General features: G+C 44.1%; 7 protein-coding genes across 8 annotated transcripts in view; 5 read left to right on the top strand and 2 right to left on the bottom strand.

Moving 5' to 3' along the window:
- acad9 (acyl-CoA dehydrogenase family, member 9) overlaps window positions 1–1,686 on the top strand; it is a 20,441-nt gene extending 18,755 nt beyond the window's left edge. Inside the window, exons 17-18 of the mRNA XM_079242266.1 lie at window positions 1,101–1,173; window positions 1,388–1,686. Of these exons, the coding sequence (XP_079098392.1) occupies window positions 1,101–1,173; window positions 1,388–1,488 (174 nt within the window). The 3' untranslated portion in view covers window positions 1,489–1,686. The remainder of the gene's footprint in view (window positions 1–1,100; window positions 1,174–1,387) is intronic.
- A 23,613-nt stretch (window positions 1,687–25,299) lies between these two features.
- On the top strand, window positions 25,300–54,214 carry efcc1 (EF-hand and coiled-coil domain containing 1). Its single transcript, XM_079242632.1, has 8 exons — window positions 25,300–26,061; window positions 27,189–27,616; window positions 42,673–42,830; window positions 46,204–46,339; window positions 47,561–47,717; window positions 49,762–49,920; window positions 53,535–53,604; window positions 53,744–54,214. The coding sequence occupies exons 1-8, from the start codon at window positions 25,399–25,401 to the stop codon at window positions 53,866–53,868; spliced, it is 1,896 nt and encodes a 631-aa protein (XP_079098758.1). The 5' UTR covers window positions 25,300–25,398; the 3' UTR covers window positions 53,869–54,214.
- Window positions 54,215–56,180: 1,966 nt separating this feature from the next.
- Window positions 56,181–77,984, top strand: cfap57 (cilia and flagella associated protein 57; the record flags this gene model as incomplete). The annotated part of the gene is made up of 21 exons (XM_079242846.1): window positions 56,181–56,337; window positions 57,518–57,831; window positions 57,934–58,193; window positions 61,643–61,817; window positions 62,048–62,200; window positions 63,823–63,959; window positions 64,028–64,193; window positions 64,266–64,379; window positions 64,443–64,655; window positions 66,993–67,166; window positions 67,259–67,420; window positions 68,137–68,292; window positions 68,389–68,482; window positions 68,560–68,750; window positions 68,825–68,998; window positions 70,027–70,185; window positions 70,262–70,405; window positions 71,426–71,542; window positions 71,635–71,769; window positions 75,468–75,611; window positions 77,823–77,984. The coding sequence occupies 21 exons, from the start codon at window positions 56,181–56,183 to the stop codon at window positions 77,982–77,984; spliced, it is 3,501 nt and encodes a 1,166-aa protein (XP_079098972.1).
- A 1,840-nt stretch (window positions 77,985–79,824) lies between these two features.
- nuf2 (UF2 component of NDC80 kinetochore complex) lies at window positions 79,825–88,585 on the bottom strand (the record flags this gene model as incomplete). Its single annotated transcript, XM_079242847.1, has 13 exons — window positions 79,825–79,926; window positions 79,996–80,131; window positions 80,198–80,373; window positions 82,183–82,323; window positions 82,399–82,536; window positions 82,618–82,680; window positions 82,768–82,861; window positions 84,711–84,784; window positions 85,609–85,706; window positions 86,203–86,264; window positions 86,355–86,431; window positions 86,775–86,849; window positions 88,463–88,585. 13 exons carry the CDS (start codon window positions 88,583–88,585, stop codon window positions 79,825–79,827), a joined length of 1,359 nt encoding a protein of 452 aa, XP_079098973.1.
- Window positions 88,586–90,582: 1,997 nt separating this feature from the next.
- On the top strand, window positions 90,583–101,646 carry ap5b1 (adaptor related protein complex 5 subunit beta 1; the record flags this gene model as incomplete). The annotated part of the gene is made up of 3 exons (XM_079241456.1): window positions 90,583–90,837; window positions 95,298–96,089; window positions 99,745–101,646. The coding sequence occupies exons 1-3, from the start codon at window positions 90,700–90,702 to the stop codon at window positions 101,644–101,646; spliced, it is 2,832 nt and encodes a 943-aa protein (XP_079097582.1). The 5' UTR covers window positions 90,583–90,699.
- Window positions 101,647–112,499: 10,853 nt separating this feature from the next.
- On the bottom strand, window positions 112,500–116,450 carry cUnh1orf50 (chromosome Un C1orf50 homolog). Its single transcript, XM_079242767.1, has 5 exons — window positions 116,298–116,450; window positions 115,022–115,137; window positions 114,527–114,613; window positions 114,321–114,452; window positions 112,500–113,086 (listed from the first exon to the last, which is right to left on the bottom strand). Exons 1-5 carry the CDS (start codon window positions 116,344–116,346, stop codon window positions 112,901–112,903), a joined length of 570 nt encoding a protein of 189 aa, XP_079098893.1. The 5' UTR covers window positions 116,347–116,450; the 3' UTR covers window positions 112,500–112,900.
- Window positions 116,451–120,332: 3,882 nt separating this feature from the next.
- Window positions 120,333–141,346, top strand: p3h1 (prolyl 3-hydroxylase 1). Of its 2 annotated transcripts, XM_079241529.1 has the most exons (15): window positions 120,333–121,066; window positions 125,688–125,840; window positions 125,914–126,103; window positions 126,177–126,308; window positions 128,097–128,236; window positions 130,366–130,455; window positions 130,540–130,592; window positions 130,663–130,790; window positions 130,866–130,993; window positions 131,068–131,163; window positions 134,050–134,200; window positions 135,377–135,494; window positions 136,348–136,423; window positions 138,659–138,799; window positions 140,507–141,346. In XM_079241529.1, the coding sequence occupies exons 1-15, from the start codon at window positions 120,476–120,478 to the stop codon at window positions 140,999–141,001; spliced, it is 2,682 nt and encodes an 893-aa protein (XP_079097655.1). In that variant the 5' UTR covers window positions 120,333–120,475; the 3' UTR covers window positions 141,002–141,346. The 2 variants fall into 2 exon arrangements, with proteins under 2 accessions (XP_079097655.1, XP_079097654.1); XM_079241528.1 differs by having other exon boundaries at window positions 130,663–130,993.
- Window positions 141,347–144,179: the final 2,833 nt, after the last annotated feature.

The raw sequence follows: 144,179 nt of genomic DNA on the forward strand, positions 1-144,179 counted from the left end.
TCACCAGGGAGGTCCAGGAGGCATCCTGACCAGATGCCCGAGCCACCTCAACTGGTTCCTCTCGATGCGGAGGAGCAGCGGCTCTACTCTGATCTCCTCCCGGATGACCAAGCTCCTCACCCTATCTCTAAGGGAGAGCCCGGCCACCCTGCGGAGGAAACTCATTTCAGCCGCCTGTATACGAGATCTCCTTCTTTCGGTCACGACCCACAGCTCATGACCATAGGTGAGGGTAGGAACGTAGATCGACTGATAAATCGAGAGCTTCGCCTTCTGGCTCAGCTCCTTCTTCACCACGACAGACCGGCGCAGAGTCCGCATTACTGCAGACGCCGCATTGATCCGTCTGTTGATCTCACGCTCCATCCTTCCCTCACTCGTGAACAAGACCCCGAGATATTTAAACTCCTCCACTTGAGGCAGGACCTGACTCCCGACCCGGAGAGGACAATCCACCCTATTCCGGCTGAGGACCATGGTCTCAGATTCTGTGATTCAGACACATATGATTCTCTTTGTAAGGTGTCTTTGGGTTTAGAAAGGCGCCTAGAAATAAAATTATGATTATTATTTTTTATTATCTTAACAACATGACCATTTTATTCATGAAAATCCTGTATTTTGTTTTCATAAAATCGTTTGACCTGCTTACAACAAGTGTCTTGATAAACTGGAATAACATTATTTAATTCATCATCAAGCTGCAGAGCAGCTAAAACTAGCATGTGAACTTTTACATGTTTGGTCATTTTCACTGTGAGTTCTTTATTTTCTGTAAATCTCTGTAAAAGCAAAGCCTTCTGGGAAATCTTGATAATATGAAGTGTGAAGAAGAGACGACGTGAACTATTTTCACTTCAGTTCTGTGACTTATTGCGGATAAAAATGCAGAAAGACGTTGCATGACTGAGACCAGCCGCTGCGTGCGGCTTCCCAAACCTCTCGTTCTTTTGAAGCTTCGGCCGTACAGATGGCACCGCGCTGCGGTGCATTTGTGGAGCAAAACAAAGAGAAAACGATTTGCAGTTGTGTCCCGTGCTTTAATCTTTCCCAGCTGAAGGTTTTTGGTGAATCTCCCCGTGTTGTTGACTCTCCACCAGGTGCTGCTCGCCAACACCTTCTGCAACGACGTCTTCTTCAAGAACAACTACCTGATGGTTCAGCTGCAGAAGAGTAAGTGAAACACAAAGCAGTAATTGAGAACAGCTTTTACAACATGTTGGTGCCAAAGACGTGCGAGTGCTGTGGAATTCCCCCGTCCCGGCCCACAAACCACCCCTCACAGCGCAGCTTGCTCTGTAATGCTGCAGGTTCCATCTCAGGTGAACCAGCAGCACCGTGACAAATAAAAGTGCTTGTTGGTAACTTTCTTCTGCTTCCGTTCCAGATGCTCCTGAGAACAACGATGCCAACATCAAGAAGATCGCCAAGGCGGTGTTGGACAACAGAGCCTACATCTGCTCTCACCCTCTGGAGAGAACATATTGATCCGCCTGCAGTGTTGGTCGGTCCCAACCATCGTTTCTGTTCTTCTCGTGCCGTTTCTTTGGCTGTATTTATAACGAGTAGCTTTATTATATTAACACAGTGACGTCATCGGGTAACTGGTGAGGCTATAAGTGCTCTTTAACTTTGTGCTGTAATAAAGCCCTGTAGATGATCATGGTTTTAATATAAATATTCTGGAAAGGCTGATGTGTGTGTGTGTGTGGGATACTTGCTTTGAAAAGCGGAGGTGGTCCTCTCCTCGTCACTCAGTGGCAACGCGGTCCGCTTGTACAGGAAGGAGTTCTGCGGAACAAATGTCCTGAAAGTAACGGAACGCGTCAGAGCTGGAGCCTCCTCTTCAGTCTGAGCTGAGGCTGAAACTCACATGCGGGGGTGTTTGCTGGACGGGGGGGAGAGTCTGGGATTGGCCCGCAGCCGGAGCGGCCCTCAGCTTCTCCTCTGCATTTCCCAGGTTCCTCACCGACAGTGGAGGGGTCGGCTGCAGAGACAAAACAGCCTGACGGGAAGAGCTCAGGCATCATCTGGAGACGCTTGTTTTTCACCACACACACACACACACACACACACACACACACACACACACACACACACACACACACACACACACAGAGCTGCAGCTGTTTCTGGTATAAAACCAACACGACCAATATGAAATGTATGACTCATACGCATGCCGGGCTGCGAGGTCAAAGCAACGACGTGAGTTTACTTCACCTGCCGTGTTTCTGAGCGAACCAGTTAATATCACACACTACAGTCTGAGCCGCTCTGCTTAATGTCTCTGAGTGTGTACCTCCAGCATCAGGCCCGGTGTCCGCAGTGAATACTTCTGAGGCTCGTCTTTCAGGAAAGCCTGACTTCTGTCTGACTTTCCTCTCATGTGGCATCTGAACTGCAGGATTTCCACCGAGCTGCTGCTCCAGCTGCCAGCAGGCTGCTTCCCCTGCCAGCGGTGGGACGGAGCTCTGGCTGCTTGGACCTGATCCTGCTGCAGCGCGTCACCTGAGGATCGACATCACACCGTTTGTCCTGCAGCTGATGAGCTGCAGACGGGGTGGCGGGGGGTTAGGTTTCACGTGGGTGAAAAGCAGTAAAAGGTTAAAGTGATGGGAGCCTAAAGGGAAGTTCCTCCGTCTGGAGCTTTATTCCAGACCGGACCTTCAGCCGCTGGGTTTGGGTCGTGATGCGTCACAACAGCTGCTGTCCCGTCCTACACAGCAAAGTTTCAGCAGAAAACCACAACGTGGCCGAGTTTTCTTTAGAAAGCTTCGCCTGGTGTCACAGATGGGCCAATTTATTTTGTATTAGCTTCTGTTGATATCATTTAATAATACTGGATGAGATTTCTGCAGTGCTTTCGACTGGAAGCGTTGTACATTAGATCCTCCTGGGACAGACTGATGCAAGCCAGAGGAGGGGGAAGCGTCTCGCCTACAACGCAACGCAGAGCTGGACTTTAGAGCTGAATTGTTGTTTTATTCCATATTAAACTTTCATTTTTACTTTAGTCAAAGTTCTTGCCTGTATTTAGTCAGTAACTGTAAACAAATTCAGGAGTTAATTGTTGGTATGTTAAGTTGATCTAAAAACAAGCTGAGCTGACCGACGTGAAGTAAAACCCTCAACAAGACGACGCCGTCATGGAAACGGTCAAATAAAGAGAAATATACGTAGAAGAGACAGATGACGATGAACAGGTCTAATAAAAACCAGAGAACATTAAGAAAACCAGGATTAGATTCACATCAAACATTTTAATCAAAGTCTGAAGAATAATTGATTGGATGGATGGATTTACAGACAGATGGATGGATGGATATAAATAGATGATGGATAGATGGATGGATAGATAGATAGATTTATGGATGGATGGATGGACAGATATAGATAGATGAATAGATGGATTTATGGATAGATATAGATAGATGGATGGATAAATGAAAGAACCCTGCCAGGATGCTGCTGGTCTAATGATGTGGAGGAAATTTTCTTGCCCGACTTTGGTTTCCTTTGAATTTCTGATCCTGGATGTTCAGCAACTGTGTGATGCGTCATGTCAACATGGAGCAAAATGTTTGAGGAATGTTTCCAACTTATTCAGTCACACCAAGAATTAAAAAGAATTAAAAAAGAGACCAGACTGAAGAGGACCCAGTACCAGAAGGTGGTCCAGATGAAGAGGACCCAGTACCAGAAGGTGGTCCAGATGAAGAGGACCCAGTACCAGAAGGTGGTCCAGATGAAGAGGACCCAGTACCAGAAGGTGGTCCAGATGAAGAGGACTCAGTACCAGAAGGTGGTCCAGATGAAGAGGACCCAGTACCAGAAGGTGGTCCAGATGAAGAGGACCCAGTACCAGAAGGTGGTCCAGATGAAGAGGACCCAGTACCAGAAGGTGGTCCAGATGAATGGACCCAGTACCAGAAGGTGGTCCAGATGAAGAGGACCCAGTACCAGAAGGTGGTCCAGATGAAGAGGACCCAGTACCAGAAGGTGGTCCAGATGAAGAGGACCCAGTACCAGAAGGTGGTCCAGATGAAGAGGACCCAGTACCAGAAGGTGGTCCAGATGAATGGACTCAGTACCAGAAGGTGGTCCAGATGAAGAGGACTCAGTACCAGAAGGTGGTCCAGATGAAGAGGACCCAGTACCAGAAGGTGGTCCAGATGAATGGACCCAGTACCAGAAGGTGGTCCAGATGAAGAGGACCCAGTACCAGAAGGTGGTCCAGATGAAGAGGACCCAGTACCAGAAGGTGGTCCAGATGAATGGACCCAGTACCAGAAGGTGGTCCAGATGAAGAGGACCCAGTACCAGAAGGTGGTCCAGATGAAGAGGACTCAGTACCAGAAGGTGGTCCAGATGAAGAGGACCCAGTACCAGAAGGTGGTCCAGATGAAGAGGACCCAGTACCAGAAGGTGGTCCAGATGAAGAGGACCCAGTACCAGAAGGTGGTCCAGATGAAGAGGACTCAGTACCAGAAGGTGGTCCAGATGAATGGACCCAGTACCAGAAGGTGGTCCAGATGAAGAGGACTCAGTACCAGAAGGTGGTCCAGATGAATGGACTCAGTACCAGAAGGTGGTCCAGATGAAGAGGACCCAGTACCAGAAGGTGGTCCAGATGAAGAGGACCCAGTACCAGAAGGTGGTCCAGATGAAGAGGACTCAGTACCAGAAGGTGGTCCAGATGAATGGACCCAGTACCAGAAGGTGGTCCAGATGAAGAGGACTCAGTACCAGAAGGTGGTCCAGATGAATGGACTCAGTACCAGAAGGTGGTCCAGATGAAGAGGACCCAGTACCAGAAGGTGGTCCAGATGAAGAGGACTCAGTACCAGAAGGTGGTCCAGATGAAGAGGACCCAGTACCAGAAGGTGGTCCAGATAATTGGACCCAGTATCAGAAGGTGGTCCAGATGAAGAGGACCCAGTACCAGAAGGTGGTCCAGATGAAGAGGACCCAGTACCAGAAGGTGGTCCAGATGAATGGACTCAGTACAAGAAGGTGGTCCAGATGAAGAGGACCCAGTACCAGAAGGTGGTCCAGATGAAGAGGACTCAGTACCAGAAGGTGGTCCAGATGAAGAGGACTCAGTACCAGAAGGTGGTCCAGATGAAGAGGACTCAGTACCAGAAGGTGGTCCAGATAATTGGACCCAGTATCAGAAGGTGGTCCAGATGAAGAGGACCCAGTACCAGAAGGTGGTCCAGATGAAGAGGACTCAGTACCAGAAGGTGGTCCAGATGAAGAGGACCCAGTACCAGAAGGTGGTCCAGATGAAGAGGACTCAGTACCAGAAGGTGGTCCAGATGAAGAGGACCCAGTACCAGAAGGTGGTCCAGATGAATGGACCCAGTATCAGAAGGTGGTCCAGATGAAGAGGACCCAGTACCAGAAGGTGGTCCAGATGAAGAGGACTCAGTACTAGAAGGTGGTCCAGATGAAGAGGACCCAGTACCAGAAGGTGGTCCAGATGAATGGACCCAGTACCAGAAGGTGGTCCAGATGAAGAGGACTCAGTACCAGAAGGTGGTCCAGATGAAGAGGACTCAGTACCAGAAGGTGGTCCAGATGAAGAGGACCCAGTACCAGAAGGTGGTCCAGATGAATGGACCCAGTACCAGAAGGTGGTCCAGATGAATGGACCCAGTATCAGAAGGTGGTCCAGATGAAGAGGACCCAGTACCAGAAGGTGGTCCAGATGAAGAGGACTCAGTACCAGAAGGTGGTCCAGATGAAGAAGACCCAGTACCAGAAGGTGGTCCAGATGAAGAGGACTCAGTACCAGAAGGTGGTCCAGATGAATGGACCCAGTATCAGAAGGTGGTCCAGATGAATGGACCCAGTACCAGAAGGTGGTCCAGATGAAGAGGACTCAGTACCAGAAGGTGGTCCAGATGAAGAGGACCCAGTACCAGAAGGTGGTCCAGATGAAGAAGACCCAGTACCAGAAGGTGGTCCAGATGAAGAAGACCCAGTACCAGAAGGTGGTTCAGATGAAGAGGACTCAGTACCAGAAGGTGGTCCAGATGAAGAAGACCCAGTATGTTGATATATATTAATACATTGGTATTCTAGTACAGTGTTTAAAAGTGTTGCTCCCGGTTACTTCAGGGAACGACCTTCCTTCCTGCTTCGTGTGTGAAACTCGGTCAGAGTTTGTGGGAGCGTGAAAGTTGTGAGTGAGTCCATACCAGCTGGGTCGATGCCGATGGGAGCTGCGCTGAAGAACGCAGCGGGCTTTTTGTAGAGTTGAAAGTCCTCAGAACGTTGATTCCACGGCCACAGGTCCCGTGGAAGCGTCGGCTTCAGTATGTTGGCATGCAGCACGTTCTCTCGCCAGGGCTAGAAGCAAAGTGGATTATCAGTTCCAAGCAGACACAGATAATTAGGCTGAAAATGCCACCGGGACAATAAGTCAGTGTGTGCTCAGCTCAACTGATCTAATGGCATTAACGTCATTAGTCATGTCATCCAGTCCCCTCAACCCAAACAGACCGAGCACGAACACAAGAAAACGGCGAGAAAATGTTTTCAGGTAAGTCAGTAGAGAGTCTTCATCATTCATCACCTTCCTCAGCTCTTCCACACGAGCTTCATGTGGATGTTTGGGGTGCGTTCGGGATGAGCTGAGGTCCGTCACCCAGCCTATGGAGGCGGGGTGGGATGTCGGGGCCACGTCTCCTGGCTCCACTGTGGCGCTGAGGTACCGCTGGCTGTACGTCCACCTCCGCCCCGGCATCTGGGGGAAAACAGGATCCCTTCATCATCGTCATCCTCTGGACTAACTCAGAACATTAGAAATTGAAATGAAGTGCTCTGCCTCTGTGCAGATAAAAGCTTTATCATCGGTTTAACTCAGCAGAGAACATGTTACGGGGTTATTTACTTACTGTAGGTATTTATGACAGAGACATGGAGGTAATCTAATGACAGACCTGCAGACAGAGTCTTCATTGTACCCGACGAACTTCCGTCACGAGAGAATCTCATGAATTTTCTGGCATTTTCACTCGAATTCAGCAGCTTCACGCCAACGAGCAGAGAATAACACGTCTGTCTCATGCAGACAGATTTCTCTATGCAGACTCTGAACACAAACTGATGTTCCTGAACGCAGCAGGAAGTCGGTGTAGATGTGGAATAAACCGATGTTCCTGAACGCAGCAGGAAGTCGGTGTAGATGTGGAATGAACCGATGTTCCTGAACGCAGCAGGAAGTCGGTGTAGATGTGGAATGAACCGATGTTCCTGAACGCAGCAGGAAGTCGGTGTAGATGTGGAATGAACCGATGTTCCTGAACGCAGCAGGAAGTCGGTGTAGATGTGGAATGAACCGATGTTCCTGAACGCAGCAGGAAGTCGGTGTAGATGTGGAATGAACCGATGTTCCTGAACGCAGCAGGAAGTCGGTGTAGATGTGGAATAAACCGATGTTCCTGAACGCAGCAGGAAGTCGGTGTAGATGTGGAATGAACCGATGTTCCTGAACGCAGCAGGAAGTCGGTGTAGATGTGGAATGAACTGATGTTCCTGAACGCAGCAGGAAGTCGGTGTAGATGTGGAATGAACCGATGCTCCTGAACGCAGCAGGAAGTCGGTGTAGATGTGGAATGAACCGATGTTCCTGAACGCAGCAGGAAGTCGGTGTAGATGTGGAATAAACTGATGTTCCTGAACGCAGCAGGAAGTCGGTGTAGATGTGGAATGAACTGATGTTCCTGAACGCAGCAGGAAGTCGGTGTAGATGTGGAATGAACTGATGTTCCTGAACGCAGCAGGAAGTCGGTGTAGATGTGGAATGAACCGATGTTCCTGAACGCAGCAGGAAGTCGGTGTAGATGTGGAATGAACCGATGTTCCTGAACGCAGCAGGAAGTCGGTGTAGATGTGGAATGAACCGATGTTCCTGAACGCAGCAGGAAGTCGGTGTAGATGTGGAATGAACCGATGTTCCTGAACGCAGCAGGAAGTCGGTGTAGATGTGGAATAAACCGATGTTCCTGAACGCAGCAGGAAGTCGGTGTAGATGTGGAATGAACCGATGTTCCTGAACGCAGCAGGAAGTCGGTGTAGATGTGGAATGAACCGATGCTCCTGAACGCAGCAGGAAGTCGGTGTAGATGTGGAATAAACCGATGTTCCTGAACGCAGCAGGAAGTCGGTGTAGATGTGGAATGAACCGATGTTCCTGAACGCAGCAGGAAGTCGGTGTAGATGTGGAATGAACCGATGTTCCTGAACGCAGCAGGAAGTCGGTGTAGATGTGGAATAAACCGATGTTCCTGAACGCAGCAGGAAGTCGGTGTAGATGTGGAATAAACCGATGTTCCTGAACGCAGCAGGAAGTCGGTGTAGATGTGGAATGAACTGATGTTCCTGAACGCAGCAGGAAGTCGGTGTAGATGTGGAATGAACCGATGCTCCTGAACGCAGCAGGAAGTCGGTGTAGATGTGGAATGAACCGATGTTCCTGAACGCAGCAGGAAGTCGGTGTAGATGTGGAATAAACCGATGTTCCTGAACGCAGCAGGAAGTCGGTGTAGATGTGGAATGAACTGATGTTCCTGAACGCAGCAGGAAGTCGGTGTAGATGTGGAATGAACTGATGTTCCTGAACGCAGCAGGAAGTCGGTGTAGATGTGGAATGAACCGATGTTCCTGAACGCAGCAGGAAGTCGGTGTAGATGTGGAATAAACCGATGTTCCTGAACGCAGCAGGAAGTCGGTGTAGATGTGGAATGAACCGATGTTCCTGAACGCAGCAGGAAGTCGGTGTAGATGTGGAATGAACCGATGTTCCTGAACGCAGCAGGAAGTCGGTGTAGATGTGGAATAAACCGATGTTCCTGAACGCAGCAGGAAGTCGGTGTAGATGTGGAATGAACCGATGTTCCTGAACGCAGCAGGAAGTCGGTGTAGATGTGGAATGAACCGATGCTCCTGAACGCAGCAGGAAGTCGGTGTAGATGTGGAATGAACTGATGTTCCTGAACGCAGCAGGAAGTCGGTGTAGATGTGGAATAAACTGATGTTCCTGAACGCAGCAGGAAGTCGGTGTAGATGTGGAATGAACTGATGTTCCTGAACGCAGCAGGAAGTCGGTGTAGATGTGGAATAAACTGATGTTCCTGAACGCAGCAGGAAGTCGGTGTAGATGTGGAATGAACTGATGTTCCTGAACGCAGCAGGAAGTCGGTGTAGATGTGGAATGAACTGATGTTCCTGAACGCAGCAGGAAGTCGGTGTAGATGTGGAATGAACTGATGTTCCTGAACGCAGCAGGAAGTCGGTGTAGATGTGGAATGAACTGATGTTCCTGAACGCAGCAGGAAGTCGGTGTAGATGTGGAATGAACTGATGTTCCTGAACGCAGCAGAAAGTCGGTGTAGATGTGGAATGAACTGAAATGAACCGATGTTCCTGAACGCAGCAGGAAGTCGGTGTAGATGTGGAATGAACTGATGTTCCTGAACGCAGCAGGAAGTCGGTGTAGATGTGGAATGAACTGAATTGAACCGATGTTCCTGAATGCATGTGAGTTATTGAGCAACCCAGTCAATAAAGTAAAAGACTTTTGAAAATCACTGTGTTATTTTATCAATTAAAGATCTTTACATCTAAGTGTGGAAGAAGTTTGGACACTGACAGCCACCGTACATTCTCACCATGCTGTACCCATCTTAACCACTAGATGGCAGTAATTCTCACACACTGAACCTTTAAGATTAATATTATTAACAACCACATAAAAGTGAAGTTCTATTCACTAATTACACTTTGTTATAAACAATCCTGGCATTAGCTGGAAAACAAGACCGAAACTTAGTCCCATGTTTCACCAAGTTCTACATTTCTGATAAATATGGGACGAAAACAAGAATATTTTACAGCTTTTTCCAGAAGGACGCCCAATTACTGATCAAAGCGAGTTGCAGGAGAACAGAGAATCGCTTTTTTTTTTATCATATATTGTCAAATCTACAAGTCCACAGTACTGCCGTTTAGAAACTCACATTCTAGGGAATATTCTCACAAATCTGTTCCTAATGGGGTGCACCAGTCCTCCACAGATTGGGCGTGCATGCAGCAGAGCGCCAACATGGACTTTCATTCTAGACTTCTTTGCTACCGTAGACTGCAGACATGACAGCTACAGTAGGTCTTGCAGCAGGTGTCGATCATGATTAAAAAGGATGTTTACAACCTAAAAATCATCATGTAAGGAATGTTTATAAACCTGCCAAACTTAAGGAAACATGTATGATTTAAGGCAGAGCTGCCAGCATGTGTGGTGTGATGCCATGCACCATCTTTACTGAGAAATTAAGTTGCTTTAATGTTGTAATCTTTGCTTTGGTTTTTGTTGGTATTATTTCTCCCTGCTGTTGTAAACATTGTGTAACACACCAAACTAGTCAAACGCTCCAGTCATAAGAACCTCTGTTTCCAAAGGAATGCGGCATGTGCAACCACTTAAACACAACTAGTCTGGACAGAAAACAGCTGACAGACGGCAGGACGACTCATGTCTGTCTGATCCTGAACCATCTAAACAATCCTTCATTTCAGTTCTGCCTCATTTCTACACAGATCAGTCAGAGTCATTCCAGTTCACTGTAGTCCGATGAAACCAGTCCATCATATGATCCAGTTTATAATAACTGTCTTTATCAACCGGAACCACAATGGTAGACTTTCATCAGGACCAGAACCGCGATGGTAGACTTTCATCAGGACCAAAACCATGATGGAAGACCTCCATCAGGACAAGAACCACGATGGAAGACCTCCATCAGGACCAGAACCAAAATGGAAGACGTCCATCAGGACAAGAACCAAGATGGAAGACCTCCATCAGGACCAGAACCAAGATGGAAGACGTCCATCAGGACAAGAACCAAGATGGAAGACCTCCATCAGGACAAGAACCAAGATGGAAGACCTCCATCAGGACCAGAACCAAGATGGAAGACCTCCATCAGGACCAGAACCACGATGGAAGACCTCCATCAGGACCAGAACCAAGATGGAAGACCTCCATCAGGACCAGAACCACGATGGAAGACCTCCATCAGGACCAGAACCAAGATGGAAGACCTCCATCAGGACCAGAACCAAGATGGAAGACCTCCATCAGGACAAGAACCAAGATGGAAGACCTCCATCAGGACCAAAACTAAGATTGAAGACCTCCAACAGGACCAGAACCATGATGGAAAACCTCAATCAGAACCAGAACTACGATGGAACACTTTCATCAGAATCGGAACTAGGAAGTAGGTCCATCTCCTGTACCGGTCGGGAGGACAGGACAAGCAGCAGAACTGTCCAGCTGCAGGTTTGTCCAGATGTTACTTCTTCTAACTGCATCGTTTCTGATTCTGTCTGAGATGTTTCTGTTTTTTTCTCTTCCTGTCCTCAGTACGTCTGTGTGGAGTATCTGTTGGCAAACCTTGGCCGTCTCCTTCTGGAGCAGCTTCGTGAGGAGCACCTTGGAGTTGAACGTCTGGATGCTGTAGATGTGTACTGGTGCAGCTGCATCCTGATCCAACCTCAACACCGCAGCCTTGGTCTTCTGCAGCTGCTCACTCCGCTCTCGCACCTTCTCCTTATTCTTCTGGAATATCAGTACAACTTTAGTGTCTTGTTACCTGATGGGATCCCTGCAGAATGAGCAGCAACCCGGACCTGAAGGAAGTTCTGTTGGATGGACGTCTGCAGGCGCGTCCGCGTCCATCTGACGTACTCTGAGTTGTACGTGTTGAGCAGCATTCGTGTCTTCGTCCTGACTAACTGGGAGCCTGTGGCCTCTTCTGTGTTTGTCTCGGCTGTTTGCTTCCATGTCTCATCGTGTCGACCATAAAGGTTCCTCAGGCTGAGGATCATGTCCGCTGAGGGGAAGAGGTTGGACTGCAACGCGTCTCTAAAGTGCCGCGTTTTACTAAGCTGGCTTAGCCTACAAACAAAAACAATTCCACTATAAATGAGTTTAATCGAGATTTTCACTGCGTTTTCTTGGCTTAACTCCACATCGTGTTGCTTTACAGACAGAGACAGAGTTAACTGAGTAGTACTGATGGATACGATTATCATTTCCAGCTAAAAGAGAAGTTATTTTGTCTTCAGTTTATTAATGTACAGTAAGACCTTGTCAAGTATTTCCAATACTGAGCTTCTCCTGCATGTAAATGTGTGAGCAGCAGCCAAGCTTTGTAATTCAGCAACATGTTTGTGTCCTGGTTGAGAATAAACAGATTAAAACATAAAAACTGCAGGTTTTCTTCCTCTGCAAAGCTTTTTATAAATACCTTAACAGAGCTTGGAAGCAGAGCTCAGGGATGGCTCCCTGAATGTAGATGGCAGGCTTCCTCATGATGCTGTCCAGTGGTTCCTGCAGACGAACTGGACTCAGGCTCACAGGGAGAGGCTCGTAGATGCGTTTGAAGAAACCCAGGCCTGAGTTGTAGAGGACGATCACCTGTTCATCCTCGTTCTCACTTAGCCTGTAAAACATGAGAGAAACTCTCCAACAAGCAGCTGAGAAGTCTTTACAGTGGCTGGGGGGGGGGGGGGGGGGGGGGGGGGGGGGGACTTACTTCATAGAAACAGTTTCCCAAAGTTTCTTAACAGCTTTATCTTTCAGTCCTTCCAGAACAAAGATGTGTCTGGTCTTATCCAGCACGTGGAATCCTGAGATGAAGTCCAGATCCTGGCTGTTTGATGAGGCGGTTTCCGTGTTCTCCAGCGAGCGGGCGTCCAGGTGAAAAGCTGCTGCATTGATCTTAAGAACCTCACACCTCAGCTTCATCACCATAGCCGAGTTGTTGTGTCCGATGAAGTAGACGATGCGCCCAAACGGACGTTCGCAGCCGCTGAGCGGACATGCCATGTCAACCTTGACTTTGAGCTGAGAATTGGCTTCATAATAATGACCTGGAGGCACGAGCTGCCTGTACGCAGCTGTTTCTGCCATCTTTCTTTGCTCCCTGACCAGCAGCGGCGGTGGAGGGATGCATTTGATTGGCAGGCTGATCTTTATACTTGGAGCAAAAAGCAGTTCGGAGAGGTCTAAGAAAGCAACGCCGTAATGGTTGAGACCAGTTGCCTTGGGTTTGAACGATGCTGGACCATACTGGGTGTCATTAACTGGCCTTGCTCCAGTTTTTGGTGATTTCTTAAACTTTAAATCGCGGTCATGGACCTCTATCTCCATTGGTGGACCACAGATGAACTCTTGCAGCTCTTCAGGGCTCATCAAGCCTGTCAGGATGACATTCACATCTCTGAAGCGGATCTTGGCACTGTGCTTGTGATGGTTTGTACGATGGATATTCAAATGATGAAACTTATACTGGCAGTATACGGGCGTGCATCTTTCCTGAGAAAAGAACCACAGAGAGATCAGAACAGCAGGAAGCATCCAGAACAAGTCACATGAGGTGACGTGTAAATCCTACCTGCAGGACATGGAAAGGAACCGGGCATGACGGCATGGATGAGGCCGATGATATGGTGATGACCATTGGGTTCAGTTCAGCCTTCAGTTGCTCTGATAGCAACGGCTTGTCCAGAGAGATGTTGCACATGACCTCAAACACACCAGCAGAACATACTGGGAAGCTGTCTGTCAGCGACGTTTCTCCTGCCAGTCAGAGGAAGAACAAACCGTTCCCGTTCTCTGTTTACGTTTCAGTTTACATTGTTTTGGCCTCTTTTTGTAACAGGTGATCTTGATTACATGTAAACAGTTGACTCTGTACATCAGCAAGAGTTTTCTGGGCTCCGTCTAATTCCAGGAGTCTGGCAAGGCAACGTAGTCGGGCCGGGTATTATCTGGTATATAATTCTATTCCATTTTAATTAATTCCATTTTCATAGTGATTTATTTGCAGATATTTATGTAACACCGTTCATTTTCTTAACGGTTTAGTTTGATTAAGGGTCACTGGAGCGTTTCCCAGCAGTCACTGGGCAAGAGGCAGGTACTGGACAGATCACCAGTCCATCACAGGGCTATGTAACACCACATTCTTGATTATTAAAGACATTTCAAAGATAACTATAAAACACTGAGTTTATTTACATGACCATCAAATCAAGTATCTGATTGTGATGCTGTTGACTTACCGGCCAGAAAACAAACAGGACTGATCTCCACCAACGCAGAGCCAGCCTTTGTGACATCCTCAGCACCACTGGAGTCGGACTTCTTCACTACACAGTTGGGATGTGACCATGAGATTGAAATGGAGCGTTTTGTGGAAAAGTAATCAGTTCGCATGAGGTGGGAAAAAGCTGATCTCACACGCACCTGTTTCTGAGTTGGTCTCTCTGTGTTTTCCACATGTGGATGGTCTATTCTCACAAACGCTCCTCATTTTTTTTACCATGGTTTCAACATCACCTGAAGGCAAAACCACAATCGCTTCCCTTAATAACCATTTAATAACCATCAACGCTCAATGTGGGGCTGGATGAAAGCGATGCTCACCGTACACATCTGCTGTATCTTCAGACTCGTCCTGAGACAGCCAGGAGGTTTTCAGTCTCCTACGCCAGACTTGGCTGGAAAACTCGTTGCTATGGTTCCATATTTGCAGTCGGATCTTATGAGGAAGAAGACTGACTAACATGTCCTTATCGACGCTGGTGTTAAAGCTCTGGACCCAGCCAAGCCACCTCCTGCCACCTTCCTGCCACGTCTTCACTTTCTGGGATGAAAGCCAAACACTACCTTTTATCATTTTTATCCAGTCTGCAAACAACACATGTATGTACAACACTACCATCTATATACATGTATGTACAACACTTCCATCTATATACATGTATGTACAACACTACCATCCATATACATGTATGTACAACACTTCCATCTATATACATGTATGTACAACACTTCCATCTATATACATGGATGTACAACACTTCCATCTATATACATGTATGTACAACACTTCCATCTATATACATGTATGTACAACACTTCCATCTATATACATGTATGTACAACACTTCCATCTATATACATGTATGTACAACACTACCATCCATATACATGTATGTACAACACTTCCATCTATATACATGTATGTACAACACTTCCATCTATATACATGTATGTACAACACTTCCATCTATATACATGTATGTACAACACTTCCATCTATATACATGTATGTACAACACTTCCATCTGGATACATGTATGTACAACACTTCCATCTATATATATGTATGTACAACACTTCCATCTATATACATGTATGTACAACACTTCCATCTATATACATGTATGTACAACACTACCATCTATATACATGTATGTACAACACTTCCATCTATATACATGTATGTACAACACTTCCATCTATATACATGTATGTACAACACTTCCATCTATATACATGTATGTACAACACTTCCATCTATATACATGTATGTACAACACTACCATCTATATACATGTATGTACAACACTGCCATTTATATACATGTATGTACAACACTATCATCTATATACATGTATGTACAACACTGCCATCTATATACATGTATATTACAACACTACCATGTACACACACATGTATGTACAACACTACCATGTACACACACATGTATGTACAACACTACCATGTACACACACATGTATGTACAACACTACCATCTATATACATGTATGTACAACACTTCCATCTATATACATGTATGTACAACACTACCATCTATATACATGTATGTACAACACTTCCATCTATATACATGTATGTACAACACTACCATCTATATACATGTATGTACAACACTTCCATCTATATACATGTATGTACAACACTATCATCTATATACATGTATGTACAACACTTCCATCTATATACATGTATGTACAACACTACCATCTATATACATGGATGTACAAGACTGCCATTTATATACATGTATGTACAACACTATCATCTATATACATGTATGTACAACACTGCCATCTATTTACATGTATGTACAACACTACCATGTACACACACATGTATGTACAACACTACCATGTACACACACATGTATGTACAACACTACCATGTACACACACATGTATGTACAACACTACCATCTATATACATGTATGTACAACACTGCCATCTATATACATGTATGTACAACACTATCGTCTATATACATGTATGTACAACACTGCCATCTATATACATGTATGTACAACAATATCATCTATATACATGTATGTACAACACTTCCATCTATATACATGTATGTACAACACTTCCATCTATATACATGTATGTACAACACTACCATCTATATACATGTATGTACAACACTGCCATTTATATACATGTATGTACAACACTTCCATCTATATACATGTATGTACAACACTACCATCTATATACATGTATGTACAACACTGCCATCTATATACATGTATGTACAACACTATCATCTATATACATGTATGTACAACACTACCATCTATATACATGTATGTACAACACTACCATCTATATACATGTATGTACAACACTACCATCTATATACATTTATGTACAACACTACCATCTATTTACATGTATGTACAACACTACCATGTACACACACATGTATGTACAACACTACCATGTACACACACATGTATGTACAACACTACCATGTACACACACATGTATGTACAACACTACCATCTATATACATGTATGTACAACACTGCCATCTATATACATGTATGTACAACACTATCGTCTATATACATGTATGTACAACACTATCATCTATATACATGTATGTACAACACTTCCATCTATATACATGTATGTACAACACTACCATCTATATACATGTATGTACAACACTGCCATCTATATACATGTATGTACAACACTGCCATCTATATACATGTATGTACAACAATATCATCTATATACATGTATGTACAACACTACCATCTATATACATGTATGTACAACACTACCATCTATATACATGTATGTACAACACTGCCATTTATATACATGTATGTACAACACTTCCATCTATATACATGTATGTACAACACTACCATCTATATACATGTATGTACAACACTGCCATCTATATACATGTATGTACAACACTATCATCTATATACATGTATGTACAACACTACCATCTATATACATGTATGTACAACACTACCATCTATATACATGTATGTACAACACTACCATCTATATACATTTATGTACAACACTACCATGTACACACACATGTATGTACAACACTTCCATCTATATACATGTATGTACAACACTACCATCTATATACATGTATGTACAACACTTCCATCTATATACATGTATGTACAACACTACCATGTACACACACATGTATGTACAACACTACCATGTACACACACATGTATGTAGAACACTACCATGTACACACACATGTATGTAGAACACTACCATGTACACACACATGTATGTACAACACTACCATCTATATACATGTATGTACAACACTACCATCTATATACATGTATGTACAACACTTCCATCTATATACATGTATGTACAACACTACCATGTACACACACATGTATGTACAACACTACCATGTACACACATGTGTATGTACAACACTACTATGTACACACACATGTATGTACAACACTACCATGTACACACACATGTATGTACAACACTACCATGTACACACACATGTATGTACAACACTACCAACACTACAACAAAATAAATAAATAAATATGCAAATGTATAAATATGTAAAATACATATATTGTTTAACTAAAGTATATAATGAAAATAAAGTGAATAAATATCAATAAAAATATAAGATAAATCAAAACACATATAAATTTATAAAATTTATGAATAATTAGCTAAATAATCAAGTTTATTTAGTATAAAATCAAAACACGTATAAATATAAATTTATAACATTTGTTTTACTTTTTTACTTATGTATACATAAATGTAAACATAATATTTCCATATAAATATCAAGGTTTACCTTTTATAGGGCAAAAGTATATATTTAAAATAATAGTTCATTTAAAGTAATGAATGGAAATAAAATGAAAATAAAACATGCATCACATGAGGGGGGGTCATTTCAAGTCAATGCACGATGTATGGCTAGAGGAGGAGACGGAAATGATTTAACAAAAAATTAAAGAGGAAAACCTTCATCGCTGTGAGCACAAAACAGTGAAATGCAGTTTTACCAGGAATTAGAAAGAGAAACAGGAAGAAGAGCTTCAAAATGCTGCAGAAAATCCTCAAACGCAGGCTGCAAATCACCACATGGCTGGAAATGAGCGGCTCTGCTCATGATTTTCTGGTTTTAAATGTGCCAAAAAAGAAACAAGTCATGAAGGACACACAAAGACGTGGTTGCATCTGCACCGGATCACAATTACCTTAGATTCGATTCCTCTGTACATTTTTGCAACAGGGCCAAACAACACCAAGTCCACTTTGGTTGTTTCTGTATCTCCTGGCAGCAGGTTGCATTCGATGTGATAGCAGCTGTCAGCTTTAGGAGTTTTCACTGGAGAAGCATTTTTCCATGTTTTCAGTGTTGTTCTGGATGCTTGAGGGCCGGGAGTTTCTTCCCCTGAAAAGGACAAATGTTGACATACGAGATCAGAAGTAAAGGAAGGTTTATTTCTGCTGTCCAGCATCCACCTTATCAGGACCTCCTTCTTCTACCCGGTCAGACGCCCTTTTTAATTCTTGTTGTGAAGATTGAACAAGGTGGAAACATTCCTCAGAGATTTTCCTCCATGTTGACATGAAGCATCACACAGTTGCTGCACATCACCATGAGAATCTCCCGTTCCACCTCATCACCATGAGAATCTCCCGTTCCACCTCATCACCATGAGACTCTCCCGTCACACCTCATCACCATGAGAATCTCCCGTTCCATCTCATCACCATGAGAATCTCCCGTTCCACCTCATCACCATGAGAATCTCCCGTTCCACCTCATCACCATGAGAATCTCCCGTTCCACCTCATCACTATGAGAATCTCCCGTTCCATCTCATCACCATGAGAATCTCCCGTTCCATCTCATCACCATGAGAATCTCCCGTTCCACCTCATCACCATGAGAATCTCCCGTTCCACCTCATCACCATGAGAATCTCCCGTTCCACCTCATCACCATGAGAATCTCCCGTTCCACCTCATCACCATGAGAATCTCCCGTTCCACCTCATCACCATGAGACTCTCCCGTTCCACCTCATCACCATGAGAATCTCCCGTTCCATCTCATCATGATGAGAATCTCCCGTTCCACCTCATCATGATGAGAATCTCCCGTTCCATCTCATCATGATGAGAATCTCCCGTTCCACCTCATCACCATGAGTCTCTCCCGTCACACCTCATCACCATGAGAATCTCCCGTTCCATCTCATCACCATGAGAATCTCCCGTTCCACCTCATCACCATGAGAATCTCCCGTTCCACCTCATCACCATGAGACTCTCCCGTCACACCTCATCACCATGAGAATCTCCTGTTCCATCTCATCACCATGAGAATCTCCCGTTCCATCTCATCACCATGAGAATCTCCCGTTCCACCTCATCACCATGAGAATCTCCCGTTCCACCTCATCACCATGAGAATCTCCCGTTCCACCTCATCACAATGAGACTCTCCCGTCACACCTCATCACCATGAGAATCTCCCGTTCCACCTCATCACCATGAGACTCTCCCGTTCCATCTCATCATGATGAGAATCTCCCGTTCCACCTCATCATGATGAGAATCTCCCGTTCCATCTCATCACCATGAGAATCTCCCGTTCCACCTCATCACCATGAGTCTCTCCCGTTCCACCTCATCACCATGAGAATCTCCCGTTCCATCTCATCATGATGAGAATCTCCCGTTCCACCTCATCATGATGAGAATCTCCCGTTCCACCTCATCATGATGAGAATCTCCCGTTCCACCTCATCACCATGAGTCTCTCCCGTCACACCTCATCACCATGAGAATCTCCCGTTCCACCTCATCACCATGAGTCTCTCCCGTCACACCTCATCACCATGAGAATCTCCCGTTCCACCTCATCACCATGAGTCTCTCCCGTCACACCTCATCACCATGAGAATCTCCCGTTCCATCTCATCACCATGAGAATCTCCCGTTCCACCTCATCACCATGAGAATCTCCCGTTCCACCTCATCACCATGAGACTCTCCCGTCACACCTCATCACCATGAGAATCTCCCGTTCCATCTCATCACCATGAGAATCTCCCGTTCCATCTCATCACCATGAGAATCTCCCGTTCCACCTCATCACCATGAGAATCTCCCGTTCCACCTCATCACCATGAGAATCTCCCGTTCCACCTCATCACCATGAGACTCTCCCGTCACACCTCATCACCATGAGAATCTCCCGTTCCATCTCATCACCATGAGAATCTCCCGTTCCACCTCATCACCATGAGAATCTCCCGTTCCACCTCATCACCATGAGAATCTCCCGTTCCACCTCATCACCATGAGAATCTCCCGTTCCACCTCATCATGATGAGACTCTCCCGTTCCACCTCATCACCATGAGAATCTCCCGTTCCACCTCATCACCATGAGACTCTCCCGTTCCACCTCATCACCATGAGAATCTCCCGTTCCATCTCATCATGATGAGAATCTCCCGTTCCACCTCATCACCATGAGAATCTCCCGTTCCACCTCATCACCATGAGAATCTCCCGTTCCATCTCATCATGATGAGAATCTCCCGTTCCACCTCATCACGATGAGAATCTCCCGTTCCATCTCATCATGATGAGAATCTCCCGTTCCACCTCATCATGATGAGAATCTCCCGTTCCACCTCATCATGATGAGAATCTCCCGTTCCACCTCATCATCATGAGACTCTCCTGTTCCAGTTTCTCCATCTTCTATTGTCCAGTTCTGGTGAGTCTGTGTGAATTGTAGCCTCAGTTTCTTGTTCTTACTGACAGGAGGGAACCCGGTGTGGTCTTCTGCTGGTTCTGGTCCAGACAGCTGCTGCTCTTCTTCAGACCTTCTCTGGAAACCCTGGAGATGCTTGTGTGTGAAAATCTCAGTAAATCTTCCTCATTCTGATGCTAAGTTTGACCTCCAGCATATCATCTTCGCCATGTCTGCATGACTACATGCTGCCATGTGATTGGCTGGGTGAAACAGGCTTTAGCAGGAAGCTGAACAGGTGGAGCTGATGAAGTGGGCAATGAGTGTATCATGCAAAATTATTTCCACACTCTTCCACCCTGATTTAATTGAAATAAGCCCAAACTCACCTTGTGGAATAGCTAGAGCCACATAAACTGTCCACGTGACGTAATGGGAGTCGTCATCTGTTTGTGCTGTCACATCATCAGCTGAACTTGAGCTGTTTGTTAAGTCTCGGTCGTCGTCCCGTCTTATTTTGGCGACATCTTCAGCATCACAGTTTGGCTGTGAAGCACAAAGACTCGTCTCTGACATGCTGGCTGTGGAGTCTGACATCACACGATTTCACGGAAAAGACTGCTAAAAAAAAAACACATGAAAGATTAAGCATGGGACTTTTTTCCTGGTGCGTGCGTGAATGTTTTTACTTTTCACTCCACACAACAGATTTCATCTTCTGTTAACAACATGCTTCCTTGAGACACGACCAATACAGACCAGTAGCCACTATTTTCTGAAACAAGAGCAGTTCTGTGTTGGAAAGCTGGATTTATTCATTGACAGATATAAAATCTGAAGCAACAGTGCATGTATATTGTGTATAATGACTTGTTATGGCCCTGTGATGGACTGGCAACCTGTCCAGGTGTACCTGCCTCTCGCCCAGTGACAGCTGGGCTAGACCCCAGCTTTCCCTGAATGGAACTAAGTTGTTAAGAAAATGGATGAATGACTAAATGATTAATAATAGTTTGGTTTTATTGTGTATTATGGTTTGTGTTTAGGATGATATTGTAAAAAAAGGTGCAGCTAACATTACATTTTTCTTCTTCTTTCTTTGATTTAATTCATTTTTGAGAAAGAAAGCCTAACAAAAATAACAGAAAAGCGATTTCTGTTATTTTTGTTGGGCATTTTTCTAAAAAAAATGAATGAAATCAAAACTAAGTGAAACCAGTGGAGAGGCTGAAGCTTTCTCAGACAGCTGACTGGTCGTTGCAGGTGCTTCATGCTGTTGCATGGTTGAGGGTCGTGGACAGTAAGATGTCCTATTGGACCAAACCTCATGGTGGTCAGCCACAGGAGCAGAGTCAGCGTGAGTCATTCCACCATCATGTCCAGCCAAACAACGTAGGAATCATCCTGAATATGATGCAATAAGTCACCAGTATGACAGAAACAGCAGCGGTCACAAAGTAAAGAAAACTTCACAGTTTATTCTTTCAGTTTTAATTTTACTTTAAGTATTAAATTGAATTAATTCACTGTTAAGATTATAAATAGAATTAAATATTGATGTTGTTTTTTTTTATTTCCATTGTTATTACATTTTCTCTCTCTCTAGGAGGGCTGTATTTCACAGTTATCCTTCACATTTTTCACCAAAATTTACAACCAAGACTGCAGAAAATGATAATAAATTATTGAGAGTAAAATGTGGCTTAATAAGATTTACAGATCAATCAATTCTGTTTTACCATTAATATAATTTACATTTTTTGGGGGGAAATGGGGTATTGATTATAAGTGTGAATCTGAATTATGGGAGGTTTGTGATGCCTTTTGGTCTCCTATCCTCATGCCAACTGGTCCATGTAGATGGCTGCCATCTCTGAGCCGAGTCCTGATTCTTCCCGTATGCTCGGGATGGAGGACTGAAACAAAGTTTGGTTGGGATGCTGGGATGTTGCTTTAACTGAGTCAGTAATTGACTATTCATTATGAATGGATTCGTATGAACACACTGATATTTGTCTGTGGAGCTGGAGAACTTAGCCTAGCTTTTTATTCTTTGTATTTTATCATGGATAATATTATAGGGTGGGAAGGGAGAAAAAAAAAAACCTGTAGCACTTCATGGAAGGACCTGCATCCAACTGGACAGTCCACTAGCACCTTCCTACGATGTCCTCTACTGTTTGATTTGGTGCTTGTGTTGTTCTCACTCATATGTAAGTCGCTTTGGATAAAAGCGTCTGCTAAATGACTAGAATAGAATAGGATAGAATAGAATAGAATAGAATAGAATAGAATAGAATAGAATAGAATAGAAATGAAATGAAATGAAATAGAATAGAACAGAATAGAATAGAATGAAATGAATAGAATAGAATAGAATAGAATAGAATAGAATAGAATGGCTGGAACTGAGCATGTTGTTGTGATATGAAATTAATACACTCAAGTGTCATAATCAGAAGTTTTGATTATATAATTTACATTGTTTTTTGTTTGTTTTTTTAAGTCTGTTATAGCCATAAAAAAGCAACTAATAAAATGAAAGGGAATAGTAATAATAATAATAATAATAATAATAATAATAATAATAATAATAATAATAAACACTCATGAAGAAGTTGTTTGACAGGAACCAAATATTATTTTGTCTTTCAATCTGAGGAACTAACAACAAAATCCTTTCAAACTTTATTTTGACAGTTCATGTGAACAATCTAAGTTGATTTAATCATGTTTTACAATTTTTATTGTAAATTTAAAAGAATTTTAATCGTATCCAGTTAAACCTGCTGTTAAACCACAGACATGATGTTTAAACCAGTTTAACCAGAAATGAGGCTAGCTTAGCCTGAAACCTTCCGGTCATTTTAAATCTTCCCGGAAGTTGTTATAAATGCGGTTATTTTACGCCAAACATACCTTTCTTCTTTCACTTTAAGTGGAGATTAACTCCAGAGGCTGCAAAAGCTTTTTATTTCATAGTTACTTCGTCTGGTCACTGTTGTGTTATTGTAAAGGCTCGATGCTGACCGGAAGCCAAACAACAGCGCGTCGCCATGGCAACCGCGGGAGTGACGGAATGACGTATGCGTATGCGTAAGTAAATATGCGCGATGAGCAAACTTGATATTTTTTAGTTAAAATGGTAACGGAAATTTTATTTTATTTTATTTTATTTTATTTTATTTTATTTTATTTTATTTTATTTTATTTTTATTTTTATTTTTATTTTATTTTATATTTTAATTTTTGTTTAATTTAATTTAATTTTGTTTTGTTTTACCATAATTTATTTTAATTTATTTAATTTAATTTCATTATATTTCATTTTATTTTGTATCCTGATGTAAGTGAAATTAAGGCGCATTTCAAAATGAACACATTAACTGAAAACAACTGAACAACAAGGCTTACAATGAGTGAAGAACAAAAGAAGATAAACACTTTAACAAGTTCGTTGTTGTAGAGGATAAAACAAAATAAAAATAACAGAACAGAACAGAAAGAAGCAAGGTTCTTTGCGTGATGCCTTTAATGTGACCAAACGACTTCCTGTCACTTGACATAAGACCTTGTTCATTATGATTATCTCTTATCCATCATCAGGAGACTGCAAAGTTGCAAAGATGCAACAGAAGCTGTTCCGGTGGATGCAAAATATAAAAGCTGCTTTGATTAAATGCTTTAGGCATTCATTCATATTTTAATATCAAGAATATTCAGACTTAAAGGTTTGGCTTCAAAACATTATTCTCAACCTGTATTAATTTGTCACAAAAGCAAAAACGTTTTAAGGGGTGAGGCTGTGAGTTTTACTCTAATGATCAATAAACTGAGCCAGATACAGCTTGGCTGGGAACCAGCAGTTTGGAATGGGCTAAAGAGGGTGAAAGACGCTGTAAACAGGACTGGTTTCTGCAGACGGGACAAAATAACAGGTTTTAATGATCTTCTGGGTGAAACAGAAGAAGAAAAAAAACTTGATTTACCCTGAAAACAGTCCAAACTAAAACATTCTGCAGCTGAAAGTAGCAGCACAGCTTCTGCTGCAGAGCTTATTAGTCTCCTGGGCATCTTCCATCTTAACCAGGTCTGAACCAAGTGGATGGCAAAAGTTTACACACCTGGTGGTAATTACTCCATCCAGGCAGGAAAACGGTCAGTCTGGGAGCGTGTGTGTGTGTGTGTGTGTGTGTGTTCCACAGGTTGGGACCCCTGCTTGAGGATTTGGGGGCAGTGCTTATTTCAAATCTTTAACACGCCTCGTTTCTGGCTCCGCCAGTCAGCTTCAGCTCCATCTCCAGCCCTATTCCCAGTTCCAGCTCCCAGCAGCTCCCAGTCCGCAGACCCAGCTCGCTTTAGGGGAAGTAGAAAGTGTTGCAGGATGCTGCAGGAGGAGCACAGTGACTGCTGCCTTTGTGGACATGCTGCTGCGTGATGATGGATGATCCGTACAGCCGTCCGGCGCGCAGGACGCAGTGGATCGTCAGCACCCTGGCTTACCACTACGGACTGGACCGAGGGGTGGAGAACGAGATCATAGTTTTAGCCACCGGATTAGATCAATATCTGCAGGAGATTTTCCACCACCTGGATTACCAGGGGACTGGCAAAGTCCCCGCGGAGGACTTCAGCGTCCTGTGCGAAGTTTTGGGACTGAACCAGGACTCGGAGGACACGGAATGCGTGGGAGTTTTGGATAATGTGCCCAGCGAGCTCAGCTTCAGACACTTCCACGCCAAACTGTGTGGATACTTCAGCACCAAGGCGGGCTGTCCGTATGAGAAGGGCCGGCTGCTGGTGGGGAAGGACAGCGAGCACATCGAGACCCAGATCCGCCTGAGGAGCCCTCTGAAGCGGAGAGAGAAGCTGCTGTCGGTGGGAGCCAGCGGCTGCTCCTCTCCGTCCCCGGAGCAGCGACACGCCTCCGGCTGCAGGCTCGGCTCCTGCACCAGGGAGTGCTACGAGGAGATCGTGGCCCTGGAGGAAGCAGAGGACCGGATAGGCAAACTGGAGGATGAGAATGCAAGTTTGAGGGAGCTGATCGAGGACATGAGAGCCGCGCTTCAGAGCAGCGATGCCCGCTGTCTGGCTCTGCAGGTGAGCAAGACGTCTTGGAGGTGTGGGTTGCCAGGTTTTGTTTTCCCCAGACTGCTGCCAGGACATTTAAAAGCAAAAATCACAAACACACACACACTGGCGAGACATGAAAAGTAAAGCATCTTGATTAACCCTTAAAACTTCTTTTGTCCACCTGGTTTTCATCTCAACCTGAACCATCCTGCAGAATCTGACCCTTTACTCAGCATGCAGACATGATGTTTTCTTTATTACTAACAGGACTTTGTAGAAATAACACAGATATACAGGCTTTTTCTCATCTGCACATCATTCTCTCAAGTCTTAACTTTCAGAGGAAAAGATATTGGCACTGAAACAAACAGAAATATTTACAGTGCAAGAAAAATATTCTGACTGTTTTTGCTAAATGTGAGTCTGAGGTTTGCAGACAGGTTCATGTTTAAACACACTGCTGCATCTCAACATCAGGAATTCATTCATATGAAAGAAAAGGAAGTGGGCAGGTTACAGATCCCTGTGGGATGCCTCTGAAGTCTAGTTTGAAAACTATTTGCATTGAAACAAACACACAACAGAAACTATTTACATATTTTCACTTCTTTTTTTTTTTTACTTATTTCCATTTACTTCTGCTACTTTGTGGCTGGATTGTAAACCTATATAATACCTGGAAACTTCCCATAGATTGACTAAAGCAGGGATACTCCAATTGCTATAATATATACATTTTTTTAATGTTTAAAAATATAATTTTATAGACAACAAAGTTCAATTAAAAAAATTAATAAATTATGAAACATTAAATGAAGATACTAGTTATAAAGACTTGAAATACAGAAATAATTCTATTTAAAAATGTAAATTTTTATACATTAATGTCATATTTTATAACATTGTGACCCATTTTAATTACTATGTTTACTTTTAGGCAAATGTTTGCTCCTTTTATTGATAAAATTGTAGTTTGTGTCTCTTATATTGCTCTCATGTTTACTGAATTCGTCCAGACTGGACCATGTGGTGGGCTAGAGGCTATGATCCATGTTTCCTTCTCCTTCTGTAATTAAACCCTGGTTGGACCTGCTTTTATTGTGTCAGATGAGAAGATCTTCCCTCCTCAGGTCACCTGTTCCTCTTCCCTCCAGGTAGGACTGTGGAAAAGCCACTCCAGATACAAACCAGAGGAAGGACGCTTGGTGTCCCAGCCAAGACAAACTGTCCAGAACAGTCTGTCCAAGTCCAGCCTGCAAAGCAACCTGCAGAGCCTGCAGAACCTGATCCATGAGCTGGACCTGCTGCGTGGATCCAGAGACCGGCAGGTGGAGGAAGCCATGCTGTGTAATCTCAGACTGGAACAGGAACTGTGGAGCTCTAAAGAGACAGTGGCGGCTCTGGAGGACTGCACTCGGGCTCTGAAGAGGGAGCAGGTGGCCATGAGGAGGAAGGTGGAGGAGGCCAGGCAGGCGCTGCTCACTGGACTTGGCAAAGTGAAAGAGCTGGAAGCGAAGGCCAGTCATGTTCCGGTGCTGCAGAGGCACATTCTCCAGCTGGAGGCAGAGCTCGTCTACTACAGGTAAAACCCAGCACAAAACCCACGCTGCTTTATTTTATTGCCATGATACGGAACAAAGACGTCCAGCTGCTGGCAACCAAGCTGGTGAAGGTTTTAATAACACCTGGTTTGTCTTCTGTTGAAGTGCTGACCAAGCTGGACACGTCCATCAGCATTTACACATCCTGAACTTGCTGCTTCGGGTTATTTGCTTTGAACAAGCTGAATATTTCGTTGTACTGGCGAACGCAGGACGCTTCCTGTTCAGATGATGCAACATGGAGGAAATGCTGTTGTGGAACACAAATTCACTTTTACACATCCAAGTGTTTTTCCTTTTCCCTGCTTTAGGTTGTAAAGGTCCCATCATTTTAACCCTTTCAGTTCCCATTAATGCTCTGGACTCCAGACAGATGTTGGGAGTTTCATCTGTCTTCTGCGTCCTTCAGAGGTGTGGAATCCAGGTGCCATGAAGTAAAAAGTCCTGCCATGTTTTTGGATCTACCGGTGTTTGGAACCGGTGTTTTCACCAACAGGCTCGTCTACCTGCAGCTGATTAAATTCAGCTGGTTCAGTGACTGGTTGGAAAGAGCTGCCAGACTGGACTTTTATTTCATGGCACCTGGATTATTTCCCTCTGGCGTCCTTCCAATAACCCCCGGCTGCAGCCTGGAGAATGGAGCGGGCCTGGAAATTGGACAGAGTTGGATATCAAATGGGCATGGTTAGGGTTAGTGTCAGGGTTAGGGTTAATCCAATCAAAATGTTGAGGGGGCGGGGTTGGACATGCAGCCCCGCCTAATTCTCCAGTCTGCAGTCAAGACCCTCTCCATCCTTCTGGTCCTACCATGAACAAACACTGCAGTATCACCAGAAACCATGGTGGCAGTGTTGAGCAGTAGCTGACGGGGAACCCACAAAAGCAACCACGAAGAAGAAGTTGAGACATGTTAAAACTTTTTGCAGTGTCTGAATGTCCAGACAGAAAAAAAATAGAGCACTCAAAATTACCCACAACGCATCTTGAATAATAGTGAGCATCGATAGTCACTAGACGGGTCAATATCGACCACAATGCATTGCGGGCAGGAGCTCAAAGTGGCGCAAGTGACATAAATGTGAAAGCAGGTCAAGAAAAAAATATAAACAGTTCATTTTATGTCGTTAATTGTTGAATAAATATACAACAAATGAAGAATAAAACACAATTTTTTTTTCACATAATTTTGGATTGGATTTGGAACAAAGCGCAGTGGTTGCCATGGTGCCAGTCAGTAGCCACGTGATCTGCGACGAGGAGAAACTAGCCAGCTTCATGTCCGAATCGCCAACAGAATGAGTTGACTACGTAGCGCAGCCCTGTGTGGTAAACGAGGTTTTATGGAACAGAGTGGACATTCGGACACAGCCATTCTCTCCGAACACCTCCGTTTACTGCTCTGCTTCTTTTTATGTCCATTTCTGAGAATGAACAGGGAAGCGAACGTTTAACTCCTGCTGGATGTGTTGGCTAACAACCATGCTAACGTATGTAAGAGATGAGAAAGTAAATTTAGCAACTGCTAGAAGCGGATAATAAGCTTTAGTTATCTTAGTGACTGAATAACGGTTAAGGAACGGTTTCAGCTTTAGCTTGGTGGTAGTTTACAGGATACCATAGTTCGTATTTATGGGAGAACTGACCTGTAAAGTCATTTTTAATGGAGACCTTGGTGCTGTTGCAGGTAAAACATTGCTGGCTACAGATCAGCATAAAGGCATGCCTCCGAACATTACCCTGGTGGAAACGAGAGTTATTTTGCTGAAGTAAAGACAAAGTTAGTGATAATTATTCACCAGACTGCAGATGAAGGAATTAAAAGACGTCTTGTTGTAACTTTTTGTCATGTAGAATTCAGGCTGGAGGATTTAAACTGGGCATGCACCTCTCCATGAGGGCCAATCACCTGTTAGATTAGCCCAAAACAAGCCTGTCTGTCAGGCCCGTGACGGGAAATAAAGGCTTGCTTTGGCAGGTTATTACATGAGAGGAGCCTCTGTGGTTAAAGTCAGCCATAATGACTTGTAGCTCCTTCTCCAGCTCTATGAAACGACTCTGTTTACCTCTGGCTTTTAGCCTGGGGAGCTGGGCTGTGCCATTTTGAAAGCTTGATGTGGTTTACTATTCCAGTTTTCATCCCTGTTGTGTTTAGGTTTATTGGGCGGGCTTCGTGTGTGGCAGGACTGCCGCTACTGTTGGGAACTATTCATTTAGGTGGAAGTAAGGGTGTAATTGGACTTTCAAAGTACAAAGCTGTTGGTTTAGTGTTTATCTCTGTGTCAGTTGTCTCTGTTCTGAACATGTAATCTGTGTCTGCAGGTCTGTTTTTCTTCTATATCAGATGTCTGAGCGCTTGTAACCTCGACATGATACAGTTATGGAGTCTACAACAGAGTCATGCACCACACATATATGATTTAGGTGACTACTACCTGCATTTAGATCATCCTAAATGGTATTCAGGAACCACAAGTGTACCCTCCCTTTAACCCTAAACTCTACTAATCTATGCAGACTGAGTTCCAAAGTCTTTTCACTGTCATCTATTGATGCCGTAATGGTAAATAATTCAACACCACAAAAGCGGGTGAGAGCTCTATTGAGTGAGAACCTCAACAGACTGACTGTTCCCATCAGTCTCTGCTCACCTCTTTCTCTCTGAGCCCCCAAAAGAACAATACTGCCGTGTCCTACAGACCTTAGCAACCAAACCCGTGACGTTCCTGACTGAAAGCCTCATCCACATCTCATCCAGCAACTCGGTTAGAAGCCAAGTCCCACATGAGCTGCTGGGTTGTAAGATCTCCGCAACATAAGTGTTTCTTTTTTATCCACTTTTATTCGTTTATTTAGTACTTAGTGACTGGGATGTTTTAAACATTCCTCCGATAACTCTCCAGTGTCATGCGGATGGAGTGGCATGTCAGAGGTCGGCTGAAACAATTGGCTGTAACTTGAAACCTGGAGCTTGATGTGACATAACAACGAGATTAATCAAAGTGCTCCTGAATCTCGGTGATCCAGAAGCTGTGGATCCTGGAAAATTACAAGCGCTTTGGAAACAGATGAAGATATAAACATTCAACAAACACCGCAGTATAGCCAAAGCACTGTGGGTTCATCATCAGAATAAAAGCGTATCCTTATGAAATGAATGTATGACGAGAACATCGGCTGGAATCCCTGTATAAGTGGATATGAGCTGCTCCGTGAAGGTCTGACCTCTCACACTGCTTTTCAGGTTAATAAGTGGGACGCATGGAACAAGGACCAGGAAGGACTTTGGAAAAGTAAAATTACATTTTTTAACAGAAGTAATGGGAAAAAAGACGCTGTGTAACTTTTGACCACTAGGGGAGCTAAACCGTAGCCTGTAAACAAAGAGATGGGCGGAGCCTCCATGACGTCACCCGTAGGTTTCTGAAGAGCTGAACTGAAGCTCAGTGGGCGGTTCCTACCATCACCATCTTGACAGCGTCAAGCCGTTTCGTCTCGCCTGGAAAATACAAATATGGGCAAAGAGGTGGAGCTGAGAGGGGGGCTGTGAGTGTCATGGTGCATAATTGACATCAAGCAAGCTGCCTTTAGCTAAGAGCTAACCGAGCTAACCTGGAGCTAACAGTAGCTAACCAGCTAACGGAAGTAAGCGGACTAAAGCTAAGTCACGTTGTTAACCGGCTAAAATCCGCGGTTGTTCTACGTTTTTCTAACTTGAAGCGGGAGATTGGTTACCTGTCAATCAAAAGGACACGCCCCTAAATATGCCGAATTGAGAGAGTAAATTGCTTTTAAACGGAAGAGTTAGAAAAAAATTCAACTCCCCCAAAGTTGTCATGAAGGTAAACCTGACCTATTAAACCGAAAATGTATTTTGTACCAGGCTGTAGGCCTGTGGCAATAAGCAATAAGTTAATTAATCGCACAATAAGAAAAAATGTGCGCAATAAGTTTGCTAGATGCAATAATTTTCATTTGTCTTTTTTTTTCTCGTTCCACATTTGTTTTAAGACTCATTAACTAAACGAGGCAATGCAACAAGTTTCCATTTGCACTTAAAACACAACCATCAACTGCAGTTTTCCCAGCTGGGAAAAAAAAAAGACCTTGACAAACAGGCTAGCTCCATCTTCCCGACAGTCCACGATCACTGCAGTGTTTAATCGACAGATTAAATGCAACCAGGACATGGTGCAACATGGTGAGCATTCAGACAGCGTGGTTGGTAAAGCCATGCTGCCCTTTAATATTGCTAAAAAAGGCGACATTTTGGAAAATGTTGCTAACATTTCACAGCTAGTATGAATTGCTTTGATGAACATACATGTTACAAACGGCAATTCCACAACTTTACAGTGACATGAATTAAATATTGAAGGTAATCAAAGACATTAAATTTTACCATTCCACCTCTGGTCAAGTCCAAACATGTCCTCTTATATGAGCTGCATGGTCCACTGAGTGACTGTGGGTGTCCACATCACCATCTTGCACCACCGTATTGACATCTGCAAAGAGGCCAAACGTCCAGAGTTGCATGTTGATTCTCATCTCTGTTTTCATGATTCCTATGTCCACTTTCCACCAACTTCCCAGCAGAAGTCAGGTTGAAGTGATGGTCCTGTTGGCGGGGTGTTTAGTCCACGTTGCGTAGCAGCAGCCCGGTAAACTTTAGCCAGACAGGTTCAGCCTCGACATCTCTCTGTTTAACAGTATGAAACGCTGGATGTGTAGGAGTTGTTGCGTAACGTGATGTGGAACAGAATCCAGGCCCGGAGCCATGTCGGAGCAACGCCTGCTGTGAGCCACGAATCGCTTTACCTTTGGCTCTGCTTTTCTTTTTACCTATGAAACATAAAGGCGACTTTAGTCAGGCGATACAGAGCTGCGAGGGTCAGGAGTATCAGACAGTAGGAAGCAGGGCCACAAAAGGATGAGGAGGAGAACAGCCGGCCATCTGGAGGAAGAGACAAACACTAAACTGTTCATGAAATGACAGACGTGTTCTGCCAGAGAGGAATGGCTTTGTTCATCTTTCAGCTTACCTTTCTGGAGTCAAACACCCTCATTAAAAGTGAACTTGTCCACGTTTCGTCCAGCGCTTCTTCAGTTGAGCTATCCCAGATGTCTCGCTGTGTACCGCAGTGATTCCTTGAGAGCAAATGTATCACATGCACTGACATGTGTGCAAGTTTAAAACCCCTTTTTGGTTTCACATGCAGGCCAGCAGACGTCTTCTCGGCATGCCTCTAACCCATGGCCCTCTGAAGGCAGGCCCCAGGGGAGGCATAATCTCCCAGCCTTTTCATGCTCCCTGCATGGTGCCTGAGAGCAGAGGCGAGAGGAGGGTCTCAGAGTGCATTTATCTGCCTCAGCATTGTGTGGAGCAGGTGCCATTCATGGCCGGGACGCACTGCTGCTGCTTCTGCCTCGATGCTCAGGCTTCAAACCCAATGTTGCCCAGTAGACTAGTTTCCAGTGAACTCAGTAGCTCCGTTTCCATCACATTTTTTTGCAAAATAAAAGCAATATTTGTAAGTTTCGACAAACAGCAATTATAATTTGTGGGTGTTTCCATTGAAGAGTGTTAAGCGAATTAGCCTCAAGTGTTGTAACATTTAGTTTCTCTCACAAGATTTTACGAAAGTAATATTTTGTGCAAAGTATGCATGCAGCGTAATTTTGGGAATTTGATATGGATTTTTTACATTTTTCTCCCACAGTTTCTTTTCTAAAACTCTGAAATTTACTGTTATTTGTTCCGCGCCGCGCCATCTTTACCGGAAATGAACTGGTCAGGACCCTCCACGTCACATTCAGGGACATTCAGGGACAAAAGTGTCATTCCATTAGATTTTTACGATATATTTCTACATCAAAATGTCTGAAAATCCACCTCACGAGAGCTTAAAAACCTTTTAGCGATATTTGAGACTTTTTTCGGAATATATATGTTTCTATTAGCGTTTTTTTAATTGCGATATTTAGTTTTTGGGTAATTCTTTGTGTAATTGAAACACACCTCTTGTCACTGGTTTGGAGACACGCTCACATCAGCAGAAATACATCACACAAGGACTGAAGTTCATCTAAAGCACTTTTCTTATGAATCCCACTCAAAACCTCTGAAACCCTCCTTTCTGGGGTTTCTGCTGGAAACTAACAAACTCAAGGAGAACAGATTATTTCTCCGGAACAAACTGTGTGTGAAACCATGTTGGTGTGAGAATAAAGCTCCATCAGAGGTGGAAGCATCGCTACAGGTGCTGCCGTGTTCCAGTAACTCAGGAAGATATGAAGGATTTTACTGGATATGAAAGTAAATAACTGCTTGAAAATGAGAAAAACCTGCAATAAAGCATGAAGCAACATGTGGACGTTATCTGCTCAAACATTCATGGAGCCGAAGTGAAGAAAGTTCCAGAAGTTTTACTGAAGAGGAAGCTGCTTTTCAGGGACACAACTCCGTCCCACTGTCTTTAAACTCATTTCCAGCTCTTCTTCTGTGGTGGAACTCTTCTTCTGGGATGTTATTTCATCCAGATATGGATAAAAAGTGGAGGAAACTGCAGAAGCGTGGAAATACAGGAAATACTTGCTGTAAACCAGGAGGGTACGTCCTCCTAACTCCACCTCCCATCAGTTACATGTTGGAGCCAAAGTGTGTGTAGGAACGTACAGAGAGAAACCCATCACCACAAGAGGACGGTTTATACCCACACTGCGTCTATGTCAGGCCAGTTACGCTGTGACCACTATAGGCGCAGGTTTGCAGAGGCTCGACACACACCTCTTCAGGCCTGACATCATACTGGCTACACAAAGACCACTACGCAGAAGTACTTCCTTGTGATTGGTCAATTCGGCATATTTAGGGGCGTGTCCTTTTGATTGACAGCTACCCGATCTCCCGCTTCAAGTAAGAAGAACGCAGAACAACCACGGTTTTTAGCTGCTTACCAACATGACTTGGCTTTAGCCCGCTTACCTCCGTCAGCTGGTTAGCTCCTGGTATCTCTGAGTTAGCTCAGTTAGCTCTTAGCTACAGGCAGGTCAGAGTTCGCTTGATGTCAATCATCCACCATAACGCTCACAGCCCCTCTCTCAGCTCTACTTCTTTGCTCATATTTGTATTTTCCAGGCGAGACGACACGCATGCCCCTGTCAAGATGGTGATGGTAGGAACCGCCCACCGAGCTTCAATTCAGCTCTTCAGAAACCTATGGGGGACGTCACGGAGGCTCTGCCCATCTTTCTGTTTACAGTCTATGTATAAAACGCAGTACTGTGCAGTGACTAATGGTTAGCAGGGAGTCAGCTGTGTGAACAACAGTCCAGCTTTCCTTCGGTTCTTTCTTTGCCAGGACAAATAAAAAAGACGGAAGTTTTTTATACCCCTCAACCTTAGCCCCTCCCATTTGTCCATAATATAATTCAAATAGCCCCTCCCTAACTTGAATGTGTGTAACAGAGGGGGAGGGGCTGAGGATAGAAATGGGATTCGGTTTTTATCTGTTGTGAAGGTTTTATTTCAGTCCTTTTTGCTTCATTATTATTCTCATATTAAACAAATATAAAGCATCAACTATTTTTTATTTGTCCTTTATTATTAAGTAGTTGTTTGATTTTTTTAATGAAGGTTAATTAAAAAAAAAAAATAAAGAAAACAAGTATAATGTGAATATTAAGCAGCAGCGTTAGTAAAGTCTAATGGCGACTAAAAATTATGATTTTTATTCTCTCAGAATGAAGAGTTTATATTTCTTCGCTGTGGCTCCATATATATGCAGCTGTCACCATATTTCCCTACGGTGTCTCTGAATGGACAAACAAGCTTTAAAACTGCAGACGCAGTTTTGTTTGATGCGAGCTAGAGCACTGTTTGGGACAAGTAACACCTTTTAAAGCACCATAGAAGAAGACGTTACACATGTAGTTTCCTTCAGTGCAGTCATGGCTGCGTGACATGAAAACATATCTGGAAGAAGTTTGGCCGCTGGCGGCCACCGTACATTCCCAATTCTGCTACGCCCATCTTTACGACTAGATGGCAGTAATTCTTACACTCTGGACCGTCACGTCTCTCGAAGAGAAATAAGATATTTCATTTGGAGCCATTTTTATCTTTTATTTTGACTTTCCCTGAGATTGATTCAGACTTAATTTACTTTATTTAAAGAAACTAAATAAAGTCTGACTTTCTGGAAAAAGTTTGGCCACTGCTGGCCACCGTACATTCCCAATTCCGCTTCTCCCATCTTTACCACTAGATGGCAGTAATTCTTACCCTCTGGACCTTCACGTTTCTCTTACATAAATAAGATATTTTATTTGGAGCCATTTTAATCTTTTATTTTGACTTTTCCTGAGAGTGATTCAGACTTAATTTACTTTATTTAAAGAAACTAAATAAAGTCTGACTTAAAACTGTTGGGTGGAACAAACTTAGAAGCTGAATTCAACACTTGTTACCAGCTGAAAGAGTTCACAGATGTCTATTCAACTCTTCATTTTTACAGTGAATCTCTCATAAACTCAAGCCACCCACCATGTTTGGATTTTTAATACTCTGACTGCAGGGTTTCATGTTTTTTGTTTTTTTTTTGCCTCTGAGAGGCTAACCTCCCTTTATAAATGCATTTGTGGTTTCTGACTCAAGCCCTGAGCCAGCGCTGAACAATAATCACCTGACTGAGGATGTTACATTTGTGTCCCAGAAGCCAGGTCATTGTGCAGATGCAACCCCAGATAATTTCGTTATTAAGCTCTGAACACAGGACCTCTTCCCGTCTCCGTCATGCTGCAAACTGCAGGTTTAAGCTGAGGTTTTACAGAGACGGGAGCCCGTCCCTGACTGATGACACCTGAAAGAGGAAACTCTTGCTGTGGGGGGGCTGAAAGCTGACGGCTGCTTTGTTCGTGGAAAGAGCCGAGCTGTGGTAAACACAGAGAGGATTCTGGGTGTCTCAGATCTAACGGCAAACAGCTGAACTAACTCCCACAAGCATGAAAAAACTTTTAACTCCTGCTAATTGAATACAGGATTACATTCATTAGACCCCCCTCCCCTGTTCCCCCTGACAGCACAACAAACAATGTCATGTACAGTTTTATCCACGTCTGCTAAGGCTAAAGAAGTTAACTAAAATTAACTAAAGTTCAAGCTGGAATATTCTGATGTGGATGTCAGCATCAAACAGTCACAGAGCTTTTTTATTCACATCGTGTCTTTTTACTTTCAGCCACATTTACTTTTCATAATTTTCAGCTCATTCTGAATCTCTTTTGACCTTCTGATAACCTTCTTATGTCTGCGAACATGTACTTCCAAAGTACTGACATGAGTACCAATAAATCCCATTACAGTTTACTGGTAAAGAGACTGAACCAGAACGTCAGGCTGACCAGTTAATGTCTGATATATCAGATGTTTCATCCTCTAAATGTAAGGCTGGAAAGCTGTCTGAAATTACCCTTCGCTAAGCCCCGCCCCAGAACTGCCACTGACCAATCATATATTAGCAACAGTAACTAAGAAAGAAGGTTCTGGTAACATTTACCATTGAGGCCAAACCAGTGCTTCTGTTCCAGTCTTCAGGATCCACTGCCCTGCATGTTTTAGAGGCAACCCTTGATGAGGAAGTTCATGAATCGGAATCAAGTGTGTTGAAGTGTGTTGCCTGTAAATCATTGGGGGTCCTGAGGACCAGAACTGAGGAAAAACTGGGCTAAACTAAGATATGATTATATTACCAACACAAGCTCCTTCTCCTCTCTAGTCTGCTGGACACTCTGTCCATGTTTTCCACAAAGAATTTCACATTTCCATCCAGTTTTCCAGCTTTACCTCAGACCATTTTAAATGAGCTTTGGTCCAGAAAAGATAACAGTGTTTCTGGAGCCTTGTCCCAGCCATACAGAGATTCCTTCAGATTCTCTGAATCTTCTGAGGATTTTATAAACTGTAAATTGTGGGCTCTTCAAACTGTAAGGAACATTCTGCCTAAATTATTTCACAACTTTTAAACCCAGTTTGTCTCATATTGGTGAATCTGTCCATCTTTCCATCTGAGAGACTCTGCCTCTCTGAAATGCTCCTTTTATTCCCGTCATGTTACTGACCTCAAATTCTCCTCCAATTGTTTCTGATTTGTACTTTTCCAGCCTTTTATTTTTCCTGTTCCACCATTTTACAGACATGTTGCTGCATCAGATTCTCAATCAGCTGATATTTTTCATCTGATGGTAAAATGTCTGTTTTATCATCTGAAATGTTGTTTATCGTTATCAGATGAGATGACCTGACAAGATCCTGCTTTTAGTTACATTTTACACAGCATTAGTGTTTTTTTAGGTTTGTACTGAAATTCCAGATGAAGATAATTTAAGTTTATTTCAATTAGCTTTTTTATTGAAATGGAAGCATTTCAGCTTCCAAAGGAAATGCCCCAGCTTGTTTTCTAAGGCTGTTTTTTAAAGGGAAAATGAATGAAAGCAGAAAAAGTTTATTGGTATGCTGCTGAAGCTATTGCAGAGGAATTGTGTGATCCAAGTGCTGTATGACAGCAGCTGACAGGATGTGAACACAGAGAATAAACGGATTAAAGGAATAACAGCCAGACCCGGACAGGAAGGAGTGTTTTCTTGGTTTGGTCGAGTGTTGCCTGAATGAACAGCGATCTGGCAACCGGGTGGAGCTAAAGTGATGAGCTGATGGGAAGCAGCTGCATCGGGGAAAAGCTAGAAAACCTGCCAGACACACCCTCACACCCTCAGGGGAGACATGCAACACATGAAGGAAAAGGGGAAAGCAGCGACCATGAAGTTTTCACATCCTCCGTTGGGTCATCGTCAGTATGACGGATTCCACATCACACACACGTTTCCTACAGTTTCACATTAAAGTATGAAGCTTTGTTTGTTAGATTTATTGAATTAATTCTTGAATCAAACAAGCAAAAAGTCCTCTAAATACAAGAATGAAAAATGAGCAGAAAGTAGACTGGCTGCTCCTCCTCTGGTATGTTCAGTGTCATCGACCAACGCCACATTCGCCAGGATTCTCCGGCCCGTCCCGCATGGAGATGAGCTGTTTTCTGCTCGCTATCCTCATGTGTAGCACCTGCGTTTCCCTTCGTAGTCTTGTCATTTCCTCGCCAGGCCTTCACCCTATCACCGTGTATTTTGTGTTGTTTGCTACGCTGGTGATGCTCATTAAAACTGCTTACACATCTGTCCTGCGTGCGTCTCCACAGTCTGACGTTTATGAAAGACGACATTTTTATACAAGACGTTCAGATAAAATAAGGTCTAGATAATTTTACCTGCCCTGGAACTTTTTATCAATCAACACAGAAACTGATGTTAACAAACCAACTTCAACCTTCTTTTTGAAAATATTACTTGCTGTAGCCCAGGAGGGGTCCGACTCATCTTAGTCCAGGTTCCAGATCCAGGAGCTTCTGGTCTCCGGTGGGTCAAATACCAACATTGTCACCTGTAAATAATGTTTTACTATAAAGAAGTACAAGTACATCATGTTTAAGATGTCTAAAGCTTTAGTCTGTGAGAATTGCTGCTAATTAAATGAGTAGTCACATCAGGCGCCTCGCTGTTTAAGTGCATTATGACGCCACTGAAGCTGTGGAAGACTCACATGGGAAAATGTCAATGTCTTGTACAAGTTGAAGAGTCCTGTCAGGTGATGAGGTGCAGAACAATACCTGAATCTATTTCGTTAGTGATGCAGATAAGTATTGGTAGCTCCATGTACTTAGTACCACGCTACTGCTAACGGCTAATGTCAATGTGTGGAATACTGGGACCAGAGGGAGGACATAAACCCCCACTCACCTTGACAAATCATCTGAAATAAACGATGAAACATGAGGAAAAACTCTGGGAAAATCCATGTGAAAGCAGCACGGTATCCTGCTGGCATGACTTCTGTGAAGAGTAACAGCAAACGGCTGCAACAGAGCTTTTCCACTGTAGGCTAACTGATTAGCATCTCTGCTGTTTTATACAGCCGTAACAGTAAATGATGCAACTCAAACGGGAGGATAAAGCAGCTGCTGGACTACCTGTCCTGTTTCTAACATAACACCAAAATAAACTTCACTGTTAGACTGAATGAACTTAGCTGTCCAGCAGAAAGCTGCAACCTCCGCCTCAGTTCTAACGTCCCTCATCAACTGTCTCCATCTGGTAAACGCTACACCAGTGGTGCAGAAGAGGAAGTGGAAATACTCTCAATTTTTTTTCCTTTTTTTTAAAATAAAAAAGAAGGAGAAAGTAGCCCAGAAAAGCGCTGTCCCAGAAAAATTGACATGTAAGAATACTGTACTTAGTTTACCCCAAAATCCATCAGAATGTTTGCTCATTGTCACATAACTTCTGTTCTTATCAGGGTTTCAGGGAGGAAGACCTTTGAGATGATTAAACCAAAACTGGCACACAGACTAGTGAGAAACAGGCTCATAGACATATATACATACATCTTTATTATGTCTATGTTAAGCTAAAGTTAACGCAGCTGATGGCTAACTGCACCAGTAGGTAGCTGAGCTGCTGGGCGACACAGATACATGTGTAGGGATGTTTGTAATTGTAAGAGCAGCATCATAGGTGGTTTAGAAGTGGGTTTACTCAATGCTGAGTGAAAAAGAAGTCAGTATACTCTGTATACTCTGTATACCCACGTATACCCGCGTATACCCGCATATACCCTGGAGTACACCACTGTGAAACTACACACCCATGTAGACCTTCCTTTTTCTCATGCTTATTTTTTATTTTTTCTTGGCTATTTTCCTCCCTCTCATGGGTCAGAGTGTGGATGCTCCTCCATTTCAAAACAGCAAGCTGAATGATCCACCGCCTTCTATTTACAAGGCTGGAGTTACTATCGACAGCTATGAATCTGAACGAGTAGCCATGACTGATCCCTGAGGAGGTCCCTCAGGGATCAGTCCTTGGACCTCCTCTGTTCAGCTTCTATCTGCTCCCTTTGGGTTAAATACTTCAGAACTTTAACATCAATTATCACAGTTATGCAGACGAAACGCAACTTTATGTGTCTTTGTCACCAAGACAACTGCAGTCCAACAGACTCACTGTTTCAGAGTTTGAAGCAAATAAACATCTGGATGAGAAAAACCAGACCAGAATACAGTCCAGACCAGAGACTAAAACAGAATACAGTCCAGAGACCAGACCAGTGACCAGACCAGAAACCAGACCAGTGACCAGAGCAGAGACCAGACCAGCGACCAGAGCAGAGACCAGACCAGAGACCAGACCAGAGACCAGACCAGCGACCAGACCAGAAACCAGACCAGTGACCAGACCAGAAACCAGACCAGTGACCAGACCAGCGACCAGACCAGAAACCAGACCAGTGACCAGACCAGCGACCAGACCAGAAACCAGACCAGTCACCAGACCAGAGACCAGACCAGCGACCAGACCAGAAACCAGACCAGTGACCAGACCAGCGACCAGACCAGAAACCAGACCAGTGACCAGACCAGAGACCAGACCAGCGACCAGACCAGAAACCAGACCAGTGACCAGACCAGTGACCAGACCAGAAACCAGACCAGTGACCAGACCAGAAACCAGACCAGTGACCAGACCAGCGACCAGACCAGAAACCAGACCAGAAACCAGACCAGTGACCAGACCAGCGACCAGACCAGAAACCAGACTAGAATCCAGACCAGAATCCAGCCTATCCCAGCAGTCTTTGGGCGAAAGGCGGGATACACCCTGGACAGCTCGCCAGTCCATCACAGGGCCACACAGAGACAAACAACCAGATTACAGTTACTTTTATTAAATTTGTGAATATAATCAATATTATTTTCAGATTAACTAAATTCAGACCTCGGACCAGGCTGGACCCTCTTGTGGGCCGGTTTTGCTCCCCTGTTTTAATATTCCATAAACTAATTCTGCAGATTATCAACAAGTAAAAAATGTCTTTTGGGAAGTGAAAGTTGTGTCTGCTGTGTGTTTCCAAGTCGAAGCAGCATCCAGAATGTCTGTTTGGACTCTTTCCTTTCCTCAACTCTTTCAAGGATAAAAACAACTTTAATAGTGGAAAACAAATCACACGTCCAGAAAGTAATTCTCTTTCTTTTCAGAGTTTCATGAGACAGAGCTGCAGCTCGTCTCCGACCGTCACACTCAAGCCTGCATGAGAACAAGCCGTCTCATTCCTGAAAGCAGTGTTTCCACAGCAACCAGTGTTCACGTCCATGTTGGTCTAACAGCTGCTGACCCTCATGAAACAACCTCTTTTTTTCCTCTGTCGTAACTTAAACACAGGTCTGATTGATTGCCTGAAACCCAATGTAGTTACCGACTTTTGGTCACGTTTCACTCAGAAGGCGCAACGTATGGTTGCCCTGCTTTCTCCTGCCAGCAGGATACAAGCATGAGCTCTCTGGGATTTTTTTCCAAAGTCAGATTTTCTTTTTTTCTGGCAAGACATCATCATCTGGAAACACTTAGGCGGTGATTTATGAAGGCCCCCTATCGGATTTCCCCCAACACAAAAGAGCAGAAGAAACCTAGAAAATTCAAACCATTACAAACCCATTGATCCACCCAGGCTGCAGCCCCCAGCTTCTTATCCTGGGCAAATTCCCGAATCTCACTGAGACACACAGAAAAACAGAATTACACGTTTTCAGCTGCAGATAAAACTTAAAACGTTGCAAACTAAAATCCTGCAAACCGAAAGCTTGATTTTGCCATTGACCCACTTTACTGTAGTGCCTTAAAGACACGACGTCTGGCTTCAATTACGCCTCCCAGGTCTGGCACACAGCATCACACGCCTCCATAAAATCATCATGGCAGTCATACATGTGCAGTAACATGCTTGCTTGTGTTACATGATACTTTCTCCTTCATGTTTGGAGCTGGTTTGGAATCAGCTTCTCTCCTTTTTGCAGATATGAATTTTAGTTTGAGCCTGTCAGCTTATGTTTGCAGAGGAAGTGAAATCTGAGCTTTTGGTACTTTGTTGCAGGACAGAAGAGTCGAAGCTCCGGCTCCCCAGCAGCAGCAGCGGCGGTGGGGCGGAGCATCAGCCGAGCGTCAGCAGCAGGATGAGCCACAGGTGCTGGTCGGACGCCCAACATGACCGCCGATCCCCAACAGGGCGAGCTGTGACCACCCCGGACAAGAGTGAGACGTCTTTTCCCTGAAAAGTCACTATCTACAGATGACTTTAGCCCAAATTATACCAATTTAATTTAAATGCAATTTAAATACAGCATATTAAAACCACAAGCATCATCCATTGGGTCAGGACCTCTTGGCCACCATCTCATACACCTATTTAGCTTAACTCAGCACACTGTAATGTGGTAACAAATATAAATGTTATCAATTTTGGGGCAGATCCCATGTAATTCCATGCAGATAAGAGTAAACCTTGTTTCATAGCATGAATCCTTTTCCTGTGGGTTGCCATGGTAACATGTTTGACTTATTAAATAGATTTCAACACGGCTTGGTCCAAACGAGTCACAAAGCTTCCCGTTAAATTTGGAGTCAGTCGTATGAATGCCCTCACACTAGTTTTTTCAAATACAATGCGTGTAAACGGTATCAAAAATAGACATAAAGGGGAGAGATTGGGGGGCATGGTCTCCCCCCCTCTGAACCCACCACAAATATCATGTTTGAACATAAAAGTGTTCATATGTACACCTGGCATCAGGACTCTCTGGGCCGCAGTTCGATGATCGACTTTGTAATCATATCGTCGGACCTGCGGCCACATACCTGTGGACACATACCTTGGACACTCGGGTGAAGAGGGGGGCGGAGCTTCAATTGATCACCACCTGGTGGTGAATTGGCTCAGATGGTGGGGGAAGAAGCCGGTCAGATCTGGCAGGCCCAAACGTGTCATGAAGGACTGCTGGAAACGTCTGCCAAAGTCTCCCATCAGAGCGAGCTTCAACTCCCACCTCCAGCAGAACTTCAACCATGTTCAGAGTGAGGCGGGGGACATTGAGTCCGAATGGGCTGTGTTCCGTGTCTTTATTGTTGAGGTGGCCAGCTAGAGCTGTGTCCGTGTAACCTGTCGTGGCGGTTATCCCAGAAGTCGTTGGTGGACACCAGCAGTGAGGGATGTCGTCAGGCTGAAGGAGTCCTATCAGGCATTTTTGGCCTGAGGGACTCTGGAGGTAACTGATAGGTATCGACAGGCTAAGCCGGATGCGGCTTAGGAGTTTGGCGAGTCCATGGAGAACGATTTCTGGACAGCTTCAAGCTGATTCTGGTCCACCATCTGGCAATTCAAGAAGGGGAAGCAGTTGTTCGCTAATACTGTGTACAGTGGAGATGGGGAGCTGCTGACCTAAACTCTGGACATTGTCAGTCGGTGGAGGGACTACTACTTCGAAGACCTTGTCAATCCTACCAACACGTCTTCTGGTGAGGAAGCAGAGCTGGGGGACTCAGGGGTGGACTCTCCTATCTCTGGGGCTGAGGTTGCTGAGGTTGTTAAAAAGCTTCTTAAGGCCCCAGGGGTGGATGAGATCTGCCCAAAGTTTCTTAAAACTGAATGCGGTGGGGTTGTCTTGACTGCAGCATAGCGTGGACATCAGGGACAGTTCCTCTGGACTGGTGGACCGGAGGTTGTGCTCCAACTACGGGTTGACCACTCTCCTCAGCCTCCCTGGTAAGGTCTGTTCAGGGGTTTTGTAGAGGAGGGTCCATCGAGTAGTAGAAATCTCGGATTGTGGTGAAGCAGTGCGGTTTTTATCCTAGTCGTGGAAAAGTGGACCAGCTCTATACCCTCTTTGAAGTCCTGGAGGGGCGAGAGGAGTTTATCCAACTGGTGTGTGCTTTGCGGACTTGGAAAAGGCGTTCGACCGTGTCCCGCGGGGGCTCCGTTGGGTGATAATCCAGGACCCCTTTGTACGAGCTGTCTGGTCCCTGTATGGCAGGTGTCAGAACTTGATCCGCATTGCCAGCAGTAAGTCAGATTCGTTTTCAGTGAGCTTTGGATTCTTCTCTTTATCACTGATTCCATTAATAACTTTAATAGACAGAATTTCTAGCCGCAGCCAAGGAGTAAAGGAGATCCGGTTTATTGACCTCAGGATTTGGTCTCTGCTTTGGTTGTGATCTCCAGCGCTCGCTTGAGCAATTCACAGTCGATTGTGAAGTGGCTGGCATGAGAATCAGTACCTCCAAATAGGAGACCATGGTCCTCAGCCAGAATAGGGTGGATTGCCTCTCTGGGTCAGGAGTCAGGTCCTGCCTCAAGCGGAGGAGTTCAAATATCTTGGGGTCTTGTTTACAAGTGAGGGAAGGATGGAGCGTGAGATCAACAGACGGTTCGGTGAGGCGTCTGCAGTAATGCGGACTCTGCGCCGGTCTGTTGTGGTGAAGAAGGAGCTGAGCCAAAAGGCGAAGCTCTCGATTTACCAGTCGATCTACGTTCCTACCCTCACCTATGGTCATGAGCTGTGGGTCGTGACCGAAAGAATGAGATCTCGTATACAGGCGGCTGAAATGAGTTTCCTCCCCAGGGTGGCCGGGCTCACCCTTAGAGATAGGGTGAGGAGCTCAGTCATCCGGGAGGAGATCAGAGTAGAGCCGTTGCTCCTCCATATCGAGAGGAACCAGTTGAGGTGGCTCGGGCATCTGGTCAGGATGCGTCCTTGGTGAGGTGTTTTGGGCACGTCCCTGCGGGAGGAGACCCCGGGGAAGACCCAGGACACGCTGGAGGGATTATATCTCTCGGCTGACCTGAAAACATCTTGGGATCCCCCCGCAGAGTTGGCAAATGTGGCTGGGGAGAGGGAAGTCTGGGCTTCCCTGCTTAGGCTGCTGCCCCCGCAAACCGACCCGGATAAGCGGCAGAAGATGAATGGAATGATGGACAAAATGGGGATAAACTCCAATATGGTGGACATCCCGATCCTCAATCCCATGGCAATGTGTGTTTGATTGACTTTTTTGCTTGTCTTGCCTAATTTCGTAGTTCTACGTCAAAGTAGACATGAGACAGTCAGTCATTTTCTGGATCGCTTATTTTAATCGTTAAGGGTTGTGGGGAAGCTGGAGTTTTTTCCAGCAATCATTGCACAATAGGCAGGGAACACCCTGGATAGGGCACCAGTCCACCGCAGGGCCCAAAGTAGACGTTCGGGACCCAAATAATTATTTTGTTTTTTCTGTCTGGGTGGCACTATAAAGTGATTTTTGCATTCGAGTCAATGGAGACCATAGACTGTCAAATTTTTCACCGGGGGCTTATATGTGGCAAATTTAGAAGGTCAGCTCAATGTGTTTACGATAACATTTGGAACACAACAGGGTCCACTCCAACCTTTGTATGACTCCGATCCCAAAGAAAAAGATTTTTTCATTGAAATGAATTTTTTAAAATGGTCATAGAAATTTTTGTTGTAAATTTGCAAAAAGTGAGTTAAAACAAGGAGTTAAAATAACAGACCTGAGAGCTAAACCTCAAACTTCCAGGTAAAGGGAGGATGTGATGGTTATACTGGTGATGATGGTGTGTTCTGGTGTCTAGTGGAGGAGCAGCTGTTTCGATCAGTGGAGGGGCAGGCCGCCTCAGACGAAGAAGAGGACAGGTGGTCGGGAGACCAACGGAAGCAGGTGGACGAGGTGAAGAGGACGCTGGCCAGGCTTTCATGCTGCAGTGAAAGGTAGAGCACACGTATGTTATTAACATGTTTAAAATGTAAGTGAGCGATGTGGAGGCTGAGGCATCCTGCTGGAGGAAACTACAGCTGATCCGGATACAGGAGAGCAACATAACTGTTACGGTTTCAACAGAATAAATTAAATGTATAAAAAAAGTTAATGCAGTAAATACAAACATGAATCTCTTTCATTAACTCAGTCATTTTACAGCCGTTAATTATTTCACCAAGTGATAAAGAACTAGAAATAATTAGAAATATGTCTCAAAGTTCCTTCTCTGTGATGATGAATAATCTTATCTTATCGCATCTCATCTCATCTTATTTCGTCTTGTCTCGTTTTGTATAATTTTGTTTGTCTCGTATTGATTTGTCTTATCCTATCTCCTCTCAATTTGTCTCAATTTGACTCATCTTGTCTCGTGTCGTTTTGTCTCATCTTATCTTGTCTCGTCTCATCTTGTTTTGTCTCATGTCCTTTTGTCTTGTTTTGTTTAGTCTTGTCTCATTTTGTGTCATTTTGTATCTCGTATTGGTTTGTGTTATCCCGTCTCCTTTTGTCTCGTCTTGTTTTGTCTCATCTCATCTCGTTTTATCTCGTTTCATTTTGTCTCGTCTCCTTTTGTCTCGTCTTGTTTTGTCTCATCTCATCTCGTTTTATCTCGTTTCATTTTGTCTCGTCTCCTTTTGTCTTGTCTTGTTTTGTCTTGTCTCCTTTTGGGTCATTTTGTATCTCGTATTGGTTTGTGTTATCCCGTCTCATCTTGTCTCGTCTTGTTTTGTCTCATCTCATCTCGTTTTATCTCGTTTCATTTTGTCTCGTCTCCTTTTGTCTTGTCTTGTTTTGTCTCGTCTCCTTTTGGGTCATTTTGTTTCTCGTATTGGTTTGTCTTATCCTATCTCATCTTAATTTGTCTCATCTTGTCTCATCTCGTTTTGTCTCGTCTCATTTTATTTTAGGAATAAATTAATAGAAAACCATTTCCAGTGTTGTCCAATTTGCTCTCAGCCTGATAAAATATATATTTTCTGGTAGTTATTTCTATTTTATTTTGGATTTTGCACATTGTTTTTGCACTTCTTTGTTTTTGCACATAGGTTGTTAAACTTTATGGACACTTTTATATGTTATTCTATTATTTTGTTTTTATAGCTGAGGCAGTATTTGCATTAACACGGACTGCTACAACCAGTTTAATCTAAATAAACTATCTCCTCCTCCAGGTGTGATGACAGGCCATTCAGGAAGCTGATGTCTAACTTTGGGAGCTCCAGAAGCGAGGAGAGCTGCAGCGCTGTGGTGGAGCTCCTGGAGAGGGTGACCCGGTTACATAAGCAGCTGGAGCTGAAGGAGAGCCGGGCTGAGATGGACATGGACCAGGTACAAACCACCATCACACCTGGGGGGTCTCCTACACTGTCCGCACCTGCAAGCCGCTCTGCTCACAATGTTCCGGATGGCTTTCCATCCTCAGCCGTGTGCATCGTGCTAAACAAGATTAGAGAGGGCCGCCGAGGGGTGTTATGAAAGTGCTTCAAAGGCCAAACCACAGCTAATGGTTTGATGCTGCAGCCTCCATCTCACCAAACCACCAGCAGTAGGCGTACCCCCCCTCTCTCTATGTATTCGCAGCTGTTTCTGGCTGCAGCCAACCACAGAAACACTTGGAAATATGGTGAATTAAAGCCCTCTTGACACAGTCCAGCAGTATTTTCAGAGCACAGGAAGAGAGGCAGATGGGGGGGGGGGGGGGGTCCGTACCGAGTTCCCAGAACATCCCAGAGAGGAAAAGTTAAAGGTAAACAAAGTCCTGACTGTGAGGCTTTGTTTATGTGCAGGATGTGGGGTCAGACCTTTGTCCTTCAGACCTCCATGACGTAAAGGTGAACCACAGGGATTTCCAGCAGTTCAGAGGAGAAGACAGAAAAACGAGGATGTCCGTGTAGAACGTGTTTATTATCCGTCCGGGTGGTTAGCAGGTGAAATTTATAGTCTACTGAGAATGGCCTCCGGCTGCTGCTGGTAGAGCTTCATCGTTAGTTTGCTCTTCGGGTTGAAGGTTTTTTTGTTTTAATTAATGCTGATGAGGATAAAGCCAGAAAGATTTGACCCGACACCACACGCACACGCAGCTCGTGTCGTCCAGTGAGACGTTGGACTGTGTCCTTCCTGACTCACTGTCCTGCTGATGGAAACACCAAGCCTGCATTAACCACAGCTGAAATTAATCCCAGAGAAATGCAACGTTTGCTGTTGTTTGAGCAAATGCTTCTTTCCAAGAAACGACACCTTCCTCACCTGAGAGAAATGACTTGTTTACTGCAGAGATAGAACCAGCCTGTGCCTGATAGGGTAAATTATTACCTTAAATCCACAAAGCAGGGCAGTAACAGGCAAAAAAGTGCTGTTTTCCAAACCTCATCAGCTTGTATTTCCTTCCCAGTGGAAGATAGACAACGTATCAGATGATGAAACCGAGACTTTGTATCATCTGATGGAAAATATGAGCTGATTGTGAATCTGATGCAGCAACACGTCTGGAAACAGCAGGAGCAACAAAAAGCTGGAAAAGTAACCGATCAGAAACAACTGGAGGAGCATTTGACAACTAATCAGGTTGCCTGGCAACGCATTAGTGACATGACTGGTATAAAAGGAGCATTTCAGAGAAGCAGAGTCTCATTGGGAAAGAGATGGACAGAAATTCACCATTCTGAGAAAAAATCTTAAGATTTCAGAAAAATGTTCAGGAGGAATCTCTGTACGCCTGGGACAAGGCTGAATGATGATGATCTTCTGCATTAAAAACAGACTGGATTCTCTGCTGAAAATCTCTGCATGGACTCAGGAAGACTTCCAGAAATCACCGTCTGTGAACACAGTTCACACAGAAAACAACTCATAATGGCTAAATCAGACTAGAATAGAAGCTCTGAGTGGAACTAAATGAAGCGAACCGAAAGAGTCGACTCTTATCAGAGAAATGAAATGAAATGAAAATACTTTATTTATCCCCAAAGGGAAATTCAATATTATAGTAGATAATATAGAACTGAGTCAAAAGAGCTTGATCTTGGAAAAGAGGTAGAGGCCCAAAGAGCAGCTAGAATCCTGCATCAGACCAGACTTGGACTACATTCGTCTCCTAAAGCTCCAGCATCTGCTCTCCTCCCTTCCCAGATGTTTACAGGCAGATGTTAGAAGAAGAGGAGATGCTAACGATGCTAAACATCATCCTGAACCTGATTCTGATTTTATTTATATTCCACACAGAGGCCAGGCTTCTCTGGAAACGAGGTTGTAATGAAAACGTTTGCTTTGGAGACGTGTTCTGTAAAAGCATGTGAGGTGTAGACGAGTCCTGGTCCTGTGCTCGGCAGAGTTCTCGGTGCTTTTGCTCAGAGAGGTTTCTGTGCTCTTCCAGATGAAGGACTCCCTGATGCAGGAGCTGCAGCAGAAAGCCGAGGAGACCGAGCTGCTGCAGATGGAGCTCCAGATGCTGGAGACGGAGAGGGTTCGTCTGTCGCTGGTGGAGGAGAAGCTAGCGGACATCCTGCAGCTCCTGCAGCAGCTCCGAGACCTGGTTAGTCACAGTTTCAGACTCTTATGTTTAACACTTAAACCTTCATAAGAGTTCCCCAACGTCTGTCGCTTCTATCACCAACAGTTTTCCAGATATGTGACTCTATGGGGTAAATATTGATGGATGTGTGATCCTTCAGCTGATCTACGGAGGTTTTCCAGCATTTCTATCTGTCCAGGAAGTTTACATACCAGACACAACATGTAGTGTTTATTCAGAGATTTATTAATCACATTTACATCTTTAAAAAGATCAATATTACTGCTATGTTTATAAGCAACCTCTATTTCTACCTGGACATGATGATGAAGACACTTCCTGTCAGACTTTCCACCAATCAGAGAGATTAAACTGACGGTAACGTCCAATCAGGAGCAGCCAAAGATCAACAAGTGATGAGAAAAGCAGGAAAATAATGATCCTCTATGGCTGGAATAAAGGCAATACCATGTGATGTAGTGAGGAGAGCAGGTAGATAGTTGCAGGAATAAGCTGAAATGAGAAACAATTGGCGGATATATTTATTTTACATCATTTTAGCCTCAGAGACTGACAGCTGAGCCTGAAAACATCACGTATCCATGGAAACATCACGTCTGCATGGAAACATCACATATCCATGGAAACATCACGTCTGCATGGAAACATCACGTCTGCATGGAAACATCACGTCTGCATGGAAACATCACGTCTGCATGAAAACATCACGTCTGCATGGAAACATCACGTCTGCATGGAAACATTACGTCTCATGAAAACATCACGTCTACATGGAAACATTACGTCTCATGAAAACATCACGTCTACATGGAAACATCATGTATGCATGGAAACATCACATATCCATGGAAACATCATGTCTGCATGGAAACATCACGTCTGCATGGAAACATCACGTCTGCATGGAAACATTACGTCTGCATGGAAACATTACGTCTGCATGGAAACATCACGTCTGCATGGAAACATCACGTCTACATGGAAACATTACGTCTGCATGGAAACATCACGTCTGCATGGAAACATCACGTCTGCATGGAAACATCACGTCTGCATGGAAACATCACGTCTGCATGGAAACATCACGTCTGCATGGAAACATCACGTCTCATGAAAACATCACGTCTACATGGAAACATTACGTCTCATGAAAACATCACGTCTACATGGAAACATTACGTCTCATGAAAACATGTCTACATGTTTTCATGAGACGTAATGTTTCGTAATGGACCAAAGCTTCAGCTTCTACAGAATTAGAAAAAAGTGGCATGTGTAGTTTTAAAGGTTAACATGTGTTTGGGTGTTTAAATAAAGCTGCTTCACTTTGTGTTCTTCCAGCGTTTCTGTATTCTGCCTGTTTACCGTGTAAACAGCTAAAATAAGCTTGAGGTGAACATCTGGGCAGCTTTAACCTGCATCCCAGCCTCAATCCTCTTACACTGCTTTCCACCAGGATCCTTCAAGACCTTTCCAGGAATAGTTCTCCAGGATCCTTGAAGGAATTTCCAAAGCTCTTCTTTGGATGTTTCTGCCTTTCATTCTGTTCTCAGATTGTTTCAGTGGGTTTGAGGTCTGGGTTCTGGGGAGGATCCGTCCTCCATCAGACCTGTTCGGGTCTGGGTTCTGGGGAGGATCCGTCCTCCATCAGACCTGTTCGGGTCTGGGTTCTGGGGACGATCCGTCCTCCATCAGACCTGTTCGGGTCTAGGTTCTGGGGACGATCCGTCCTCCATCAGACCTTTTTCCACTGATCTTCAGTCCAGTTTTTGGGTCATGTGACCTCAGCTTTTTCTGGCTTCCTAAGAGCTATGTTTCCATGGAGACCATTTCTGGTGAGGCTTCAGCCGACAGCAGATGGATCAGCTGAAGGTCCAGATGCATCTGTCAAGTCCTGGTTCAGGTTTTGGATTTGCTGGACCTGTTCCTCTATCAACAATTAAGTGTAAAAGATGCAACATATGAAGATGAAGGTTTTATTGTGAAAACAGACAAGAAGGATGACGAGCCTCCTCAGAAGGGTGAAGAAGCTCCTCAGGATGACGAGCCTCCTCAGAAGGGTGAAGAAGCTCCTCAGGATGACGAGGCTCCTCAGAAGGATGAAGAAGCTCCTCAGAAGGATGACGAGGCTCCTCAGAAGGATGACGAGGCTCCTCAGAAGGGTGAAGAAGCTCCTCAGAAGGGTGAAGAAGCTCCTCAGAAGGATGACGAGGCTCCTCAGAAGGGTGAAGAAGCTCCTCAGAAGGGTGAAGAAGCTCCTCAGAAGGATGACGAGGCTCCTCAGAAGGGTGAAGAAGCTCCTCAGAAGGGTGAAGAAGCTCCTCAGAAGGATGAAGAAGCTCCTCAGAAGGATGAAGAAGCTCCTCAGAAAGATGACGAGGCTCCTCAGAAGGGTGAAGAAGCTCCTCAAAAGGGTGAAGAAGCTCCTCAGAAGGATGACGAGGCTCCTCAGAAGGATGAAGAAGCTCCTCAGAAGGATGACGAGGCTCCTCAGAAGGATGAAGAAGCTCCTCAGAAGGATGACGAGGCTCCTCAGAAGGATGAAGAAGCTCCTCAGAAGGGTGAAGAAGCTCCTCAGAAGGGTGAAGAAGCTCCTCAGAAGGATGAAGAAGCTCCTCAGAAAGATGACGAGGCTCCTCAGAAGGATGAAGAAGCTCCTCAGAAAGATGACGAGGCTCCTCAGAAGGGTGAAGAAGCTCCTCAGAAAGATGACGAGGCTCCTCAGAAGGATGAAGAAGCTCCTCAGAAAGATGACGAGGCTCCTCAGAAGGGTGAAGAAGCTCCTCAGAAAGATGACGAGGCTCCTCAGAAGGGTGAAGAAGCTCCTCAGAAGGATGACGAGGCTCCTCAGAAGGGTGAAGAAGCTCCTCAGAAGGATGAAGAAGCTCCTCAGAAAGATGACGAGGCTCCTCAGAAGGGTGAAGAAGCTCCTCAGAATGGTGAAGAAGCTCCTCAGAAGGATGAAGAAGCTCCTCAGAAAGATGACGAGGCTCCTCAGAAGGGTGAAGAAGCTCCTCAAAAGGGTGAAGAAGCTCCTCAGAAGGATGACGAGGCTCCTCAGAAGGATGACGAGGCTCCTCAGAAGGATGACGAGGCTCCTCAGAAGGGTGAAGAAGCTCCTCAGAAGGATGAAGAAGCTCCTCAGAAAGATGACGAGGCTCCTCAGAAGGATGACGAGGCTCCTCAGAAGGATGACGAGGCTCCTCAGAAGGATGACGAGGCTCCTCAGAAGGGTGAAGAAGCTCCTCAAAAGGGTGAAGAAGCTCCTCAGAAGGATGAAGAAGCTCCTCAGAAAGATGACGAGGCTCCTCAGAAGGGTGAAGAAGCTCCTCAGAAGGATGACGAGGCTCCTCAGAAGGATGACGAGGCTCCTCAGAAGGATGACGAGGCTCCTCTGAAGCAGGACGAGATGACATGAGCAGATTCTCCTGCAGTCGAAATGAAAAGTAAACCTTCAGAAAGGGTTTAACGACAGTTTGTGCATGTTGTTTTACTTCCTAACTGCAGCACAGCGCGCAGATTAAAATGACTTGTGCACGTGTGAAGGCTTATGTGGTTAGTTTGTTTCCAAAGCGCCGCTCATCACATGACTGAAGAGCTGCCTCTTGTTTCAGAACGTCTCCCGGAGGTCTCTGGGGAAAATCTTGCTCAGCACTTTGGAGTCTGGCAGCGACCCACAGCACGGTAAACAGCGCTCGCACCTCTTATAAAATCCATACCAGTGTTGTAAAAGGCGTCAGAGACGTTCTCTGAGCAGGAACTGAAGGAAGTTCTCGTCGGGTCGTCTGTAACTTCAGCTCACATCTGCTGTGTTTTTACTCAGGTAAAGCCCACATTCTGGAGGTGCTCAACGCTCTCTACCATGAACTGGCTGCATGTGGGATCCTGTCCAGCGGTGGACCTGCGGAGAGGACCCAGAGTCAGCAGTCCCTCATCATCTCCTGCTAAACAAGACTGCCTCCTGCTGGGCCCGCCATGCTGAATCATCCATTCCTGTTTATTCCAAAGCAGGATGCCAGAAAGCAGGCGAACCTTGAGCCAGATGTGTACAGTGTATCATAGCGTAGCTTATGTACTCCTCATACAGTATAAACATGTTAGCCTTAGAAATGTTCAGGATCAAATTCTGAGTTCTACATCTTTTCTGGAACTTTTTATTGTACAGAACTTGGACTTATGATATATTTTTTTTTACTAATGTGAAATGTTAAATAAGCTCAACTAGTTTAATTTCTGCTAAAAATCTCTCTCATCTCAGACGACAGACATCCATTTAAAGGTAAAATGGTTTGAAGAGACGATGTTTTAACAAGGCTGTTCAGACAAACAGAGATGCTTCTGTGGTGTTGCACTCTGCATCTAAATGTTAGTTCCTGCCTGAAAGCGTCACGTCAGCTGGATCAATAAAAAAGCTGCTTCTAATGTCTGGTTTCTGTTGTTTTACTTTTTATTAATGCCAAGTCGAGTACACACACATGGTACTGAGCCGAAACCAATACTGGTATCGGTATCGGTGCATCGCTATGCAAAAGTAACTCAAAGAAACCATGTCGACCAGGAGGAAATGAGAACATAACATTAAATCTGAAAGAAACTTTTCCATGCAGGCAAAGTATATACCAGTAGGCCTGATTTAAGACATAAGAGAACAGAGATAAAAGCTTAAAAGAAGATTTTGAAAAAGATAAAACTGAAAGAGCCTGTAACTAAGCGGTTTCCTTCTCGTTGCATCCTTGCATCCTAACTCTGCAACAGAAAGCAAGCCTGGCCCTTTTAACCCTGCAAGCTTTAAAGTCAACCAGAAGGTCTGAGATGTTTAGGAAGTAGTAACGGTATTTTTCTGGAGAGGAAAGAGTGTGAAGACTTCAGAACAGGACTGCCTGTGGTAAACCTGCTGAACGTTAATACCTGAACAGTTTTTCCAGGTCACTCTGACACATCAGTCCTGAACACATTCTAAAGGTGATAAAAAGTAGTCTTTGTACCATCATATCTGCTGAGCTTTCAATCATCCCACACGGGAAAAAAGGACAGTACAGTATATGTACACTACTTACAAAACCTCAAGGACATTAAGCTTTTTCTGTGATTTCAGAATAAATCTTAAAATATACTTAAAAATTTAGAACTGAACTTAACTTGACTTTCTCCAAACTTCTGAATGTACAGCTGTTAAATGTTTAAGTATTTATTCTAAACACAAAGTTCCCATCAGAGCAAGACCAGACACAGGACCATAGACTGTCAATAAAACGATATATATGTACGGTCATATATGGTCTATGCACACATTACTGATTAATTAATATCATATGTTGTGGTAAACCTCCACTATTGTCTTCACAATCAATAAAACTGACTTCTACCATGATTTTACCACATATCCTGCATTCATGATATGACATGTTAGGTTTTCGATGAAAGTTATATTCCTGCTCTAAGTTCTGCATAGAGTTTAATGTCGTAAGCACTACTTTATGTTGTACTAATGTGCAACTGATAAAGCTGTATGGTGTGTGATGTGTCAGCAGAGTGATTAAAAAAAACAAAAAAAACATGGTTGATCTGATTCGTTTAGTAAAGAAGCAGTTGAACTTTATCGTGAGTCTGTGCTTCTTAACAAGGCTTATGTAAGTGTAAACATAACATAACAACATAGCATGACATAAATATAAAAGTATATCAGCCTAGTTCTGGGTAAATGTGGACTTGTGTTGTTCTACACTTTCACACTTTCTCAAGTTAGTTTACAAGATCGTTAAAAGCTGCGTTGCCTGGCAACCACCAAAATCTCGAGAGAAGTCGTCATTTGAGGGAAAAAGTAAGTTTCCAGTGTGTTACTACTGAAATATTTAAATTGATATTTTTTTAAAAAAGAAGGAAAACTATGTTTATGAAATCTATGTATCAATATCGGGTTGTAAATGAGAAAACAGCGAGGAAATTATACAAAGTTCTTTCCAAGATCTCGTGGGATTTCCGGCGTTGCTTAGCAACATGACTCTACAGACTATGGGTCAGACTCACTTGTCTTGTTTTAGATGGCGCTTTGAGTTTTTTTTTTTTTTTAATTTAATTTTATTTTTTTTAAATTATTAATAATAAAGTAGTCAGTGTTACTTTAAATTGTTCTGGCTGAAAGCAGTTATTTTTAAGGGTATTAGTACGTTTTATTGATGTTAAATGTGTTTGCAGATTTAAAAACAGAATTACAAAAGTTATACGTTATAAATAAGTTTTAAGTTATATATAGTTATAAAATGACCTCTGTAGTGTCTCAGTCTCTCTTCATCTTCGGTCTGCGGTCCGGTGTAACTAATAATTTGTGTTTTATTGACGAACAAACGGTCGTGTTCCCGAGTGGAAACAGCTGCGTGGGTTACAACACTGAGCTCAGGAGTCAGCGCTTCATTTCAGGTACACAACTTTTCATAGTTTTACCACTTATCATTAAACAGTAAAGTCTGGCTGAAGCTGCGTGTCTTTTAATTAATTAAACTGGTTTTTAAAATGCATTTCTCCACGGTCATTTCCTGCTTCCGTGGTCCCATCACCCAGAAAGCAAGTTATGTTGAAACTGAACCTGGAAACCTTTCAGTAAAAACCAGCTGAGAGGAGGTGTGTGTGTTAAGACATCCCATGTTGGAGGTTTTAATGACCAGATGTAGAAACATCCATCCCAATATTAACAGAAATGTGAAACATAAACAATAGATGTCCAAGTAGAACAACATCCATCACCTTTCTGTATCATTTTAGTACAATTAAATGTTTTTAAATGGGGCATTAAAAGAAAAGCAACTGTATCACAAACAAATATACATTTGCATGTATTTTTACATGCAAATGTTCCAGTTTAAATGAGGTTAAATAGATCCCAGTAGATCCCAGCTTCTCCATTGAGTCAGACAGCAGTTTTCTCCCATGATGCATCTCTCTTCCCTGGGAATATATGGCAGCGTTTTGTCAGTGGTTTCCATGGTGACGCCAGGTAATGTAGATCCATTGATGGTGATAGAATTTTATTGTGATCTGGAATCAGAAACTCTGAGTTTGTTTATTCTGTATACTGGGATCTAAACTGGGCTCCTGTTTCTGGACTGGGCTCTAGACTGAACTCCTGGTTTCAGGCATCTGGATTACATCCCTGATTTCTTGACCGGAGTCCTGGTTTCTTGACCAGTGTCCTGGTTTCTGGATTTTGGAACAGGTTTCTGGCCCTGGTTCCCTGTTTGTAGTTTCTGGACCAGGCTCCTGGTTTCTGGACCGGGTTCCCTGTTTCTGGATTCTAGACCAGGCTTCTGGTTTTTGTACCAGGTTCCCTGTTTCTGGATTCTGGTCCAGTCTCCTGGTTTCTGGATTCTAGACCAGGCTCCTGGTTTTTGGACCAGGTTCCCTGTTTCTGGATTCTGGTCCAGTCTCCTGGTTTCTGGATTCTAGACCAGGTTCCTGGTTTCTGGACCAGGCTCCTGGTTTCTGGGCCGTGCTTCTGTATCTGGAACTGGTACCCGGTTACTGGTGTCTGGACCAGGTCCAGGACCTGGAAGGAGTCCCTGTTCCCTCTCATCGCTGTGACGACGTGTCGGTGTGTGTGCAGGTTCAGAGAAGATGCGGCGCATGCGAGCTCTGGCCATCAGTCCCAACCGCCGCTACCTGGCCGTGTCGGAGTGCGGTGAGGCGGCCGCCATCACCGTCTTCGACCTGCAGCATGAGCAGGGCAGGAAGCGGAAAGTTCTGACTGCAGGAGATTCGCTTTTCCAAGAGTTTGTATGTTTGGCTTTCTCCCCGGATTCCAAGTATCTGATTGGACAAGCAGGAGCTCCGGAGTGGATGCTGATCTTCTGGTTGTGGGAAAAGAACAAAGTCCTGGCAACTGCGAAGACAACTAGCTCCACTAACCCTGTTAACCAGGTCAGCTGATGGCATGCAGGAAGGCTTCACCGGTTCTGCCACAGCTTTGTGAACACGTGTGTGTGTGTGTGTGTGTGTGTGTGTGTGTGTGTGTTCCATCAGGTCAGCTTCAACCCTCTGAACAACCTCCAGCTGTGTGTGAGTGGAGCTGGCGTGTTCAAGCTGCTTCGCTACGCAGAGGGAACCCTAAAACAGAGCAGCTCTGCCAGAGCGGAGTCTATAAACATCCTGTGTCACGCCTGGACTTCAGAGGAGAAGGTCATCGCTGGGACAGACACTGGTAGGCTGCTGGTCTTCGAGTCTAGAGACCTGCGAAGAGAGATGAAGAAGAGCTCTAAAGGTGTGCAGGGACAGGACGATGGGTGAGTTAAAAACCCAGACTTCATGTCTTCTTATCTCCAAAACGTCATTTTTCTGACCTTCCAGTTGTTATGTTTGAATCAGAACATCAGTGGCACAGACACGAGACACGACACACGGCAAGGCAACTCAGACCAGTCATGTGACCTCATCAAGAGACAGTCTGGTTAAGGTCTGAAAGTCCAAAAGCGAAGTCCTGCTGTAATATTTTATTGGACTCCTTTGTGTTTGATTACGGCACCAATTGGACCTCCAGAATATTCCAAAGATCCTTCAGGTCTGGATGCTGTGGTGTGAACATGATGCCTCCTGTCCCCTGAACCACTCTTTCAGTCTGAGCCCCACGAATCCTGGAGGAAGACAGAATAACCTGCTCATTCAGGATATTCAGATAATCCGCTGATCTCACTCTAGACCTGAACCCCAGATCATAGACTGCCCACCAGCTTGTACAGCACATGAAGTCTGGATCTGCTCTGATGCTCCCGTCACTCTGAAACAGGGTCCATCTGGACTAATCAGACCACATGACCTTCTTCCAGCTCCAGATTCCAGTCTTTCTGCTGGTTCTCCTCACTGATCAGTGGTTTTCTTCTGGCTCCACAGCTGTTCAGCTAATTGTTCATGTGGAAATGTTAATAACTATTAAACGTACTCCTGAGTTCTATTGTTGTTTTTCTTCCATTGGTTTCACCATCACCATCATTCAGGATGTTTTTTCACCACATTTCTCTCTGGAAGACGATGTTTCCCACCATCCTTCCAGTTTTTAATGATGCCTTGGACAGTTCTGAACCCAGTTTTATAGTTTCTGCATCTCCTTCCATGTTTTCTCTGCTTGATGTCGATGATCTGACCCTTCTGAAACACACCAACGTCTGGGTGCAGGAATTATCCAATGGGAGGTTCTTACCTATTAGTCTGATTAAATGAAGCAGGTGACTTTTTGTTTTTATGGACTGCGCTTACGCCTCAAGTACTGCCAGGTGTGTCAGTGGGTCCGTTCCTTTCCTATCAGCCAGGCAATGAACCATGAAGGAGTGATGACAAGCAGCGGATGAGGAGTTTAAATGGAGAGGAGAGCATCTGCCAAAATAAAAATGAAATAAGATAAAATACAATGACATGGAGGTTTGAGGGTGAAAACCTAATTTAAAGCTATGATTTTGAACACGTCTCTGTCCGGTTGTTATCTGCAAAGTGCAACAGCGTTCCTTTGAGGACAAATAAGGACAATTATTTCCACTGGAACATAATGTCCAGCACAGAGCAGCTGGAAAGTGATAAAATCAGCAGATGTTACAGGAATCGTGTTATTGCTGGACTTACATAAAAGCCACGCATCATCTTTATTTCTCAAGTTGGAACGTTTGCCTCTAAACCCTCTCTGAATGGTTGGATCCATTGGATTTGTGGTGGTGTCCAGCAAGCTGTCGTGTCTGAGCGGCTCATCCAGCTGATCGCCCAGTTTAAATGAAGTGAAAACTCCTCCCACCTGGTTACCTGGGCAGTAAATGGTGTGGCCCCAGTCACATGTGTGTGACGGACACCTGGTTGGTAATTAACAGCACCTGTGAGCGCTGGTCCTGAAACTTTATGTCCAGAATCCCAAGCTCCGCCCCCCCAGGATGACCCCCAGGATCATCACAAAGTTCCTCCTGAATAGAATGACGTGTCGTGAGTCCAGACCACGGGACGCCATCCCACAGCTGCATGTGACCAACCAGTATGAGGAGGAGGAGGAGGAGGAGGAGGAGCCAACTGGTGTGGCTGTGGTCCCTGATGGTGGAAAAGGAATAAAATGTAAACATGTTGTTTACAGTGGAGAGTTCAGTCATGTGATCCACCAACAGGAGGATGTCACACAAACACCATCCTGACCAGTTGTGCCAGCTCATCAGGCTTTCCAATAACACCAGCTGGGTTTATTCAAGAGAAGAACCCTCCATCCATCCATCCATCCATCCATCCATCTTCTACTGCTTATCGGGTCGCGGGGGCAGCAGCCTAAGCAGGGAAGCCCAGACTTCCCTCTCCCCAGCCACATTTGCCAACTCTGCGGGGGGATCCCGAGGTGTTCCCAGGCCAGCCGAGAGATATAATCCCTCCAGCGTGTCCTGGGTCTTCCCCGGGGTCTCCTCCCAGAGGGACATGCCTGGAACACCTCACCAGGGAGGTCCAGGAGGCATCCTGACCAGATGCCCGAGCCACCTCAACTGGCTCCTCTTGATGCAGAGGAGCAGTGGCTCTACTCTGATCTCCTCCCGGATGACCGAGCTCCTCACCCTATCTCTAAGGGAGAGCCCGGCCACCCTGCGGAGGAAACTCATTTCAGCCGCCTGTATACGAGATCTCGTTCTTTCGGTCACGACCCACAGCTCATGACCATAGGTGAGGGTAGGAACGTAGATCGACTGATAAATCGAGAGCTTCGCCTTCTGGCTCAGCTCCTTCTTCACCACGACAGACCGCATTACTGCATCCTTCCTTCACTCGTGAACAAGACCCCGAGATATTTAAACTCCTCTACTTGAGGCAGGACCTGACTCCCGGAATTACCCGGAGAGGGCAATCCACCCTATTCCGGCTGAGGACCATGGTCTCAGATTTGGAGGTACTGATTCTCATCCCAGCCGCTTCACACTCACCCGCGAATCTCTTAAGTGAGAGCTGGAGATCACAATCAGATGAAGCCAACAGGACCACGTCATCTGCAAAAGGCAGGGACCCAATCCTGAGGCCACCAAGTCGGATCCCCTCAACACCTCGGCTGCACCTAGAAATTCTGTCCATATAAGTTATGAACAGAATCAGCGATAAAGAGAAGCCTTGGCAGAGTCCAACCCTCACTGGAAACAAATCCGACTTACTACCGGCAATGTGGACCAAGCTCTGACACCTGTTGTACAGGGACCGGACAGCCCGTACAAGGGGGTCCGGTACCCCATACTCCTGGAGTACCCCACACAGGAGCCCTCGTGGGGCCCGGTTGAACGCCTTCTCCAGGTCCACAAAGTACATGTAAACTGGTTGGGCAAACTTCCATGCCCCCTCCACGACCTCAAAGAGGGTATAGAGCTGGTCTACTGTTCCGCGACCAGGACGAAAACCTCACTGCTCCGGGATTTGACTATCCGGCAGACCCTCCTCTCCAGGACCCCTGAATAGACCTTACCAGGGAGGCTGAGGAGTGTGATTCCTGTAATTGGAACACACCCTCCGGTCCCCCCAGGAACTAGTTCACCGATATTTGTCCATGAATGCCTGATCAGATGGGTCACATTTAATCACCCAACAGTTCGGTAAACATCTGAATCATCTCCAAATCATCTGAAAACACACCATGTTGTTTACTGTGTGATTATTAGACAGACATGGGTGGGTTGTCCACCTGTGTGGAGGCTTGAATGGTTGTCATGGTGATGCTGACAGCTGGTGCTCTGCTGCCCAGGCAGGTGGAGATGAAGAGGATCAGAGACGGCGCAGCAGATGAAGGTCTGACCGGCTCTCGCATCACAGCTATCCTGTCGTTCTCCAGAGGCTTCGTGTGCACGACGGGTCCAGGCACCGTGTGTGTGTTTGACAAGACAGATGGCGACAGTTACAGGAAGAGCAAGGAGATACGAGTAAATAAACACACTTTAAAGGACACTTACAACAGTTTCACAAGTTAGCTGTGATGTTGCATTCAGTGACAACTGGAAAACTGGAATTTCTAACTTCTAGTTGTTAAATAAAAGTCAAAGAAAGCCAAATAGAAGTTAGAATCCCATGTTAGGAAATAAACAATAAGAAAACAGTGGCAGGCCTGTTTAAATGAAAACATGGGGGGGTTCTGTGTGTTTGTATGAATCAGATCCCTGCAGATCCGTACGGGAACGATTCCACTCCAGCAGAGTGCCAGGAGGTCGACACCGTGTGCATCAGTCCAGCTGAGGAGCGTCTGGCCATCAGCACAGAGCGAGGACAGCTGTACAGCATCAGACTTTCATCAGCCAACACGAGCAGGGTGCCGTAAAGTCGTGTAGCGTTGCATGATCATGTAAACACGTATGTTACCACGGTTCCTCTCCAGGCTGCTGTCGTGCATTGGTTACCCGTTTCACCGTTTAAACAGAATCATTTCTCTTTTCCGTGTTTTGCACACGGATTGGTGAGTCGTCCACATGAAAACTTATCTCTTCTGGTGACATATGGAGGTCACCAGTTTAATAAACACCGCTTTAACTTATCAACAGATAAGATAGAATTAAGACTCTGAAGCAAATATAATCTTTAATATGTATTATAAATATGTACTAGTTGCCTACAAAGGAATTGTTGCAATTAATAACAATAATTTCAGCTAAATAAAATATAATAAAGCTAAAAATGTTTTAACTTGCTGAGAAAAAAACTGAGAAACTTGCAGTGAAATTTCATGTATTATTTCAGTATTATCTGGATTTTCTCTGCTTGGTTCAGCCTGAAAATCCAGTTAACATGTTTTTTACGCAGGTCAGAATAATTTGTAGAAATCTCTAATATTCTCTTTTCTTCATCTTCTTCTGACCTGCTAAAAGGACATTTTACCTGATTTATAAGGATGATGCAAGCTGATTGGGTGAGGAACAGCATGCAACAGGCCTCTTTCCTCCGCATGTAGGCATGTGCAGGCGTGAGTGACGTTTGCATAAACCACAAAAATAGACCCAACTGGAATCATTAAGGAGCAGAAACAATCCAACTGACAGTCATTTCCTCATTTTCTGTGATAAGTTTTTTGTTGACTGCGCTGCAGTTCCCTACTGGCAGGTCTGCCTGCGTTCTCTGTTAAACCTCTGCAGATGATCCAGAACGCCGCAGCGCTTCTGGTTTTCAACCAACCCAAACAACCTCATGTCACTCCGCTGCTAATCGCTCTACACTGGCTTCCAGTCGCAGCACGCATCAAATATAAAGCTTTGTTTCTGGCTTACAAAATAATAACTCAAACGGCTCCCATCTACCATCACTCCCTAATCCAGACCTACACTCCCTCTCCACAGCTACGTTCCACCAGTGGAAGACGCCTCATGTTACCACCACAACGTGGGACTAAATCACCAGCCAGACTCTTGTCCTCTGTTGTGCCACGATGGTGGAATGATCTCCCAAACTCTGTCCGCTCTGCAGAGTCCCTGTCTACTTTTAATGTGCTGAAGACTCAGCTCTTCAAGGAGAACTTCTACACTTAGTTTAGCTGTATTTGTTGGAAAGTTGGAGAACTTAGCCCAGTTCTTTCCAACAAACTTTATGGTATTAATTATTTGTATTTTAACATAGGTGATATTATGGGGTGGGAAGGGAGTAAACAAAAAAAAAAACAACAAAAAAACCCCAAAACAAACAAAAAAAAGCCTGGAACACTTCACGGAAGCACAGTCCACCAGCACCTTCCTACGATGTCCTCCACTGTTTGATTTTGTGCTTGAGTTGTTCTCACTCTCACTTTGGATAAAAGTGCTAAATGACTGTAGAATAGAATAGAATAGAATAGAAGTTTATAGTCTGGATGAACAGAGGATAAAAGACAAAGAGTAAGCAGCAGTACAAGGCTTCTGCCTACTTTCTGTATTTGAGCAGAAGGTCCACGTCTCTGTTTTACAGGAAGAAAAGCTTCACTTTGGCTTCCTGTTCCAGCCTTTCCACTCCAGCTCCATCACCGGTTTGTCCGTCTGCGTTTCCAAACCCCTCGCAGCCACCAGCTCTCTGGACCGGTCTGTTCGCATCTGGAACTACCAGACCAGGTAAAAGCTGATGAGTTTAGCTGGTGGAGCTACTGGAAACCAGACCTGGTGCTGCTGTGTCTCATCAGGGAGTTGGAGCTTTACAAGCACTTCCAGGAGGAGGGTTACAGCGTAGCTCTGCACCCCACCGGCCTCTTCCTCCTGGTGGGCTTTTCAGACAAGCTCCGGCTCATGAACCTGGTAATTGATGACATCCGAACCTACAAGGAGTTCCCAGTGCGCAGCTGCAGAGAGGTAGAGGCATGCTCCTCTGCTTTCTAAGCTTCACTTTTCAACCTCTGTCTCATCCTCTCTCTGCATCTTCAGTGTGCTTTTAGCCACGGTGGCCACCTGTTTGCAGCCGTCAATGGAAACATCATTCAGATCTACTCTGTCACGTCCTTTGAGAACATTCTCAACCTGAAGGGCCACAACGGGAAGGTGAGCCAGACGGAAGACACGTATGTTCATTAGACTGGTTTATAAATCGATCTGTCTGACCAGGTGAGTGGCATCAAATGGAGCCTGGACGACAGGACGCTGGTGTCGTGTGGGATGGATGGTGCAGTGTATGAGTGGAGCACACACACCGGGCAACGCGAGTCGGAGAGCGTCCTCAAGTCCTGCAGCTACACAGATGTTTGCTTCTCCTCCAGCTACAACACGGTCCTGGCCGTAGGAACAGACCTCACCCTGAAGGAGATCCAAGACGGCCAGGTACGTCACCATGACACCCTCCTCCATCTGCTCCAGACAGAAATATTCCATTCAAACAGCTTTATTAGTCCCAGAGAGGCAGTTTACTGTTTCTTCAAGACGTAAACAACAAGAAAACACAAACATTCAGAAGATCTGGATGTTACTGCGACACACACCAAGTCTCTGTAAACAGAACAATAAATATCACATTACGATAGTAATACAAAGTGTGATATAGCATACTGCTGCAGTATAATATATTATGTACTTTATGATATATATCAAAAGGAAATATTATTATAGCATATGATCTATGTCCTGCAATGGACTGGCGAGCTGTCCAAGGTGTACCCTGCATTTCGCCCAAAGACTGCTGGGATAGGCTCCAGCTTCCCCACGAACCTTCATCGGACTCAGCGGTTAGGATGAAGAATGAATTAATTAATGAAGGATCTATGTATACTGTAGAGTAGGGTGTATTGATATTATTATCTCTAATAATCATAATATTTGACCCAGTAATACACCATTACACTACAACATAAAACAATAAACCACATATTGTTGTGTGTATGTTTAGTAAACAGTTAAAGCTGGGGTAGGTAATGTTGGGGAGCGAACAGGATGTGAAAGTGGCGCCCTGTCTTGGCTCCTCCCCCTGTATCGACTCCTCCCCCTCTGGTTCTGCTCCTTGCGTGATCCTTTCAATTCGCAGCTTTTTCCACCAAAGATTTTCTCTTTCTCGGCTGTTTAGCAGGATGAGGCAAATAAACCGAGCCGGGTCGGGAAATCCTTCCTGCATTTTCTCAGCCATGTTTGCCTTCCGAGTTTCTTCTTCACTATTTTGTATTTTCATCATAAAACAACACGTTGTTTTATATGCAGGGTGTGGCTATCAGGTATGCGCTGCTGGAGGGGGAGGAGGGGAGCCGGGAAAAGAAGCTTACAAAATATAAGAAATGAACAACTCCATTTGGGTCGGAACGTTTGGATTGGTCAGAGTTTTTACAGATTTACAGTAAACTGAGGGGTCTAACTATATTTCTTATTATTCATGATTACAGAATGTATAGACTACTGTCAGGATGAGGAACCACTTCACCCAGAGGAACATGTCTCTTAGCTACATTACCTACTAGAGCTTTAATAGTGAACTATCTTAACAGATAAATTTAAACAAAACAAATATACTGATCATGATTAAAATACTTACATCAAGCACGCCTGCACACACCTACAAGCGGAGGGCAATAGAGGCATGTTGCAAGCTGCTCCTCACCCAATCAGCTTACATCATCTTTATAAACCAGGTAAAATGTCCCATTATGAAGCAGATCAGAAGAAGAAAAGAGAAATACTGGAGATTTACAAAAGTTATTCTGCTTCGAAACATGTAAAGCAACTCTATTCAGGATTTTGAGGCTAAACCAGCCCACTTTGGTCCCAGCTGTGAAGCATGGGGACTGAACCAACACTGACCGTCTACAGGTGGATTTCAGAAATCTTTCATCGGTATTTTCTTCTCTTAACGAGATTCTGACGTTATGATGGCATTAAATCTGTCCATCAGGTAAACACAACTGATGGGATCCTTTCATCCAGCGGCCACGTGAACATGTCGGCTGGAGTAGAGGTCCATGAGATATACAGAGGACATCTTGTCCATGTTAATGTTGCTAATGATGCTAATTCATTCAGCTGGTGAGTTTACCCATTTATTGAAGAAGCGGCTCAGTGATGCTTTCACTGATACCCAGCAAACATGATGGACACCGCTGCAAACTTGGATGATTTCACAGCGATGGACTCATGCCGCCTCCAACACGAGACGCTGTGTCTTCGCTTTCATGTTCACAGACGGGTCGTAGTCCACGTCTGTGGTGTCTTCAGCGGGACAACCTGCGACAACGTGAGACCTTCAGATACCAGAGCATCGCCTTCCAGGTTGCAGATCGCAGGAATCCAGGCTGCTTACTGGCCAAATACACGACAACAACACCCAGTCCACTTTACAGCCGCGATTTCTGCCCTCCAGAAGCCGCTGTGCTCATTCACTCATGTGCAGAAATGAAGATAAAGGTCGAACTCCAACCCAAGTGGCTGGAAAGCCTGATGAGTCACCTTTACAAGCAGGTGGATGATGCTTCTGTGGAATGAGCAACCCTGCTAAATGTGGCGGGAGACCCCCCTCCTACGTCATAATCCTGTAATATTTCTGTAGCTGTTTATGTGTTGAGCAGAGTTCTGCAGGCAGCACCATCCCTCCAGGTTCTACCTGCATGCAGACATGACTGATCAGGCTGACATGAGTTTTATTCTAGAACAGATTGGCTTCAGTGTGTCCTGGTTCTGCAGGTCCTGAGGGAAGTTCCTGGAGATGAGGTAGCTCATGCTGCTCTTGCAGTGTCTCACTCGGGCAGGGTCATTTTCACCGGGACCACCAGCGGCACAATCAGAGCCGTTAAATACCCGCTACCCCTCCAGAAGGAGTGGGTGGTGCACCAGGCTCACAGTGGGTCTGTAACCAAGGTGGGTCCAAACAAAAAACTGACACTTCTGATGAGATCTAGCTCTTTGCAGCCGTGACATCCAGTTATTGATGAAACCGAGTGTGTCCTCAGATGGTGATCACATACGATGATCAGTTCCTGCTGACAGCGTCGGAGGACGGTGGTCTGCTGATTTCCAAGATCGTGGATAAGGAAGGACGAAGACTGAAGAGCATCAGGCAGATCGTCCACACTGAAGAGATCCTCGTCACAAAGGCAGACCTGGAAGAGAAGGTCTGTTCACTTACACATCTAATCTAAACCTTATTGATCACCTGATTAGGAACACGCCGCTTCTGATGCATTGTCCTGCTGCAGCCCAAAGCTCCAGCTACGCTCACCGAAATGCTCCTCAGGGTTTCTCTGAAGGCAGCGTTGAAATGAAGTTCAAGCTAGCTGATCAGACTGGTTTTACAGAGATGATCTTATAGCATCAGTTCTGATTTGGAGACAGATGAGAAATATTCCTTTTATTTTATTTTATTTTATTTTATTTTATTCATTCATTTATTTTTTTAAATTTTTTCATTTTTTTCTTATTTATTTATTTATTTATTTATTTAATTTTTATGTTTATTTTTTATTCATATTTTTTTATTCTTATTTTCTTTTTTTTTTTAATGATGAGAAATATTCCTGATGATGCTCCTCTGGTATCAGGATGAGGTGGAGATGAGAAAGAGGCAGATTTCACGAGGAAATTAGATTAAAGACTGTAAGGATGAGGTGCGTTTGACAGCTTGGGAGGTGATAAACTACCCAAAATACAGATCATGAGGCAGATTTCAGGAAAAAAAACTCAATTATTGAACTTTTATAACCTTCATTGTAACACCAGAGAACACAGAGTGACACCAGCGATAGGGAGGGAGGTCAGGGTACCTGCAAGGAGCTGCTGCAGCTCAGCCTGAACCCTGCTACCTGTTCTGGTTTGGGAATGTGTGTTTCAGAACCAGAACATGATGGAGCTGAAGATGCGTCTGGAGGAGCTGCAGATGGAGAATGAGTACCAGCTCCGTCTGAAAGACATGAATCACAACGAGAAGCTCAAGCAGCTTTCTGACAAGTTCATCCAGGAAGTGGAATCTCTGACAACAGCTCAGCAGGTCTGTTGTTGTCACACGTCTACGCCACGTGTTTGCTTCTGCATGACTTTGCTTCTGTTGCTGGTGAATCCTGTGGCTTCACTGCTTTTAATGTAGATGATGAAAACGGAGATGGAGAAGCTTGAGCGTGAGAATAAGAAGAATTCTGCAGAGGTTGCTGCCAAACACTCAAAGGAACTGAAGGATTTGGGTAAGAAAAGGATAAAATCAACACAGAAACGCTGCAGCTTCATTTCTCACGTGGATCCGTTTTGAATCCCTTCACAGAACAATCGTACAGCCAGAAGCTGATGATGGAGCACGGGAAGTACCAGGATCTACACCTGAAGCATCAAAGAATGCAGGAGGACTACGAGAAGCGTCTGAAGTCTGCAGAGGAGAGCGGGAGCCAAGCCCTGGAGGAAGCCACCCGGGTGTACCAGGCCAAGCTGCAGGAGAAGACTCGCCTCCTGGATCAGGTTGGAACCAGACGAGGTGAAACAAAATGAAACCACCCAACTTCTGTGATTTTTTATCTCGCTTCTGTTTGCAGTGTCAGGAGGACGCCCGGCAGAGGATCCTTGAGTTTGAAGAGATCATAAAGCAGATGGAGGAGGACGAGGAGAAGAAGATCCACTCCCTTCAAATCAAGTACGAGAAGAATTTACTGTGTGAGAAAGAGACCAACACGAGCCTGAAGGGAAGAACTGGTGTCATCACACAGAAGGTGAACTGCTGCTTATTCTTCCCAGCAGCTCAGATCCTGCAAACTTCCCACATTTCTGATTCATCAGTATGCTGACGACACTCTGGTCTATGTTACTGTCTGACGTGTAGGATGTCAAGATTAGTTCATCTAATCTGCAATTCATTTATATTAAATGCTATGATTAATTATTTGTATACATCCTCAATATTTTATTTCCCATAAAGAATTATGTCTGAAACATGACAGCAGATCACAGCAACTCTGCACGCACACAGTGTTGCAGCTTGTGTTGTTGCTTGTGTTGCTGCTAATGTTCCTGCTTGTGTTACGTTTGTGTTCCTGCTTGTAACAATGATTTTTTTTCTTGCAAACAGTTGATAGATGGTATATTTAGTCAGTTATCTTAAGTGTGTAGCAGTGTGTATTTGTTTGTGTGTTTGAGGGGGGGTCAAGTTGCCTGCAGATGTTTAAAGCTTTTTTCATGCAGAAAACAGCTCAAATGACTTCACATGATAAAACAATCATTTCTGTACAAGCTAATATTATCACAACTCGTCCTACTCATACACACACACACACACACACAAACACACACTCACACACACAAAGTGCATGTACGGTCCAGGAGTCCCAAACACATTAAACTCAGTAAAGTATTAAAAATCACATTGGAAACCAGATAAATCCCGAGTCAAGCAGAACCGATGTCTGAAACAATGGAAGACATCTGTGAACACGTGGAACCGCCTCCATCATGCAGCGTTTACTTCATGGAGTCCAAACAGAACAAGATGATGATGACTACAGTGAGGATGATGATGGTGTAGGATCGTATGTTATCTGTTTATCAGCTTGTTCTGTTTCTATTTAATCTGTTTTATTCTTTACATTTTAATTAAACGTAACATGATGGATGTGTTTTAACATCTCTTCTGCATCCTGCTGTCATCATGTTAATGTTTTAAACACGTCTTGTACGTATCATGCCTTGTCCTCTCATCTCCTCCTCTTCTCTCTCTTCTGATTGGATGTCTGTGTTTTCCCAGGTAAACACTCTGCAGAGGCAGATCAATGACAAATGCTCTGACATAAACAAGCTGAAGCAGGAGCGTCAGAATCTGCTGGGTTTGATCCGCTCCCTGGAGAGCGACATCGAGCACCTGAAGAGGCAGATCACTGGGCTCGAGAGGACCTCCCAGGACAAGGTGGGGGACGTCAGGGTCATTCACTGGGAAGTCTGGTTCAGTGTTAAACCCGCTTCCTGTATTCATGCTTCCACAGGACAGCAGCATCTCCAGCCTGAGGAAGAAGAACCAGGAGTTGGAGAAGCTCAGGTTCGTCTTAGAGTTCCACATGAACGAACTGAAGAATCAGATCGAGCCTCTGCAGGACGACATCACTGAGAAGAAGGACAGGATCCATCAGGTGTGTGTGTGTGAGACTGGATCCATCAGGTGTGTGTGTGTGACAGGATCCATAAGGTGTGTGTGTGTGTGTGTGTGTGTGAGACAGGATCCATCAGGTGTGTGTGTGTGAGACAGGATCCATCAGGTGTGTGTGTGTGTGTGACAGGATCCATAAGGTGTGTGTGTGTGACAGGATCCATAAGGTGTGTGTGTGTGTGTGTGTGTGTGTGTGAAAGACACGATCCATCAGGTGTGTGTGTGTGAGACAGGATCCATAAGGTGTGTGTTTGTGTGTGTGTGTGTGTGTGTGTGTGTGTGTGTGTGTGAAAGACAGGATCCATCAGGTGTGTGTGTGTGTGTGTGTGTGTGTAAGTTAACTTCTGGACTGGTTTCCAGTTAGCTTCTGGACTGGTATCTCATTAGCTTCTGGACTGGTATCTCCTTAGCTTCTGGACTGGTTTCCAGTTAGCTTCTGGACTGGTATCTCCTTAGCTTCTGGACTGGTTTCCAGTTAGCTTCTGGACTGGTATCTCATTAGCTTCTGGACTGGTATCTCCTTAGCTTCTGGACTGGTTTCCAGTTAGCTTCTGGACTGGTATCTCCTTAGCTTCTGGACTGGTTTCCAGTTAGCTTCTGGACTGGTATCTCCTTAGCTTCTGGACTGGTTTCCAGTTAGCTTCTGGACTGGTATCTCATTAGCTTCTGGACTGGTTTCCAGTTAGCTTCTGGACTGGTATCTCATTAGCTTCTGGACTGGTTTCCAGTTAGCTTCTGGACTGGTATCTCATTAGCTTCTGGACTGGTTTCCAGTTAGCTTCTGGACTGGTATCTCATTAGCTTCTGGACTGGTTTCCAGTTAGCTTCTGGACTGGTATCTCATTAGCTTCTGGACTGGTTTCCAGTTAGCTTCTGGACTGGTATCTCCTTAGCTTCTGGACTGGCTTACTTACTGCTGCAGGTGCATCTGCATGAATCGTTGCCTAGCAACGCTAATGTATGTGAGGTAAGCATGATGAGAGTAATGTGACGTGTGTTGCAGCTGGAGGAGGAACTGGTCCAGACCGACAAGAGCAACAGTCAGCTGAAGCTCGTCGTCTCAGACCTGAGACTGAAACTCAGGACGAAGGAGAAAGAGATGCGCAAGGAGATGGAAAGAGTCAGCACTGTCCTCACGTTTGGTCTCAAACCACATTGATCTGTCTTTGTTCTTGTGAGTTCACGGAGAACTGGTTTGTGAAAAACTTTCAGGTGAAAGACCTGGAGACGCTTTCTGAGCGGATCAGATCGGACCTCCATAACTGTGTTGGATTCATCCAGGAGCCCAAAAAGCTGAAGGACAACATCAGGATGATTTATGCTCGCTACGTCCCAAACACCGAGGCTGTAAGTGTTACTCAACACAGGATGGATGGATGGATGGATGGACGGATGGATGGATGGGTGGATCAATTGGATGGATGGATGGGTGGATGGATGGATGAATCAATTGGATGGATGGATGGATGGATGGATGGATCAGATGGATGGATGGATGGATGATGAATGAATGGATGGATGTAAGGATGGATGGATGGATCAATTGGATGGATGGATGATGAATGAATGGATGGATGTAAGGATGGATGGATGGATGGATCAATTGGATGGATGGATGGATGGATGGATGGATGATGAATGAATGGATGGATGGATGGGTGGATGGATGGATCAATTGGATGGATGGATGGATGATGAATGAATGGATGGATGGATGGGTGGATGGATGGATGAATCAATTGGATGGATGGAAAGATGGATCAATTGGATGGATGGATGGATGATGAATGAATGGATGGATGTAAGGATGGATGGATGGATCAATTGGATGGATGGATGAATGGATGATGAATGAATGGATGGATATAAGGATGGATGGATGGATCAACTGGATGGATGGATGGATGGATGATGAATGAATGGATGGATATAAGGATGGATGGATGGATCAATTGGATGGATGGATGGATGATGAATGAATGGATGGATATAAGGATGGATGAATGGATCAATTGGATGGATGGATGGATGGATGATGAATGAATGGATGGATATAAGGATGGATGGATGGATCAATTGGATGGATGGATGGATGAATTGGATTTTGGAGTTCTTGGCCGCTCAGGTGTGGTTTGACCTGGTTTTTCAAGTCTTACAGGTCAGATAGATAGATTATCTGTCGGGGTCAGATCAGGTGCTCGACGGAACCGTTTTTGCAACTTTATGGTCTGAAACCAGGTGAAAGTCTCTCAGCTGCCTTTCGGATCATCGTCCATCCTTCATCTTCATCATCCTGGTAGATGGCAGCAGGATTTCACCATCCATTACTGCATTCATCTGTCCTTCAGGTCGATGGAAGTCTGTCCCACACCATGATGTTCCCACCACCAAACTTCCCAGTTTCCATCCTGTTTTTAGGTGATGTGGACGGTCTGTATTACAGCTTACAAAAAGTTCAGTTTTGGTCTCATGTGACCAGACTTTATGACCAGTATGTGACCAGTATTTCCCAGGCTTGTCCAAATGTCGTGCAGCAAGCGTTGACCGAGCTTCATCATGTCTTCTCTTCAGCAGCAGAGTACTTACCCAGACATTCAGGAGCTGGATATGCGGTAATTCAAACCAGGGTTTCTCCATCTTGATCTGAATGCGCCAACAAAAGAAGGGCGGAGTTTCCAGCATCCGACCAATCACAGACATGGAGAAACCTTGCAGAGCAGCTACTTTACTGTGTAGGGGCTGGTGTTATTCGTCATAAACATGAAGACTTTAAAAACTCATTATCCTGGCCGAAAACAACACTGTTGCCATAGCAACAGCCAGGAAGGAGTGCTGGCCAGTCATAGCTGACTCTGGTAATGTGTAAATTTAGCTAATTTTACTAATATTAATTCAATTGACAATATAAACAGAGCTGTGATCACTTTGTTACAGCCAGGACGTTTTGGGAAGAACTTTTTCAGTTCTTTCCTTTATAAACACTGCTAAAAAAAAAAGAAAGGGAACACTTAAACAACACAATGTAACTTCAAGTCAACCCCACTTCTGTGAAATGGAACTGTCCACTTAGGAAGCAATACTGATTGACAATCAATTCCACATGCTGTTGTGCAAATGGAATAGACAACGGGTGGAAATTCTAGGCATTTGGCAAGACACACCCAATAAAGGAGTGGTTCTGCAGGTGGTGACCACAGACCACTTCTCAGTTCCGATGCTTTCTGGCTGATGTTTTGGTCTGAATGCTGGCGGTGCTTTCACTCTAGTGGTAGCATGAGACGGAGTCTACAACCCACACAAGTGGCTCAGGTAGTGCAGCTCATCCAGGATGGCACATCAATGCCAGCTGTGGCAAGAAGGTTTGCTGTGTCTGTCAGCGTAGTGTCCAGAGCATGGAGGCGCTACCAGAAGACAGGCCAGTACATCAGGAGACGTGGAGGAGGCCGTGGGAGGGCAACAACCCAGCAGCAGGACCGCTACCTCCTTCTTTATGCAAGGAGGAACAGCAGGAGCACTGCCAGAGCCCTGCAGAATGAGCTCCAGCAGGCCACAAATGTGCATGTGTCTGCTCAAACAGTCAGAAACAGACTCCATGAGGGTGGTATGAGGGCGTGACGTCCACAGGTGGGGGTTGTGTTTACAGTCCAACACAAAGCAGGACGTTTGGCATTTGCCAGAGAACACCAAGATTGGCAAATTCTCCACTGGCGCCCTGTGCTCTTCACAGATGGAAGCAGGTTCACACTGAGCACATGTGACAGACGTGACAGAGTCTGGAGACGCCGTGGAGAATGTTCTGCTGCCTGCAATATCCTCCAGTATGACCAGTTTTGGCAGTGGGTCAGTAATGGTGTAGGGGGGCATTTCTTTGGAGGGCCGCACAGCCCTCCATGTGCTCGCCAGAGGTAGCCTGACTGCCATTAGGTGCCGGGATGAGATCCTCAGACCCCTTGTGGGACCATATGCTGGTGCGGTTGGCCCTGGGTTCCTCCTAATGCAAGACAATGCTAGACCTCATGTGGCTGGAGTGTGTCAGCAGTTCCTGCAACACGAAGGCATTGATGTTATGGACCGGCCCGCCCGTTCCCCAGACCTGAATCCATTGAGCACATCTGGGACATCATGTCTCGTTCCATCCACCAACGCCAAGTTGGACCACAGACTGTCCAGGAGTTGGCGGATGCTTTAGTCCAGGTCTGGGAGGAGATCCCTCAGGAGAACATCCACCGCCTCATCAGGAGCATGCCCAGGCATCCAAAATCTCTTACTATACTGAAGCAACCAGAATTTCTTTCACTGGAACTGAGGGTCCATGCCCAGCTCCTGACGAACCCCACACCATCGTCCCTCCTCCCTCAAACGTCACACTTGGCACAATGCAGTCAAACAGGTACCGCCATCACAGACTTTTCCATCAGATTGCCAGATGGAGAAGTGTGCTTTGTCCCTACAGAGAACATGTTTCCACTGCTCTGGAATCCAGTGGTAATGGGTTTTACACCAGTACATCCGACGTTTTGCACCTGGTGATGTTTGGCGTGGATGCAGCAGGTCACCATGGAAACCCAAACACCAAGTTGTCTCGGCACCACGTGGAGCTAAACTGAAGACCGCATGAAGTCTGGAGGTCTATCGCAATTGAAAGTTGGTTACCTTTCCTCACTATAGTCCTCAGCATCGGCTGATCTGCTCTGTCCTTTTACATGACCACCACTTCATGGCTGAGCTGCTGTTCATCTCAGTTGCTTCAGCTTTGTTATAAAACCGCTGACAGTTGACTGTGGAGGATTTAGTAGCGAGGAAATATCTCCACTGGCCTTGTTGCACAGGTAACATCTTGTCATGGTACCACAGTGGAATTCAATGAGCTCCTGAGAATGACCCTTTCTTTCACAAATGTTGGTGAAAGAGGAGCTGGATTTTATACACCTGTGTTATTCTACAATGTCATGTAATGTCACATCCTAACAGATAATGTCCCCCAAACAGCTAAAGATCTGTTTCTAAACCACCATGAAGCAGGTTTTTTTTTATTTGTCTGTCAGGTGGAGAAGAGCAGCGTAGACGATGATGTCCAGAAGGCATTTCGCTTCCAGCGGGATCACCTGCAGAAGACCATCAGCAGTCTGAACACGAAGCTGCTGAAATCTGCTGAGGAGCACGAGAAAGTGTACGTCAAGTTGATGAAGGTAAGACACACAAACAGCTGCAGTTTTACACTACAGGGGTGTGAACATATGGCATTCCAGTTCATCTGAAGACACCTGAAGCTGTCAGGATCCAGTTTCATCTGTAATACCATGAAGCTGGAGACGGGAGATCTGCAGTTTACAAAACCATGAGATCAAACCAGGTGTCCCAACCTACACCCCCAGCCTCGCTGCTGCCAGCTCTCTGGAGACCTATAGGGTCTCTGGGGACCAACTGGGTGTCTGGGAACCAGCTGGGTCTCTGGAGACCAACAGGGTCTCTGGAGACCAACTGGGTCTCTGAAGACCAACAGGGTCTCTGGAGACCAACAGGGTCTCTGGAGACCTACAGGGTCTCTGGGGACCAACTGGGTCTCTGAAGTCCAACAGGGTCTCTGGGGACCAACTGGGTCTCTGAAGACCAACAGGGTCTCGGGAGACGTACTGGGTCTCTGGGGACCAACAGGGTCTCTGGAGACCTACAGGGTCTCTGAAGACCAACAGGGTCTCGGGAGACGTACTGGGTCTCTGGAGACCAACTGGGTCTCTGAAGACCAACTGGATTTCTGAAGACCAACAGAGTCTCTGGAGACCAACAGGGTCTCTGGATGGACAACAGGGTCTCTGGAGACAAACACAGTCTCTGGAGACCTGGAGACCAGTTTCCCACTGCAGCTTTGAAGACGCATTACGTAACTTTCTGAACTTAAAACTCTTGTTCATTGACAAGATGACTTCTGTCGTACATTTCTAGAGACGCTGCTACCAGCAGCATCCTGAGGCTGAGAAACCAACACTTTACAACTTTTACATCTGGATGTGACGTTTTGCTTCACGGAATAATAAAGAACTGACTGTTCTGAATATGCAACGTCGCTGAATCAGCAAAGAAACGCGAGATTAAAAGAGAAAGAGACAAAACAAGAGTCATTGTAAGATCTTCTTCTGCTGGCTGGAGAGCGCTAACAGGTCAGGTAGGACGCAGGAGGAGGTGGGAAATCGAATTGAAAAAAATCGAATGTCGGGATTTTTTGCTTCACAATTTTAAAATCAATTTTTCTGTTAAAAAATCGTTTCTTTTTTTCAAATAAATAAAAATAATTAATTACAAAATTTTTGTAATTTTATTGATCTTTTTACTTGTCTTCTTGGTTTAATATAGCAGCCGAATGATGGTCTGGTTACTGTGTTGTTTCTTCCTCATTAAGTCAAGAAAAAAAAGTTTAAGACTTTTTCTTTTTGCTTTTAGCTGTCCGGTCCCTGTACGACAGGTGTCAGAGCTTGGTCCACATTGCTGGTAGTAAGTCGGATTTGTTTCCAGTGAGGGTTGGACTCCGCCATGGCTGCTCTTTATCGCTGATTCTGTTCATAACTTATATGGACAGAATTTCTAGGCGCAGCCGAGGTGTTGAGGGGATCCGACTTGGTGGCCTCAGGATTGGGTCCCTGCCTTTTGCAGATGACGTGGTCATGTTGGCTTCATCTGATCGTGATCTCCAGCTCTCACTTAAGAGATTCGCGGGCGAGTGTGAAGCGGCTGGGATGAGAATCAGTACCTCCAAATCTGAGACCATGGTCCTCAGCCGGAATAGGGTGGATTGCCCTCTCCGGGTCGGGAGTCAGGTCCTGCCTCAAGTAGAGGAGTTTAAATATCTCTGGGTCTTGTTCACGAGTGAAGGAAGGATGCAGTAATGCGGAGACCCCGGGGAAGACCCAGGACACGCTGGAGGGATTATATCTCTCGGCTGGCCTGGGAACGCCTCGGGATCCCCCCCGCAGAGTTGGCAAATGTGGCTGGGGAGAGGGAAGTCTGGGCTTCCCTGCTTAGGCTGCTGCCCCCACGACCGGACCCCGGATAAGCGGCGGAAGATGGATGGATGGACAAATATTTTTTTAAAGGATGTTTAAAAATGACATACTTGTAGTTTTTTGCAGTAAAACATTATTATTGGTTATGCTGCAGGTATGTTACTGGTCCCACCTACTGGAGACCAGACGATTCTGCCCAGACTGGCATTTGAACTGGTTCCAGTGGTCCAAGTGCTTCTGGAATGATCCGGAAGCTGGAATAAATATAGAAATGAAAAAAGTCTAATAGATAAAATGTGTATATTAACATACAAGATAAAAAATAAAGTGTGTGTGTGGATATTGATGACATCAGTATTTTTTCCTGATGAACTTTACTAACGGCGGCCGTTATCTCTGCAGGAAAATGTGACTCTGATTACGGAAATCAACGAACTTCGCAAAGAGCTGCATTCAGTGAGGACTCAGGCCAAAGATTACAAGGCTCAGCTGACCGTCTTCAAGAAGCCCAACAAGTCTGGGAGGAGCTCAGAGGAAGGATCCAAACATGAAGAGGTCAGCTGACTTGTTAAATGGCTTCAGTCGTGCAATAAGTTGGATTGAGTAGAAATGAGCTCATTAAGTTGCTAAACCAGAAAGTAATCATGAACATTTTTATTGCAGATATTTAGACTGAACCTTTGAATCAATGATCAGGTTATTTTAGGCTGTTTATTAATTTGATCTATAAGCTGGACAGAAATATTTACTGTTATAAAGTCGTCCATTTAAACTGTTTTAGATGATAAAGTTGATCATCATGAAGTGACTTTAACGTGGTGAATAAACGTCAGTTTCAAACCTTCATGGCTGCTCAACCTTTTGATCCTCAGCGGCTAACAGGTGGATGAACTTTTGCAACAACTCTTCATTTTCTCTTTATCTAGCAGAAGCAGGACAACATGGAGTTTACCTGCTACGTTACCGGTTATGTTACTTTTCAGTAATCAGAAATATTTCACATGCATAGTTAGTAGCGCCCCCTGGAGGAATTCCCTGCATGTGGTGCGACTGGAAACCAGTTGAATCCAGTGAAATCCAGTTTTTAAAAAAAAGTCAAATATCTCCACTTTGTTCCAAATGAAAAATAATTTACTCAGTTCACAGACTCACTCACTAAACACACACACACACACTCACTGTTAGACACACACTATTTCTCACAGTGGTCCCCGGCCTTGTCCCTCCCTCCTCTCTCAGACGGCCAGTTGGTTGGACGCCTTTCTTGGCTGCAAACTGACTGGCTGTACTGGGAGATCCCACCCCGACCACGCCCTCCCATGTGTGCGTTGTCTTCCTTTGGGTTTGTGCTTAGTAGGGGTGGGAAAATCCAACCGAAAATCTGGATTTTTTTTCCCAAATGAATAAAAATAATCCATTAAAATGTTTTTTGTTATTTTTATTGTTTTTATTGATCCTTTAACTTCTCTTCTTGGGCATTATAGCAGCAGAATGATGGTCTGCCTTCTGTGTTATTTTTCCCAGTTGAAATCAAGAAAAATGACGAGCAAAAGAAAAAGTTTTATACATTTTTTTTTTTTAATCCACAAAAAATAGCAATATCAAAGAGTTGTGAGAATCGCAATTTAAATTGAATCGGCAAAAGCACATCGTCACAGTCCTTGTGCTTACGTGTACAAGTTGGGTTTGTTTAGGACCTGATCTTTTTACCCTCGACCCAAATGATCCTGATGTACTTCAGTTCTTATCTGTTGTACGGCGGCGCCGGTAAAACTGAGTTCAGTCCGGACCTGTTTATCTGTGTCATAAATGTTCCCCGTCTGTCTGTCAAATCTTGGACGAGCCATCTTGAGCTTTGAATTTCTCCTCGGGGATGAATAAAGTAGAATGGAATTGAATTAAAGAATAAATTTAACCCGTAGTGACGTAAGATTAAGTCTCGCATCATAGGAAACGTGCCGTTCATCCATTTTCCTACCGGCTTGGCCAGATTAAAGGTTACTGGGAGGCTGGAGTCTATCCCAACAATTGCTGGGCGAGAGGCAGGTTACACCCGGACTGGTTACCAGTCCATCGCCGATGTGCTGCTCAGTTATTTTCTATAAATGACCGATTCTAACGGTTATTTCCATGTTTTAGGCTTCAGACGAGGGAATGTTTGGGAATTATCAGCAGGCCTGAAGTTGTTTGAGTGACTTAAAGCTGGAAAGATGATTGATGATTTTATGACCAGCGTCTCTGTGTGGACGTTGCTAGGTCCCCAGGAGGAGGACAATCTGAGGACACGGGTGTGAATGTGTGTGTGTTGATCCCAGAGTTTCTCTACGAGTTACAAACATTTTATTTAGTCATTGTACAAGACAGAAAAGATTAAAAAAAAAAAAAAAAGGTTTTTACAAAGAGCTTAAAAGTTAGTGGACAACTTGGAGAAGTTCAGGTCTGCGGTGTGCATCTCAATCCTCCGGTGCAGCTCGTCCATGGAGGTGGACAGCGTGTCGTACAGCGCCTGCAGACAGGAGGACATTAGAGCCAGACACGAGTCGGACTCGCTGGAATCCGCTTCTGGAGGTCGTACCTGAGCTTTCTCCGTCTCTTTGCTGCAGACGTCTCTCAGGCTCTTGGTCTTAGCCTTCAGCTGCTGCGTCTCGCTGGAAATCTCCTGAATCTTGTCGGCCATCTCCTCGCGCTTCTGGTGGATTTGGTTACACTGCCTGGAGAACAGATGCAGTTTGGTTTTTCTTGCTCTAAACTACGAGAACTGGTTCCGTGATCCGTACCCCATGACTTCCTGGATGTGCTGCTCCTTCATCTCTCTCTTCTTCTGCCTGCGGATGTTCTGCTTGCACTGCTTATCCAGCTTCATGCCCAGAGCACGCTTCAGCTGGCCCTCCTCAATGCACAGGCTCTTCAGCTCCTTCTGCTTCTTCTCGTACAGAGCCATCAGCTCCTGGTTCTGGGTTTAACAGCACAGAGAACAAAGTGCTGCTCCTCAGGTTCAACACAGCTTCATTCATCTGCTGTTTGTAGGAAAATCTTCTGAAGCTCATCTCATCTCTACAGAATGCTGAAAAAATATTTCCTTCCTTCCTGATTTTCCACAAGTTTGTCACTGAAGTGTTTCATAACTTTACACACATTTTGTTAGAGAAACGTAACAAGATTGAGTTTTAAATGGTGATTTAAAACCGCTGGATGAGAGTCGTTATGGTAAAGACTCTGCTGGATCAGAGACGGAGTGTGTTACGGTAACGACTGCTGGATCAGAGACGGAGTGTGTTACGGTAACGACTGCTGGATCAGAGACGGAGTGTGTTACGGTAACGCTGCTGGATCAGAGATGGAGTGTGTTACGGTAACGACTGCTGGATCAGAGACGGAGTGTGTTACGGTAACGACTGCTGGATCAGAGACGGAGTGTGTTACGGTAACGCTGCTGGATCAGAGACGGAGTGTGTTACGGTAACGACTGCTGGATCAGAGACGGAGTGTGTTACGGTAACGCTGCTGGATCAGAGACGGAGTGTGTTACGGTAACGCTGCTGGATCAGAGACGGAGTGTGTTACGGTAACGACGCTGCTGGATCAGAGACGGAGTGTGTTACGGTAACGCTGCTGGATCAGAGACGGAGTGTGTTACGGTAACGACGCTGCTGGATCAGAGACGGAGTGTGTTACGGTAACGACGCTGCTGGATCAGAGACGGAGTGTGTTACGGTAACGCTGCTGGATCAGAGACGGAGTGTGTTACGGTAACGCTGCTGGATCAGAGACGGAGTGTGTTACGGTAACGCTGCTGGATCAGAGACGGAGTGTGTTACGGTAACGCTGCTGGATCAGAGACGGAGTGTGTTACGGTAACGCTGCTGGATCAGAGACGGAGTGTGTTACGGTAATGCTGCTGGATCAGAGATGGAGTGTGTTACGGTAACGCTGCTGGATCAGAGACGGAGTGTGTGGATCTGTGAAAGGGAGCAGAGAAACTGCAGGTGTGTGTTTGCAGGGTTTGTCAGCAGCTTTGTGTTTCTTGCTGTAAATGTGTGACTGCAGCTTTAATCTGGACGTAGTTTGAGACGCTTATTGCACCGCGTACAGTAGGACTCACAGCTTTTCTCTGGAACTGCTGTTAATCCCACATTTGGGGAACATTTACCAACTTTAAAACGTTCTTCAGCACTGGATCCGTGGTATTTTAATAATTTTGAATTGTTTTTTAATTTTCCCAAAAGATTCAGCCCTTCATTTTGCTAAATCAAACTTAAAACCTTGTTAGGATCTGCAGGTACTCTGTACCATTCCCAGACAGACAGAGATACGGAAAACATCAAGTCTCCTTCACCTCTCCAGACCATCTGACGCAACCAGCTTCTCCATATCAGATTACTGGATGGAGATGATCACGAACGGAGCGAGCAGGTGATGGAGAACATGGGGGATATATGAGCCTATTACCGACTTACCTGCGACATCTGAACTCCGCATGGTTGCTAAATACAGACTTACAGACATGATTTCATTCATAAGATGGAGTTTAGGACAGTTTGTATGAAGGGTTGATCATTGCAGGACCTGAGATCTAACAGGAGGAGTGTCACCGTGTGATCCCTCCAATCAGACCAGAAATAATCTCACTGCAGAGCTGTTTTGTAAATGATCTAATACGATAAGTTTCCAAATATCTGCCAGTCGCAGGATGTTTCAGACCAAACATCATTACTGGGAGGAGATCCAGATTATAGCTCCATGGCTGATAAACATATGCTACCTCCTCCTGTCGCTGCTTGGTGCTGTTCATGCTGCTCTCCAGGTCCTGCAGGAGGCTGTACATATGCTGGATCTCGGCCTCTATCTGGCTTTGATCTTGCACCATGTTCTGCAGCTCCACCACGCGCTCATCCGTCTCTTCCTGAAAGAAAACACACGGTGACTTTCCGCTCCGTCAGCCTCAGAGTGACCATCTCTGTGTTGCTTTCAGGCTCACTATGGAGGTCTTGATGTTCTTGACGTTCTCCCTCATCTTCTCCATCTGGCCCTTCAGCTCTTCTGGAGACTCCACGATCTGAGACTTAAGTTTGCCGATGACCTCTTTCAGGTTGCTGACGTCCACTTTGATCTGAGCCTGAAACACAAACGTGCGTTTTCAGTTTAACGCCGTGGAAGCTCAGACACGGAAAAGGAGAAGTCTCTGTGCGTCAGGCACCAGTTTCTGTGTTTTCTCTGCGATCTTGGCTTTCCACTCGGCGATGCTGTCGTTTTTCGCGTTCTAAAAGGAAACCAGAAGATTTTACTTGAACTGCAAGAACGCTGCACAAGTTTTATCCAACGCCGGCAGTGTTTCATCACCACCTACCATTTCCTGGTATTCCTGCATGGTGGTGGCCTGCAGCTCGGACAGAGCGGCGGCCAGCTCGTCTGCTTCAGCCTGCTGCTCTGGAGGGATGACTCTAAATAAGGAAACAACAGGTCAGTCGAAGGTGTGAATCAGCTCCACAATAAACCATCGTTTACACAGATATTCAACATGTAGACGTGAAATAAGACGTGTCAAAATGGAGATGCGGCTCTTATTAACACTCCTGAAATCAGCCACATGTACTGTGGTATTTATTATTATTATTCAAACTGAGCATCAGAGCGATGATAAAAAGGAGATTTAAGGTTTTATGGTCTGATGAGTCTCCAGTTCAGCTCCACATTCACATGGTAGGATCAGAATCTGCTGGAAACATCATGACAACATGGATCCATTCTGCTGTCAGGATCAACAGGCTGCTGCTGGTGGAATGGTGGGGGGAGGTTTTCTGGTCCCAGTTTGGTCCCCTTAGTACCAGTATGACATGGTTTAACCAGCATCGTCTGATGGAAACTTCCAGCAGGATGATGCACCATGTCACAAAGCTCACATCATCTCCACCATGACGATGAGTTCACTGTCCTCCAACGGCTCCACAGTCACGGGAGATTCTCATGGTGATGAGGTGGAACGGGAGATTCTCATGGTGATGAGGTGGAACGGGAGATTCTCATGGTGATGAGGTGGAACGGGAGATTCTCATGGTGATGAGGTGGAACGGGAGATTCTCATGGTGATGAGGTGGAACGGGAGATTCTCATGGTGATGAGGTGGAACGGGAGATTCTCATGGTGATGAGGTGGAACGGGAGATTCTCATGGTGATGAGGTGGAACGGGAGATTCTCATGGTGATGAGGTGGAACGGGAGATTCTCATCGTGATGAGGTGGAACGGGAGATTCTCATGGTGATGAGGTGGAACGGGAGATTCTCATGGTGATGAGGTGGAACGGGAGATTCTCATCATGATGAGGTGGAACGGGAGATTCTCATCATGATGAGGTGGAACGGGAGATTCTCATGGTGATGAGGTGGAACGGGAGATTCTCATCGTGATGAGATGGAACGGGAGATTCTCATGGTGATGAGGTGGAACGGGAGATTCTCATGGTGATGAGGTGGAACGGGAGATTCTCATGGTGATGAGGTGGAACGGGAGATTCTCATGGTGATGAGGTGGAACGGGAGATTCTCATGGTGATGAGGTGGAACGGGAGATTCTCATGGTGATGAGGTGGAACGGGAGATTCTCATGGTGATGAGGTGGAACGGGAAATTCTCATGGTGATGAGGTGGAACGGGAGATTCTCATGGTGATGAGGTGGAACGGGAGATTCTCATGGTGATGAGGTGGAACGGGAGATTCTCATGGTGATGAGGTGGAACGGGAGATTCTCATGGTGATGAGGTGGAACGGGAAATTCTCATGGTGATGAGGTGGAACGGGAAATTCTCATGGTGATGAGGTGGAACGGGAGATTCTCATGGTGATGAGGTGGAACGGGAAATTCTCATGGTGATGAGGTGGAACGGGAGAGTCTCATGGTGATGAGGTGTGACGGGAGAGTCTCATGGTGATGAGGTGGAACGGGAGATTCTCATCGTGATGTGCAGCAACTGTGTGACGCTTCATGTCAACGCTCAGTATCTCTGAGGAATGTTTCCAACACCTCGTGAAGTCTGTCACAGCAGGAATTAAAAAGGAGGTCCGACCTGAACCAGGAGGTGGTCCTGATGAGGAGGACGGTCGGTGTATATTTCATGTAATATTATGCAGTCGAACCAAAATGTGTCTAGCTTATAAAAAACAAGTTTTAATTCATTTCTACATTCAAAAACAAGCCGCCCCACAAAAAAAACACAAAAAACAAACAAACAAACAAAAAAAAACAAACCCAATGACTCGAACACAAAAACAAAAACAGGAACAAACAACTTACGTCAGCATTTCAATCTTCTTCTCTGCCTCTAAAACGCCTTTGTTGTAAGCCTGCAGTCTGTCCATGTTCGCCCTCTGGTCTCACACACACACACACACACACAAATATCACACTTTATTACAACTTCCAACAACCATGTTATACGTCCATAAACTACATTTGTAATATTAGAACGTGCACGGAGCGCCTTCTGTCATCCTAACACATGAAACTGAATATTTTGTCTCACTAGAACATGTAAAAACGTCTGATTTAAACGTATGGAGGTGATTTGAGGGAAAAGAGTTGAGTTAGATGTAAACATCCTGCCTGAACCAAACAACTTAGAACGACTGGTCCCCTCGCAGCTCCTCAGGGGGAATCGACCCGCTCAGATCTCTGGATTTTGCTGCTTTTTAACGCTCTGATACGTTTTCTACTGGTCTGAAAATCTGCTCCAACTTCGAGCAAATTCCAGTTTTAAACTCAGATCAACACTTTGGATGATGAATGAGAAAAATCCTTGTTAAATCACGTTAAATACAAAACCCGGATGTTTTGCATCAGACAGTGTTGCGTTCTGAGGGGGCGGGGCTTGCTGACAGAGCGTGCCTGCGTCTGTTTATGATTGGTTGGGAGAAGTAACGACATATATTAAGCTACATGACTGGCTAGGATGACAAAGGAAGGGAAACTGTTTTTCTATTCAACTTTTTATCAACTTCTTTCCCTCCTATCGCACCAAACGTCTAATAATCAATATTTTATCAAATTATCTTCCAGTCCTAAACTTTCAAATAAACTTCCGTGGTTTTTGAACCCCCTGCAGAGCGTCACCTCCTCAGGTGGATTCTCAACACTTAAAGTCTTATAAAGCGGCTGAGTGTAAAGAATTTCCATGTGGATGAACGTATCCTACAAATCTGGCCTGTTTCTCCAGCATCAGCTCCATCCTTTCCTTCCTGAAGTGCAGAAAGTTCATGATGGCGCTGAGGATAGTCAGAGTCTTCTGCTTCTCTGTTGGAAAAAGGAAAAGTTTTCGTCTGAACAGCTCAGCTGATGAGTGTTAAACAGTAAATCCTGCAGCAAAGTAACGCTCTGCGTCATGTTTAAAACTGTGTGTTTTTCCAACCTTTCTTTACTGAAAAATCACAAGGCAAACCACAAACCAAAATGTTTTTTTTTTTTTTATTATTTTAAATTCCATATAATTAATATAAAGTCCATCTTGTCAAAGCCTCTTTAAAAGAAATCAGATAAACACAAGAAGAAGGAATTTTATTATCTTTTACTGTGGCCTGTTCGGATGAACGCAGAGCTGCTTTTTAGACCAATCAGATGAAACTGGGAAATTCTCAGGCCACACCTGATGATCTCTCACGGCACAGTGGTGGAAAAACACTGGTTTAAACTCCCAAAGTCCTCTGACGATGCAGAAGCAATGTGCCAGACACCAAACACTCATCACCGGTTCAACAGAGCGTGTTGCTGCAGCTGTAAAAGCTAAACTTACTTGGAGCAAGCAGGTCGTTGAGGGAAAAATCATAAACCAAACACATGGGCAGGAACTGGCGCCTGGAAGCAGAGATCACACACAGAGCTTGTAAAATGAGCAGATACTGTCAGCTCGTCTACCGTCACCCCTCATGACTTGTTGACACTCACATGCGCGTGTAGACACTCATGATAGCGGTGGCGCCCTCATGATAGGTGGGATACTGGATATTCTCCTGAAGTGGGACCTGTTTTAAACAAAGAGGCGTCAGCGTCAAGCAGCAGCAGGAGGCTGAAACACGTCAGACTTCCTGCAGAACCTGATCTGTTTCTGTCCCACAGCGATGAGACAGACATGTCTGTAAGCAGCAGAGTCTCTGCTTTCATGTGTTTGTGTTGAGAAATGATCTGAAGCTCTGAAGAGAACGACGATGTTTTCATGTTTGAGCCGTTTGGATGCTGGTGGAGTTTCTCTCAGTCAGGCCGCTCTGCTATGTGTTAACATTGATGCTGTCTGCAAACTTCTTCTGGATCTCGTGCTGGTGCGACTTGGTTAAGAGGAGGTTAAACAGTGGAGAAGTCAGAACTCACCAGGGCGTGACACTCAGGCCTGAAACGGTACAGGAGATGCAGAACTCTCATGTACAGAATCTGCACGGTTTCTGGCTGTAAGAGAGAATAAATACGTTAGTGGTCTGTTTTCCATCTGACTGCGGAGCAGCTGAGACCCAAACCGCGTCTCCAACCGAGGAAAGAGACCACTCCGAGAGTTTCCGCCATTTACAACTATTTCATACAGACTTTTCTTTTTTTTTCACAACTTTTAATGATAAAATTAGAATTATGGGAAAAAAGAGAAAATTACAGGTGATTAGGTTGTTTTCATTTCAGCTTCACTCACCGATACGACTCATTTCTGCAAGAAAAATAATCTAAAACCATTCCAGGCCAATGCTTTAAATGTGACGATGATGATTTAAACTAGGGCTGTGGCGATATGCTTTTGTCCCGATTCGATTTGATTTTTTGGGTGCCGATTCGATTAAAATTGCAATTTCTTTGGTATTGCTGGTTTTTGTGGGTTAAAGTCAAAATAAATGTGAAAAACTTTTTTTCCTTTGCTCGTCATTTTTCTTGATTTTAATTAGGAGAAAACAACCCAGTAGCCAGACCATCATTCTGCTGTTATAACGCCCGAGAAGACAAGTTAAAACATCAATAAAAACAATAAAAATAACAAAAAATTGATAATTGATCATTTTAATTTATTTGAAAAAAAAAATCTATGTTTTTTCAACAAAAAATTTATTTTAAAATTGTGAAGCAAAAAAAAAATCCAGATTTTTTTATTTTTCGAGTTGATTCTCCCACCCATAGTTTAAACCATGTCCCAGTATACCATTACAACGGTTTGTTCCTGCTAGGAATGAACAAATAAAGCAACATATTGCATAAACTGATGTCCAAACTGTGTCCCATACCGGCTACTAAACAACAGACTAAAGTATGGATGGTTTGATTGTTTTGTTTATGTAACTTCATTTTTTTATTTATTTATTTATTTTTTTTAATCGGTACATTTTTCTCATTTCTGAGGCATTTTATTGACATCTTCTGCAGATCTGCTGCTTTAACTTTGTGAATAAAATGTATAAATACATTTATCTTGGCTGATGTGAATTTATTCTAAATGCATTTTTTTTTCAGGACAACAAACAGCATGAAGATCATCCTGAGCATAAACAGATGCAACACATCAAGCAGGGTTGATCTGGTATTTATTTACAGATCAGTATTATCATTTCAGTAAAATAAACATGTGAAGTTTCTGATGGTAAAGCTTTGGGGGTTTTAATTTCCCCCTCTGTTCATTATTTGATCGTTTTTCACATCAGATTCACATAAAATAAACTGTTTTCATAGGATTTTGTTTCCTTTTAGTTTAAACCTGGACGGTAGGACTGATTTTCTGCATTTATAACAACATTATACTGACATAAAATACATTTCAGGTCAGATTTTTGCATAACTGGGACATTTTATTCCTCTCTAAAGTCAGCAGATGATAAAATATCCTATTTTAAACAGACTGATGGTTGCAGTGACGCCCTCCTGCAAACATTTTAGACATTTAGATCATTTTATTTATTAAACTGTAAATAACTCATCCCAGTCTACATATCTGCTCGGTGTTTTTTCCCATACAACCCGTTTAAAAGGGACAAACTAATAAAGAAAACGACTTTTTTTCCGTCTCCAGACCTTCTGGATGTTTTTACCTTCGGAACCGGAGCCAGGTCGCTTTTGGTCAAATGTTTCGATTCCTGGCCGATTAAAACTTCATTTCGATAAAAGTTCACGATGGCATCCACGCTGTAGACGGGGAAAGTGTTTTCCGCCATCGTAGATGTTTATTCACCGCTAAAAGAAACAAAAATTAAACTTCAAGCGAAGCGAAGGAAAACAGAATATACGGTACAAATCTGGCGCCTTTATGGACCTTCCGCCAATACAGGGTTGCCAAATCGTGTGAGGAAAACAAGCAACCAGCTGGATAAAAAGAAGTCCAAAAGAAGCGACCTGGCCCCTCAGAGAAACATAAATGTGAATAAGTGAGAAAGATGTGAGGAGGGGAATAAATTACGCCCAAAATAAGCAACCAGTGTTTTGAAAACAAGCCCAAAAATCCGCAACCCGCGACTGATGACTTTACAAAAAAAACAAGCCCAAAGTCGCTTACAATAAGCGGACCTGGCAACACTTCTCGATTCCCAAACAACGCTTCGGATTGGTCGATTTTCTTCTTCGTCTTCCTTCAAAATTACGAGGTAAATTAGGAACTGCATCACTTTTCGCCATCCAGCGGAAAATAGTCGGATTTACATTTTTTGAGGAATCCACTCCGTAGTTGCCTTTTATATTTATTTATTTTGTTTATTTATTTCAGACAGGTCAACGTTATTTATATTCTACATGCGCCCACATATATACAAATACCTACATATACCTTTATATATGTGCTTGCTTACGTTCATACATATAGCCTCCAACAACATCCATGTGCTCTTCCAGATAAAAAAAAGAGAAACAAAACAACAACAAAAAAATGTTTAGCAACAAATATTAGCTGGTTAGACACGTCACATATATAAAGCACATTTCTGATTAAGTTCTCCACACAGCAGCATTAAAAGTAAAGCAAAGTAAAATCAAAGTAGAATGATAGTCAGAATTAATTTTATATGCAAAGCAGAAAACTGATAGAGAGATATATGCAGTATCATGTAATATATGGTAGAAAGAAAATATAGACAAGCAAGTTTTTAATTCAGAATATTTAGTTCATAGATTGGCGTCAAGTTGTTGTTTTTGTCTGTAATTTCGTGTCTTTTTACTGAGAAAAATTATTTAAAATGCATAAGAAACATAGTTTTCTTTTTCTTTTTATGATTTATTTAACTATTAAAGATTGTACAACAAGTCAGGGTACAAGCAGACAACAATAAACAAAGTGACACTATTAGTGGTAGAGAGCTGTGTGAAACAGGACATTTCTCATAAAAAAAAGGGGGAAAAAAAACAAAAACAAAGGACAAAAACAAGAGCCAAAAAAACAAAAGTTATGAAAAACAGGATAGCACAACTTACAAGGCATATTAAAACAGCAAGGACATACCAATACAACTATACTTTTTTTTTTTTTTTTTTTTTTTAGCTTTTAGGTTCTTGTGGACCAGACATTGAAGTGATATATAAAGTAACAGGTGAAGCCGTTCATTAACCCAGTGAATGATGGAATGCATTTTTTTTTCCATTTACAGGGATGAATGTGATATTTACCCAGCATGATTATGAGATTAACAACATCTGAGATGCTTGTGTCCAGGTTGTCCATAAAATAAATTATATCCTTATGGGTAAACAAAGGGATGTTGTTCATTTTAAAGAAATCCAGCTGTGGATGTCTGACCAGAACAAGTTCACAACAGCACTTTCATTAAAAAGGTGGTGAATGGTTTCAGCCTTGGAAAAACAAAAGTTACAGGCATCTACTTCAAATTGAAATCTTTCAAACAGGAAATGATTAACAAGGAATATAGCTGATATTATTTTAAAATGAATTTCTTTGATTTTGGGTGGGTTTAGATATAATATATAGACTGAAAATGCCTTTTTCCTTAAAGAGCGTTCAATGTTATCTTTCGTGGAGCAAAAGTTTAGGTCTCCAAAAAGCTTCTGTTTAAAGAGCACTAATCAATTTATCATCCCATTTTCTATCTAATAGGTTGGGAAACAGGTTTTTCGAGCTAAAAGGAATATTTAGCATTGTTGGGCTGCAGTTCCTCCTCCGACCAGCAGGCGGTCACAACATTCACGTGACACAAACCGGAATCATGTGTCGGATCAGATGTTGCATGTAAAACCTTCTTTAAAAAGCCAGAAAATACTACATTTGATGACTTTAGGAGTAGATAATATGACTTTACGACTGGTATAGTTTGGTATTTGAGCCAACATGGGGTCAAACTGGACGGAGAGGGTTTCTGCTTTCTGCCTCCGACCGTCTCGCTTCCTCTCCGACACAACCGCGGACACGTTCCTGGCTGAGCTGCTCCGGGAGCTCCGGGATGACAGAGCCAGCTGCGGTGTCAAGGTAAGAACCACACATCTGGAAATATAGGAAATATTTAACTATTTGCACACATGTGAAGAGCTTGCAGGTGTCTGATGTCTCGCGACCCTCAGCACGTCCACAACATTAAATTAAACTTTATTTATATCGCGTCAAATCACGGCAATGCCATCTCAAGAAGCTTTACAGACAGAAAAAAAAAACATATTGAAAGCCAATTCATAACAGCCTATATAAGGAAAAAAACAGAATGAGTTGGAAGCTCCAACTCAATCCCCCACCCTGAGCAAGCACACGGCGACAGTGGGAAGGAAAAAACTCCCTTTTAACAGGAAGGAAACCTCCGGCAGAACCCGGCTCAGGACAGGCAGCCATCTGCCTCTGCTGTGTGGGGGGAAGAGGACAGAAAGACAACAGACAACAGGAACTGCTACTCCCGGCCAGGGAGACCTGCTGAGACGGGAGACATGTTAATGATGCAACACTGTTATTGGGGGGATAAGAGAGAAAGAAGCTCAGTCCATACGTTTACTACATCATCATCATCATCTTCTGCCGCTTGGGTCGCGGGGGCAGCAGCCTAAGCAGCAGCCTAAGCAGGGAAGCCCAGACTTTCCTCTCCCCAGCCACATTTGCCAACTCTGCGGGGGGGATCCCGAGGCGTTCCCAGGCCAGCCGAGAGATATAATCCCTCCAGCGTGTCCTGGGTCTTCCCCGGGGTCTCCTCCCAGAGGGACGTGCCTGGAACACCTCACCAGGGAGGTCCAGGAGGCATCCTGACCAGATGCCCGAGCCACCTCAACTGGTTCCTCTCGATGCAGAGGAGCAGCGGCTCTACTCTGATCTCCTCCCGGATGATCGAGCTCCTCACCCTATCTCTAAGGGAGAGCCCGGCCACCCTGCGGAGGAAACTCATTTCAGCCGCCTGTATACAAGATCTCCTTCTTTCGGTCACGACCCACAGCTCATGACCATAGGTGAGGGTAGGAATGTAGATCGACTGGTAAATGGAGAGCTTCGCCTTCTGGCTCAGCTCCTTCTTCCTATGTACGTTTACATGGGAGTTACATGGGAGTTTTAATTCCTGTTTATTTCTGAATAAAAGTTAACCTCTTAACAGTCAACCCCCAAAATGCCAAATATGCCTGAAAAAGACATACCCAAATTAAATTAGACGTCTTCCTCTGTAAAAAATCACCGTCCCTCCGCGTAAACGACTCCCCCTCCTCCTTGCAAGTGTATTTCCGCTTTTTGGCGTGTTTTGTAATTGTTCATACAGAGAAAAAGGCTTCCTCTGCCTTTGCGCACGGACGCACACAAGTACGCACGTTGTCGCAAATGTTTACACACAGACTTTCTGAAGGCATTTTACATCCCACACACACAAGCTTCACACCGCTGTGACGGTAAATTAAATGGCTTCACATTTATAATAAAATTGCTGTGAAACTGGTACTTATCATGTAGTTTTTACAAGTTACGACTGAAAAGACGAGAAGCAGGGAGCCAACTTTGTTTTTTTTCCGGTATACGTCATACGTCACGTGCACCCTCTGTCCAATCACAACCCTTCCCAACCCGCCGCTCTAAAGAGGAATTAAGTGAGGACGTGTTTCATGTAAACCTTCATTCATAATTATTATTTTCATGTAAACTTGTAGGATAATACATTAATTCCGAATTAAAAAAACATCATGTAACCGTAGCCAGTGTATTAGGAAATGTCCCTCAGCAGTCTAAACCTATAGCAGCATAACTAAGGGATGCTAACCATCCCTAGCTATAGGACTTATCAAAAAGATAAGTCTTCAGCCTAGTCTTAAAGGTGGGGAGGGTGTCTGCTTCCCTAACACTAACTGGGAGCTTATTCCATAAGAGAGGGGCCTGATAACCAAAGGCTCTGCCTCCTGCTCGGCTCTTTGAGACTCTAGGAACCACAAGTAAGCCTGCAGTCTGTGAACGAAGTACTCTGCTTGGTATATAAGGAACTATGAGGTCTTTAATATATAGTGGTGCCTGGTTGTGGAGGGCTTTATATGTAAGGAGAAGGATTTTAAATTCTATTCTAGATTCAACAGATGTTTACTAACTACAAGTAGAAAAGTGTATTAAAAAACACCCTTATCATGTTCTTCATCAGGATTTGCTCCTTTTTTTTTTTTTTTTTAATTCCCTGCAATGATATGTGGAACAAAGTGGGAACATTCCTCTGAGAATTTGCTCCATGTTGACATGAAGCATCACATCTGAAGATTAGTGGGCTTCACCTTATCCCTAAGGTCCCAATCAATGTTTTAAATGCTTCCTTCCTTCACCTGATTCAAAACTTAACCTCGACTTCTTTGCAACACTGTTACTGGTTTCAGTCAGGTTAGTTAAAGTATGGAAGCATGCAAAACTGTCCAGTCCAGTCCAGTCCAGGAGGTTTACCCCATCCCTTCTCCAGCACACCTGAATTCCCTCATCTGCACGCCATTCAGGTCTGCAGCTGCCTGATAATGAGCCATTTGTTTGTTTGAGGCGTGTTGGAGAAGAAATGCATCTAAACGTTGCAGGATGGTAAATCTGCAGGACCAGATTTGGCCACACCAGATGTGGAATGTAGAAACCGGGCCAGCAGACGAGGAGGAGCAGGACTGAGAGAAGCTGCTCTGCTGGATGTAGATCTGGAGACTGTGGAGCCGTTGCAGGACAGTGAACTCATCGTCATGGTGGAGATGATGTGAGCTTTGTGACATGGTGCATCATCCTGCTGGAAGTTTCCATCAGAAGATGCTCCACTGTGCTCAGAAAGGGATGGACATGGTCAGCAGCAGGACCCAGCCTGAAGGGGAAGCTAGCATCTGATTGGTTGGGTAGATACAGCTGTGCTCATATGTCTTCATCCCCTTTCATTAAAGAAAAGGCTGAATTTACAACAATCACTCAGATAACTGGAGACTTAAAAAAGGAACAATAACTAAAATTTTGCAAAAATATAATTTAGTAATATAAGACACTGTTTTTTCATTTAATTGAGTTGAAGAAAGAAAAACAAATGTGTCCTGGACAAATTAGAAACTTTTCTGTTGAACAGTGGGACAAAATACCTGTCAACAGGTGCAGAAGTCTGACTGAGAGGAACAGAAAACACCTGACTGGAGCAGAAACATTAAAGGATTGTTCTACTAAATATTACTTTATGACTGATGGAATATGTAATAAATTATCTTATTTGTTTGCTTTTTAAAAAAAATATTTCTATTGAACCAGAATTAGAAAATAATGTAATGATTTTCATAAAATGTTTATTTATTATTACTTTAGTCAATTTCAGCTTATTTTACAGGCAGCTGTTTATTTTCCTTCTTTAATGAATAAATATTGAGCACAACTGAATGTGTGTTAACAGGAAGTAGAACTGGTGAGCCGGTTCCCAGTCTGGAGTTATAATAGAAAGTATTTGCTGTGGTCTGTCTCTGGTTTTACGGTGATTTTAAACTGGACGTGCAAATTAAACGTCAACTCGTAAAGATGAAATAATTTCTAACCCTCTCCGCTGTGAGACAGTAATCTCTGCCGTCATCGCCTCCTTTACCTCAGGACCAGCCAGGCGTCTCTCTCACGTCTCCGCTGCTCGTCTTCATGTTGGAGAACGTCACAGAACACGTGACGCCTATTTCAGCATCGCTTCACTGGCTTCCCGTAACTTTTAGAGTTCATTTTAATTAAGTCCCTATATGGTCTGGGCTCTCTCTCTAACCCCTACCCCATCCTCGCCAGCTCGGCGCCTCAGATCAGCTCCTTCTGGAGCAGTGTTTTTCCACCACTGTGCCGTGGTACACTAGTGTGCCGTGAGAGATCATCAGGTGTGTCTTGAGAAATGACTCAATTTCACCTGATTGGTCTAAAAAGCAGCTCTGTGTTCATCCAAACAGGCCCCAGTGAAAGATTATAAAATCCCTTCTTCTTGTGTTCATCTGATTTCTTTTCAGGAGGCTTTGACCTGATGGACTTTATATTAATATTATGGACTTTTTCTTTTAAAAAAAAAAAACAACCCATTTTGGTTTGTGGTGTGCGTTGTGATTTTTCAGAGAAAAAAAGTGTGTCTTGGCTCAAAAAAGGTTAAAAAACCCTGTTGTGGCGGTAGCGAGGTCTCAGAGGGGACAGAACATTTGTGTTCGCTGCTCCAGAACTGTGGAGCTGTTTGCAGGTCAGAGAATCCTGAGAATCGCTGATGATTTATAAAACCCGTTTTATGACCTGACAGTTCCTCCAGACTTATTTTCTCCAGTCAACTGTTTTTATTTCTTTACTTTTGGTTGTTTTATCTTTTCTTCCTTTAACTTCCATCATCCAGATGTCCGTCTGCACGTTTTTAATGTTCACTTCTTCCTTCAGCCCTTTGTCACCGTTGTGTTAAAGGTCTTTAGGAACAAAGTCGAGATGTTTATATTTTCCATCTCGCTGACTTGTTTGTCTTTTCTGTCCCCCTCCAGCTCGTCCTGCTGTCTCCGCTCTGCGAGTATCCGTCCCTGCTGTGTCCCTCGGACGTTGTGGGCGAGGAAACGGCCCTGGAGCTCATGTCGGTCTTCGCCCAGTGTCCTCCCTGGTCTCTCCAGTTGCGCTGCCAGCTCCTGGTGGCCCTAACTTGCGTCCTGCAGTGCTCGTCCTGTGCGAGCAGCCGCTCCGCTGCGTCCCAGGACTTCCTGGAACTGCTTCTTCAGGTGTCCCAGGACAGCAGTGACATCCACGGGGACGGCTCGCAGCGTTTTCTCCGCGCCACAGCTTGCGAGTGCCTGTGGGAGATGGAGGCGTGCTGCCCCGGCCTCCTGTCGCAGCACCTGGAGCTGGTGGGCGGGCTCCGTCAGCGGGAAACCTGCCGGCTCCACCAGGCCTTCGCAGGACTTCAGACTCTGGTGTTGAGGAACGCCGTTTATCAGCTGAGCCGGCAAACAGGAGCGGCTGCCAAGAACCTGAAAGCTCTGCTGGAAGGAAACTCTTCGCTTGCATGGGAAGCAGATCAGGACTCTGGTCCGCCGAGCGAGGACCCGGCCCCGCTGGCGTCGCTCATTACGGCTCCGATGGGCTCGGTGCCGACCCTCCACACCGGGCCCGACTGTAAGGAGCTGCGATCGGTCCTCTCCTCCCTGCTGGAGGAGTCCTACCTCCTCACGCCTCTGTGTCAGGCCGGCATGCTGTTCAGACTGATGGAGGTGGTTGCCATGGTGCCCGGAATCCCTCCAGCCATATTCCGAGCTCAGCTGCTGCGACTGCTGGGAACCAGCGAGGTTTGTGTCCAAGTGGAGCGACAGGAGTTACATCCTGCATGTGTCCAGAAAACTGATATTTATCTCCATTATAACGCAGAAAAAGCAGAAAATTACACGATTTTTATTTATATATTTTAATATAGTTTAGTATTTGTTTTGAAAAACTTTATTGGAAGCAGAAAAAACAAAAGAGTAGAAAGCAGCGAAGTCAGAGTGGCGACGTGAGAAACAGTTTCCTGTCGCTCGGTTCCGATGAAACTCAGATTTCATGAACACGTCATCCAACAAAACCACCTCAGGAAACTTAAAGAATCATCAATAAACCATGGTGGCACAACAGAGGAGAAGAGTCTGGCTGGTGATTTAGTCCGACATATTGGCGGTAACACGAGGCGTCTTTCACTGGTGGAACGTAGCTGTCGAGAGGACTGTAGGTCTGGATTAGGGAGTGAAGGTAGACGGGAGCCGTTTGAGTTATTGTTTTGTAAGCCAGAAGCAAAGTTTTACATTTGATGCGTGCTGCAACCGGGAGCCAGTAAAGAGCGATTAGCAGCGGAGTGACATGAGCTCGTTTGGGTTGGTTGAAGACCAGACGGTATTCTGTGGTATTCTGGATCATCTGCAGAGGTTTAATAGAGCACGAAGGCAGACCTGCCAGAAGGGAATTGCAGTAATTGATGCGTGAGATGACCAGAGCCTGACCCAAAAGCTGAGTTGTGTGTTCTGTCAGGTACAGTCTGATTCTCTTGATGTTGTAGAGAGCATATCGACAGGTACGGGCAACCGAGGCAACGTGGACCTTAAAGGTCAGCTGGTCATCCACCATGACCCCATGATTCCGGGCAGCAGGCGTAGGAAAAAGTGTGACAGAGTCAAGTTTCACACTTGATTGCAGATGTAAAGAAGGATTGGCTGGGCAGACAATGAGCTCTGTCTTGGACAGATTGAGCTGAAGGTGGCGATCCTTCATCCATGCCGAGATATCAGCAAGGCAAGCTGATATTCTCATCGAGACGGTTGTGTCATCCGGAGGAAAGGAGAGGAATAGTTGAGTGTCATCAGCATAACGGTGATAGGAGAAGCTGTGAGAGTTTATGACTGCAACAAGTGAGGATGTGTATAGTGAGAAGAGAAGAGGTCCGAGCACCGACCCTTGAGGCACCCCTTTTTTCAACTCATGTGAGCTGGACACTTCTCCTCGCCAGGATACTCTGAAGGATCTTCCTGAGAGGTACGACGAGAACCAGGAGAGGACAGATCCAGAGATGCCGAGCTCAGAGAGTGTGGAGAGGAGAATCTGATGGTTCACTGTGTCAAAAGCAGCAGACAGGTCCAGAAGTATCAGGACTGAGGATTGACCAGTAGATCTGGCAAGCCGGAGGGAATTGGCACCAGACAGGAAAGCAGTTTCAGTGGAATCAGTGGAGTGGCCTTGTCTAAAGCCAGACTGATATGGATCAAAAAGGTTTTCATCATGGAGGAACTGCGAGATTTGGCTGAAGACGGCACGCTCTAGTAGTTTAGATAAGGAAGGCACCAGTGAGACCGGCCGGTAGTTTTCAACCTGGACTGGGTCGAGTGTGGGTTTCTTCAGGAGCGGGGGGATGATATGGGTTGATAATATGGATCACTGCAGCTTTGATTGTAGGAGAAATGCCCTGCAGGATATCGGTAGGGACCGGATCAAGTGAACAGGTAGTGGGTTTAGAGCTTTGTAGAAGCTTTAGGACTTCATTCTCATTCAGAGGACAGAAGGAGCAAAGTGAAGCACCACTAGCTGGATGTGGTGGACTGAGCTGGTCAGGCTCAGAGAACTGATTACTGATGGTAGCAACCTTTTCGGTAAAAAAGGACACAAACATTTCTGCGGTCAGCATGGCTGGTGGCTGAGCAGGAGGTGGAGAGAGAAGAGAGTTAAATGCCATGAATAGCTGTCGTGCGTTAGGAGCATTGCAGATCTTGTTCTGATAGAAGTCTATCTTGGCAGCCTTTAGGCTGGATGTGAAGAGTGAGAGCTGGAGTCGATACTTTCTTTGTACTTTCTGCGCCACTTTCTTTCTGCTGCCCTGAGACCTGCTCTGTGACGTCTTAGAACCTCAGTGAGCCATGGACAGGGTGGGTTCTGTCTGGCTGGTTTAGACAGCAGAGGAGTTTGTCGAGAGAGGAGGCCAGAGAGGCGCTGAGTGTTTCTGTAGCCTCATTAACAGACAGTAAGGAGAAGTCTGACTCAGAGGGGAGGGTAGAGTTAACCTCAGACAGTTGTGCGGAACTTAGAGATCTCAGGTTTCTGCGGTAGGAAACCATCCTCAGAGCCTCTTGAGCGCCATGAGAGAGAAGGGCTGAGAATTTGACCAGGAAGTGTCTGAAAGGTGGAGCGGAGTGACTGACAGATCAACTGTAGAGCAGTTTCTGGTCAGAACCAAGTCAAGAGCATTGCCAGCTTTGTGTGTTGGAGGAGTCTGGACAAGCCTGAGATTGAAGGAGTTGATGAGATTCATAAAGTCATTGGCCTGAGTTTTGCCAGTATGAATATTTAAGTCTCCCATGACAATTAGCAGTGTGCCATCATCAGGTTTGTCAGAGAGTAACATGTCCATCTCAGAGATGAAGTCATTCATATTGCCTCCTGGAGGGCGATAAATGACCAGAATGTATGTATCAGTAGGTGCTGAAACCTTTATTGCATGATATTCAAGTGCCGAGTAGGAAGCCTCTCCCGTCCTAAAGCACTCCCAGGCGGCCAGTCTCAGTCGGCTCCAGCTGCAGATCAATGTAGAATAACTGCAGTAAGTTGTGGAAGTTCACCTAAACATAGTTTATACCATTGTCAGTGACATCTGGCTGCATTATTTTTGTATACATATTTCGGCAAGTTAAGTAACTGTAATATCCCTCCATTAAGAGGCGTTACCATAGCAACGCGTTACTCAGCTGGTTCAGATCAGCCGTCTTTTAACAGGTGAATCAGAGAAACGCGCTGCAGCCTGACAGCGGTTGTTTGGCATAAAACGTACATCCAGCCCAATATAAAATAGTTCCTATATAAGCGGTAAAAGCGGATTAAACAACTTGGAACCGTGCATTAGACGGTTATAATGCACAACACGGAGTCTAGAACACCACGATGCTCAGTGTTGTTAAAAATTTCTGGATAATTGTGTTAAATAATCGAGATCTCAATTTCAGTCAAAATAATCGTGATTATAATTTTTGTCATAATCGAGTAGTGCTAGGCTAACTAACAGATTAGCATGTCTGCTGTTTTATACAGCAGTAACAATAAATGATGCGACTCAAACGAGAGGATAAAGTAGCTGCTGGACTACCTGCCCTGTTTCTAACATAAATAAACTTCACTGTTAGACTGAATGAACTTAATGTCCAGCAGAGAACTTCTACTTTAAGCTTAGTTCTGACATCTATCATGACCCGTCTCCATCTGCTAAACGCTACGTCCATCTAGACGCTCCTTTCTCCTGATGTCCTTTTCTGATCCTGGTTATCATTTCCTCTTCATGAGTCAAACTGTATGAAACTGTAGAAGACAGCAAGTTGATGAAACTGGTGTGAAATCAGATCAAACTGGTGTGAAATCAGATCAAACTGGTGTGAAACTAGATCAAACTGGTGTGAAACCAGATCAAACTGGTGTGAATCTGCTTCCTCCCATCAGGTTTGCCTGTTCCACGTCACCCTGCTGATGAAGTGCGCCTTCACCGACAGCCTGTTCAGCTCCGAGGACGAGGCCTTCATCCTGAAGCGTCTGCTCATGCTCTCCCAGCATCCGCTCCTCGCCACGCCTGAGAAGCTCTTCTTCATGGACTGCCTCCTGCACTTCCCAGAGAACTGTCCAATCAGCTGCGGGGACAGTGACGAGGCGCTGCCCGTGCTGCTGACGCCACGGCTCGCCGCGGTCCTGCTGCCCACCGTGTTCAACGACAGCGCCACGCTGCTGGCGCGACTCAACCTGCTGTCTCTGGTTTACCTGGAGGAGGAGGAGGAAGAGGAGGGCGGGGGGCTGGCCTTCCTCTCCGAACACGTGGCGTCCCTGCTGCACATCGTGGACAATGGCGGCGGCAGAGAGTTCGTCGTGACCTTCTTCAGAGCTGCCTTCCTCTTCCTCCTGCGTTTCTGCCATGTGGAGCGTTACACCACCAGCCTAAGCCATCAGCTGTGCCAGCTTTACCTGCGCCACGCCCACCTGGCGCCACACCTCATCAACATGGCGGACCAGACCCAGGACAGACTCGCCGACCCCGCCTGGACTCTGGACTTCTTGAAGATCCTCCAGAAGGGGATCAGCGAGGTCCCGCCGGCCCGGCTGACCCTGCCAGACCTTGGCTGGCACCTGAAGGTGCTGGCCCGGGTGGCGGAGGAAAGCCAGATCTCCCAGCATGCCACGCTCAGCTTCCTGTCCGCCATCCTCACGCCGTCTTCTTCCTCGCCGCGTTTAGGTGGTGACTGGCATCGTGGAAACGGCGTGCTGGCTGTCTGCCGCCGCCTGCTCGTCCACCCGAGTCTGGACTCACTGCTCGTCCCGCTGGCCGACGTCCTGCTGCATCTCGCCTGCCGCTATGGCGACACGGACATCCAGGACCACGCCCGCCTCTACTACGCCCTGATCACCACGCTGTCCCGGGAGAAGCTGGCGGCGGTGCTAACGCCCGGCAAGGGCGAAGGTGGGTGCCAGGTCAAGAAGCGAACGCTGTCGTGCATCATGTCTGAGAGCGAGGGGCCGACGGGGGTCCTGGCGGTCCACCAGGCCGACAAACCCGTACTGCGGCTGGTGGCGGCTTCGTCTGAGCCCGCCGCAGACGCTGGTGACCAGAACCCGAGTGAGGACGAGGACGTCCAGGACGAAGTGGCGCTACAGACCTACAGAGAGCAGCTCGCCGACCCCGACTTCGCCTCAGAAATAACCCTGACGTACCGGCTGACCCACAGCGAGGAGCGCGACCCGCGTTTTGATCACGTCTTCAGCGTCCGCCTCCACTTCCAGCTCACGGACGGTTCCTACGACGACCTGCAGGACATCAGCGTCCCTTGTGTCTTCAGAGACCGGCCGTCACCGGCAGTGACGCTGAGACTGAAGCCCAGACACCCCTACCCCACAACCCTCCACGTCACCGCCATCTTCACCGCCGCGGACGGACTCTGCTGGCACGCTGCCCTGCCGGACATCCAGGTGGCATTCCCACAGCTCTTCCAGCCACTGCCCGCACCGCGCACCTGGACTCCAGCCAGCAGGCTGAAGGTGTTCCGAGGGTTATGGGAGGAAATATGCTCCGAGGATTCGGACGCCGCCGTCAGCCTCTTCTGCTGCCGGCTGCAGGAGTCGGATCTGGTCGCCCTGGTGACCAAACACTTCCTCCCTTTCCTGGTGTCGGATGCGTCTCGTAAAGACGAGTTCAGCATTGCCGTCTTCCTGCCGCCGCAGTCTCACGTCCTGCTGAAGATCCGGCCAGAAGACGACGCCGTGCATTTTCACATCGCCACCGACAACTGGCAGCTCCTGCCTCGCATAAACTCCTACCTGCTGACCATCACGTCGCCGCAGGAAGCCGCCGTCAGCTGACCGCATCGCGGCTTCTACTAGTTTTTAACTCAATGTTTGATTTCAAATGAACTTTGCATTTTAATCATGTTGATTTGAAATTAAAAATCGTGTGAAATGAAAGACGTTGTCGTCCTTAAGTAGGATAAATCCTGTCGGCAGCTCAGCACGCCGAAACTGGAACCATATACTGTATGTAAAAAGATGGATGGAGCCTCCGCGACGTCACCTGTAGGTTTCTGAGGAGCTGAATTGAAGCTCGGTGGGAAACAGACGTGTGAACGGCCACGATTCTGAGAGCAGCTTTCAAATATATCAGTTATACTTACAGGTAGCTTCTAATTGGCACTGTTAATGCTTATTCAAGCACGCTGGTACTCCTTCCCCATCTGCAGTGACTCAAAAAACAGCTTTTGAGGGACATGTCGAGTTCTAGCACAAAGAGGAAAAACTCCGGAAAATCTGCAGAAGCGGGAGCAAACGTCGATGCTTCAAATGCTCTTATGGACATCTGCCATAACTGTGTAACTGGTATAGGCACACCAAATCTCTCCTTGATGGACGAAGATTTCCCCACCCTGCCCGTTACTCCAGAAAAACCTCCCTCTAAAAAAGGTAAAAGCAACGCCGCTAGCACCGACATTGTTGCTACTTTGTTGAAGCTACTCAATAGCAGATCGGACGTGTTCAAATCCCTGGTCCAGGATAACACGGTCCAAATAACGAGTTTGAAAGAACGTGGAAAGTCGGTTAAAAGAGCTGGAAGGGAAGGTCTCTCATCTTGAACTCACCCTAGATGGGGAAAACAATACGTTGGAGTCACACATCACTGACATGGAGAGGTACTCTCGACAATGGAACCTGAAGCTACATGGCGTGTCAGAAAGTGTAGAAAAAGGGTTAGATGTACGCAAAAAAGATTTATGCAAAGAGGTGATCCGAATCTGCCAGAAGCTACTACCCACGGAAACCGGTAAACTTTTAGATCTTATTGACATTGTGCATTGCATCGGTGCAAAAAGACCCAGCGGCACCAGAAGCATCATTGTGCAGTTTTCCTCCCGCACACTCAGAGCAGCAGTGTGGGCCGCAACCAAGAATTCCTTGTTCCTTCAACCATCTTCGCTTCACAACTCAATACAAGATTATAATAATCTGCTGAATGAGGTTGAAAAAAACATTCTTTACTGTTTATCCAGGTTTCCTCATGCTTACTTGGTCACTGGTGGCGATTTTAACGTCACTTTGGACAACACGATTGATAGATTGCCTGCAGCTATGCAAAATAATACCAATGAAAAGTTAAAAATTCATACAGAAATTTGACCTTGTAGACATCTGGAGAGAGAAATACCCTTCTACCTTCACTTGGAGCAACAAATCAAGCTCTAGACAATCTTGGTTAGACTTTGGCTTATATCAATTAATCTTAAAGAAAACTCAAATGCTGAAATTATTTCTCCCCTCTGACTGACCACAAAGCAATTAAACTTAATATATCCTTGATCCGCTGCATGGTGACATGGTGGTTAGCACTGTGGCCTCACAGCAAGAAGGTCACTGGTTCAATCCTTGGCTGGGCTAAGCTTTAGTCTGTGTGGAGTTTGCATGTTCCCCACGTGTATGCGTGGGTTCTCTCCGGGTACTCCGGCTTCCTCCCACAGTCCAAAGACATGTATGTTAGGTTAATTGGTCACTCTAAAATTGCCCCTAGGTGTCCAGGATGTACCCTGCCTTTTACCCAAAGACTGCTGGGATAGGCTCCAGCTTCCCGCTACCCTGAATTGGATGAAGCGGTTAGGATAATGAATGAATATCCTTGATCCCAACCTCCAAAGGCCTGCATACCTCTTACTAGAAATTCAATGGCTCTATTTTATGTCATGATGCAGTCGGATCTAAGACCACAGAGTTGTTGCAATTCTATTGGAGTGAGGCTAAAATTAATGAAGAATACAACAAAAATTGGGAACTCTTTAAATTTGAATTAGTCAAATTTCTGAGAAAATATTGCAGCCATCTGGCCAAGTAAAAACGAGTGGAGGAAGAAAATGTGATTTTTATGATCTCTGCATCGTCTTCTATTTCTCCTTGTGCGATGTCCCACAAAGAGAAGGAACATTTATTTATAGTACCAGGCCAAATTAGATAAATTATATCGACTTAAAGCTGAAGGCGCTTATGTCAGATCCAGAAGGCAATGGATAGAAGAAGGTGAGCAAAACACTGCATATTTCTTCAGGCTGGAAAAATCTCAATCCACTAGCAACACAATCCACAAACTCAAGATAGACAATGTAGTAAGTAATGATGCAGCCTATAGCCAAGTTCTATCAAAATCTATACTGCTCCAATTATTGTGAAAATAGTGCGACCACATTTCTAAATTCTTTGAAAGATACGAAACAAATCAACACTGAATACCAGAAAGTATGTGACAGCCCAATCCTGTTAAAAGAGGTGTTAGATTAAATCGAAAAGCTAAAAAACAATAAATCACCTGGGTCAGATGGTCTACTATCAGAACTTTACAAACTGTTCTTAAAGGAGCTTGCTCCCTTTTTACTGGCGATATAAAATGAAAATATTGTTAAAGGTACCCTCCCTCCCACTTTAACACAGGGAATAATCACACTCACCCCTAAAACACAGAAGGACGTGTTACTTATTGACAACTGGCACCCAACAAGTCTACTGAATAATGATTACAAAATACTGGCCATTTTTGCTAAACGTCCGAAACTGGTCTTAGATAATATTATTGGTGAAACACAGTCTGGGTTTCTAAAAAACAGACATATCTCTAATAATATTAGGCTTTTGGTCGATATCTTAGATTACCCAGAATTGATTGACAATGATAGCTTTATTGTCTTTTTGGATTTTTACAAAGCCTTTGACTCGATTGAACACAAATTCATCTTTAAGACACTTAACACTTTTGGCTTCGATGACTTCTTCTGTGAAACAATTAAAAACTTATATAATAATGGTAATAGTGCAATTAAATTAAAAAACAGAACCTCCCCAAGATTTAAACTAAACTGTGGAATTTGACAAGGTTGCCATATTTCCCATAACTATTCTTACTTTCTACTCAGCTATTAGCTACTCACCTAAGAAACAGTGAGGTGAAAGGAATACCAATTCTGGGCAGGGAAATTCTCATCCGCCAACTGGCTGATGACACAACAATCTTTTAAAAGGACTCCTCCCAAATTCCTTTGGCTCTTGAAACTATTAAAACCTTTTCTAAAGCTTCAGGTCTTTATCTAAATGTAGCTAAATGTGAACTAATGGCCATTAAGAATTGTGCACAGCCATCCATTTGCAACATCCCAATAAAAGACACTCACATACCTCATAATCTCCAAAAATCTGAATATCAGATGTAATCTAAATTTCAATCTGATTCTTGACAGAACAAAGAAGAAACTTAACTTGTGGCTCCAAAGAGACCTGTCCCTTCGTGGTAGAACGTTACTCTCTAAAGCAGAGGGAATATCTATACTCACCAATGGAGCCATCTCAACTGATGTCGACCAGAGGACCTGCAAAATTGTTGATCAGATGCTCTGTAACTTTGCATGGAAAAACAAAACCCATTACATCAGGAAGTTTGTGCTGATGGACAGTTATGAAAAAGTGGGCCTTAATTTTCTTGACTTTTCAACAATTAACAATATTTTTAAAACCATCTGGATTAAAAAAATGCCTCCAAACCCGTACCTCTGTTTGGCATTTTATCCCTCACTACATATTTTCTAAGATAGGTGGGCTCAAATTTATTTTACTATGCAATTACAATACTGACCGGATTGCTGTAGCTCTCTGTAGCTTCCCTAAAAAAGCCCTTCTGGCCTGGTCCCTTATTTTTAAACACAATTTTTCTCCAAATAGGTACTTCATCTGGAACAACAAAGATATCTGTTTTAAAAATAAATCTTTATTTTTTTACAACTGGTTTAAAAATGATATTGTGTTAGTAAGCCAACTCTTTTGTTCAAAAGGAAACCTTTTTAGGGACTCTCTGAGTCCCAGAGAATTTGCCATTTGATGCTGTTCCTGCAGGCGTTACTATGCTATATAAGGGTTTGACTTCTTTATCCAATGAGGCACCATCACCTCCACGTGATCCGTCTGACACTCCTGTAGGCAGACCATGCTTTCAATCTGGTTCTTCCAAAAATAATAAACATATTTGTAGCTTGTTCCAAGCTAACTGCATATCTGTTCCATATGTAATCTTAGCTTGGTCCATGCTGGTTAAAGGAGTGAGCTGGACTAATGAAGTAAGAGAAGTTTCCTTTAAAATCATTCATCGCTGTTACCCAGTAAAATAATTTCTGATAAAATATAAAAAGGGCATTGATTTGACCTGCACCTTCTGCAACACTCAACCAGAAACGTTCACCTAGTTTGAAACTGTGAACTAGGGCCCGCCCAATATATCGGCCGGCCAATATTATCGGCCACTATGGGGGTCCAGGATGATATTGGCTATCGGTAAAAAATTGCCGATTTTTTTCCGATATTTTTTATTGATTTATTTTTTTCATATATTTGTTTCTGCATCTCCATTAATGAGACTGCCCAGTTAAAAATGTAATTGGGCTACTTATCCAGCAGATGGCGCCCGTGTTGTTGTTTCATGTTCCCTGGGGGCGGGGTCATCCTTGCTCATGGCTGCCTACCTGGAAACCAAGGCAGAGCAAACCAGACGGTGAAACAGATCGCAGCTGAGCCAAGTAAATTGAAGTCTGCTCACGAGCATTTTATATTTTGTCACTGGTAAGTTGAAATGTTAAATATACAAACACAGTTATGTTTTCCCTCTTGCATTCTCTACAGACTTGTCATTGCATGCCTCGTGGCCGCGCTGTGTTTAAAGTTACGATAATTCTTACCTTGCTAAAAGTTAAGCATGCACAAATAAAATGTGAAGCATAGCTGTCTAAGTGCATAAAAGCATCATAACTGGTGTGTTTTTAGTGACAAAGTTATTGTGTTTCTTTCTCTCACTTAAAATAAGTGTAGTCTTCATCAAATGGCTCTTTGCCATCGTAAAAAAAATGTAGCAACCTGCTGTTAATACATCCATCCACACGCTGGGTTCTACTCTGTTACTGCAATAGTAGTGCAGTACATCACACAATGCTAACATTTTCAGGCCCAAGCATGATTAATATTATATACAATAAGAAAGATATTGGTGTTTTGTGACGGATAGACAGACAGGACAGACTATGCTTAAGTTAAATAGCGACTATTGTCATCATCTCTAAAAAAAAAAAAAGCCATCATCTTTTCATATTTTTTCCAACAGTGTCTTTAAAAATGACTACTTTGCATGTTATAGAGGCGCCCCCAAAACACCTGTAGTCATGAGGAAAGCCATAAGAATGAGGAAAACTTGATGTTTTGTAGCAAAGAAAGCAGCGCTTAGCGTTTAGCCTGGTGAACGTGTGTAAAAGTTGGTGGCTGCGTGCCATTCACACAACTTCTGAATACTTACTATTATTAGTGGTGCAATGGATCATCATTGATGTGCGATCCGTTTGGATCAGTATCTACGGTTCGACAAATACGTGATCCGCGGATTGATATGAAAAAAAAAAATAAAGCTGCGTGCATGATCGTTCCACGCAAGTGCAGCGTGGTCATGGCGAGCGGAGGAACTTGAACGCCCCGGTTCATTCAAATCCCCTGTGTGGGAACACTTTGGTTTCCCTGTCAGATACAATGAAGAAGGAAAGAGGTCAGCTGATAAAACAGTGACGGTGTGTCGGCACTGTGGAATAAGAAAACCGTATGAAAATACAAACACGTCTAGCATGGCCACGCATGTGAAGAGACATCACCCGGTGTTTCACTAGCTGTGGCGAAGTCAAAGGTTTCTCATCAACCGCTCATCACTGCGGCTTTAAGCAGCCTCTTGCCGCACAATCTGACCGGGCTAAAGCAATTACAAACGCTAGTGGAGGGCTTTAAACACATGCTGAAGGTGCTCGAACGGAGAGCTATGTGACGGTAACCGCACACTTCTTCACAGCAGACTGGGAAATGAAAAGTCCAGTGCTGCGAGAGTCACACAGGCACACACCTGGCACAGGTGTTGACACAAGCAGTGGAGGAATGGAAGCTAGAGAGGCCCGATACTAATATCACAGTCAACCGATCAGAGAGATGCCTTCTTATATTGCACTTTAAGTTTGTCAATAATTATGTTAAAAATAAGATATTTTGCCTTTAAGTTGATTTAAAATGTTTTGATTTAACAATAAACAAAAGGCAAAGTTATGTTTACTTGTCTTTTTTTTTTTTTTTTGGGCTGATCCGAAAAATGATCTGATCTGTGAGATTTTTGATCCGTTGCACCTCTAACTATTAAAAGTTAATAGCTACAAGATAATGCTACAAACAAAACAAAATAAACAATATCAAAGAAGGCATAGAAGAAAGTAGCTCTCATATTATTGGATTTAACACAATGAATGCAGGCAGTTTAAGTTGAACCTACATATACCGCTGTTTTTCAGATTTTTTAAATTTATTTATTTATTTATTTATTTTACAGATGGGAAGAGAACTTCATAGCAAGGCGTGGGACTACTACACGAAAGGTCCATCTGGTGATGTCATCTGCAACATTTGTTCCACTTCAGTTGGCCAGGGGTCAGACAAGGCAAAATAAAAAAACACAACTAACTTGTGGCACCACCTGAAAATCAAACACAGAGAAGCTTATGAAAAGGCACAAAGTCAAACAACAAAAGGGACACAAATTCAGCCAACACTTAAGCAAGTTTTTGAGCAAAGTGGACTCAGAATGACCAAAGAAAAAAACACATAGACAAGCTCATTATGGAGATGATTACCATGGATATCCTGCCCTATTCAGTTGTAGAAGGAGAAGGATTTAAACGGCTTGTGGCCAGCCTTGAACAAAGATATACACTGAAAAATGAAAAATACTTTTGCACAACCCTGATAGACGAAATATACCAAAAGGTTGGGGACAAAGTAAAGCAGCTTCTTTTGTCTGACAATGCTGGGCCTCCAGCATTTACAACAGACTGCTGGTCGGGCAAACGAAGCTTTAATGAGCTGAACCGCTCATTTCATTGATCAAAAATGGGAGAGAGTTCAGCTCGTGCTAAATGTTGAAGCAATGTTTGGATCCCATACTGGACAATATATAAGTGAAACATTCTTGAATTTATTAAAAGAGTGGGATATTCAGCCAGAAAGGGTTCACCTCGTGTTGCGAGACAGCGGAACCAACATGGTCAAAGGCATGCGACTTGCAGAGATGCCTGGATTGAGCTGTACTGCTCACACACTGCAGCTGGTCACCTCAGTGCACAGAGAACCATAGGGGACATGTTGGCAAAATTTAAAAGAATTGCCACGCATTTTCACTATTCCGTGGTTGCACAGCAGCGCCTTGCCCTGGTACAAAAAGAGATGGGTGTTCCACTTCACTCTACCATCCAGGCAGTATCAACAAGGTGGAACTCGGCTTTACTTATGATTGAGAGGATGCTGGAGCAGAAGATGGCTATCACTGCATATTCCAGCGATCATGGGCATTTTGTCTGTCCAACGCCCAATCAGTGGGACTTGTCGGGGAAACTGGTGAAAACCCTCCCACCCTTAGAGGAGGTAACACTGGAACGAAGCAAGGCTTAAGTGCTGAAGAGTGCTTTGCCGCATACGGTTGGCATTCAGACAGCAAGAAAAGCCATGCTTCAGAGTTTGGATGATGGATTTGGCAAGTTAAATGAGACCAAAGAAGTTGTTCTTGCATGTCTTCTGGATCCAAGGTACAAACATCGCCCCTTGACTCAAGAGACACTTGCTCAGGCCAAAACGTGGCGACAAGAGGAGACACAGACAGAAGAAGTGGAAGAAGTATACACTGACATTTCACCAGCAGAGGAGGGAGACCCATAAAGGAGGAGAGTACATGCAGTGCCAAGTTTTATTGACCGCTTATATGACAACATGCTTGCTCCTTCAACTAATGAGGAGGACCTATCATCAGAAAATATCCTGGGGGAACTTGATAGGTACATGAGGGAGACTGTTATTGACAGAAAGAGAGGCAATCCATTAGAATGGTGGAGAATGAACAGCAGCCGCTTCTAGAGACTGGCAAAATTTGCTTGTCAGTACCTCTGCTGTCCACCCTCCTCAGCGCCAAGCCAAAGAGTTTTCAGCACAATAGGGAACATCTATGAGGATAAACGAAGGTCTCTAAAGGGAGAAAATGCAGAAAAGCTGTGCTTTGTGCATTACAACTTGCCCCTATTGAACTGGACGTACTAAAGAAGGAATAGCAGTACAGTTAAACAGCACCTTTGTTTTACCAGTTTATATGTGAAGCCTTTTAATATAAAAGTTTACTTTATTTTAAGTTTAGGTTATTTTGAGATTTTTAACAAGTGTTCTATTGATATTTATACGTTCCCTTGTATAATGTGAAATATAATGTCCACTGCTGTTGGATAATATTTGTTTTATTGTAAGCTTTTTTAGGTTATTGTGATCTGTTGTTCTGTTTTTTACATGCTCTGATGTTATAGTGTGGTGTGCTAAATAAATGTTGATAAACTTGTCTATTATTTACATTTTTTAAAAATCAGTGAATAGTTCTGATAGTTCATGGTGTCTAACAGGGAGACATGAGCTTAAGAATGTAGTGTTTTAGCTGTGAGTAATATTTTTGAATTGTTTTCTGGTGGATGGATTTATCGGCCATCGGCCTGCTCTAAAGTCTTTATATCGGGATTGGTATCAAAACGTCCTTATTGGTCGGGCCCTACTGTGAACACACCAGACCTCTGTGGCAAGGCATTTGCCACTTTGTTGTGGACAATATACAGAATAATTTTGAACTGTACCTTTAAAGATGTGTTATCTGGGTTTACACTGTACAAGAAGGAACTAGTTGACCAACTCTTTTTTTATGCAATCTCATCCTGCTATTAACTAAATTTTATATCCATAAATGCAAAGTTACTAAGACTATACCCTCCTACATCAGCTTCATCAAAGAACTATATAATGGCACTCTTTCTTCTTCTTCCAACAGTAAAGCCCTGAAAACAATGTCACTTTGCTCTAAATTTAATATTTTCTTATAAATTACATGCTTCCAAATATTTGTAATTTTCCTGTTGTATATACAACCCCAGCTAAATGTTTCCATTAGGTCTCATAATGCTGTTTGTTATTTGTTATACCACTGCAATGACAAGAATAAGGATTTGAAGAAGAAAAAAAAAATTGAAGCTCGGTGTGCAGTTCCTACCTGCTTCCTTGTGACCCAGACAAAGCAGTTAGCATAACGAATGAATGATTCATTCATTTTCCTAACCGCTTAATCCAATTAAGGATCGCGGGGAAGCTGGAGCCTATCCCAGCAGGCTTAGGGCAAAAGGCGGGGTACACCCTGGACAGCTCGCCAGTCCATCGCAGGACCACAGAATGAATGAATGAATGAATGAATTGTCTTGTTTATTATTTATGAGTCAAACAGCAGCGAGAAGTCGAAGCCAGACAGACGTTTTTCTGCTTTCTAAAGAAATTTATTCCGTAGTTTCTAGAAAGAGCCTCCAGGTCCAGGCAGAGGTCCTGATGGAGATTTTCACAATCGCTTTGTCATGTTGGCGTCTTAACATAAATAAAACTTCAGACATTTCCAGTGCAGCGAAACGCAACGCAGAATAATCATGATCAGTTTTCAGAATTTATTTGGACCAGAGACCCCCACGCCACCACACAGAGACCCCCACGTCACCACACATAGACCCCCACGTCACCACACATAGACCCCCACGTCACCACACAGAGACCCCCACGCCACCACACAGAGACCCCCACGTCACCACACATAGACCCCCACGTCACCACACATAGACCCCCACGTCACCACACAGAGACCCCCACGTCACCACACAGAGACCCCCACGCCACCACACAGAGACCCCCACGCCACCACACAGAGACCCCCACGCCACCACACATAGACCCCCACGTCACCACACATAGACCCCCACGCCACCACACAGAGACCCCCACGTCACCACACAGAGACCCCCACGTCACCACACATAGACCCCCACGCCACCACACATAGACCCCCACGCCACCACACATAGACCCCCACGCCACCACACAGAGACCCCCACGCCACCACACAGAGACCCCCACGTCACCACACATAGACCCCCACGTCACCACACATAGACCCCCACGTCACCACACATAGACCCCCACGCCACCACACAGAGACCCCCACGTCACCACACAGAGACCCCCACGCCACCACACATAGACCCCCACGCCACCACACAGAGACCCCCACGCCACCACACAGAGACCCCCACGTCACCACACATAGACCCCCACGTCACCACACATAGACCCCCACGTCACCACACATAGACCCCCACGCCACCACACAGAGACCCCCACGTCACCACACAGAGACCCCCACGCCACCACACATAGACCCCCACGCCACCACACATAGACCCCCACGTCACCACACAGAGACCCCCACGTCACCACACATAGACCCCCACGCCATCACACATAGACCCCCACGTCATCACACAGAGACCCCCACGTCATCACACAGAGACCCCCACGTCACCACACAGAGACCCCCACGTCACCACACATAGACCCCCACGCCACCACACATAGACCCCCACGTCATCACACAGAGACCCCCACGTCATCACACAGAGACCCCCACGTCACCACACATAGACCCCCACGCCACCACACATAGACCCCCACGCCATCACACAGAGACCCCCACGTCACCACACAGAGACCCCCACGTCACCACACAGAGACCCCCACGCCACCACACAGAGACCCCCACGCCACCACGTCATCCATCTGATTTAACATGAACTCCAACAGCTGCGTTTATTAATATGAAATTAATCAGAGACCAACAGGAAGTTTTTAATGCAGCTGATGTTTCTGGGATTTGGCAGCGTTGGCAGAACCGTTCTTCTTGGTCTCAGCAGCTGCCGCTCCGTGCGCTGAGACAGAATTTACTCCTTTAGAGGAAACTCCTGGAGTCTGAAAGGAAGGAAAAGGAAAGTCCTGCGATGCCTCCAACATGCGTGTAGCAGCATCACGTATGTCCAGCAGCCAGGAGAAGCTGTCCGACTGATTCTCCGTCCCGTACGGATCAGTTTACCTCCACGTGTCCTCTAGAAAGCATCTGGTTTTCCCATCCGGCCGCCGTTTACTCTGTGAGGCCTTTAAAGTTGGGTCCCGTGTACGGCGGCAGCGCCGTCTGCTGGCTGAGAAGTTTGTCCATGATGGCGATCTCAGCGTCCCTCTTGTCCACCTCGTCCATGGGGGTCCAGGACATGTCGTGTTGAAGTTTGAACGCGCCGACGAACGAATGAGGGCAGCTCGGTCCCCATTCCTGCAGAGGAGAGGCAGAGGAAGCTCAGACCGGTTTGTTCCGGGTTTATTTACAGATTAATAATCATCACCGGTTGCTGGAGCTTTACACATCCACATAAAGTTATTATATAACAAGCTGGAGAGGTGATCATGTTGATATTTACAGGCAAAAATAAGAGTTTTAAATGACGGCAGTGATGAAGAGGAAGATGAAGACGACGAAGCGACTGATCTGTGTCTTTAATCCAGTTTAAAATAAATCTGGCCTCAAGTGTAAAACTGAGCTGATCTGTTCGTCACGACAGGAATTTCATTTAACATTTGATTTAAACATAATTTTATATTTTCTGTGATCGAAGCTTTTTTTTGTTTGAAATTTTCAGTTTTCCAATGATTTCATTTTGTTTTTTAATTAAATTATTTAATTCTATAGTAATTTTTCATATTAAGGTTTTATATTTTATTATATTTTTGTTCAATTTTTAATTCAAACTTGAGTTTTTATTTTATTCCATATTAATTATTCTATTTTACTGCAGGTTTTTTTTTCTTCTCATTTTTACTTTAAGGTTTTTAATCATTTAATATTTTATTTTTCTCTTTTTTTTATAATTTAATTTTTTTATATTTATTTTACTGGAAGTTTGCATTTTCTCAGTTTATTTTATTTAAGCTATTTATACTATTTTATTTAATAATTTTATCTTTCCACTTAAATTTTAGCTTTTATTCAGTATTTATTTTTTCATTTTACTGCAAGTTTTTCTACATTTGTCTTTAGTCTTTTTTCTTCTATGATTCGCGGAGCTGTTCGTGTCCAGTTTTCATGCTTGAGAAGGAAAGCAGATCTGATGCTTGTGGTCCAGGAAGGACTGGAGGAAGACCACGGGGTCTCGTGTCTGCAGCTGACGGACACGTGGAGGAAAACCCGGCTGCTAGTGAGACTTCTGCAGGAAAGACCCTGCACCGTCTAACTTCCTGTGGAAACAATCTGTTCAAGCATTTCTGCACATTTTAGCTGAAATCTTTTAAGTTGTGCCCTCATACTGATCCTCGGAAACCTCAGAAGGAAAAAATGCATGAAATTCCATAAACTGTTTGGTTTCCGGTCAGATCCGACCTGAACTGGTCGTGTGGCGCCATCTGGTCATTTATCAGCTGTGTTACATGAACTTTGAACATCAACATCACGCTTACAGGCATGTTGTTGTGTTTTCGGTGTGTGTGTGTGTGGTTTCGTGTGGAGCACCAACCTTCGGGGAAATGATGGAGAAGTATTTCTGTCCGGACGGCCGCTGGTAGAGGTAATACATGTTGCCCGGCTTCTTCACGATGTTGCAGGCGGCGTGGTGGAGGTCCGCATCTCGTTTCGCCTCTTCCAGCGTCTGGAAAAGAAGAGACGTGAATGTTTCCAGTTGCACCTGAGCTGCAGCGCAGCCGACGCAGGTGATGATCGTACCTTCCTCGCCTGCTCCTGCAGGTACCGGATCTGGTCTGCGATCACCGTCAGCTTGTTGCAGGCGTTGGCTTTGATGAAATCGTCTCCCTGGAATGATCACAAGCAACACGTGGTCACCTTGTCCTGGGAGGAAGTTTCACTCATATCAACACGTTTCTAACACACCGAGCGAAAAGTCCGACGTCCTGACAAGATCTTAAAGAAAAAAATGGATCAAAAAAAGGTTAAAAGTATAAAATCTGTTTCATCAGAAGAAATAAAAGAATCTGCAGGAAGTAAAATAAGATCAGACGGAAAGTGATCTACATGTCAAATGTTCTGCTAAAACATCTTCAGTCACTTCAAGTCCTGCAGGTTTCCCTGCTCCAACACACCTGACTCAGGTCAATGGGTCAGCTGTGTTGGAGCAGGGAAACACTGAAAACCTGCAGGACTGGGGCCCCCGTAGGACCTCCTTAAGCCTCATGTAAGCACCATGCGGGTCTGAATCCACACCTTCTGCACTTGCTCCGCCAGGGCCACCAGGTCCATGGGGTCTCCCACACGGTTGGTCTGGTAGGAGCTGACCAGTTCCAACCCACTGGGAGCTGCGCTGGTCTCAACCAGCGTCACTACAACACACACACACACACACACACACACACACAGAGAGTTACATCACACGTATGTGAATGGAATCTGCCACGGCTGCTGCTATTACATTATAACTAGTGATCCCAGAGGGCACGAAGTCTCCCAGTAGTCCCAGTTTAACATGACACTACCAACTTGTTCCAGTATGAATCCAATCAAACTACAGCGTTGACATGGTAACCGATGTGATTATTTCATTATGAAAGAGAACTAATGAAATATTTCAGCTCCAGACCGTTTTCACCAACAGGAAACCTACTTTTATATAAATATATTAGTAATATTAGTATTTTTCACCAACAGGAAACCTTTTATATAAATATATTAGTAATATTAGTATTTTTCACCAACAGGAAACCTTTTATATAAATATATTAGTAATATTAGTATTTTTCACCAACAGGAAACATACTTTTATATAAATACATCAGTATAACATCATGATGTAAAACTGCTTTCCAGGAACTGAACATGTTGTGGTTATTTCTTTAACCAAACAAAAGATAATAAACTGTCTCGAGTCTTACATGTAAGAACTGAGTAAAGAGTAGTGGAGTGAAAAATAAATAATTGATCGCAGATTTAATCTCTGCTTTCTGATTCAGCATTTCCAATGAACACAAGTAGACAGTCCAGAAACAACTTGGACTGTGTCGAGAAAACTGCAGGAACTTTAACCCTCTGATGGTTTTTCAGGCTGATGGAAAAGCTACAGCCGTCTCTCATGTTGGAGCAAAATGATTCTGATACAGTCATGTAACACCTGTAACAGAATCCCCACGTGGACATTTCTCACACTTTTAACCTGATATCTTGCCTGAACATGTCAGATATCAAGTCTCCAAGCAATACTGAGATTTACTGGGAAATGCTTTACATATCAGCAGTCACGCTTAAAGTAGCTGTTACATTAAAAACTGCCGGAATAATCTATTCCCAGTAAATTTAGTGAATCACGGTTGTGTTGGTTTCCTTATATAGGCTCTTATGAATTAATTATGTTTCTTTCTCCTGTCTGTAAAGCGTCTTGAGACGGCATTGCCGTGATTTGACGCTAAATAAATAAAGTTTAATTGATTTAAGTTTATGTTAATTGATTTATGTTTATGTTCATTCTGAAGGCAGCTCGACAGGTTACCTCTGGTGGTTTTATCCGGCTGATTCGGTAAACTGACAGTCTTGTCCATCTTCTTTTATTCCAATTTGAACTAAAATGTTCCTATTCAGTACTAATTAAACACTAAAACTGAATAAAAATTAAAACTAAATCAATTCTAACACCGCCTGACACTCCTGCTCGTCTGCTTACCGGTTTCGTAACTTGCTATTTATATACGGAGGGTCCTCAGGAGTGTAATAGTAGTCCACATTAATGCCTGAATAGAATTCTCAAACGTAACATTTTATTTGGCTCATAAATGCGAATGATAGAATACACTTTTATCCATTTAGAAGCATTATTAAAGTTACACCGAAAGATCTCAGTTATTGTAAATATACAGAGAACACGACTTTGTTATATTTTTCAGGCACACGGACTAGAGCCTCACAACAGAACATTTACACCACATCTGTTAAGTGAAGCTTTTATAACTCTGTTAATATCATGATGTAACATAAACTACATCATACAATCGCTGTGTTGCAGTTTCTTAAATTGTAGTTTTACAATATCTCTCAAAAACGGTAAAATGCTTTATTAAATTAAAGATTTAACGTTTATTAAACGCTTTTCTTGCTCCCAGAGAAGCAGGTTGTTACCTGAGATCCTGCTGCAGAAGCTGCTGCAGGCGGAAAAACGTGCCTAAAGTTTGGTAACATTAGCGAGAACACGTGAGAATCACCTGAGAGATTCTTCCCTTTCATTAAAGAAAAGGCTGAATTTACAACAGTCACTCAAATAACTGGAGACTTAAAAAAGGAACAATAACTAAAAATTTGCAAAAATATAATTTAGTAATATAAGACACTGTTTTTTCATTTAATTAAGTTAAAGAAAGAAAACCAACAAACAAACAAATGTGTCCTGGACAAATTAGAGCACTTTTCTGTTGAACAGTGGGACAAAATACCTGTCAACAGGTGCAGAAGTCTGACTGAGAGGAACAGAAAACACCTGACTGGAGCGGAAACATTAAAGGATTGTTACACTAAATATTACTTTATGACTGATGGAATATGTAATAAATTATCTTATTTGTTTGCTCTTTAAAAAAAATATTTCTATTGAACCAGAATGAGAAAATAATGTGATGATTTTCATAAAATGTTTATTTATTATTACTTTAATCAATTTCATCTTATTTTACAGGCAGCTGTTTTTTTCCTTCTTTAAATGAAAAGGTATGAATATATATACATATATTGAAGCAGTGTGGATCATCTGGACATAGAAACTGGCAAAAGAAGAGCTTCATAACACCCTCCATGAAGCCTGAAGAACTGTTCTGAGGACTGCTTAAAGAAACAACAGACAGCTTCTCTCAGAGGAACCAGTCTGCGTAAAAAAATGAAAGAAATATCACTTGAATCATAAAAATACTATTTTTGCCTGTTCTAACTTGTTTCTGTTTCTGGTACACGTTTAAACGTTGCACCCATTTTGGTTTCCTTGGAATTTAAAAGAAATTAGGAGAAGCTAGGACTTATTTAACATTACTGTATCTGGATGTTTGACCATGAAACCCGCTGAAAGTTTCCTGCTTGTGTTTTATACAGACATGCTTCATATCTTCGGATGAGAGCGACCTATCCAGGATTCCTTAAAGCTGCAGCCTGGAACAAAATCACAGATTAATGAGAGAAGAACATAATTTGCCATGAAAAACTGGGATTATATTGGTGTCTTGTGACTTTACTATAAAACTGTCTTTATTTTTCTAAAAAGACGCATTTATATTTCTTCGCTGTGTCTCCATGTACATGCAGCTAACACCGTTTTTACTATGGTGTCTCTGAATGGACAAACAAGCTATAAAACTGTAGTTTGATCAGAGTTTAAGCACTGTTTTGGATACGTAATGCCATTAAAGCACCACAGCAGAAGACATGACAACTACACTATGTTTTACTCCATCTTTATGCACTTGAACATATCAAGCATACTGCAAGCAGGACCTGTGCAAATCTGAGAAATGATGACAGATGTTTAAACAACCAAACAGATGCTGAGCTAGCAACCTGGTGGCTCTGACGTAACTGTCTTCTGCTTCTGCATTAAGGCGCTGCATGTTTTACACGTTGCAACAATAAAAAGTGTCCAGTCAGTTTATTTCACTGTTGGAAAAATAAGAGTAGCTCAAGTAGAGGTGTGTAAAACCACAGCTTTATTGAAATATGATCTATTAGGAAGCATTTTGTGAGTAGATAATTCCATTGCGGTCTAATGTCTTAGAACCCCACCCCCAACACAACACAACAACACACTTCTTCCAACGGTTGCCGACTGTGAAGCAACTTTCTGGAAAAGGGGGCGCATATCCCCATAATTTGATGTGGAAATGGATAGAAATTAAACATTTATTGTTTGCTGTCACACACTGCCACCCTGTCCAAAAGGCGCCACTGGGTTCGGAGCTGGTCCTGGACTCACTTCTAGCTCTTCAGTTGGTTTCCATAGAGAACCAGCTCAGAACTTGTTACATTTTCCACACCAATACACCACAGAACTAAGTCATTATGTCATCTATCCAGCTGTGTGTTACATGTAACACTAGAATGGTCATCGCTTTGTATTGTAGCGAGTGGGAGCAGCTCTGGTGATTAGGCGAGTGGCAGCACGTGGGGTACAGCAAGCAGAGGTGACAAAAGGACTGAGTCAGTGTGTGTGAGGTGTTCTGGGGAGAGGAGCTTGGTGACTGCTATCGGGTGATTACCCAGCCAAGCAACCGTCTAGTGCTCAGTGGGCCTGGTGGGAGGGTGCCGATCGCAGCTGTATAGGGCTGCCGGTGGCGAAGACAGTTAGGGGGACTGTAGGGTGAGTTCACCATCCAGGCAGGGATAGGAGGAGTCAGGGGAACACATAGGAGCACGCTCTTCCACTCCCCAGCCAGAGGAGAGGTACTCCTGCCGTCAGTGGAGGCCTCATTGCGCTCAGACTCAGACCCCGTGGGAGGGTCTCGACCCAGGGGAAAGCTAAGTAGTCTTTTTAATTCTGTAACTTGTATGAATGTGCTGTGTGAGTGTAGGAAAATTTTCATGGTGTTGCTCGCACCCAGTATTGGACCGTGTAGGAGTTGTTAAATTAGGAGTTGGATGCTGCCGCTGCTTGCCCTACGGTGAGACCAGGGATGGGGGGGTCCTAAGAGTTCCCTCTGTATTGGTGAGTTTTCTGTGTGGGTGTAAAAGTGGGGACCTTCTGTTGTAGTGCCGTGTTGTGGAGTGGGTGGGTTTGAGGCGTTGCCTTGTGGCTCCTCCCATTGTGGCCGTGCACTAAAGGGAGCAAGTGACTGGCTCAAATACAAACTGCTATCTGACCATCGAATCCCATACAGGTCTGAGACTGGTTGCCTTATGAACTGTACAAAATAAAGGTTGTGTTCGTAATACCTTTTTGCCTCCTTATTCATTCCCCCGGGACCTCTGCCTAAGTGCAGGAACATTACAGTATGTTAAAGTCACCACCATATGACCATGGCGACTCTCAGGAGGAAAGATGCTTAAAACCTGCATAAATCATGTCTGAGAGGTACAAACTGGCACACTATTCAAGTTAAAGAAGATTGGTTCATACCTCAGAGATTCATATTCAGTTAGCATCAGTAAAAAATCCCGTTATCAGTGAAACAGAGGAAACTGTCATCAGGGGAGACTGAGAGATTTTCCATTAGAGTTCCTTTAAGGGTGTAAAACTTTAACAGCTAAGTTTTGTTTGTTAAAAGTCAAGTTGTGAAAACTGCATATAATCCTGGAGGAACTCAGAAAGATTGTTGTAGTTTCCTGAAGGCTTTTTACCTTTCTGGAAACATTTCCTGAAAGTTTCCAGACGTTTACAAAGCCTTCGATATTCCAGAGATATTTACTGAATGTTGTTTTGTAAAATCAGGAGAACTCCCTCCTATAAATTTTCTACTGAGTTAATGGTAAACGTTGTCTAGCATTTTTTAAAAGCAAACACAAAACTTTTCTCGGTGGATCCTGGTGATGGGAACCCGCCTACAAGTTTCTGCCCTCGGATCCTCTAGATTTTACCTCCGGCTGTGGAAATTGGAGGAGGCAAATATTTTATGTTTAAATCTAACGCTACATATATATGAATATGTTTTGGTTGGTCTTAGATCAGTTGTAAACGTGGTACTAAGATTTGTCAGATGAGTTATGTGGAGGTGGGGCTGTCACCGGGGGCTCCACTCTTCAACCCCACCTCCACGCACCAGTTCCAGCCTGCGGGACAGCTTCTCTCCAGTCAGCCGGCGCCCGGCCCCACTTCCAGGCTTGTTTCCCACCATGGAGCTCCGGTCTGCGGTGGTCTTCCTCTGCCTCGCTGTCCCGCTCTGCAGGTCGGACAGCAGCCCGGACAGTCCCCTGCTCCTGGAGCCCTATGACTTCCTCTTCGACACGGCGGTGGAAGCCTACCAGAAGGCGGACTGGTTGTCGGTCATCCTCAACATGGAGAAGGCGCTCCGGAACAAAGCTACGGTCCGCAAAGTGAAGGCCGAGTGCCGGCTGAGCTGCGCCAACCACACCGCCTTCAGCGAGCCCCTGGCCGGCTTGGGAGTCGCGGTTCCCGGGGCCGGGTCTGTGGAGGACCTGGGCTTCTTCCAGAAGATCCTGAAACGGGCTGATTGTGTGAAATCCTGCGAGACCGAGAAGCTCGGATCTCCAACTTTGCATCAAGTCAGTGATGAAGTGGAGCTGGAGTTCAGGAAGAGGACCCCGTACAATTACTTACAGGTCGCTTATTTCAAGGTAAGGTCCCGTCGTGGAGGGGGGGGGGGGGGCGGTCAGCTTGATGCTGTTTAATATTCAGCTCCACAACTGAAAGAAAACTTTCTTACACCGTGTCTTATAGAGTTATTCAGGTTTTATGTTGACATGCAGTGCAGAACACCCCCAGCCCCCCACCCGGGCTGAGGAAGCCATGCCACGTCGTAAGGTGGAGTCAGCCTGCGTGGATCTGACGCCAGGACGTAGAATTATGGTGGTTTAAAGGCCCAAAACCCATTTTACAGGTCTGTCAGGGACAAAGGAAAGTTTTTAAATGATATCCTTATTTTGTTGATGTAACATTTTCACATCATGATTTTCACTGGCTTCAATTTATTTTTAAATGTCACTATCTTAGTTATCCATTATATTTAAAACTATTTCTAATCCCATGTGGGTCCTCATATAACCTCAGACATACTGAGCACTTGTTTTTTTTTTTTTTTGCGTTACCAAAATTAAGAAAGAATTTGGCCGTTGAGCTTTTAAATCCAAAGCCCCATCATACTGGAACAACTTACCTGTGTCAATCAGATCCATCACTTCCCAGCAAAGCTTTAGGACAGCTATATTCAGCTACTTACAAACAACTTGCTTCTGATGTTGTATTCTTATAAACAATTTTACTTTGAGTTATGCTGTGCAATGGCCCATCATGATTGGTATTTAAATGTGTATGTCCATGGATATACTGTACTTTTCGGGTAAATGTATGTTATTTTGCTTGTACTGAGGGTTTGGTTATAGAGAGCTTTTGTCTAGTGTGAATGCTGTGGTTATGTTTCAGTAAGGATTGTATTATCTGTATCTGTCCGTGTGTGTTGAGGACACTCTCAAAAACTAGATGTATCATCTCAAGGGGCTGTCCTCTCAATAAATTTCAAATAAATTTCAAATTTCTTGTTGTGGAAAATACAGATATGAAAAGGATCCTGAAGGCATCACAACAACAGCTGGAGAAGATGTTTGATTTGCTACAAAAATGTTTGGATGAAAAGACAGAAAAGAGCTTAATCTCTTTATACAGCAGCAGGTTATACAGGAGAATAAAAATAATAAAAAAAGTTCTGCAGGGAAAGTTCTTACGGATCCCTGTCCAGATGATCCACACTGCTTTGGTTCCGTTAAGGTCCCGGTTCTACGGTGGCCCTGAAGTGTCACAGCAAAACAAAAGCCACAACAAAACACTATTAACCACAATACTGTACGGTTCTGCAGATCTGTCCCTCTATCAGACCTGTTATGAGGTCCAGGTTCTGGGGAGGATCCATCCCTCCCATCCAGACCTGATCTTCAGTCAATTCAGACGGGTGTCTTCCCCACCGCCTTTAAAACAGCGGTGGTGAAGCCCCTTCTGAAGAAGAGTAATCTGGATCCCAACATTCTTGATAACTACAGACCTGTATCCAACTTGCCGTTTCTTAGTAAAATGATAGAAAAAGTTGTTTTTATTCAGCTAAATGAGTTTTTAAACAGGAATAATATCTTAGAAAAATGTCAGTCTGGTTTTAGGACAAACCACAGTACTGAGACGGCCCTTTTAAAGATTGTGAACGATCTAAGAGGCAATCTGGATGCACAAAAACTTTCTGTCCTGGTGCTGCTGGATCTCAGTGCCGCTTTCGATACAGTAGACCACCAGATTTTATTAAACAGACTCAGATGTCTGGTGGGCCTCTCAGGTACTGTTTTAAAATGGTTTTACTCCTATCTCACAGATCGACAGTTTTTTATAAGTATGGATACATGCTCCTCAAAGACCCATAAAATAAAATGTGGGGTTCCCCAAGGATCAATTTTAGGCCCACTACTTTTTAACCTGTATATGTTGCCACTTGGGGACATCATCAGGAGACACGGCATTGATTTCCACAGCTATGCTGATGATACACAGCTTTACATCGCCGTGTCTCCTGATGACCTGGAGCCAGTTAACACCCTTTTAAACTGTATTTTAGATATAAAGTCATGGATGGCAGAGAACTTCTTACAGCTCAACCAGGACAAGACTGAAGTTTTAATCATCGGTCCTGAAGACAAGAGAGAGATCATTTCATGCAAACTGCAGAGTTTTAAATCCTCCCAGTGTGTACGAAATCTGGGTGTTATTTTTGACTCTGAGCTGAATTTTATTCAACATATCAGAAATGTTACAAAGACAGGATTTTATCATCTCAAAAACATCGCCAGAGTCCGCCCATTTCTCTCTCTTGCCAGCACGGAGGTACTAATGCATGCTTTTATTTCTAGTAGACTAGACTACTGTAATGCCCTGCTCTCTGGTCTTCCCAAAAAGAGTATTTCTAGTTTACAACTACTGCAGAACTCGGCGGCACGAGTTCTGACAAGGACCAGGGGGCGGGAACACATTACACCTGTTTTAAAGTCGCTGCACTGGCTCCCCGTGCAATTCAGGATTGATTTTAAGGTTCTTTTAGTGGTTTATAAATGTCTTAATGGTCTTGGGCCTTCTTATTTATCTGATCTGTTTTTAAGGTATGAACCCTCGCGGACCCTGAGGTCCTCAGGTACCGGCCTTTTAGTTCTTCCTAAAGTTCGTACCAAAACATATGGCGAGGCCACATTTCAGTATTACAGGCCTCGCCTATGGAACAGCCTGCCTGAGGGCCTCAGGGCTGCAGAGACTGTTGATGTTTTTAAAAAAAAGCTCAAGACCTACCTTTTTAGTTTAGCTTATAACTAAGTTTTAACATTCTTATATTAACCCATATTTATCTTTCTTTTTAGTTAATTTTATTTATTTATTTATATATTTTATATATTGATTTACATAGTATAGATTTTATTATTTTATTTTAATGGATTTTATTTTTGTTTAGTTATCACTCCAGCTCTCTCCTCATCGGGGTCCTCTTCGCCGAGGGCTGCCCCTGCTCTGACTGCATGGGTGTTGCTGTGGGGGCTGTCCCTGTCTGGTGGGTCGGGATCCAGCGCTGCAGCTTTACGGTTGTGGCGTGGGTCCTGTCTGCCCGGACCCGGGTGGCCCCCATGGTGATGGCCTGGGTGGTCTTGGTTGGGGGTAGCCCTTTGTGTAGAGGCTCCCTGAGAATACCATTTCCTTATCTGGTGCACATCTGGTGCAAATGCACCTGGCCATTCATTCATCTTCTTTTAACTGTTACAGGGCAAATAGGGCATGGGTGAGGGTGGTTGTGGGTGGGTGAAAGGGGATGTGTATGTGTGTTAGTGTTTTATCTATTTTGATGTAAATTGTTTTATAATGTAAAGCACTTTGTATTGTTTTTAAGCACGAAAAGTGCTATACAAATAAAGTTTGATTTGATTTGATTTGAATTCAATCCAGCTTTATTTGTATAGCGCCACTTCACAACAATGTTGTCACAGGACACTTTAGACACATCATTTCGAGCCAATTCATACATATCCTATAATAGAAACCTACTGATAGCATCGAGTCATGACTTGGATCCAATCCTCCATCCTGAGCTGCACGAGGCGACAGTGGGAAGGAAAAAACTCCCCTTTAACAGGAAGAAAACCTCCGGCAGAACCCGGCTCAGGGAGGGCAGCCATCTGCCTCGACTGGTTGGGGTGGAGAGGACAGGAAAGACAGATCAACATGTACAACTGCACTTATTCAGGAAGACCTGCGGCAAAAAGGAGAAATAAGTTAGAGACGGCAATATTGGCATATATTTATACATTAATACATTAGATGAATCGAGCGAGGCACTTCTCAGTGCATCAGGTAACATCCCCATTGCTACATAAGTAATGGTTGGCTAGACTACCCATAACTATAAGGGACCCCAGTCCAGTTCTGGGGTCATGTGACCGGCTACGTTTCCATGGAGACCATTTCTGACAAGGTATCAGCAACCAGCAGATGGATCACCTGAAGGTCCTGGTTCAGGTCTTTGCTGGATTTTAGATCCTGTTGATCTGCTGTGGATCGTTTTCTAGTCCTGATTCTCCTCTAGTCCTCCTCCTCCTCATGTCCAGTTTCTGCTGAGACCAGCTCGGCTCGCTCTAAACCAACCCTTCAGAAACCAGGAGTTACCTGAAAACCCAGCAGACCTGCAGTGAGTCTGAAGTAGGAAGAACTGGGTGTCCTGCGACGCAGAAGACAAATAAAAGATCATTTTCTTAGAATTAATGTTGATATTTATAGAAACACAGATCATAACATTCTTCTCATCGAACTGTCAGAGCGGCGCCTGAAAGCAGAATAAAATCACATCCATGTAAATGAATGTGCCGGTGTATCCAGGGTCAGTCCCCTTCCTAGAACTGGTTCAGGTACGCATTCTGGTCTCCAGTGGGCTGGAACAGTAAAAATAATTAAGATCCCACATTTATCTCTGTTTTACTACAATGCAACGCAGTGGAGCATCAGTGGGACCAGTTCTACACCCACTTCAGGGTCTTGGAGGGGGTGTGGGAGTTTATCCAGCCAGTCTACATGTGTTTGGACTCCTGTGGGGGATGATTGGGGGTGTGGTGAATCAGACCCCTTGTATGAGCTTCTTGAGCTGATTGTACTGGTGGCAGACCAGTAGAACGTTTTCCAGGTTTTCTGCACCGACTGACGGCAGGACGGATCTTCTGTCTGGTTTTTCAGATCAATAAACTGGACAAGGCCGTGGCGGCTGCCAACACCTTCTTCCAGGCCAACCCAGACCACATGGAGATGAGGCAGAACCTGGACTACTACAGGATGATGGCAGGAGTCCAGGAGGAGGACTTTAAAGATCTGGAGGCCCGGCCACACATGGTGAGAGCAGACCTGGTCTCTGGTTGGTCAGCATCTGTTTCTGTCCTCCAATGGTAACCCCGTCCCTCCTCAGGCGGAGTTTCTGCTGGGGAAGAGCTACTACAGCGATGACTCCTTCGGCCTGGCGGCCCAGCACTTCGAGGCGGCCGTGGACGAGTACTTCAGGGCCGATGAGGAGTGCAGAGCTCTGTGTGAGGGGTCTTACCGCTTCGATGGGTACAACTACATGGAGTACAGCGCAGACCTGTTCCAGACCATGACAGGTGAGGTTCCGCTTCACAAAGACAGGACGGATGGGCTGGAAAAGCAGGGTAATGGTGTGTGTGTGCGTGTCAGACCACTACATGCAGGTCCTGAGTTGCAAGCAGCACTGCTCCGTGGAGCTGGCCTCGGCCCCCGACAGAGACAAGCCCTTCCAGGACTTCCTGCCGTCCCACTTCAACTACCTGCAGTTCTCCTACTACAACAGTAAGTCCTAACCCCCCTTCTGGTCCTCCAGTCCCCCCTTCTGGTCCTCCAGTCCCCCCTTCTGGTCCTCCAGTCCCCCCCTCTGGTCCTCCAGTCCTCCCTTCTGGTTCTCCAGTCCTCCCTTCTGGTCCTCCAGTCCTCCCTTCTGGTTCTCCAGTCCTCCCTTCTGGTTCTCTAGTCCCCCTCTGGTCCTCCAGTCCCCCTCTGGTCCTCCAATCCTCCCTTCTGGTCCTCCAGTCCCCCCCTCTGGTCCTCCAGTCCCCCCCTCTGGTCCTCCAGTCCTCCCTTCTGGTTCTCCAGTCCTCCCTTCTGGTTCTCCAGTCCTCCCTTCTGGTTCTCTAGTCCCCCTCTGGTTCTCCAGTCCCCCTCTGGTTCTCTAGTCCCCCTTCTGGTTCTCCAGTCCTCCCTTCTGGTTCTCCAGTCCTCCCTTCTGGTTCTCTAGTCCCCCTTCTGGTTTTCTAGTGCCCCTTCTGGTTCTCCAGTCCCCCCCTCTGGTTCTCCAGTCCTCCCTTCTGGTTCTCCAGTCCTCCCTTCTGGTTCTCTAGTCCCCCTTCTGGTTTTCTAGTGCCCCTTCTGGTTCTCCAGTCCCCCCCTCTGGTTCTCCAGTCCCCCCCTTCCGGTTCTCCAGTCCCCCCCTTCCGGTCCTCCAGTCCCCCCCTCTGGTCCTCCAAGTGTGTGGAAGACATTAACACTTTGGAAAGTAACATTTCGATTAGTCAGTTTGTGAACGACACAACACTCTTTTTAAAATATGAGAGAGAAATCGGCGCTGTTGTTCAGATTATTTTTCAGTTTTCTGAAGCATCAGGTGTAAAGTTAAATACTGAGATATTCGCTCTCCATGATCAATCAGCTTAATCAGTTTGTAATACTGCTGTTAAATCGGAGGTGAAATACTTCACAAAAGAACAGAAAAGGAGAGAAAAAGAGAATATATATAAAAAAAATATAGATAAAAGTAAATCTATTCTTAATTCATGGCTTTATTTACACAGCTTTATTTGGAAGAATGCTCTTAACTAAAATGTAAAGTCTATTACAGGTTGTTTACCCTGCCTCCTCACTGGAAATCTCTGACAAAATGATGGTACGCTTCTACCTGATCCTGTTGACCTCACATTTTATACATCGATGTAAATATGTCACAACTGGGCCCCACATGGATGGACGATCTCAGAACATTCACAAAATCTCTTCAGAATATAAAAATGAAAAATGCAAAAGACTTCTTTCCTTGATGGACTTGTTCATGTTGCTGGACAGAGACTCCTAATTGATGCTTTTTTAAAATGTTTTTCTTTTCCATCAGGTTGCCTTGTTCTAATTACCTCAACACCTGTTTAATGTATATGACAAAGTGACATAAAACATATATATGGACATTTTCTATTTTCAATAATAATAACTAGAAAAGCACTCCACGAGCGCAAACCTCCACCAAGCATATTGTGATTAACACCCAACATAACTTCACAGTGATCCAGGATCTCTTCTGGATCTCCACCAAAATTTCATCATTTGTTCCTTGTGAGACCCCCAACATATTCCGAAGATTTAATCAAAATCCATTGATAACTTTTTGAGTAATGTTGCTAAAAGACAAACAAACAAACAAACGAACTCCGGTGAAAACAATAACCTCCTTGACAGAGGTAATAATGATAAAGTAAAAAAACGGCTGTGTATGATCATAAACTCTGGCGTCCCCTGCTGGTCGGAGGAATAATGACCTCCTGTGTTGTCATGCGTGAAGACGAATTTCCCTGCAGGTGTTTGTTTGTCCTGCAGGTGAGAAGTACGAGCAGGCCATAGCGTGTGCAAAGACCTATCTGCTGTTCCACCCGGACGACGAGGTGATGAACCAGAACCTGAACTATTATTCTGCTGTGCTGGGAGAAGACCAAGCCCGGACCATAGCAGCCAGAGAGGTGGGCTCCTGCCCAGGTGGGCTTTCTGTCGCCTGCATCCAGGACAATAGCAACGTCAGCTGTCTGAGACGTGTCATTTGTACCATCCGTCTGTTTTTTCTGCCTGATCATTTTAGTCTTTTTACTGCATTAAGTTGAAGTTCACACATTGCTTATAACACGCTTATTATTCTAGATTTATTTTGCACAACCTAGAGAAAAATACCAATCACTCAGTCCCTCCCTTACCATGTTTTATCAAACAAAAAGTCCCTCTGGATGATGAAATAATTACAAGCACTAACAGTTAAACACATACAGAGTTACATTCACTTACAATTCATACATTTCTGACTAAACTTACTTTTGGCCAACATCTGAATATTGTACAGTATCAGCTGCTTTTAGTCATGCAAACATAAAATAATTTGAATAGGTTCTTCTTCCTCTTCAGTGTGCAGCAGTTTGCAGGATTTTACAGAAGTTTGCAGCAGTTTAAAGCACTTTGCAACAGTATGCAGCAGTTTACAGTACTTTGCAACACTTTGCAGTAGTCTGCAACAGTTTGCAAAAGTTTGCAGCATTGTACAGCACTTCGCAGCAGTTTACAACAGTTTGCAGCAGTTTAAAGCACTTTGCAGCAGTTTACAGCAGTCTGCAGCACTTTGCTGCTTCTAACCAAAATTCTATTCTATTCTATTCTCATTCATTCATGCATTTTCCAAACCGCTTAATCCAATTCAGGGTCGCGGGGAAGCTGGAGCCTATCCCAGCTAGCTTTGGGCGACAGGCAGGGTACACCCTGGACAGCTCGCCGTCCATCGCAGGGCCAAACAGAGAAACGAACAACCACTCATGCTCACACTCACTACTATGGGCAATTTGGAGTAACCAATTAACCTATCATACATGTCTTTGGATGGTAGGAGGAAGCCGGAGTACCTGGAAAGAACCCACGCATACATGGGGAGAACGTGCAAACTCTTCTATTCTATTCTATTCTATTCTATTCTATTCTATTCTATTCTATTCTATTCTATTCTATTCTATTCTATTCTATTCTATTCTGTTCTATTCTGTTCTATTGTAGTCATATATCAGACACTTTTATCCAAAGCGACGTACATCTGACTTACATTCTTGCTAAACTTTGATTTTCTGCCACCAGATGACCCACAGCTGCAGCCGTTAGATAGTATTCAGCATCATCAGACTGTCTGGTTGATCCGAAATAATCCAGCAGTGCGAAAAGCTCTGATGCTTTTAGAAATGCAAATAGAAAATCATTTAGTGTGAACAGAGAAAGGATATGGAATGTGGCGCTAAAGACACATCTGGAGGAAGATTTGACAATGAATTAACTGGAAGCAGCTCAGCAGCTGGTTATAAAAGGAAAACCGGACAGAAGCAAAGTTGCTTCTGCAAGAACCGAGACCTGCGTCTACTTCTGATCCCAATCAGAATGTGTTTGTTCGTAAATGAAGCGACTTTCTGAGCAAACGGACTTGTGAATGAGTCCTGAAGGAGCGCTGGGACTGATGCGTGCAGATTCAGCTTTCAGATGGGGGGTCGGGGGGGCAAACGCTGCTCAGCGAGAAGAACAGATAACTTTTACGTCAGTCTCCAAAAGTCTCCAGAAACACCAGAAAGTCTCTAGATTTGTCGTTAGTCACTAGATTTTCCAGAAAACTCGCTAAACACAGCAGCAAAGCGCTACGTTGACGAGCAGGGACTCTGGACCCGGTCTTTATTTAACCTTCCTGGTTAAATGAAGGTAAAAAAGGACAAAACATCTGGAAAAGCAACTTGAATGCAGGCGTTAGAGCAGCAGGATGCCTTTCAGGACAGGAGCTGCAGATGCATCTGGGTTTGCTTTGATCTGCACACGTTTTTTTTTTAAACGTTTTTCGCAGCAGCTTTTTGTTTTCTGATCAAGGTTAGAATATCTAAATATCCCTTTTCTGGCCATTTTCTGCAGATTTGATCTTTATGTTTGTGTTTTAACAGAAGTAAAATATGTGTTACGGCCAGTTAAATTGTTGAAAACAAACATAGTTGATGTGATGAGGAGACTTGCAGATCCTCTTCATCACCTGGATAAGGCTGGTCCGGGGAGATGGATCTACATTCAGGTGTACTCTGATTTCCAGGTGGTCAAGCAGTACATGCAGCAGTCCATCCTGGAGAAAGAGCTGCTCTACTTTGGATACGAAGCCTTCGGGATCGCCTTCGTGGACCCGGTGAGGAGACAAACTCTTTCATACTGTCTCAGTTTGCAGGATTTCATGTCTGAACATAAATAAAAGGGTTGTTTCTGTCATCAGGACACGTGGACCCCTGAAGACATCATGCCCCAGAAACTGAGAGACAAACAGAAGTAAGACTGGAGAGGTGACTGCAACAGGTGTGGGTGGTGAGGTGATTTACTCCGTCATTCTGTGCTTCAGGGCCGACAAAGAGACCGCAGCCAGGATCACGGAGGAGATCGGAAACCTCATGAAGGAGATTGAGACGCTGGTTGAGGAGAAGAAGAAGGATTCTTCAGATATGGCCAAGATGATCGCACCACCAGAAGGTGAGCCAGATGTTTCCCCCAAAACACGAGCTGAAGTAAAGAAGCATGAACGTGTTTGGGACTTTGCTCCTGCAGGTGGCGCTGTGTTGTACGACGGCATCAAGGTGACCATGATGTCCAAGCAGCTGAACGGGTCTCAGCGGGTGCTGCTGGACGGGGTGACCACCGATGACGAGTGCAGGGAGCTGCACCGCCTCTCCAACGTGAGTCCGTCTGCCACGAATCCCGTCGCCTGCCGTCTGTCGGCTTGTGTGACCGTGTTCCGCTTGTTTCTCAGGCGGCTGCGCTGAAAGGCGACGGCTACAGGGGGCGCCCATCCCCGCACACGCCCAGTGAGATGTTCCAGGGAGTCACCATCCTAAAGGCTGTCAAGGTTGGTAGCGCTGACTGGGATTCGCATGGATCCAGTATTACCATTTCAAAACGTTTGAAATCGGATGTCTGTAGGGTCATTGAAGGTCCAGCAGGGTTCTGTAGGGTCATGAGGACATAAACAAATACTGATGAAACGAAACTAAATTTTTAAAAAAAAAAAAAAGGAAAAGAGAAATTTTAATTTCTCAATGCATAAATTTATTTATAACAAAATCCATACAAAGAGGAAAGAAACAATAAAAATACGGGAATAAAATAAAATACCAAATGGAATTTATCCAACCATCCATCCATCGATCTGTCCATCCATTCATCTGTCCATCCATTCATCTGTCCATCCATCGATCTGTCCATCCATTCATATGTCCATCCATTCATCTGTCCATCTGTCCATCCATCCATCCATCCATTCGTCCATCTGTCCATCTGTCCATCCATCCATTAATCCATCCATTCATCTGTCCATCCATTCATCCATCCATCCATGCATCGATCTGTCCATCCATTCATCTGTCCATCCATTCATCCATCCATCCATCCATCCATCATCCATCCATCCATCCATTCATCTGTCCATCCATTCATCTGTCCATCCATTCATATGTCCATCCATTCATCTGTCCATCCATCCATCCATCCATCCATCATCCATCCATCCATCCATTCATCTGTCCATCCATTCATCTGTCCATCCATTCATATGTCCATCCATTCATCTGTCCATCCATCCATCCATCCATCCATTCGTCCATCTGTCCATCCGTCCATCTGTCCATCCATTCATCCATCCATCCATCCATTCATCTGTCCATCCATTCATCCATCCATCCATCCATCGATCTGTCCATCCATTCATCTGTCCATCCATCCATCCATCATCCATCCATCCATCCATTCACCTGTCCATCTGTCCATCCATCCATCTGTCCATCCATCCATTAATCCATCCATTCATCTGTCCATCCATCCATCTGTCCATCTATTCAGCTGTCCATTCATCCATCCATCCATCTATCCATCCATTCATCTGTCCATCCATTCATCCATCCATCCATTCATTCATCCGTCTATCTGTCCATACATGTCCATCCATCCATCCGTCTGTCAATCTATCCATCCATTCATTCATTCATTCATCCATCCGTCCATCCATCCATTCATCCATCCATGTCCGTCCATCCATCTGTCCATCGATCCATCCATCGATCCATTCATCCATCCATGTCCGTTCGTCCGTCCGTCCGTCCGTCCGTCCATCCATCTATCCATCTTCTCTTATCCGGATCAGGTTGCAGGGGCAGCAGCCTAATCAGGGAAGCCCAGAATTTCCTCTCCCCAGCCATTTTCCGCAGCTTGTTTTGGGGGACCTGAGGCATTCCCAGGCCACCTGAAAGATATAATCCCTCCAGCGTCTCCTGGGTCCTGGTACTTCCTCGTGAGGGGACGTCTCTGGAAAACCTCACCAGGGAGATGTCCAGGAGGCATCCTGACCAGATGTCTGACCCACCTCCTTACACCTCATCTGGTTCCTCTGGATGTGGGGGAGGAGCAGTTCTACTCCGATCTCTGGATGACTGAAGTTCTATCTCTATAGGAGAGTCCAGACACCCTGAGGAGAAGACTCATGTCAGCCGCTTGTATTCGCGATCTCATTCTTTCGATCACCATCAACAGCTGGTGATCATAGGTGAGGTTGGGAAGATCGATCGACTGGTAAATCAAGAGCTTCACCTTCAGGGTCAGCTCCTAATGCAGCAAACTAATTTATAACCAATAGAAAATAAAAAGTAAAAAACTAAATAACATGAAAAAAAGATATATATAATGAAATATTAAGGAGATTAGTACCATAAATTAATAAAAAAAAAATGCAAAAATAACATTTTTAAAATCATTCAATAAATGAAAATAATTAAAGGAATAAAATAAAATACTAATAAATAATGGAAACATACAGAGCAAAAGTAGAAACAAGTAAAACAAATACAACAATATATTTACTAAATACACATAAATAAATTAGAAATAATTAAACAAAATAAATATTAAATTTGAAAGTAAAACATCAGTAATAAAAACAAATATTGTAAATACAATATATGAGTAAATAAATCAATAAAATGAATCAATTCTAATACACTTGACGAAAATAAAATTATTGACTAAATAATAAATAGTAGAAAATATATAAAAAATATATATAGTATATAAATTAATGAATAAATAAGTAGAAACAGGTTAACAGAAATATATAAAGGTTTTTAAACACTTGGTTTTATTATAAATGTTACAAGAAGTATAATAAGGTAGAAAATATCTAAAGTAAATGTTATATTTTATGTTCGTTTTGTACAGAAGCTGAGAGCAGTCGTGGTTATTTGTTTTTTTTTGTTTTTTTTAACTGTCATCTTGAGATCACGGGATGACTATCTCGTTATCACTGGATAACCAACTTTAATAACAATATGATTATCTCATTATCTTGAGAAAACAAAGTTGGTTATTTTGTGATAATGAGATAATCATCCCACAATGATGAGAAAACACTCTGTTATCTCAAGATAACAAGAAAATTAAGGCGTTATCTTGAGGTAACCACTGAAGAATAATAATTTAAAAAAAAAACAATAGTGGAAAATGACTTTTGATTTTTGTTTTGGTACAATTTTTATCTTTATTTCTTAATATCCAAGTACAAAATCCAATTTAATTTAATTTAATTTAATTTAAAGCTATGGTAAATGTTAGTTATATGACTCTTGCTTCTACGCAGCATCTTGGTTTTTGGGTCAGGAATAAATCTGTTGACGGGTGGAAACGTCGTCCTCCTATCAGCTGTTAAATAGGGTTTTGTTTTCTTTCTCTTCTTTTTTTCTGCGGGCAGCTCGGACAGGAGGGGAAGGTTCCTCTGAAGAGCGCTCGCCTCTTCTTCAACCTGAGTGAGAAAGTGAGGAAGGTTCTGGAGTCGTACTTCCAGCTGGAGTCTCCGCTCTACTTCTCTTATTCCCACCTGGTCTGCCGCTCCGCCATAGACGGTGAGAAGCTGCCACTGCGTTTAAAACCTTGTTCATTCATCTTTTCTGCTCTACATGATGCTGCTTGATTGATCTTTTCTCTGGTCTCACATCATTTCGCTCTGAGTAACGTGGTTGAGCTGCTCTGACATGATCCACACGTTTATTATATTTATTTATTCTTAAAGTGACAAATAAAAGTTCAGAAAAGCATCCAGTTGAAGAAAAGAAATGTGTTAAAACGATTTGCCACTAGGTGGCAGCAGAACATAAAACAATGACGTTGCTACGTCAGAAATCCACCACAAAGTTAGAACAAATCTTTTCACACTAGAAAATTAATTAAAAACTTTTTTTTTTAAAAGCAAGTAAATTAATAAATACTTAAATGATGGGAATTTAAATGCAAATGATGAAAAATAAAAGCAAAGCAAAAAGCTTTTAAAATATGTTTTAGATTTCTAATTTATATTTGTGTATTTATTTTCAGATGAATATATTTTTTGTATTAAAATGATAATTTATTCTTCATTATTTTTTTTCCTGAATTTAGTTTACATTATTAATTCTTTTCAAACTTTTTTATCTTTAATTTATCATTACTGATTAAACTTAAACCTGTGCTTAAAAACAAAAATAAAAAGACATTTTAAAGTTAGTTTATTTGTATATATTTAGTTTATATTACATTTAATATATTTTGACATATAATTCTCAGCCCGCTGATGCAATATTTTACTTCTACAGACAAATATAGTAATTTATTTATTTTTATCTATAAAAACATTCATTAAATTATTTTATTTTTAATGTTTACAACTGGATATGCCGTCTGGAGAAGCTTTGTCTCAGTGGCGTATTTATTTATTCTTTAGTAAACAGTAAGTAAACTCGAGTCCAATGATTAGGATAATTTGTGATCGTACCATCGCTGCTCATTCATATGCAAGACAACAACCCTTAAACAGGTGTAGAAGACACTATACATGAAAAGATTAATTTTATTTGTAGTTTATGTAGTTTATGTAAGGAAGAGGCTGAGGTTGTCTTTGGAAGATGATGTGTAGCTATGGAATGATGGAATTACTCTGGAAGGTATTAGCCTGACCTGCTTGGACTGATTTCTGACTAGAAATTAGCTGTCGGCTCTCCGGATGTGAAAAAGTTGAATTATTGTGTGTGTTGCTGCTCATCCAGAGAAGCAGGAGGACCGCGAGGACCTGAGCCATCCCGTTCATGTGGACAACTGCGTCCTGGTTTCTGAGCTCAACGAGTGTATAAAAGAGCCTCCAGCGTACACGCACAGAGACTACAGGTGAGTCCATCTTTTGCCTCTTTTCCATCAGTATCAGCTTGTCTCAACTTAACTCGCCACAACTCGTCTCAGCTTGGTCCTGTTTCTTTTCCATTACAGTTTAGTACGAGGTCTAAGATGTGCGCGGTTTGTGTGAAATTACTGTGACGTCAGTGTTGTGCACGACAAGCTCTATAACAACACAGGACTTGGAGGCAATCTGCTACCTGGTCCAAGGCTCGCCGGTCGTGGAACAACTTCCAGTCTCGTCTGTTTGATCCACTCCGACCATTGTGGTCCTTGACCTGCCGAAAGTCACTTCTGAGCTTTTTCAGCTTCTCTCGACGCTGCTGGAAACTCCTTTGCTAGCCGTAGCCATTGAGTCGGAAAGCTCTTGATGGATATTTTCATTTCGTGTCGCTCCATCTGGTTCCCTGTGTATCCTTTCCTCAGCTACCAAGCAAAGAAATGTCTCCACCTCGGCGTTGGACCACGGAACAGACTTTTGTTGCGATTTTGCTTGTAGCGTAATGTAAATAACTTGTGAGTTAGTCGGTTTTCCAGTGATGTCACTCTCTGACCTCTGATTGGCTGTGCCCCTGATCAATAGCATCATGCAGTCTGGCGACGTCACACACAGCCTGACTCAGCTTGCTTAGAACCTGGGCTGAGGAGATACATATAAAGTACCGGTAAACGGGGACAAAAGCTGAGTGGAAAACCCTACAAACCGAGCCGAGGCGAGTTAAGTTGAGGCTCTGTTTTTCCATCATATTGATGATGATGATGATGATGATGATGATGGAAAAGGGCCATTTCATCCACACACCCTTTCTGACCGACGTAATGCTAACATCTGATGTTTCTCCTGCAGCGCCATCCTTTATCTCAATGACGACTTCGAAGGAGGAGAGTTCATTTTCACTGAACTGGACGCAAAAACAGTCACGGTGAGTTATTTCTAACGGTCAATAATGTTGTGTCAACGTGTGGAGTGAAAGGAGATGTCCAGAAACGTTGTGATATGGACGAGTGCAGGGTGATCTTCAGTAGAAGCATCACTGCCGCTAACGCTAGGTCACCAATCATCAAGGCAAATATTACCTCCAGAATCAGAGATGCTGGTACTTGAGAAAGTTCTTTATGAGTTCAACGGAGAACCTACTGGGAGCTTCATACTTGTAGCAAATAGTTTACCCACGTTTAAGCTAGCTATTGATCAGATCAATCATCAGCCTGAACTGATCAGCTGGAAAATGAGTCTCCTGCAGCAACTCTGCTGGTATCAGGTGTGTGTTAGCATCAGACAAGCTAACAGGTAGCTTCTCTAGGCAGATAGACTGAATGTCTTGGCTTTTTAGTAGCATGGAGCTGATGGTTTTAGTGCTGGAGAAATGACTGACCGGTAAAAAGAAGTTTCTGACCCAGTGGTTGGATACTTACTGAGCTGCTCTCCCATTCCTACAAACATAATCATAGGAAATTCAGTATATTAGGTTTTCAAGTAAATTTGATGGAAAATGTAAATATGGTGGGTTTACCACATGAGGTACCACATCCGTTCACATTTAATTTTCTCTGTTTAGTTTATTTATTATTTTAAGGTTTAATTTTGATTTACACCTGTATTACCATCCATATTACCCCCGTATTAAACGTATTACCCCCGCAAGAAATATTCCAGATCCACCCCGGCTCTTAGTTTCCAGTATTACTGATCCAGCGCAGCATTTCTCAATGCTTGAGGAATTAGCATAAAAGCAGATTATTCAAAAATTAAATGAATGAATAAATTACTGAATAAATAAATATCGCATAAATTAAGGATTTTTTTTTATCAGCTTGTGTTCGGGGGACAGCGTATGTTATCTTGGGGGTTGTGGTTCAAAAAGTTACCCCTGATCCACTGATTGTTCATGTTGACGTTAACCTGCCAGATGACACAGTTTAAAAGGTGAAAATTTGTTTCCCAGCTGAAATTTTAATGATAAATTCCTTTTGCTGCCATTGCAGTTCAGTCCAAACAAAGTGTAGTAGCACATAACAGCTAGCATCTCCTCATCTAGAAGTGAAAAAAATACAGAAAATAAAACCGATAGAAATTACTAAAAGCTGAATAGGCTGGAAGAACAGAACAGAATCTTTTCTGTGCTTGTAAGGCAAAATGTTGTCTGTCTTAAAGTCCATTTCTGCTCCTTTACGTCCGTTAACAGGGCCGTCCGTTTCAAACGTTGTTCTGTGTTGTTTTCTTCCTGTTCCTCCTCTTCTTCTTTGGTTTGTTTCTGTCTCTGGTTGCGTGCCGGCTACACAACTCAACAGCGGACATACGATTTGCAGTGGGATTGATTTCTGGGTCAAGTGACGGACAGCTAAGCCTCTTGAAAACTGACCAAACTCCGTGCGTAACCGAAGCAGGCGACCAATGCAGGCCACCAACATGTGTCCGTCCTTCTGCATATCTGTCTTCTGCATCGAACACACCACCAATCCTATCATGTAATCAGGTCTACCAAGTTAAAAGCCAACATTTCAAACAAAAACGCAGTTCTGAAACATCTGTATGAGAAGCAGAGGTCCAGAAAGAGGCGGAAATACCCATGATGTTGATGATGATGGGTGGATCTGAACCATGAAGAAGAGCAGCGGTGGTTTTATTGTTTTACACTATTACAGTTTTAATATGTATAAAACCGGGTTGCATGGTTGTGTAGTGAAGGTCACTGGTGCGATCCTTGGCTGGGGGGAAGCTTGAATGGTGGGCTCCTTCCGGGTTCTCCCACCGTCCAAAGACATGCATGTTAGGTTAACTGGTTGCTCTAAATTGCCCCTAGGAGTGAGCGTGAATGGCTGTTTGTCTGTTTGTGTTGGACCTGCAATGGACTGGCGAGCTGTCCAGGGTGTACCTGCCTCTCGCCCGAAGACTGCTGGGATAGGCTCCAGCTTCCCCACAACCCTTAATGGGATTAATGAATGAATATGTATAAAACCACCAATCATCTGCATTGTGTCATCTGGGTGTTGTATTTCACTGTTTGTAGCTGTACTGTAGATCGTTAAGGCCTTTGGCCACAATGAGTTGTAACAAATGTCATGTAGGTCAAGTAAAGGGAGGGAATTTGAAAAAGAAAACGAGTAAGAAGACAGGGTTATAATGCACGTTGATCTTTACTCTGGGACCTCTGTAGGCCGAGGTGCATCCCCGATGTGGCCGTGTGGTGGGCTTTGGAGCAGGGAAGGAAAACCCTCATGGAGTCAGAGCCGTCACCAAGGGTCAGAGGTGTGCCATTGCACTGTGGTTCACCCTGGACCCTGCTCACCAAGAAAAGGTAAGAAGTTTTGCTTTATTCTCCACCTGTCTGGTAAGGACAACAGAAACACATCGGTTATGTTTAATCTTTCTGTTGGACTCATCTGGATCGGTTTCCCTCATGTGCTCCTTCTCTTTACTTATTGAAAAACTGGAGTTTGGATCCACTTCTTTCCAAACTTTCTTTTCTGTAAGAAGTTCTTGGTAACGAAGCAACTCGTCCGAACCTACGACCGCCGACCTGCCACTGGCAGCTAATACCCGTCCTTCCACTGCCGTTCACAGACCTCAACAGTCTGTCCGCCGGGAAACGGAAGTTTTAATTCCTGCTTAGTCTATGGTGTTAGAAAAACCAACCACAAGCGCTAATTTTACAAGCTAACTTACATGAGCACTTAACAGTTTGTCAACGAATGCCATGCAGCGGTTGTCTTTATTATTAGTTTTATTATACGCTATACATAACGTGGTAAAAGGTAATTTTATAAAACCAATTCCTCAGTTATTGTGCCTTTGTATGATTCTCGGCTTTTTTAGTTGCTAGCAGTTGCTAATGCTAACTAGCTAAACCAGAGAGCAGTACGGAACAACACAGTGCACTGAAGACAGATTGTTTATCTGGATGGTTCCTTCAATCCCGGGCAATAAATGAGAAGTTTTTTAATTGTTTTAATGAAAAATTGTTGCCTTCATCTCTGCTTCTGTAGTGCGACTATTCATGCCTTAATTGTGGTGTTAAAGGGGTCCTATTATGGTATTTTAAGTTTTCTAAGCTTTCTACAGTGTTACAGTGTTGAATCCTCATCAGACATGTGAATGGCACTGTTTTTTATCACCTAAACGCATGTTTGAGTTTGAATTCCAGCACTCTCTCCGTTCGGTTTCCATGGGGACGAAAAATGCGTCGTTTTAGAGAGTTTTTTTCTACTTGGAAATCCTTGTGACGTCCCGGGGGATAAGGTTCGGTGATTGGTTACCTTCTACTGGTTAACAAGGGCATGTACAAATACATCAGGCGGGTGGAAAATGTGGGATAAAGTTATTTCCAACGATGGCTGGTGAGTTTACCAAAGAGAGACATCCTGCTGCATTCGTTGCTGTGGGTTGCTGTTTTCCACTTCGTTTTCAGGCTCTGATTCAGGTTCCAACATGTAGGGCTGTATGCTATGTGCTAACATTCTATTTTGTTTTTTTTATTGAGTTCATATGAACCTAATCCTTCTGTTTATGAGACGTTACAATGACGGTGAAAGCAGGTGCGGTGCGCGCTCCCGATGTAGTGCAGTGGCGGGAGGCGGGGCTTAATGCGGAAGAGTCTCAATCCACTCGTTTTGCCCGCAGGCTGATCTGACAGCCTACGGAGAGGGTCGGTCTGAAGTAAATAAAGCCATTTGTGACAATAACTCCATCAATCCCAGCCCTTCTGGTCTCAGAAATAAAAATAAATTAGCCTGAAATGCACATAATAGTTCCACTTTAAGCTGAATCTGGTAGCAAAATCTTCATCGGTTGGCAGTTTTGGAAGCTTGCAAACCAGGACTTTGGAAAATCTCTTATTTCTATGTCTTTTCTTTTCTTTTATATTTTATATTTTATATTTGCTTTTATCTCCCTTCTGTCTCATCTCTTATCTGTTTAAATGAGACTACTTTCGTATAGATTTGGATATTGTGGATTTTACCCCGTCAAAAGTGCTACATTGATAAACTTTATTTACTTACTTTAGGAGCGAATCCAAGCTCAGGATATGCTGAAGATGTTTTCAACCCCTGTGAGTGAAGAGTTTAGCCAAAAGGAGACGAGCGACACTTTGGAGTCTCAGCCGGTAAAAACAGAAGCTTCTTCAGCAGCTGACCAGGCAGAAACAAAACAGGAGGACGCACCGTCAGACCAGAAGCTGGGTGCACCATCTGAAGAGCCAGCTGGTGCAACAGCTGACAAACCAGCCGACAAACCAGATGGTTCTCCGGAGGATGTAGCCGGGACAAAACTGGCTGCCAAAGCAGCCACCAAGACCAAAACTACACCGAAAGCAAAGGCCAAAGCAGCGGATAAAGTTAAACCTGCTGGGAAAAAAGACGGAAAACAGACGGTAAAAACACAAAGCAAGCAGGCAGATAAAAAGAGCACAAAGCCAGCTTCCAAACAGACTAAAACAGTTGCATCTACAAAGAAACCCACATCGGTCTCAGACTCTCAGAGCGCCAAGGAGGAGCTGTGATCAGACCAGCGGGGACTCTACCCCCTGTGTGTCTGTTTAACTGTGTTGTTTTCTACAAGGTCTTCTCTGTGGATGGTTGAATAAAAACATAAGTTTGGGTTGTTAGGGTTTTATTTTCTTTTTTAATGAATTGGAAAAGGTGAACTATAGTTGTTGGGGGTCCTGGGAAAAGTCTTCTACATGCTACAAATCAATGGAGCCACTTTTTATTCAGGAATTGTTGTAATAAAGCATCTGCTGTCTTTTCATCTCTGCTTCACACAGAACTCTTCTTTTAATGCCTGATATGTGTGACGACATGTTTTAAAATGAGGGAGACGCTCCAGCCAGCTGTATGAGTATGAAATAAAAGGTGATGTTTTTAGATTTGTTGAAGTTTTCTTGCAGGGTGTGGGGGATGCCATGAGGAGGTATCCCTACCTCACTCTGGGGGCAGAACGGAGAAACTCAGGTGTGGAACGCTGTGAATCTATAGACAACAGATTCACTGCAGAATATTTTCAGGTAATCCAGCAGCTGTTTTGTCTTCACATGTTATAATTAACTTTATTTCAAAACTTATAATGAATATTCAGCAAAGTGAAACTGGGTGGTTCATTAGTTAGCCGAAGTTTCAATGTGAATACCAGAATCAGAAGCACAGATTGCTTTTCTGTATGACATATTTTTACTCCATGTTGTTTTACATTTGTTGTTTTGGATCGTAGCAGAGGTTTGATGAAATGAAATGAGTGAAAACATCTGAAAGAAGTAATTTTTCTGTATGTGAGGCAGCAGCGCAGCTCCCTTTTCCATCCTGTTTATACAGCTCTTTTCACAGCTGGTTGTAACGCAGTGTTTCTCAGTTCCAGTCCTCAGACCCCCCTGCCCTGCATGTTTTAGACATGATCCAGAGCACCTGAGTCAGATTATTGAACCTCTTCATCCAGCTCTTTGCAGCCTGTTAACGAGCCTTTATTTCATTCAGGTGTGTTAAAGTAGGGTTGCCTATAAAACATGCAGGGGGGGGGGGCTGAGAGCCAGAACTGAGAAACACTGCTGTAACGGATTGGTTCTCTTCCTCTGCAGGGTTGATCCTCCTTACATGAAATTGTTTACCATGGAAAGATCAAAAGCAACCCTGAAAGGGAATTATTCTATAATTGATGAACTGACCTGAGCAAAGAAACTGAGCTGTTCTGCAGCCTGCTGACAGTGTTGTCATGGATTTCCAAGCTCTTGTTTGTGTGTGTGTGTGTGTGTGTGTGTGTGTGTGTTGCTCCCTTTGTTATTAACAGGAGGCATGTCCTGTGGTTAAACAGCACAGCTGAGAGGAATCAGGTATATTGCACCTCACCTGCTTATAAAACCCCGCCTGATCTCCATTCAACGCTGGTGTTTTCTTGTCCTTTAGCCTAAACTGCCTGATAGGAAACCTGTCTGCCTGCTCGTCACCCCACCTGGATTCCTGAGCCATCTATGACCGCGACTCTGGTCAAGCATCTGAAATAAACCAGTTCAACCTTCCTTGCTGGAAACCTTACTTCATTTGGTCAAACTCTCCATGTGAGAAGTGTTTATTCAGTGTTTGTTTCAGGTGCAGTCTTGTCAGCAGCTGTGTGGTAAACTGGACCAGTTTCCCAGGTAAAATAAGACTTAACTGGTCATTTTTTTTATAGGCTTGATAAAAAGCCAGTCGTTTCTGTTTCATTGATGTTGTTTTTATGTTTTTACACACTAATGTGAAGATGTGTTGCTTATATTTCACCAGTATTACAATCAGATTTTTCTAAATGGGCGAAATCGATGCTTTAACTTGTACGTCTGCCTGAGCTCAGAGGAGCTACGAGGGATGCAGGTCTCTGATACGATGCATTAAAGGCACAGTGAAGCCCTCTGCCAATACAATTGACATATTTCCACAATGCAATTAATCAATCATCAGACTTTATAAATGTGATGCGGTTTGATATGATCCATGACATGATCCATGACAACAGCACATTATCTTTCCTTCCTTGGGGTTGATACCTGATTGTTTTCAATGAAACAAACCAATAAATTTAAAACAAAGCTGTAATTCAACATGGCACAGACAGGATCGTTTTATTTCTGATAAACCAAATCATAAGCCAAAAGTTTCATTCATCGCATTTGTGTTTTATCTCATTCTCTACTTGAACATTTATTTTGGCTTTTTTGTCTCTTAATAGAAATAATGGATCGTTAAAAAACAGTCGTTTTGCTAACAGTGGGCAGAATCCACCGACATCTTAAGAATATTCTTAAATTTGTTCCTAAGTTGTACTCAAGAAGTCTTTTATGAAAACTCTCCGTCAGATTCATAAACATGAAAAATGTTTGTTTCTTTCTTCTTAGACTGGTGAACACCACTTTTTTCAAAGTTGAAAGGACAGACCAGCTGGCTCTACTTTGCAAAGATAACTGCCCATAAAATGGTCAAGAGACTTCTGGCCATTGGTGACACTGAGGAGGAGAAATGGTAGTCTGCAGCTGGGGGCACCACCCGCCTCACATACACTTTGCCCAGGTGCCCACTTTGCCCAACCTCCCACTGGTTGCCCAAAGGTTTCCTTCCTGTTAAAAGGGAGTTTTTTCCTTCCCACTGTTGCCGGTGTGCTTGCTCAGGATGAGAGATTGAGTTGGACCTTCCAACTCAATCTGTTGGTTTCCTTATATAGGCTATTATGAATTGGCTTTCATTTTTTCCTGTCTGTAAAGCGTCTTGAGATGGCATAAATAAATAAAGTTGAATTGAATTGAATTAAAATAAAAGTGCACAAGCCCCTGGGCCCAGAGTGTCCTCTTCCCCACCATTGTGAAGATTGTGAATGATACACTGTGAAACAACATTTCTAACATCTCTCAGCCAGTGGTACCAATAGCAACACACTGGATACTGTGGTGTAACGACCTGGCTTTTATGTACATTTTGTTTTATGTCCAAACTGCTGGTGTTTTCCTAACGTGGACCCCACATGGGCCCCAGGTGGCCATGGGCCCCTGGGCGTGTGTCCATAATGTCCATTGGATAATTTGGCTTTGACGTTGCCCCTTCCAGCGGTGCAGAGTTGTGACGTTTGTCTGCTTCTGTGAAGCGGGATGAAATTTTGGCGTTACCGTTTGGACTGAAGTTGCTTCAACACAGATCGTGTCATAATTCCCGTCGTCTGACGTG

This window comes from Telmatherina bonti (assembly GCF_933228915.1).
Source record: "Telmatherina bonti genome assembly, chromosome: 6".
In the NCBI taxonomy this organism is placed as follows: domain Eukaryota; kingdom Metazoa; phylum Chordata; class Actinopteri; order Atheriniformes; family Telmatherinidae; genus Telmatherina; species Telmatherina bonti.

Bases quoted from the DNA above. Each gene is read 5' to 3' on its own strand.
- efcc1 (XM_079242632.1), top strand. From the start codon at position 25,399: ATGATGGATGATCCGTACAGCCGTCCGGCGCGCAGGACGCAGTGGATC. The intron at 46,340-47,560 runs GTAGAGCACACG...CTCCTCCTCCAG, and splicing joins CTTTCATGCTGCAGTGAAAG to GTGTGATGACAGGCCATTCA. The intron at 49,921-53,534 runs GTTAGTCACAGT...CTCTTGTTTCAG, and splicing joins TGCAGCAGCTCCGAGACCTG to AACGTCTCCCGGAGGTCTCT.
- cUnh1orf50 (XM_079242767.1), bottom strand. From the start codon at position 116,346: ATGGACAAGACTGTCAGTTTACCGAATCAGCCGGATAAAACCACCAGA. The intron at 115,138-116,297 runs GTAACCTGTCGA...TGTGTGTTGTAG, and splicing joins GCCGGATAAAACCACCAGAG to TGACGCTGGTTGAGACCAGC. The intron at 114,614-115,021 runs GTGTGGATTCAG...TGATCATTCCAG, and splicing joins TGGCGGAGCAAGTGCAGAAG to GGAGACGATTTCATCAAAGC.
- p3h1 (XM_079241528.1), top strand. From the start codon at position 120,476: ATGTGGAGGTGGGGCTGTCACCGGGGGCTCCACTCTTCAACCCCACCT. The intron at 126,104-126,176 runs GTGAGGTTCCGC...TGTGCGTGTCAG, and splicing joins CCTGTTCCAGACCATGACAG to ACCACTACATGCAGGTCCTG. The intron at 138,800-140,506 runs GTAAGAAGTTTT...TACTTACTTTAG, and splicing joins ACCCTGCTCACCAAGAAAAG to GAGCGAATCCAAGCTCAGGA.